Genomic DNA, 144,179 nt, shown 5'->3' with positions numbered 1-144,179 from the left:
GCGCGTTGTCGTTTTAAACGGAGTACAAACCGTCGGCTACGGTTGTGTCCCGGTGTGTACGGGCACAGGGTACCTATATGTATTGATTATGCCATTACGGACATTTAGGTATGAGTCGAATGGATCGCCGATAGTAAATCGCACCGAATTCGTTTAAAAGACAGCGTAAACGGTGGAGGTTTAGTCTTTAGTTTATACCTGGACAAGCATTTTTTTCCCCTGGTTAAATTGACGACCGAGAGGGAACCGCTTTCGCATTACTTCCTCTAATCTGGACAAAAATCACGCAGAATCAGTTTTCTGGTTTTCAGTCGAAGAATATCGATTGCAGAACAAAGACTTTGGTAGATCACATCATCACTCTCTACACAACGAAACACTTTATGGAACCTTATAATTTTAATTCAAAATTATTTCTATTAAACTAATTTATGTTGTATTAACTTTTCTACTATAAATTAATACACGATTGTACTGTTTTATGTGTTTATAAAGAACATGCAATCAGACTATGAGGTACGAGAATGTTTACTGTTAAAATGGTTGAAATTTTATTTTACAGGTATTACAAAGTCTTTACACAAAAAATAATAAAAATAAATTATAACTTACATACTTAATATCTATGTTTCAGTACTCATATAGATACGTTGGTAAACAGAGCTTTCTGTAAAGTTCTTGGATTCATAATAATATACAATAATAAATTATTTAAGTCTTTTTAATGGCTTTGCACATTATATTATTATATTATGCTTTTGTTCGTTCTTTTTTGAAACACGGATCCATGGTTCGACAACTGCATTTCGTCATACACCAGTAACGACTCAAATGCGTGCAAAATATTTTTATAATTGTAATGCCTTCAAAATGAATATTTTCTGCAAACATCGTGATTATTCAAACATAAGACGAGTTTTAAATATCTCTAAACTTACCTTTCGTTGAAAGAGATTTAGATATTTTATTATTAGTTATAAATGGTTCCCTAGACGTTCCTGAATTCCTTACCGCTATTCCATTTAGAAATTTATAGTCCCTTAATATGTATCTATTATATAATGTTATTATTTGAGTACATTTTGTATAATTAATTAATTAATAAGTTAAAAAAATATTATTTCTTTTTAGGTAAATTTCTTTTTTTAAGAAGTTTTTCCAAAAACCAACAAGTTCGTTAAATAGAGGTCCACTGTATTAAATTATTAGTACTTTATATGTTCACATTATTTCTTTAATTTATTTGAAAACGATTTTTTGTCCAAATTTCAAAAATATACTTACCTATTTTACCTACTAATATACTATCACCATTAAATGTTCTCTAAAATATGTAAAGCATTAACGTTTTTTTAACAACACTATACTGTCAATTGATATAATTGATTAGTAAATTAAAACAATAGGTATTAATATAATCAATATTGTAATTAATTCGTTGGGTTAAAATTTGTTAGTATTTTTTAAGGATATTAAATTAATTATGTGGTTGTCTACGTGTTCAATTCGCCACTACGATGTGTAAAGAAGTGTTTGTGCCCAAAGGAAATAGTTAAATCAGCAAGTTACATTAGCTGTCTCTGGCCTTCGACGCAATAATAAGATGATTTAAAAATATGTCCTATAAAACCTATAATGACTAGTGACTCAATAAGCGGATACCGCTTATTATTTTCAAAATTTTAACTACCTATCTCTTGTATAATTTATACTATTGCAAATAGAGTATAATATCTCTGTGGTTTTAGACAGTTTAATAGTATATCCTACATTTGATATATATATAGGTATAATAGTATAAGTAATAATATGTACCTATGTATTAAATAATAAATTACACATTATTGTTGGTAAATAAATATAAAAAAAAAATTATAGGGTGTGACTTGAAAGTCTTAGATACTAAGATGTTCACGCCTTCTTAACTTAGAACTTTTTTTTGCTTTCATAAAGTTACGATAATTAATATTATATTATTATTCACATAGCATAAATTAATTAGCAATTAACATTAATAAAATTCATATAATATATATTAATAAAATAAATATTATTAAAATATTGATAGTTGATATTGCTATACATTATTGTTGAAGTAAAGTGTAAAATTATAATTTTTAACAGATATGTATCCAAGGATATAATATAAAACTATATTTGTTTATGTAATTGAGCAATCTTTTATATTAAATTATGTATTATGTATTATAATTTATAATATGTATAGTATTCAAAGTAATAATTACCAAAGTATGTTATGTAATTCAATATGAACATATTTTAGACTATAAATCGTTGATTTCTTGTGTGAATATACATTTTTTTCTTATAAATCATCAATTTTGTTTTAAGCTATTGGTATGTTCGGTTTTTGTATCTAGCTTTTTGAAAATGTAACATTTTATGGTATCTATTATTTGTATTATTATCAGAACTTGCTGATTAATATTAATATAATATTATGAACTGTTAAATTCAATTTTAGTTGCAGTTGATGGATACATATGATAATCATATACAAGATTAACCATACCTAAATTTTCACAACATCGAATTTAGTTGTTATTATTAAGCGGTTATATTGATATTAATGAGTTTCGGTAGATAATCAATAATGTGGGCTGGTCAAAACATAAAAAAAACCAGTCTGTTGTTAAACCTATAAATTCTTGACGACCTTAAATAACACTTAATAGACTGGTTACAAATAAATTATCTCTATGAATTAATTATACTTGATAAATGCATAATATTATAATATAGTTAACTATACGATAAAAGGGAAGTACTAAAATTATAAAATTTACACCAATATGTTTATTTTTTGATAATAATGTAATCATAATATTATAAAGTAGGTACTAATATTATACAATAACATAGGTGAATAACTATTATTTTAATGTGTTTTTAGTTCTGTATATGTTTGAGTTCAGATGTAAAATAATATATAAAATGTTTAGCATAAGATAGGTACACTAAACAAGTTACATAAAATTAATATTCGTATACAATTAATATACTAATGTTTTCAATCATGCAAAACTACAAATAAAAGTTACTGTATCCGGATAGACAGTAATAATGATGATTATCGACATGCTATAAATTCGCCTACAATAACAAGGATTAACATTATAATATATATATTATTTATAATGTAGTTGGTTATTTATTTTTCTATTAGTAATACTGTGGATTCAACTAATCTTTTGAAAAACAAATTACATTTATTATTTAACATATTACAATAAGTACCCAATTTAAAAAGAGTCAATATATTTTAAAAATTATATCATATGCCACAGAAAATTATGATATAAATATTTGATGAAAAATTTAAGTTTCTATAAATACTGATTTTTTAACTAAAACAAAAGAACAAAACTGATTTCACATAAAAAATTTCATTTTTTCATAATTATTTTTTTCTCAATTATTGTAAAAATTGCAGTAAAATTATTACTTGATACCCTCAGAGTACCTAATAGGTAGATATATTTAATAGGTAATTATAAAATACTTCAAAATTTAAGACAAAAGATTAAATGCTTCAAAAAAGATAATAGACATTATATTGTATTATAAAACCCTTATATTAATCGCTATTCGCTAACTTCAGAAACCAAAATAACGTTTATGTATTTTTTTCAGTTAAAATTATAATCGTAATAATATAAAATTTAATGATTCATTATTTTCAACCATTATAGTAAAACAATTTTCATCATCATCTTTAATAATACGTTATAGGTATTATTATTATAATTCTCAAGAAATTGTTTATAGTTTAATTGAACCTTTATAATAGCTCACATGCAAACTATAATAATATAGGTACCTTCTATTTACTACTAGCTATTATACATTTTATAATTGTTTATTATTATTAATAATTTTAAATGAATAAGGTATCTAATATAATATATATATATATTATATATGCATATATAATATATAATAAATATTTGGTATAAGCACAGTAATTGAAATAGAATATTTTAAATTTTTGTGTACATCACCACTAGACAATTTTTCACAATATTACAAGAATTCATGTAACTAACAATATTTTATAAAAATTACTTATCCATGATAATTTAGTATACATAATGTATGTCATCAGCAATTTACCTGCAGAAATAGAGTGTAATCAATTTTACTTGTAAATGTTTAGTCAATAAGACTAAAGTAGGAAATTAATATATATATCGCAATTATTAAGGCGATCAAATATCACTGATCAATATTCATTCAGAACTGATAATATCTAAGATTAGTATCCAAATAGTATCCAAAGGTTATAACGAAAACGTAGCCAACATAAATTGCTTGCAATGATTTACAGCATGAAAAATTGAAGCGAACTGCCAAGTAACGCAGTGTTTTGCAAACAGTCGAATGATTTAACTTGAATCAATCAAAGACGTTGGGATAACGAGAGAACGCAAAGAAATCCTTGATTCGAATAACACAATACAAAGATAAACATTTAATGTATGTACATAAAATCCACCGACAGCCGATAGGTACTCGGTCTAAGAAAAGTCATAAGATATAACTCATAAAGTTATAACCGTGTATACATTTATCGACAATAGGTGAGTTATAGGCTTAGCACACGGCACCATTGCAGAGCAAACAAAAAATATAATGCTACGCAGAAAGTCAAAACGCAATGCAATCACTCTAATAAAACAGAACAGTGCGGCGAAGTCACATTGTAATAAAATAAAATATACAGCTGTAGTGTTGGGTTCTGTATTTTATGCCTTTTTCGTGCCTCAGACTGACCACATCGTAAAGTAAAGCGCAATAAATAAATGAAAACTATTTTGTTTTTCATTATTGGTAGGTAGCTGTTATGAGCATATTGTATAGTAATGCCTTATACTTCAGTCATCCGACCGGTAAACCGGATAATCTAAAACCAAACCACATCGTTCATCAGTTCGGTCGGGTTGATCTGTGAATCGTGTTGATGGTGTAGAAGGGGAGGGGTGACGCACTACAATACCAAAGAGGACGAGTTATTGTCCGACAGCCCGACGACGTTGAGCGATCGGCGGCGGCGGTCAAACAGTAGCCCTTTAAATAATTTTTGCTTTAATATATTTTATACGTCAGCCAAATCCCAATCATCATAACAATATATACATTGCGTTAATATTATGTTTTGTTTTGTTCGACACGAAGCAACCAAACCCGTAAATCGTGTCCGCGGCGCAATCCATAACAATGGGGTTTTCGCATATAGGTTCGCATCGGCGGCGGAGGTATAAAAACATTCCATCGGCGGACGGTGGGCAATAAAAACCTCTAGAGCTGCCCCGCACCACCACCGATCGCCGTATGCGCACATGGCCGGTGAAACGTCACTATAAATCTGTGCTAAAAAAAACGAAAATAATCCACGGCTGTGCGGCGGCGTGAACGATAATTGACCAGCGCGATGAGGACAGATCGACGACGCGCGAGCCTACACGAATAACGAGCGTTGCGGGGACGAGACCGGTCTAAATCTCCATAAGAAACGCTCGGCAGGCTGCAGATCTGCACGTAACGTTGTAATCGCGGAGTGGGTAAATAGAGAGAAAAACGAAAGGGAAAAAAACCGTGCCCGGGAGACGATGGCGGCGGCGGCGGCAGTCTAAAATAACGACAATAACTTGGACAATAATAATATGAGAAAAAATAAGCCAAACGATAAAAAAGAAATGGAAAAAAAAAAGAGTAATAGTACGACAATATTATTATAACCCACCTACATATTATTAGATGTATACTTACGTACGTTTGGTACTGTAGCACGCGTAAACCGCTTCCAAGACCGGTGCAGCATTCTTTGAAGACCGGGTTCTTACGCGAAATGACGGAGAAAAAAAAGTGAACGGAGGAGAAGTATATACGTATACGCCGCGCGATGTTATATTATTGTATATTATAAGGAACCGGAGATGTGTCCTTTGTGATCCGAAACCGCCACCGGTTACACGGTACTTGTTTAAAAAAAAAAAAAATAAATAAAAAAACTTTGTTTTTTTTTTTCTTCTCCCGACTTCTTAATATATACGCGTACGCGTCGTCTCGCACTGTACGTACAAGCACGCCTACCCCTACCCATCCCCGACCGTCCGGCCGTATCTACCCCGTCGGACGGTCTACCGAGCCGACAGATTTATTTCGTACGAGTATATTTCCTCTCGTATATATACCACGACTGTCCTCGTCGGGCCTTCTCGTACACATTGTGTGGCTCTGCAACGTAATACAATATTATATGCTGTATACGGTGGCCGCCAACCGGGTCGGTGGTAAATTTTATCGTCGGACAGGTCGTCGGCTACCGGTCTTCGGGGCCCGGGCAGCAGCTGTGATCTGTGCGCGCGTACGTCGACGCAATAATAATTCACTGTCGTCTATCGGTCGCCACTGCCGTCGTCGCCGCCGCTGCTTCTATATAGAATGCACACGACTGGCGGTGGCTGTACGTAAAGTACCTTAACGCGTAAGAGACTATATTATATTATAATACGTCCGAGAGAGAGAGAGAGAGACCATGGCCCGTCGTTGCTGCTGTTGCGCACGTCTTAATATAACCGTCAACCAAAACTCACCCATTGCACTTGGCTACAAATATGACCGTAGTAGATCTCATTTAGGACTATAATATAGGTACCAATAAGCCGTGGCGTACCGCCCAGTCTAGAGGAGAATCGAATGAAAATGTAAAAAGCAAATTCACGACGGATTTTTTGTTTAATTCGAATAAATTGAATTATAATCAATCGTATAGTAGCGAGCACGGCCATTCGTTTTCAAACTGCAATCAAATGAAAATAATTTACTCTATCTTTGTTGTGATAAAACGTTTTCACTCAAGGTAACAGAGATGAACATTTTTTTTTTTTTTGTGTGTGTATTAAACACTGTTATTTATTTATAATCAAGAAAATATTTATAAATCAAACAATGAAAAATTATTATAATATAATACATACTATATTCTTTAATACGACAAGTAAGTAGAATGATTTGTCTTCCGTGATGTTAATAATTCTTATTTTATGAACTCTCAAAATTGTTGTTGAAATATAACAAAAACGAATGTTCATAAAATTAATATTTAAAACTCAGAATAAGAAATTTAACAGTTGTGATGTAAGTGAAAACGCTCCATTAATAACTCAATTTCAAAACTTTTTAAATTCTGAAATTAATTATTATTTAAACGTCAAAACTTAGTTTATAGTTATAAAAATAGTATGGTACCTAATACTGTTTGAAAACTTTGAATTCAAGAAAAATAGTAAAACTTGAGCTAACAAATTACTCCTAATATTTCTAGTTGTTCCCAAGCAAATTAATTCTTAACTTTCACATTAACGGTTTATATATTTTGAAACCAATTTAATATTTTATTACCACGTGTTGTGTTTTTTGTTTTAACGTGTATACATATAATTATAATATAAATAAAGTAAATAATAGTAATAACATAGGTGATAGGTACAAGCATTGTTCTTTTTAATTAAAATAAAAAATAATGATTATCATCGTAACACGGTCGACATGGCGTTATTGTTGAACCATCTGGCAATCGCGTTGTTCAAAATTATTATAACACGATTAAATCCTTCGTTGCTAACCCGAAATTATTATATTTAAAGACCAAATATTTATCGAATCATCTAGAACATGTCTACAACACCGATAAATAATAAAGAACATGTTTATACACACATAGAGGAAAAAACGGGTAGTATATATTATCATAAGCGTAGGCATACGTTGTATAATACACCTATAATATACGTTTTACGACCATAACATTATTATTAAATAAAACCCTTAGACAGTTCCGTTCCATTTATGTTATATAATATTTTAACAAGATGTATCTATATAGGTGCACTATATTATTATGTCATGTGTGTGTATAATTTTAGCTTGAAGGCGTATATAAAATAATCGAGGCTGGTCAACAAAAACGACAAGTCCCGCAAGCTGTCGCGATAAACGCAATGCGAGTGCCGTAATAAGTAGACATACTGCACAGGTCAATTTCAAAAAGATAGAAATTTAACATAACGATTGATGATTATGATTTTTTTTTTTTTTAGATTTGATCAACTTGTTTATGGAAATTATTAAAAATCATAATATGATAACATTGAATCATATAAAATATTTTATGTTCAATTTATTGTATACATTGTTAAAATACCGTTTCTTTTGGTTGTAATATTTCGGTATCTCCGTGTATTCAATAGACAATCGTGAATCTTAAAAAACTAAGCTATGTAAAGTATATAAGTGAGTATACTCGTACGCTTTCAAATTATTGCTGTGTTGATAAGACTCAAAGTTAATAAACATAAGGCAAACCACCAATAAACCAATAATCAAAGTAAATTATTTAACTGCTATTTATCATTATTATTTTTTTTTTTTTTAATAATATTCCTACTTACTTATTGTTTATTTATACCACGTCGCATATTATAGGTACTATGTATATATTTGAAATAATGTATGCTATACTGCCTCTACGACAGTCATAATCTACAGAGATTTATTTCTACCACTTGAAGACATTTGAAAAAAAAAGTGTGAAAATATACACTTTCTGCACTGTCATACAACTTCACCTGCATATATATATATTTATATTGTATACGAGAACGTCTGCACAACTATCGGAAAACTGGTCTTCTACTTGAAACACATTCATGGTGGCAGCGGCGACGTGTCAGTCTCGACGAGAGTTGATCGATGTACGTAACTTTTATACACCTGCAGAAGATGGTCTTCGCATCCAGGAAACTGCATTTGCGTCTCGTAATAACAGCTGAGATCTATTAAAATCTAATTCCAGGTCGATTAATATATTTAAAAATATTTTTGAAATTCTAAAATACTTAACTACCTAATTAATGAAACTGTGTTAAATATTTATAACGTTTTTAAAATATGTCAACAATTTTCAATGACTATGCTAAACAACCAGCCACTGGCAAGTATTTTACTTTAGATTAGTGTCTGATTTCATTCGACTTTTAAATTAAATTTTTCCAAGAATTTGAAATATATATAATACGTCATGGTAGTAAATTGTACTTAAATACAAACTAGTCATTTTAAAGTTTGGGATTGTTTTGAATAATTGAATATTGATTATATTATATTATCTGTATTATGCCGTCTTTATTTCAATGAGTTACTAACTTACAGATCTATACTATCTTAATTGATAGAAATTCATTCCAAAAAAAAAAAAAAAAATCATAAAATATATTCGTTAAATCAGAATAAAAACAGACTTATCTGTAGTACCCATAACTTATTATGATAATTTAAAAATACAAAATAAACCAAAAAATAGTATGCGTTTTAAATCAGTCATAAAACAAAATGATTTATGATATTAAAGTTTTGTGTTTTTCTTTAGGTAAAAAAAAAAAATAATAATAAATACGTTACATACGTATATATATAGGTAGTAGGTACGCAATGAAGATTATATGACTATTTAAATAAAATAAAACCATACAATAATCAAAATTGATTGATTATAAGCCATCAAAATTAATGGATTTCGATTAAGGGATACGGGACATAAAATATACGATTTTGTATAAGTCGTAAATATTATTGTAACATAATATGAGTAAAAAATTCATTTTCATTCCGATAGATTTAAATTTTTTTTTATTTATAATAATAAAAGCTTACTTATCGGTTCCGCTCTCTAACTCATTTACTAGCTGTACAAAAAACTGCAGATAATCGCAATTCGCAACGTATTTTAATGAAACAAAAACACTAACCGAAATCCATTAAAATGTGTTGTTGACTGTTGTTATTGCAAGTAATTTAAATATATTATGCTGTTATAAAGGGGAAAATAGTTAGGTCATATCAAATATTCAGGAAGTCACTTCAGAATAATGGTGAATTATTTACTCCGATAAATAGTTCGAACCAAAATAGTTGGGTTATCTAAAATCTTTTCAATTACGTTTAACAATAATTGTTTTATTGAAACATTTTAGCAGAACCATTTCCTATATAATATATATACTTTTAATACTAATAATATAGTAAATGTGTACAATTTATTCATCTAATGGATTCGTTTTAGCGTTATAAAATGTAGATAATAAACAGTACTAATTCAATATTATATTTGCCATGTATAAATAGCTCTAGAACTTGGTAAAACGAGTAACGCTATGCAGATTTAGCAAGCTAGATAGATTAATTTGGCGAGGTTTTATGATCATTTCGATTGGCTGGTCGACTTTCTAATACATTAATGGTTAGTTTATAAGGCAAATTTGATCAGATATATAGTATGAATGAATACTTTATTACTACCTATATATATACAAACAGCTAGCTCAGATACGATATACAAGCCGGTGGGAACGCAAACTATTTCGTACTCGAGGAAATAATATTGCAGCGTGCAAGTTTATGCGATTTCAGTCGCACGCGTTAAAGTGTCTTGCTATAGTCATTATACTATACACACATAAAAAATTATTTTTAATTTTGGGTTCACCAGCGGCGGCTGCCATATACGCTTACACGCTCCCGCTGTAGTGAAGACTTTATACGTTTTTATTATTTACTGTTGGACGATTATTATACGATAGCAAGGGGTCGTCTTCTAATTATTAAAGCGGTTATAATATAATTTACACGTAGTCAAGTAGCTTCTGGCATCATGACCGGGTTGCGTGTTCCGTCGCCACTGCCGTCAATTACTAGACACGTACTACACCTCGTCTTATAGTCCTTTCTCTGTCTCGTTATGTGTGTCTCTCTTTTCCTTCTCTCTCTCTCTCCCTCTTCCTCTCATGTCTCCGTATCTCCGCGTATCTCTTCAGCCCTCACGGCAGCACGACATGCTCTCTGTCATTATGGAAATTACCACATCACTTAACGTTATTATACTGCGCCGCCGCCGTCTCCTTAAACCCACAGGCCATAAGACGATAATTATATACTTATATTTACTTGTATACAGTATACATATATATATATATATTACGTGTGTGTGTGTGTGTGTAAGTATAAGTTCATAAAATACACACTCACACACACAATGTGCGTAATAATATGTTACATATAGTGTACATAATATATGTACATTATGTTATAATATGTATACATGGGAGGCGGCCAACGACGACGAAATAACAATAATTAGTTACGACGACAAGGAATGCGCCGCCACCGCCCGTCGTACCTATTATAATAGTCGTCCGCAGTCTATGTATTATTATATACCTGTATAATACACATGATATATATTTCCACGAGCAATCCGACATGCGATTGACAGGTCGGTCGCGTGCGTGTCCGGAAACCTATCCTCAAAGCGCGTATACTATACAGGAATATTATTATTATCTTTGTCATCATTGTCGTCGTCGTCATATGCATAGGTATATGAACCGCCACACTGCAATTCGTGGAAATTTTATTTTATTTTTTTTGTTTTTTACGATAATAACCGATAATAGCCAGTAGTTAATTTTATTCTAAATAATATTAAATACATACGATGTAATATGTATTTAAATAATATAAATGCGACCAGTCTACAAAACTCTATTCCTCGGGGCATGATAATACTATAATACATAATATGTAACATTAAATATACAATATTTTACACCGTAATATTAACCATAACTCATGTGAGAGCATCGAGACCGAAAATAATTTATTATAAATTAGAATAACATTATAATAAACAAAAATATCAAATTATTAAAACATGACACGAAAGTACAAGACTACAATTAAATAATTATAAATTTATACCATAGTTATGGAGTCATGGATAGGTAGGTAATTGGATAAAGAAGGGAGTGGAATATTAAGTCCAATGAGCTGGGATATTAAAGTTAATTTGTGCCAATAAAGATCCAGGTCAATCAGTTGTGACAGACAACAGGATGTTGGAGATAAAATAAAAGTTTACAGCCCACCCTAGATCTGCCAAATTACTAATAAGTATTCGGTAATTTTTAATACTTTTTAAATACTTATGTGTAGTCCAATTTCCAAGAGCATTATATAAATATTTTTATAAAATCAACATAATTATTATAGTACAAATAACATCAAATATATTATTATTCCACATAATATTAATAACTATATTATATTATTGGCATAAACAGTTGGACACTACAAAATTATTTTTTATTCAATATGCTTTTTCTTTAATGAAATTTGGTTTAGAAATACTAAATACTATGTCTAAAATTGAAATAATTGTGAAAATTATCTAGTTTTATTATAGGAGTTAACTATTCTCTATATCCTTATAGATAGTAGGTACCTATATATTGTGCATAATGTAATGTAAACTGTGTGAGTCTACAATATTTATCGGTGATATTGAATTGAGTCCGTATAGATAAAATGTCATAACTACCTACCAGTGGCAACCTTAAATTTTGTATAAGTAACATGTTATAGTGTAATATCGAATATGCAACGATTCAATTAAACAAAGCTGCACCGACATTAGAATTAAAGGGTGTCGATACCATTTGGGCCAAAGCTGGTGGAGTACAATTCAGAAGTTAGGTTATTGGAATTTTTCTCATAACAATTTTAAATTACGTTTGATTATTTTTTGTTTACATTTGCATGACGCTAAAAATAGTCTACCAGTACAGTTGGTGGTCGTAGAAATTTAATATCTGATCTGAGCTACACAAACTCATAATAGAGTGGCAACAATCACAAGAAAATGTCGTTATCCGTTTACATTTTCGTTCGACTGCGGTAGTGATTGAAATGGTTGAGACAAGACTTGGTCGTCGTCACCGCCCAATCGGACGTCGATCATCCACAATCATTTGTGGTCATCTCCACTACCAAGGTCCAGGTCTATCTTATCCCCCTATGTCACTACCAAGGTCCAGTCGAGTTTAAAACCAGTCAGCTCATTGGAATAATTGTACAATCTGAGATTCAAATGTGAAATTCTACAGAAAGGTGGCAGCCCTAAATGTAAAAATGTGAAAATATTATCAACAAAAATTCAAAACATTTTATTAATATTATACTTTAGCAATCAGATAGATGTAATAGATAGTATAATTATTACATTTTACGTGCTACGTTATCAAATTGGGTACATTAGAATTAAGATGTTGACAACTGACAAGATAATAGAGTAGAATATAGTGGTTGAAACAGTAGCTAGGGTATTAAACAAAGAATATTAATTTGCATAGACGTGTAGATACCACAAATAGTAGCTGTGATAGGTAATTTTATAGACGATAGTCAGGAAAACTGGGTTGAGGATATGCGATTGTTACTTAGTGTATTATGTCATATTGTCCGCGAAAGTTAATCAAAACGCAAACTAGGTATATTATAAGACGTATTGCATCGATGAGTAATTTATTCGATATTTGACCTGAGAATGGCACTCGTTCGCTATCTCACGGCACACCCCGTGGCTTTTATACGATAATATTATGTGGTGCAAAAATGACATTAATATGATAATGTTGTACAGTGTGGTATAGTTCGTACAATTCGTATTCACACGATTGATCGACGACATACAAAAAAAAAAAAAATACAAGCAAACACAACGCATTCATATTATTATATACTATATCAAACAATATAATGATTTATTACCTCGTGCAACCACGTGCTGTCGGTATGTCAGCATGTTAAAATGAAAATATCAAGAAACGCGGATACCACAAGAGTTTCCGATCACTCGGTTTTCAAAGTTTTTATTATAATAATATGTACGGTATTATAATTTATAATGTATGAATATGTGACACGTTAAAGAGACGCGTTATCAGCAACGCATTAAGCATTTTAAAACGTTTCATTACGCTGTTGTAAGTAAGAACGACGACGATCATAGCTGAATGATATCCGAGCGACGATATAGGAAATTAGAAAATACCACCATCATCATGGAACGGGTGCACTAGTCTAATGCACAACCTTATTTTAAGCATACGCATCAGGGGTATGTCAAATGCTTTAGGTACATTGTATTAAGTTAGGTACTAACCATAACCGTTTTTTTTTCATTGATATAATATAATAGGTTCAGGAAATCAATGTAATGACAATTTCCGTATTTATGCAGATACTTAGTTAATCATCAAAGGTCGAATAGTTTTTTTTTAAATTTCTATTAATGTAAATGTTTTCTTCGCGAGCATTATGTTTACCAATTAAAAGTATAGAAAATCGGGGAGAATGAGTAGAAAATGTCGATGAAATACTAAGCACTATAATATTATATGTTATATCTAGGTCCTGGGATAAGACAAAGAGTTATCGGGAAAAAATATTTTCAAAATCGTTATTGTCCATGAGTCACGTTCAATAAACCGCACACTTATAAGTCGCAATAAGATCTTAGATAATGCAGTACCTATATAATATATATTAATAAAAATATAGTAATTTATTATTATACATTTAATTCCACTAAGTTTCCACGTATAATGACCGCGCACAGCATTATCCATTTATACGTCGGATACGTGTGCGGTAACTATAATATACGGTGCCTAATGCCTGTATTTAGTATATTATATTATTTAAAATGTAAGTACCGGTTATCTATATTTTATGTATTATTGCTATTCGCGACCGTATCTTAACGATTTCTTCACGAGTGATTAACCGTCCGATCTTATGCTTGTTTTGTATATTATATACCTATAAACACATTAAATATTATGTATATATTAATTATTAATTATTATACCCACGGGAAGTGATCGGAGATCCTCTATTAGTAGGTCAAGTCGATACTTTTAGGCGCACTTCTTTCGATGCAATATTTTACTTATATTCTTATTATTATTGGTTCATATCTTATCGTCATGGTCCTTAGATTAACTTCATATAAACGTATAATTTTAAGTCGGAAATTTTCATTTTGGTCGTCAGATTGTAACTACTTAAGTAATATTATACAACATGTGTCATTACATTCGCGATCGCCACTGTGTTGCCGCAGCTGTTGTTGAAGTTTCCTATTATTGTACACATTAAAAAGTTGAAATGTTTTATGAGCTCTTAACATAATTAGAATGTGGAACACAAATACATAATAATACTCCATTATTATTATTTATGCATCAAACACGTATATATTATAATATAGCTAGATACAATATGCTACACCCATCTGTGTGGAGCTATCGTTGTAACGAACGAAAAAGTCAAGAAAACAATATTCAGGATCGTCGTACTTGCAGGGAACATGGTATGACAAACGGATCACTAGTAAATTATTATCTATAGTAACTGATCTTGCGCGGTGTTGTGCCCGTGATAATTAAATGACCGTGGATTTACCTTGTCTTAAACTTCGTTAAATGTAACTACAAATATTTTCAAAACACTCGGGTGATTTTTATTAAGTTTAAAATAAAAGTATAAAGTTCTATCTGATTATAACAATTACTATTTAATTTTTTGTAAACACCGGTTATATAAATATTAGTTTTTCGCGAGCCAATAAATTCCTTTGCGAGTCCTTCTTTACAGTGCACTGCAATTTAAAAATACGATATTGAGGTACTCGTCCTCGGCTATAAAATTCACTGCCTATGTACCAAATTTCATAACTATGATCTAACCTAAGCCCCGTGGATCGAAAACACACACATATTCCCTTTTATAGATTATAATATTATATACACACACGTTGCACGAACACTCGGGGCACTATAATATTATTATACTATCACGGTAATAATTTAATATCACCGTTTATATTATAATATTATTGTACATTACAGTACGGTCTGTTGTACGTCTGTGCTGCATAACAATAATAATAATAATAATAATAGTAATATACGTATTATATTATTATGATACTGTAGCGGCGGTGTGTGTGTGAGCGCGCGTCGAGAGATAAACACAATGGGATCGTAAATATGAGCACCGTCCGTACCACCGCTCCTCCCGGTTACAGATAGATCGCCGAAGATAGATAAAAAATATCGTTAGCCATAAACATATTATTATTGTCGCAGCATCGCCATCGCGGGAGACGCGGCCGTGAAAGTTTAGCGCGAGACTCGGTGAATAGTGCAATGCATTTAAACGTATGACAAATGACGTCGACGCAGCCGCCGCACAAAGGTCGTGACGATTTAATCCCCACACAGTTGTTCGTATAATATAATATATTACTGTAATGTACCTTCATATATATATATATTATATATGTATATTTGTGTGTGTGTGTAAGCGCGTCTGCAGGTAAATTATTGTAAATATATTTTATGCAACGACGTGCGGACGCAGTGGAACGATATGCAATGCGAAAAAAACGGTATACACCGCGATGTACAACACACACAATATACCTATATATTATATGTATATCTTATATATAAAAATGAATCGCAAAATTTGGTAAGCGCATAACTCAACAACGCCTGGACCGATTTCGCTCATTCTTTTTTTGTTTGGGTCGTAATTGTCAGGAGAAGGTTCTTACGGACGAAAAATTTGAGAAAGTTATCGGGTTAGAGAAATATGACGAGGTGGTGATGAAATTACAGAGGCGCCATCTATCCAGCAAATAGTCAACTAAATTATTTTTGGTAGTCAATGGCAACCATTTAAATAAAATAAATCATTTATTCAAAATGTTTTTAAAAATGCATGCAAATAGACATACAAACAACGCAAATGTTCGCAAATGTTCGTTGAAGTCCAAGGATGGTTTTTACGGCTAGAAAAATTAGAATTATTGCTGGAAAAACCCTAAAAATAGCCCTTTTCTTTTTAAAATAGCCCTTCCTATAATATTTATAATATAATACTGATCGTATCCATGGCAACCAACAATCGTGTTTTGTGCAGAGTGTTTAGTTAGTTAGTGTTTGTTTAGTTCGTGATTAGTGAAAAAATAATTTATATTTGATATGCCTCCTATAAGACGAAGCAATTTAGGTAGAAGAACCAGAAATGCTACAAACCAAGCTAATTACCGATCTAATTCACAAACGCGTGAAGCGCGAGCAAGTTTGAATCGAGCTGCTTTTAGTTACGATGTGTCAATTGACTACAGTAACTACCAATGTGTTGTTATTGGTTCTATGAACTCGGTTTGCTCACACTGTAAGGCATTAAAATACAAAACAAGCCAATGGATTGTGTTGCGCAAATGATAAAGTGAAATTGATACCATTGGATCCACCACCAGAACCATTGTACTCATTGGTTTCAGGAATAGGAACAGATTCTATACACTTTTTGACAAATATCCAACAATATAACAATTGCTTTCAAATGACTTCATTTGGGGCAACAAATGTAGTTCGGGAAAATTTTATGCCAACTTTCAAGGTATGTATTATAGCAGTTACTCATAATTATTTTAGCGAACAAAATTTTCTGTCACCAAAGTTAAGATGTGTCACTAATCTTCAATTTCTTAATCATTACGAAATATATCACTTAGTCATCATATTATATTATGGTGTTTCAGTTTCAGTGACACTTTTATTATATTTTATATTTGATAGATATTAGTTAAAACTAAATATATACTTTTTAAGATCAAATATTATTTAAGTTTGATCACCGACAATCCATTAATTTATACCACACCATAATATTTTTTTTATTTACAGATACAAGGGCAAATATATCACAGAGCAGGTTCACTGTTACCAGTGTCAGATAGCGACAACAAATTCCTGCAAATTTATTTTATGGGCAATTCACCACAAGAAATTGATCTGCGTTGTGCACATAACAATTTAGTAAAGAGGTCTATTGTAGAACAATTACAAACTTTATTTCATCAGCACAATCAATTGATTATATTGTTTAAAACTGCCCTGGATCTGATGCCATCCGATAATCACAAAATTGTAATCAGAGCTGATAAAACACCTGCAGGTCAACATACAAGACGTTTTAATGCACCAACTATTGATGAAGTTGCTATCGTTGTAGTTGGAGAAAACTTGGAATCCCGTGATATTGTTTTACGTCGTCGGAATGATCAATTACAACGTATAAAGGAAACACACCGCTCATATGATGCACTGCAATATCCCATTATATTTTGGCAAGGTGAAGATGGCTACGATTTCTCAATAAAAATGATAAATCCCATTGCAGGTAACTAAAATATTAGTTTAGCTATGGCGATAATATCTCAGTCATTATATTATGTATTTTAATTTTATATTTGAATGTTATTAAAACAAAATCTATTTACAGGTTCTGAAACCAACAAAAAAGTCAGTTCAATGAACTATTATTCATACCGCCTAATGATTCGGGAAAATGAAGATAATCACATATTGAAATGTCGGCGATTATATCACAAATATGTTGTTGACATGTATGTTAAAATTGAAACGGAAAGATTAACATTCATCAGGTTGAATCAAACCAAACTCCGATCTGAAGAGTATATTCACCTTCGAGATGCGATTAATACTGATGGAAATGCACAGAATGTCGGTCGGATGACTATTCTTCCAGCAACATACATCGGAAGCCCTCGGCATATGCACGAATATGCTCAAGATGCCATGTCGTATGTTCGTCATTATGGTACAGCAGATTTGTTCATCACATTTACATGCAATCCGCAATGGATAGAAATCAATCAGGAGTTATTCTCTGGGCAATCACCCATTGATCGTCATGATATTACAGCCAGAGTCTTTAGACAAAAGTTGAAATCTTTAATGGATTTCATCGTAAAACATAATGTGTTTGGTGAGACACGCTGCTGGATGTATTCTATGGAGTGGCAGAAACGAGGATTGCCACATGCACACATTTTGATTTGGTTGGTTGAAAATATAAGGCCAAATGAAGTTGATGCAGTGATATCAGCTGAAATCCCTAATGTACAAGTAGATCCTGGATTGCATGAGGTAGTTATCAAAAACATGATACATGGTCCCTGTGGAACTCTTAATCAAAATTCACCGTGTATGATGGATGGTAAATGTTCAAAACGATATCCACGGACATTAATATCGGAAACAATTACTGGTAATGACGGTTATCCATTGTATCGTCGCAGATCGACAGCAGACAATGGAAAATCAACAATTGTCAAATTAAATCAACAAGATATTGAAATAGATAATCGTTGGATTGTTCCATATTCACCCATTTTATCAAAGACATTCAAAGCACACATCAACGTTGAATCTTGCCATTCAGTGAAATCTATTAAATACATTTGCAAATATGTAGCCAAAGGGAGTGATATGGCTGTGATTGGAATTGGTGCAGAGAATTCCAATGATGAAGTTACCCAATACCAAATGGGCCGCTATGTCAGTAGTAATGAAGCAGTTTGGCGAATATTTTCTTTTCCTATTCATGAGAGACACCCTTCTGTTGTTCACTTAGCTGTGCATTTAGAAAATGGACAAAGAGTGTATTTTACAGCACAGAACGCAGTACAAAGAGCTGCTCAGCCACCATCTACTACATTAACCAGTTTTTTTGAGACATGCCAAAACGATGATTTCGCACAAACATTGCTATATTCTGAAATGCCAAAATATTATACCTGGAATCAATCCTCAAGGAGATTTATACGACGGAAACAAGGAAAACCAGTTCCAGGATATACAGATGTATATTCCACCGAGATGCGATTGGCCGGATTTATTCAGTACATCCAAGCAATGATGAATGTTTTTACTTACGACTGCTATTAGTCAATGTACGTGGCCCAACATCATTCCAACAGTTACGAACTGTTGATGGTGAATTGTGTGTATCCTACAGAGAAGCCTGTCAACGTTTGCAATTGCTTGAAAATGACGCTCATTGGGATCAAACTCTCAATGATGCTGTAATATCATCACACGCTCATCAAATACGAACATTGTTTTCTATAATCATATCTACATGCTTCCCATCAACCCAATTGATTTGTGGATCAAGTACAAAGATTATATGTGTGATGATATTTTGTATCAAATACAGAATATAATGGGAAATCCAAATATACAAATCAGTGAAGAAATTTACAATGAAGCATTGATTTCAATTGAGGACATGTGCTTGATAATGTCAAACAAACTATTAATTCAATTAGGCCTGACCGCGCCCAATCGTCCAAGGCATGACGATTTTAACCAAGAGTTGCATCGAGAAAGACTGTATGATCTCAACGATTTGAAAGAATTAATTCAAACAAATCTTCCACTGTTAAATGAACAACAGAAGTATGTATTTGAAACTCTTATGAAAGTAACAAATGATGAAACTGGAGGGATTTACTTCTTAGATGCACCTGGTGGTACAGGAAAAACTTTTTTGATTTCATTAATATTAGCAACAATTCGCTCACAAAAAAATTGCACTTGCACTCGCTTCGTCGGGAATCGCAGCAACTTTGCTTGAAGGTGTCGAACAGCCCATTCAGCACTAAAATTGCCATTAAATATGCATAGCAATGAAACTCCAACCTGCAACGTTTCGAAGAACTCTGCAATGGCAAAGGTTTTGCAGCAATGTAAATTGATTGTTTGGGATGAATGCACGATGGCACATAAAAAATCTTTGGAGGCTTTGGACAGAACCTTAAAAGATCTACGGAGCAATAATAACCGATTTGGTGGTGCAATGATTTTATTAGCAGGAGATTTTCGTCAAACATTGCCGGTGATTCCACGATCAACGCCAGCTGATGAACTCAATGCATGTCTAAAGTCCTCCAGTTTGTGGAAACATGTCAAAGTACTTCATTTAAGCAAGAATATGCGTGTCGAGTTGCAAAATGACCAATCTGGAAACATATTCTCTAAACAACTCATTGACATTGGTAATGGCAAATTTCCTATAGACATGTTGACTGGCTGCATTAACTTTCCTCTAAGTTTTTGTCAGTTAACTCGATCAAAAGATGAACTTATTCAGAAGGTGTTTCCAGATGTTTCTCAAAATTACAGAAACCATGATTGGTTGAGCGAACGAGCTATACTGGCTGCAAAAAACATAGATGTAAATGAATTAAATTTCAAAATTCAAGAACAAATTACAGGCGAATTGATGATATATAAATCAGTTGATTCGGCTACTAATCAAGATGATGTAGTCAACTATCCACCGGAATTTTTAAACTCGCTGGATTTGCCAGGATTGCCACCTCACAATCTTCAATTAAAGGTTGGATCGGTGGTTATAATGTTGCGAAATATCAACCAACCGCGTCTTTGCAACGGTACACGGTTAGCGATAAAAAAATTACTAAACAATGTGATAGAAGCAACTATACTCAAAGGAAAGTATAAAGGAGAAGATGTTCTCATACCGCGCATCCCAATGATTCCGACTGATGTGCCATTTGAGTTTAAACGACTACAGTTTCCAGTGCGTCTTGCTTTTGCTATGACTATAAACAAGTCCCAGGGGCAATCATTAAGTGTTTGTGGTATTAATCTAGAAAACCCATGTTTCTCACATGGTCAATTGTATGTTGCCTGTTCCCGTGTTGGAAAACCATCAGATTTGTTTATCTATGCGCCAGGTAATCAAACAAGAAACATCGTATACCACAAAGTACTACAATGATAATAATAATAATTATGATTCACATGATTAACAATAAAGCGATTACTTACTTTTAAATCATGACAGAACCGTCACCCTGGTGATAGGGCGTTGTGAATAAAAAATAATTAAATAAAACTATAACAGTTAAAACTATAACTACTTACTTTTAAATCATTATATATGTTTTATTTAATTATTTTTTATTCACAACGCCCTATCACCAGGGTGACGGTTCTGTTCAGGAGAATTTTTTAAAATACGTAGGCACAAAAACTGCCACATTACAAATCTTTCGTCGTGAATTCGACGTAATATTAGCACTATCAATAAGATTAAATTAAAAATTAACACACGGCATACGAAAATGCAAAAAAAGAAAGTAACACACGGGCAACGCCGTGTCGGGTCAGCTAGTACTATATATTATAATATATTGTACAGAATGATTCACACTAAGCGTGTATGACTTCAATAATTCAATTTATCAAAATGCGATTTGTGTAATTTTTAAATATACCTACTTAAGGACCATATTTTAAAACACTAGTGAATTTTTCTATGAAGTAAGTAATGCAAGTCTAGTTTAGAAATGCACATAACATTTTTTCCCTCGTAAAGTTAGATAAGATAAAAATTATGATTTTCAAAAACAAAATTATGATTATAATATACGCCGTGTCAGTAAACGTGCAAGCTTAGTTTAGAGATTTATATAAAAAACCTCAATTGTAAAATGACGTAAAAATAAAAAATACTTGGAAACAGCCAATATAATAGGTGTCGACATCAATACTTAGTAAAAATTAAAACTGTCGATATTATTTTTATAAATATAAATAATGCCTTAACTATAGTAAATATGATGAACAATCTAGTTTTGAAATTCGCTAGATACTCTTTTTCTCTTAAAATGAAAATCACTTGAAGTGGCCAAAAATAAGAACTTCAGCACTATTCTAGAGAAAATTAAAGTTTTCAAAAATAAGTAAGCAACTTCGACAGAAGTTGATTTCTTTAACTTCGTTTATCTAAGGATACAGTTATTAAGTTGAGATGATATTATACAAGATTATATAGGTACTTTATGATTATTAGAAAATGTTAATAATTTATATCAATCAATCAATATATTTTATAATTTATCCCATCAAGGTTAACTATTTATAAAGACTATTTTTCTTCATATAATAAACATTAAATAGCTGAAAATTATTGGTTTAAATTTAGGATTAAGTAAATTAAAATAAATAAAAAAAAAATGCCTACAGAATAATTTAAGTGAAAAAGGAGTGTTATCTTTTGAAAAAAGGTTTTTTGTATTGCTCCGCAGTACCTGATTCTTTATTTAAGTAATAAAAAACATTTCAGTAATTTGAAATATAGTATCCTTCAGAAGTATAAACATCGAAATAATTAAATAAGCAAAATTTGGGTGATCATGCATAGTGAATCACCCTGTATATATATAATTATACGTATATTATGCAGAATCGCATGCTTGCGTTACGTTTTTTTTATTTTTCTACATATGTACCATGGTATTGTGTACGTACAACATATTATTAAATATACATTATTATTATTATACATATTATTACAATGTAGTCATGCGCATAGTTCATGAGCATACAGCTAACTATATAATATATTATATAATATATATCCTATATAGACGGTCTGGTATTGTTTAATCGAAGGACTAAGACATAATACATTTTTCTGAACATTTTTTTTTTAAGTGTCAGTGTGGTATTAGGTGAAGTTTCTTAATGATTGATGACTTTTTAGGTCAATTACGATCGTTATATACACAATGTATTCAATATTGCCAATATATGCTTTCGCATAACTCAATATTATTATACAAGGATATATATTTTTTTTTTACATATTTCAATCACGAAGCTTCGTAAGCCGCCCGAAAACGAACTCTATCTGGTGCAGATGTCAGATGGATATCGAAGTCGCTGGATGGCTTAACCACGGTGGCATATTCAAAAACCTTGCAATCGACGAGTTTATATACCATACTCTAGCCTGCTCGCCGATTGATCGATTGCGCACGTCACACATTATTGTCATGCTCGTTTCTCATTTTAATACGCCTGTCCTCTATAATATACACTTCGGTTCAGTCATGTGTTTAATATTATAATATAGGTATACTGTATAGGATATAATGTGTCTCCTGCGCGTTCGTATAGCGAAAACTCTTCCGAAATGCATCATGTCAAATCAATGGCATAGAAGTAATTTTGAAGATTTGTTCCGTTTTTACGGTGATCACTTTAAAACTGCTTATGAAATCACCGCAGATCACTCTAGTTTTTAGACTTTTTTACAAAGGTATAAATATATTGTTTGCAAGCATCTCGCAAATGACTCAATACACTGCAGTATTATATTGCTGCCAGATGTTGACATTCAAACATTAGAATAAATAACACTATACATATCCGATATACTAAGATCGTATGTTATAAATATCATACACATAATATATAAATGCATTATAAGTTACAGTAAATGGCTTGTTTTCTTGTCTGAGATTGATATATTATCTATTCAATGACTAACAATATAGGTGGTGTTGGAATATATACGTATACTATAATAAGTTATATCTATCTATATAATATTTAATGTAATATTATATTTCACACGCTATATTGTATATAATATAATATAATAAATAATAATATATCATACATAGGTCCGAGTATATTATACGAAATCGGAACTAAGAGGGATTGAAAAGAAAATCGTGTAGTATATACGTATATATATGTATAATATACCTACTTCTCCGCCGACGCGTTTCTGTTATTTATATATTATATGTATCCCAGACGAACATAAATATTCCAATCGTATAATATATTATATTGTAATGATCGGAGGCAGTGTGAACGAGGATCGTCGTACCTTTTATAAATATACATGTCATATATGACGGTCGTCGATGCAACGGACGGACGGGAGATAAAAACATTTCACGATTAGAATTTACGGCATCCGGAAGATGTGGGGTTCGGATTTTTACGTGCCCGATCACGACTAGTCTGTTACTGGTAGTCAGCGACGGAGTTCCGAATTTGATTCTAATCATATAAGTATAATATATATTACATAATAATATGTGTGTTACATACGGCGTGATAAGGAAAATACTTCACTTACTCAGGTCTCAGACACAACTTTAATACTCTGCGTAGATGTTTTCTGTTTTTCTGTGTTATATGTTACAAGGAAACGGAAAAATACTATGTATGTTATATAGTGTATACTCGTATGTAGAATGTGAATGCGCTCTCGATCTTTTTACGACCATCCGTGGTTATTTGATACTGGTGTATGTAATAATATATAACCATAGATATAGGTGGATAATATACTTGTAAGTACATGTACCTATGTAACTTTGGTACGTCACGCGTAGATCGATCTTGCTGCAGAATACATAGCATTACACCAGTGTTTCTTCGACAGTACCCCTACAATACTAACGCTTATGAGTTATTCCCTTTTTTCTTGATTTAAATGATTTGTATTAAGCACCTATTAAGTAACTTACAATAAGCATAATACATATTGTAACCAGTAGAAATTTTTGAAACATTTATTATAGGTAACAACCGTCAGTGACTAGTGACTATACCAATTTGAATCTGTTTTAACCCACCTAACCTATAATAGAATAAAACTAACGTACTAGGTATACCTATCAAATCATTTTATTTTTAAAATTAAACGATTCGGTAGACTGGAAACTGTAATGAAACGTCTTCCAAAGTCAAAGCTTATACTTATATATATAGCTATATGCTATTAAAATATTTTATGTGGAAATGATTTTATTTATGTGATGAGTCGGACAAGTTCGCGTAAGGTCGAATGCGTTTCTATCAGTAACTCTGATTGAATGATTATAGAAATCCTATAATTATTATTGAAACACAGACGTCAATCGATTAATAAGTCGTGGGTACTGTTGCGCGGATTGCCTATAATTTGTGTGGTATAGAGTGTTCGGGTGTAATAAAATTTAACTTGACTTTTCAGATGTCTTATATTAACTCCTCAGTACTTACTCAATCTTGATGTACCAATTGGAAATTAGATCGAGCGGACGCCGACGGGACGTGATCGCGCACGTTATCGGAACACGATTGATTGCTATGGATGTTGTATACCTACCTGAAAAATAAAAATATACATATCAGCGTGTTGTTTTTTTTTTGTACTTTCTATATAATATGTTTAATTTATTATAATATAAATGTATACGGCAAAACATTACGGACTGAAACGTGTATAATATGGCGTAGGTATATATTTTACGCTATATCAGACGACGTCTTGTTGGAGCTGTTCAATTTATATTTTATACGAACTCGCGTATACAATATAATTAATAACGTACATTACGGATTGAGAGATCGAACGTTTTCGATACGGAGAGCACAAACGACGGTAATTAGACTTATAAATCAGTGGTGGCCGCTCGACGTGGAAAGTGACCGAACACCTTTTTCTATACGGTTCGGTTAATTATTATTATTATTTAGACGATACCGATCAGCCGTTTCGTATGCTCACATATGTAATATATTATATTAAATGTTCACATGATAATTTACTTACCTACGATCAGCCGTGCATTATATGTTTTATGCACTCCATAACAGTTAAAGAGACAACACACCTCATCGTGACGAGCACATTATTAACATTTACATTATACCTAGGTAGTAGGTACATAATATTATAATAATGTGGTGGCGTGCAGTCGTGGTTCCGGTTTTTTACACAGACACCACTAAATTTTAGTGACGAAAACACGACGACGATTGTTCACGAGATAAGGCGAACGTTTTATATGGACAATATTAATAATAGGCGTAATATTCTGTGCGATGTAATAGTATGTTTTTTCGTACAACGATGATCCTTCATGTAACATACCTAATACCTATTAATACATTTCATTAAGTATAAACTACAATATATTTGCCACGGAAAGTTTTTAAGAATTATGAAAAATGTAACGTTCCTCAATATTCAATAGCTTTCTTGTTTTAAATTTCAGTGTGACCTTTTTAATAAGTAGTCTTTAAAACAAACACATACATTTTCATTAAAATAATTCTATCGACTATAATATATTATTATAATATTATAGTAATCGCACGTATTCTAGAGTTCTGATTTAATTAGTTAATCCACCGTTGTAACTTGTAACGCCAGATTATTTAACCTTAAATGTAAGCTTTTAAATATAATGGCTACTCAGAAATTTTTATTTTTTTGTATTTGATTTTAAACTTTTAACAACTTAACAACTCGTACGTGCAATATTTTCAATAGCTTAGAATTATTTTAACGAATTGTTTACGACAAGTATAATAACGAATTTTATGAACTATAATAATATAATTTAAACGTTTTCAATTCACAGAAAACAATCGGTACCTACTGCTTTTTAACGAAAAACTATAAGATATTTTATTATCGAAATCCTCCTGCGACGTCACTGCCAGTTTTTAAGCTATAATAAGCACTATAACCATTATTGCTAATAAGTGACAATATACGAATAACAAATAATTCATGACACGTGATCGTGATCCGATTTGTATACTGTATTAATGTATTATACACACCAACACACCTACGACCGTCTATATAATACTATAAAATATACCTATCGTTAATGGTATTAGAATATGGAACGTGTACGTTCATTAGGATATACAACTTGCGTGTAAATACGCAGTTTCGTCACGATAATAATTGTCCGTCCCACGAGTTTCATTTTATTTTTTATATAGATAATCACACAAAACGACGATTATAATAATATATTATATTACATACAATATTAAATATTTAATTGTTATTGCAATTTACAGCAATACGTTGTATGGGAAGTTAATATCAAAAATCAATAATAACTATTATTTTCGGACACACGAACATCGTATAGTTGAAATGCAGAGTATACATTTTTGATACAACCCACCATTTTCTTTTAAGTGTACTTGTGTAACATATTATATGAAATAATATCCACATTATATGAACCAGTGGCATAAAAGTGGTTGATTTCCCTTAACCTCGTCCACAATTAAATAAATTATAGAATCTCTCACCTGTTGAAATTACGTTACCTAGATTCATATTGCGTTTTAGATTAATGTATGAGCAGAAATTATTATATGCAAACCGTTTTCGAACATTCGATGTAACGTCCTGTCGTGTTTAGATTTTATATGCCATACATGTTGTAATACATTTTATACTTAAGTTATTGTCATTGTATGTTTAGATATATTCGTCACGTAAAGTCGTTTCCGAAGTGTGACCATAAGTCTGCAATTCCGGAAACCAAATGATAATCTGTCACCATCTCAATCGTCTTTTAATAAAAATAAAAATTCTACAAACGCACCAGTATGAATACATTATATTATGTATGTTGTATATAAATATGTTTCTATATTAGTATTTGGTAAAGATTGAATTTTGCAATATATTTTATAATCCATAAATTTTATTATAAACAAGCCAATACGACCTTGTTCTGCTGTACAATATTATGATGTTCATTAAAAAATAAGACAAGATTTGAACGCTTAACAAAATGTTATATGTTTAATGTTTATGAAATAACTACCTATGACGCTATGCGATATTTATTTATTTTGAATTCGGTCAATGGTCGGTTCGTCCATATATCGCGTCTACGATCACACATGATGATAATATGGTGTCTTTCATGAGAACATAAGTTTTGAATCAGATACTTTCCAAAATGTCAAACTATATTATATCTACCATCTATATACAGTAATTTTATACTAAACGTGTTTTTTGTACTCAACATTAATTATATTCCTTATAAATGTGCATAAAAGGTGGATGAATTATAGCTGGTTAGATAAGCCGTATTAAGCACACACATTGATTTTATCGCGTATTAATTAAACAGCGATTTCAAAGACCCAATCGATATTTATTCGCAATAATATGATATAAAAATACAAAAATATGTATAGTAGGTACATTATTTGTTTATATCACAGTATAATGTTATACGTATACAAGTAATGATCATTAAATATATATGCCTATAGGAATCGAAACATACATTCGCAAACAAAAAAATATTATAATATTATTTAATGGGAACTAATGAATACGTTATTCGTTATCCTGCAACATATAAAACAATAATATTATGTATATAGCATTTAACAGCGTGATCGTAAAGCATTGAAGTTTTAAATGGTATAGTGAGGTTGTAAAAAAATTTAAAAATAACACGTGTTAGGGTGACATTTTGGTAGGAGGAACGAGGAATCATATTACACAGATTAACTAATACCAGAATATGTTTAGTTATAAGTTATAACTAATAAATTATTTAGTTATAACAGTTTTTATAGCCATAATAATATATTATTATATCATAATTATTGCACCATCGAACAACCGATCTCAGAGTCTGTTACCCGTCATCGTTATATGGCACGCCAAGTATAGACCGTGCGCCAGGCTGTTGCTGTTGATTTGAATCGATTTTTTTTTATGTTTTTTTTAAAAAAAAAGTGTAAAATGTAAATTATTACGCTTACTGTTGGTCCGGTTTAGCTGGGGTAGAGGAGAGGATTCGGCGGCCATTCAACGAGTGGGTTAAGGAAATCGCATCACGATAGATGTCTAAATTAAACGATGGCCATGCATAGGTGTATATAATATGTATATGGGTATACCGAAAATAGTTATATTTTATGCAATTAAACGATTTCGGTGCGAGTAAAAACGGGTTTTTCGGGCAACAGAATCGCTTCGTTTTTCTCTTTTCGAAAAAACACACACTACCTCAAAACTGGTAATTTCTTCTTCTCTCTCAAAACACACACTTACTATCCATCTCGAGAGCAGTTTTCTATACACGCTGCACACGCGGACCATTAATCTTAACGAATGCTGGGCGGTAATAGGTGAGGGGTGTAGTGTACAGGCAGGTATATATACGTGCACAACTCACACACGGAGCCTCGTTGATTGTAATCGAACACGCGAGAAACCGATACAAATCGAACACGGTGAACGACGATGACGATGACGACAGAGGAAGACCTCCTCAACAGCGTTGTCGTCGGTGTTAAATCATTGTTTTTACGATTATACTCGGTGCGAGTCCCAATAATAATGACTGTACAGCGATATAATCGGCGTTTTTACGACATTGGGCGGCTTGTAAACATTTTGTGAAATAGAATATATCTATATATACATATAATATGAAAAAAAAAAAAGAAAAAACTAACGAGAAACGATGAAATGTATGCATCTTGATTGGAACACGGACAGAGAGTAGTCGTGCGATTAACGCGATTTACATAATGGCTGCATATATAGGTACATAATGTAGGTAGGTATATTATATTATTAGGTATACGTGGCGCAGGAACCGGCGACGGCTACGACAACGACAACGGCGATAATAATCGTGAGAATTAATTGTGTATAAATTGTAATTTCGATTTTAATAGCGTGTGGGGCCTTTTTATTTTTATTACGTGCAGCTGAACTGTATACGCTGTGTATACGTGAAAGGTGGTGTTTTGATGGGTCCGGTAAACGACTGCTCAATTTAAACCGATGGGGTTATAAAAAAAAAAATTAAGTACCTGCGTTGTACATATATAATATTTATATTATATGCGACAAACCCAACAACGATTGGTGAACAGTAAACGTAAATTATATATACATATAAAAATACGATCTCGTTTAGTCACTAATGAAAGTCATATATTTGAAAACAAAACAAAAATAGACTTTTACTGCTTGTGATGTGCTGTGACGCTGTATTTACGGTTCTACAGGCAGGAGTTTATTATCGTAGTTAAACCTCCAATTTTTATTATTCTTCCATTTTAATTTTACTCGCGGTCCATGGATTCGTTTGTTATTGAGTCGTTAAAATCTTCAATCCGATGAGATCCCTGCCGAACGCGCGAGTTACATAACGTCGATTTAATAGTTAACAATATTATTATTGTTTCAGGAACATCTTCTGTCTACTGCTATAATACATGTATACGTACAGTCGCGGTGGGAAAATTGAAATGTTCCTATTGTATTATAGTCTGTTTGGCACGTCCAGCGGAAATATAGAGTTTTTCTTCCCATTGTCAATATTTTAGTTAGTTTAAATATTCAAATGATTTATTGATTTATGTGACTGAAGACTGAAGTGAACACTTTTATTTCTTGTTTTATTTTTTCATATTGATATTACTACAGTCTACAGTACATATTATACTGTAATAATAATAGACATGTTGTGAGTTAATATCTATGTGTTTCCATAATATATTTTAATGTTATACTGTGCGTCTGTAAAGTTGTATACTTCAGTGTTTGGCCCTAATGACAGCATAAGACACTAACAAATGACAAATACTATAGTAATTGGTAATATTATTATATTGCACATATTTAGAGTTATAATATACAGAGCCGTCTTAAGCTTTGCAGGGTCTCATGGGCACCCGGAACTTAAGAGACCCTTTTAGTAGGCCTGCACAAGTTGAATAAAAACATTTAAAGTTTATTTAATATGGATTACTTTATTAATTAAAAACTATTTTACAGAATTTAGAAATATTTTTTTATAGATGGTTGTATTAAATATTAATACGTTACAGCTTACAATTTAAAATTGTAATTTAGATTATTCGGGGCCCTCATTTGGCTGGGGGCCCTAGGCACGTTCCCCACATGCCTATAGGGTAAAAACGGAACTGACAATATATATCTCAAATATTAAGGTAAACTCAAACTTTATAATGCACTGTGATGAGGTGTGGATGTAGGTAATGTTTTCCCAAAGCATCAGAAATTCCGAAAATTAAACTTGTGTGTGTTTTACCATAAGTAGGTACACAGTATTATCAAAAAAATAAGAATGTGACGTCTTACGAGTAAATTATAAAATATAAATTCACTTTTTGCATAGATATGCATGACAATGATTAATGGAAATATTTATAAACTTAAGCTATTTATTATTGTGATGCATACTATATACTTCATAAATCGCATGGTGATGTTTTTACCCCATTTCCGTACATAAAACTAAATTTATCCTACTTTTTAAAAAACACATGTCAACAGGCCAAGTAAAAATATAAGTATAATAATGTTTATGAAACATTAAGTTGATGCATGGTAAATATATAATAATAATTATACAATGTAACTACATAATGTGGTGTATGTTTAATATACGACCAGGAATTTACGATCACGTGCCCGATACTGACTACGGAGTATTAAGTCGAGTTCATAGCTAAGTCGTTTGTCATGTCGTGTCTAAAAGTTTAGCTTGGCCTAACCCTGAAAATTTCCGGTAGTACATGGTTTATAAATGACACCATGATTACAAAATCTAATCAGAATATGATGAAAGACACATAACATGACACGGTTGATAATTCGGTTTTATTATAGACACCTAATAGGTAATATAACTAGAAACACGGATATTATTGCACTGCAAATCGGCTTTTGTCGTCGAGACGATTCTGGCGAGGATTATTCTAAAACAAAATGATGTTCCCATTACGATTATAATATTATTAGTTGGTATATTTTGTAGTGAAAAGTATTCAAATGATTTTTCAAAATAATATCGTACAATTTGCAATATCTAATTGAAAAATGTAATACGTTATAGCTCGTAAATAGTTCCCACGTACCTACGATGTAGTGTCATTATTATTATATATCATATAATAATGGTGTATAATTGGATGTAATTATATTGTGCGCGTGCGTATCGTTATATTTATTTCAACGACCCAACGGCCAACAACCGTATAATAATAATACAAGACACATAAAATATGAATTATTGATACACATACGCAAGGAGGAATACACCTGGACGAAGGTGCAAAATGTGTTCAAGATTGGTTGAGTTGCCTCCCCACAAAAACCGCGCGATTATCCTTCCGTGGAATTAACATAATATACGTGTATACCACGTAATGACCCCTGCTCTCACATAGTAATAATAATATTTTGTTCACCGCAAAACCAACATGAGATAAATTATTAAAACGACTGACAAAATAAGTCGGAATTACACAGCTGTCTGCAGATTTAGTATACAAACAATTAACATATTGTAGGTAACTAAAAATACTTACAATATGTACCTACAAAATTCACTTATTATTCACATTCGATATTTGAGCATGTTTGAAGACAAATATTATTCTAAGAAAATTAAAATTGTAACCGCAATCGTATTATAACAAAGTTATCATTTAATATCATTAAATATAATTTAATAATATCGTCAAGGAACGATCATAATCTTATACAGTCTAAAAATAAAAATAAACGTACCTAGGTATATGATTTAAATGAATATAAAAACTTTACTTTTTAATATGTTAAAGTTAATTTATAATATTATTTTATACCTATGTAAAATACGTTGATAGCAAATACTATCAATTTAAATTATTATTATTATTAGGTATTTATTATTCGTTTATAATTAAACCTATATATTCTAAGCTTATGCGTATTGTATATTATTTTTGCGAAATAATATCGAACTTAAATTCGTATCATACGTTTTGAACGTCGCGACAAACGGTCGTAGTATATTCGCCGACCTGACGGCATAAAACATTATTGGCCGACCAACGAAATAATCTCGGTTTCTTTCGATTTATTATAAGAAGCGCCGCGCGTGGTCGTTCCAACACAGTACGCAGCGAGCGTTAAACGGACCGAACCAGTTTCGGACGATTTCTAACCACATTATCGCCGTCGGGTCGACATTCGTACATTGTGTCGTCGACTGCTGCCGAGACGTACATGCACGCATAATATAGCATATTATACCATTGTGTTGTCGTACATAATAGTATATATTATACACTCCGAATTGACGGTGAAACAGTTGGGCCCCGAGCCCAGATAATGTGTATGTATATATTCACAGACGTGTGCCAAAAACAACTTTTGAAGGCGTTTATATCGTTTAGACTCACTGCTATTATTATTATCATTGCTTTCCTTCCGTTCCGACGAAATTAATACACTCCACTCTATTTAAATTGAAGGTTTTCTTATTGTTATAATGTTGTACACGTTTTAATAATAAACTTTACAGGCAGGTACCAACCGAATTGGCAGAAATCCTAGAGACGAACACGATCGGTCAACCGAGCGTGTTAGGGTAAAATTCGATCGCCTAATCGGTTAAGGGGTGGCGATTTCAGGCCAAGTAATCCTGTTCGTCCAGACCATATTTTCTGTCAATACCTTCAAGTATAGGAGAAACAAGTGAACCTCTTAAACTTTTAAAAAGTGTTATAACAATTTATACTAGTTATTATAATATTGTTTTTTAATAAATGACAATTTATTGCTATCCTACACAAGGCACAACGCTATAAGTTATTATTTTTTAAATTAATACCGAATATCTTATACTTATACAAATAAATGATTTATATAGTCATCAGTCATTAAACTGAATTTTTTGGTATTCTAAAGAGCCATTTATTTTTTTGAGAACTCGTATATTTTATATTTGTCGAATAACAAAGAGGTTCTAACTAAATCATGTTTTACATTCTTTGATTGATATTATATATCCGTAACACCAAAAACTCAAAACAAATGTAATAGTGTAAAAACGAAATTTTTCAAATACATAAAAAGCAGTTAATATTTCGAGAAAAAACATTTTTATGAGAAAAATTGTATAATTACATCAAATTTACAGCGAAGAAAGAACAGACATAATTTAATTATAGTGTTAATTTAAACACTCAATTTTAGAAATCGACTTCATCAACTGGTACAAAACTGGGGTCTCTATTTGGTACACAACAAGATCAAAATCTTCTCTATACAATATAATTTAGCACTTGTATATTATTATGTACCACTCCGACACCGCCTCACCGGTCTCCGCCATATCGTATTATTTTGTTTTTCACTTTATAAATTATAATTATTTATTACTACTTTAAAAACCCGCATATATTATTGTATAATACCTACTGATATTTTGCACAAAACAATTTTATTGCAAAATGTCATCGTAACATTTTGGACTCTAATTTTTATTAGACGCAAAAAAGTGAAATCTGGACAATAAATTCTAGCAGAATTTATAAATTATGCGCATATGGAATTTAATATAAAAATATTGTTGACTTTTATTTCCATTTGAGTGATATAATATGTGTACAGGTTGATAACAATAATTATTAGTATTTATTATTTGTTTTTAATTTGAAGATTACATCGATAATATCTACATGTTCCTGAAATATATTTATAATGATCTACCTAGCCATTGCTTAAGCGGTTGTATGAAACCAAAATTTACTTACTTGTTACTACAATATTATATTATGCAGTTACAGCCAAATATCATTCATACGTTTGTTGACTAGCTCATAGGATTTTTGTCACGACTCAGCATCGTTTGAAATCAATTTTTAGCATCACTTTTATTGTACACCGTAAAAATATTTTATCGTTACTTCGGAAACCTACAGACACTTCGTTATATACAGACAATTTAAAAAAAATAAGTTTCTATCTCGATAAACATAATTTATTTGTTGATACGTAGCAATTATATAATTTTATAACCTGCATATACAAACATAATTCAAGTCATCAAATAAACGCTTAGATTATAAGGTTAGGTTAGAATGTAATTAGAAGGGTTAGGTTAGGTTAATATAATATGCTAGTGTTCTCCATTAAAATGTACAATATTTAACTATACCTATAAGTACTATTTCTCGTATAATATGAGTTACTAATCAACCTCAAATTTTAATGTATAAATATGTAATCTAAACATAACTGTAGCGAGTAACCTAGTAGTATATTTTGACGTCCTACCGTTAAATCGAAGTTTCTTCGCCTAAATCTCTAGTTCGTTTTAACATAATATTCATCAGAGCTATAGAATCGCGCAACCCTTCGAACCGCGGCCTATTATAATTTAGTGCCTGATATAATAATATCGCTCATTAATATAAAATGGTATTTCAACAAACCCGAACGTTCTCAGCTATAAACGGACTTACGGATTTGTCGAAACCGTGTAATATAATATATTATAATACTACAGAACACCAGATTTTGCAGGTATTACGCCCCCTCGTGCGATTTTCTCGCTACTCTCACTCGCAACACCGCCGTAGCGTTATACCGCACCCACCACCCTCATAATATACACCGTCGGATTTTGACTCCGCCGCGGTTTATGTGGCGGTCGCAACGCTCAGCGGTCGTATTGAAAATCGTCCGCGACCGTTCGCGCAAAGTGATTTGTCGCGCGCGCGCCCTCGTCCGACGGTAGACGGAGCCACCGTCCGGTGACTGTTTTTTACGGACGACGTTAGCGCGCCGTCAGTCCGCCGCCGCCGCCGCACTCGTGCTACACCGACCTCAGCGGCAGTGCACCATCGAACGTCGTCAGTGTTTGACGTCCGTCCGCGCAACCGTACGCCGCTTCTGTCGTTTCGCCGCGACCGTATATACTGTAAAATATCATAATTATTACTTAGTGTGTTTGTGCGGTTCCACGCCCGTCGGTCGTAATAAATTCTTTCCGATTTTTTTTTTAATTTTTCCAAACGTTTATAACGGAAATACATTTTTTTATTATTATTATTTTACCCGGTGTTCCGTATTATTTTCACCCGCCTAGTGTAAAACGCCGGATCCGACACTCGAGTGTGCATGTGCAGTGCGAACCATGATCATGAGTAACGAAAACCAATACCTGAGACCGGATTATTTAACTCCCTTGCCGTCGGTAAGTGCAACATTATTTTATTATATTATTATTATTTATGCCCACCGAAAAATATTAGATTTTTTTCAATTTCGATTTTTTATCGTATTGAAGTCAAAATAGTCTTAGTTCGAACTAGCTGAATTAAATTCGGAGTACTATTTAAATATATTATAAACATTTAAAACTTTAAATATGTTCAAATGTCAAGACACATTTTTATTAAAACACGTTAACTATAGAAATATAAAAAAATAAAAACAATTATTACATCGTACATGTGATTAAAAACTGAATATATCTAAATAAAATCGAATCAGTGATTTTTAACTATTTTATTAATGTTGGGACTAAAATTTATGAATTTTTAATGACTTGTTGAAAATTGATATACAAAAGTCCGATCACATAACGATTCTAATCTGTTGTGCAATGCAAAAAAAAAAAGTAAAAATTAAAGTAAATCCCGTATATAAAATATTATATTATTATACTGATGGATTGTAATATTACTATTGCAACCAATCAAAACCAACATGCGTAGGTACTCGGTCAAATAAATCTGACGTGGAATTTTCTGTCAGAATTTGCGTTGGTGGTAATGCTAATACTATAAATAATCTTCTTTATTATAGTTAGTCAAATCAAAAGTTAACTTTTAAAAACAGCGAAGAAATAATTGACAACTGTATATTTAAAAAAAAATGCAAATACGCATTACACAACATTGCGACGGTAACGATAATGTTTTCATTTAAACGACTTAAAAGCGACGAATCTCTGAGAATTTCTATCTATACACTATGTAAAGCGATCGAGCATCAAAATCGTTTGATCGGAAAGCCATGAAAATAAAATAAAAAGAAAAGGAGGACGTTAACCCCCTGCGGATACAACGACGATAATAATAACAATACGCGTTGAGTTGGTTGTGCATGGCAGGACGAGGGGAAAATACTGCCGCCGGAGCTATCTAACTCGACACTTGATTTATTCTCGAAGACTCGTGTGCAATATTGATTTGACGTGTCACATAATAACAATAAAAACAATAATAATATATCAAACAAAACGCGTACACCAGGAGTACGAAAGCAAAATAAAAAAAAAAAAAAAATTAAAAATCAATCCACGACTTTGCCATATTATTATAAACATTATAATATATAGTTTAACATACAATAAATATTATAGGATACGTCCTTATAATAGTATTATACACCTACGTCTTCTATAACGGCTCACGTCTTCGCCAAATATAATAATATTATATCGCCGCTGCGAGAAATTGTATTTGAGCGCCGGCGGCAAATCGATTACGGTACGGCCCGGGCGCGAGCGTGTGTGTTCAATAATGACACGCGGAGGGGAAGAATATATTTTTTTTACCACCCCTGTCGTCAGTTCGTTAATGGTTTTCTACCCGCTCGTCGCAGAGAAGTGCTTGTCGTTGTCGTCGTTTTTGATGTCTACACACGCGCGCCTAGTGGCTTATTACATGACTTTGACGTGTCGACGGGTGGCGGTAAAGTCTTACGATCGACGGGAAAATGGATAGGAGGAAGTTCGAGCGGAAAACGATTTGAAACGAGAGGTGTGCACACCCATCAACCTGCATACATATATATATATATATGTTGTTAGCCACCGAGATTAAACAGACGCGTGCGTGTATTATATTACACGATAATATGAAATATAATAATTCTGACGGCCTATTTATCCAGTTCGTCGACGGGTTTACCGCGACTGAAGCGTGGATAAGACTGTATTAATGACATCGAATACGTACGCCGTGCTGTAATAATTTGTATTGATACATTTAATATATTATTTCGATCGGTGTATTATAGGTGTGTAATTTTCCTTACAGTTAGTTCTAGGCGTAGGGATGGAAAATGAGAATTGATGATAATATTATAATATTAAAATAAAAATGTTTTCTCTTCGACTGGGTTTTTACTGGTATAATCGTTGTCGAATTAGTATTTGTCATTATACAATTTTCCTCTATAAAACTGCATGGTTCGAGAAAAAAAATGTATCTAAACTAGATTCGAATTCCATATAAAAAAATAGCGTGTTGAAAAGGTTAAAATTTACGTTAGCTGAAAGTACCGTGTTCATACCTATCCATGTTATAATATAATAAAATATTATGAATACCGCGCCCAAACGTTGACGGTTTAATTTTTTTTTTTTACCTCTGACTTAAAACTGCATTTTATTATTATTATTAGTCGTAAGTTATTACCATAGATAAATTTATATTTATGGACGGCGATGCATGTCTTAATGTCTGTACTTTGTACAATTATTTCACTATATTATATTCCGATTGATGCAGTCGTTCACGTTGACGCGCTATAACTTTAATTGGGAGTTGGTCTTTAAATTTATCTTGACACGGCGGCACGGGATTTATAACAGAGATACCTGCAATATTTCTTTTATTGCACAGCTCGGATAACTAGTTTTCTGCGCGTTATTATTTTACTTTTTACACACTTAATTATAATATACAAAATATAATAGCCCGACTTTTATTCGTTACGATCCCGTGCCAGGAGTACGGAGGTACAAATTATTATAATGTATATATACTATAAACATGGCGACGAGTAATAGTTTATTCTAAAAGCATTCGCCCGAGTACATAATAATATATTATAGTGCCGATAAAATATTATTTACGACGTGTATATATCTGTTTCATCATTATAGTATAATGCGTCCAGCGAGCCGTAACACTGTGATGATCGGTCGTTCGAGACGGACTTGCAGTGCTCCTCTGAACGGCATGCATATTATAACGTTATAATTTGTCGATATCATAATATTATATTAACCGGACGTGCGCTAATTTATTGCACATCACTCGACACAAGCGTGTTTATTATGCACATCCGAGCATTGCAAGACACTGATAATCTGCATATTATAATAAACGTTTTGTATACATATATTATACAAGAGCAATAATAAACTCGATAAATGTCCGTTATTCGTTAGTCCAATATTAATTTTTTTTTACACTGCAAAAAATAAACGAAATTCAAATTCTTTTTTTAAATAGGGAAATTTATAATATAATAGTTTATGATATTACCTTTATTATATAAGTTAGTCTCGTAATTTTATTTTAAAAAATCGAAGTAGACGTTAAAAATCCAATTCAATATCCACATATCGGGATTTATCTTCTTATTATTTTTTTAACAAGACTAAGATAGTAGAGTATAAGTATGTATCTAGTGCCTTGACTAAAATAAAATATACTAGTACTTGATAGGTACTATATAAGCAAGTCTATACAAAACTAGGTATAATGTAATATTAATTTTTTTTTAAACTAATACGACTTAAAATACATCATAACTTTGTTATAACCACTAGTAAACTGTAATAGCGTTAAGGATAGGTTAGATAGATATTTATTATTTTGTTAAACCTACGCGCACGATAATATTTTTTTTTTAATAATTGAGTTTTTGGGTTTTTTTTCTTTTAATTTAATAGCGTACAGGTGTTGCAGTATAACGATGAGTATAATAATTTATCAACTTATACAAAGCTGTTTGCTGAGGTGACATTTATAGCTGTTCCTCAGATATTATTGGCAGACTGTGGGGTCGATTGTACTCGACAAAAAGGTTTAAACTGTTAAAAACATAAGACGTGTGATGTGTGATGCCCGCGCAAAGAAAATACTGAATTTGCGACCGTCGCCTACCTACAAATTTATCGTCGTGCGTTTCTAAAATAATATGTTTTGTATATTTCACTATATTCCTACGAAAATAATAAATAGCAATGCGTAATCGTGCTGTCGACGGACTAACAAAACATTTGAGCGAAGACCGTCACCATTCGTGTACCGGGCTTTAATATTATCGATTATTATCGTTATTATTTTATTTATCTCTTATTATTGGCTTTAACCCGAATCCCGACAATCGTTCGATAATCAACTGACTATTTTTATACCTAGCAAATATTCGCGCAGACACTATTTTCCATGCACATGCTAAACGAAATAAATGGAAAAATCATCGACAACGGACCATAACAACTCTGCCGTAATGTATATTATATTCGGCTCGTTGGCGACACCGCCACCGAAAGCGCAGATATAAAGTATTCGAAGAATTTGCTGTCCAGTATGACGTTCCGAGACGGGATTATATAGATAATTTCCCAAAATACACCCGTTCTACTATGTACATAATATATATATATATAGAAAGAGAGATAAATAGTGACGAAAATCAATCGACATAATCCTCTCAACTCGTTCTCGTCGCCTGCACGTATCGGTTGTACAAGGTAAAATCGTGCACTAAATAGTGCCGTAAAGTAATCACGATAATATAAATGATAAGATACTATAATTCAAGTCAACTAGGCCATTCGGATACCGCCGATTCTGGTACAACTAGTTGCTGTAATACTGGTATATAAACTTTAAAATCGTGTCCCTAAATGCATTAAGTTGGCCTTACCGCCGATGACACTAACCAAACGAATGACTATGATATTTTATTATGTTGACGATAAACGTTGGAAAACATAACTCACACCGGAGTTGTTGATCGGTATACATTTTTACCGGTTATTACGGAATATCTCTACGTTTTTATTTTTATCAGCTTCCATCTTCAACTACACAGTGGCACACATAGAAGAGGGTTAAAGGAAAGGAAATGTCTTATTTGACGAAAAATTATTTTTACTAATATCTTCTCTAATGTATTGTATGTCGTCGACGGTGGCACTACGGCAAAGGAGAGAAAAACAGACATTGAACGAAAGAAATTCCATTCAAACGACTTAATTTACCAACGACGTTATAACTTAAAAATATTTTAGTTGTATCCCGATGATACAACTATCATCATTTTGTTAACTATTATAGTCCGTTTTCTCGTCTCGCATCATAAAATATCTTGTGTTTTTTTTTAACTTGTGCTACGTACGATTCGGATGAACACGCGTTGCACTCACCTGATTCGCTTACATAGTATCACGTATTGGTGACAAAACAATATAACAATCTGAACTATGAAAATTGATCAACGAAGACGGTGTATTAAATGTACATGTAGATTGTAGGTATCTAATGTACCAGCAGATAATACTATTAATATAATACCTACCTGCTCCGAATACTCCGATGATTTTATACTGGTATTATGCGTGTAGTTCACAAACAAATACAAAACACGTGATTGTATATTTGTATTCAATAGTATACATAATATGACAATAAACTTAAATCAAAACATACATATAATTATTAATGTGACTTGTCCAGATGGAGTTAAATTTACACAAACAGTTAATAAACATTATGCATTTCAGCCTAATGGGGACATCAATGATCTGTTCTTTTTTAAAACATGTACTTATCTGTCTATACTTATCCCAAAATCGGATTCGATTCGTCAGTCTCTATACCACAAACCACATATAGGCTTTGCTATGGCATAGTTAACAAAAGTCAAGAGTTATTTCATACTCTAAATTAATATTACATTTTTTAAAAATAAAAATAATTGGCACTATAATAAACCATGCATATTCAAATGTGCACACGGCATACGTTTATTTATTGTATAATATTATAATGCTATATATTGGCATGTTAAAATGCGTTGTATTATTATTTTCTGTTTCTTAAAAAGACAGTCCATCCATCAAATTCGTATATGTAAATATTATTATTTTAATATAATATGTACTTTTCTGATTACACATAACATTTACATCGTCCTGTCGATTGTGTGCAATAAAAATTGATGGAAATTTATCAGATCGTTGCAAATGAACAAATATTTAATACTTTTATCTTGTAAGTCATTTTACAAAATTTTCGCTTGTTTGAAATGTGCGATTCCAATGTTTATATTAAAATTCCATGCGAAGTTTATTACTTATGGAATTTTACAAAATAATAATATGTATATCGTACATTTAATATTAAATATTGTTTAAAATAAATATCAGTTATAAATAAATATTTAATTTTTATTTATAAAATATTTTTTTATAGTAACTAATATTATATGATATAGGTAATTATAATTTAAAAACAATTGTGTATAATTAAACATAGGCGTTAAAGAAGTTATTTAAAAACGCGAAAAAAAATAACCGACATCTGCTAATATATAGATACATAAATATGTATTTACTATAAACATTACCAAAATATAAATATGTATTTCGCTCATTTAACTATAGACTTACCACTATATTTATATATACAGTATTTATTTTTCCTTGAATTTTACATATTAATTGCAGATAAAGACCGATTATACAATTATTATTGTCCGTGTCCCATTTTACAATACTCTGCGATCATATATTTTTTTAAGCCGTTTTGGAAAGTTAGTACCTACAACTGTGATATGGCGGCGTTAATTATTTTTCGTCTGAGGTTCCGTAATCCTTTGATATTATTTCAACGCTGTGGACTTATTTTTGTCACATAAACAATAAAGGTCTTTACTAAATGTGGCATAACGGGTGATAATACAAAATCGGTAAAGTATACATTATCGTGTAAATGGAGAGCACGTGACGCTAACCCATAACCGCATAGAGTTCAAACTGCGAGAACAAACTGAAAAACCACATATTACAGAATCGTAAAATAAAACTGGGACTGGGGGGAGTGGATAATAAAAAAAAATCACTTTTCAATAATACGTGTGCAGTATACGTACGATGATACGATGATTACTGTCGTGCATCGGAGGCTGGCAGATTTTTATGGGTACACACTAAACACAAACATACAGACATAAGGATTACGTATTATTTTGTAGAACGTGTCTTGGGTATGATAATATTATGTGGTTTGTTATTGAAATTTCCAGGCGATATAACACGGTCGGGAATACGATGGTTGAAAACTAGAATAAGCGTAAAGTGTTATGATATAGTACTGTATTTAGTTCAGTCATCGATACGTATATTGTATATTTAATGGGTATGGCATTGAAGAATATAGTACTAAAGAAAATAATATGTTACACAGTATGATGATTAATATTTGTACTTTATAGATCGTTACTGAATAATATAATAAAAAATCAAATAAAAACAGTTTTAAAGGAAATCCATCGAGAATAATATATGATACTATAGAACACCTCCTCTTGTATTAAAAAAATATTTCTCCGTTATAGTTAAAAGTAAAGTATATAATATTATATATATTTTATTACTTTAAATAAAAACCTAAAAAAAAACCACTGAATGTCTTAGGGATTTGATAAATGAACACGTCATAATGTATGAAAAACCAGCAACTCGACGAAAAATGCATTAATTTTTAAATATTATAAGCCAAAGGTACATTTATACATTTTTCAAACACACCTAGGTGACGAATTACCCTATAGGTTATGAGTTATTGACCCGATAGTGCAAAAGAGATCTTTCCATTTAGATTTTCAATAACGTTTTATTTTTTTCTGATTACAGTTGGACGCCAAGAACAGTCCACTGGCGCTGTTGGCGCAGACATGCAGTCAGATCGGATCTGACGCACCGGCGCCGCAGAACGGCAAGACAAACTCCGACAAGATCGGTAACCATCACAAGAAGACGTCGTCTTCGCTGTCTTCGACGTCGTCGTCGTCTTCCGACCACGGAGGTGGCGGCGGCGGAAGTGGCGGTGGCCGAGACAAGCGCTCGCCGTCGCTATCGTCGTCGTCGTCGTCGTCCTGTTCGAACAGCGGTTCGCCGCCCGGTCGCACGTCGGTCGTCCACAATCACCTGCAGCCAGCCACGATCACCCCCGTCACCACCACGGCCCGGTCGAGTTTCAAACCGTACGAATCGTGCGTCCTGCGGCCGGCCGCCGAAGTGGCCGCAGCCGCAGCCGCCGCCGCCTCCGCCGCCACAGCCAACGCCACGTCGATCAGCCTGGACGCGACCATAAGGAGAGCGACGCCCGTGGCCATCAGTGGCGGCGGCGGTGACAGGTGCAGCAGCAAAGAGAGCGCTTCGAGTCGCAAGTCACCGGCCGAGGACGCGGCCGCGGCCGGTAGAAAACACGGCGAACAATCGCACCACAAACATTCGTCGTCGTCGGCCGCTTCGGTGGCCGCTCTGATGGCGGCCGCCGGTTACCCGTCGGCGCACCACCACCCGCAACTGCCGGCGCACCCACATCACCATCACCACATGGCGGCGTTGGGCGGCTCGCCCCTCATGAGCCCCTATTTCAGATCGGGCGCGGGGGCGCCGCCACTGCCGTGCCGCGACCCGTACTGCGCGGGCTGCCAGCTGGCCGCTCACCTGGCCGCCGGCAAACAGCCGCCGCAACCGGCGGTCACGTGCCCGGCCGGTTGCACGCAATGCGACGCCAGCCCGAAGACGGTGGCCGCCGCAGCCGCCGCCGCCGCGGCCGCTCACCACCATCACCAGCAGTCGGCCGCCCACCACCAACACCAGCAGCAGCACCAGCACCACACGATGGCCGCGGCGTACGCTCACGCCCAGCTGGCCGCTCTGGCCGCGGCCGCCAGCCAATTGCCGTACGTGTGTTCGTGGATGGGCGCCGACCTGCCGTCGTACTGCGGCAAGCGGTTCGGCACTTCCGACGAGCTGCTCCAACACCTGCGCACGCACACCTCCGACCCGGCGGCCGCGCTTCCGCTGTTGCAGCGTTCGTATCCGACGCCGCCGCTGAGCCCGTCGGCCGCCGCGGCCGTCAGCCGCTACCACCCGTACGCTTCCGGTAAACATCACTCGCCGTACGGTTTCCCGTCCGGTTACCCGTCCTCGCCGCTGGCCATGCCGCCACATCCGGGCCTGCTGCCGCCGTACTTCCCGGCCGTCGCTTACTCGCCTTACGCCGCGGCCGCCGCCGCAGCCGCCGCCCCGCGACTGGGAACGTCGCCACACACATAACTCGGAAAGTCTTAACGAGATTTGTTAAATGTATTATTATTATTATTATTATAATTATTATTGCGATCGTCGTCGTCGTACCGCTGTTAGTCGCGCGACGAGTGTTGTTAGCCGATTAGCGAAATTTGTTTTAATACTTTTTTTTTTTTATTTTTACGTTATACAGTACGTAATAATAATAATATTATTGTTACGACGGTGTATAACGATAACTGATTGTATACCTACACCAGCTGTTATTAGACTTCAATCGCTGCTTTTTTTTTTTTTTTTTTACTATTATTATACGTTCTAGGTAAGCGTTAATTCTTATTTTTATTTGAACGACAAAATAATTTACTAAAAATTGATAATCGACCCGCTTTTTATCTTTATTTGTTTAATAATAAGTTATTGCGTATAGGAACCTATAAAATATATATTATATATATTTTTTTTATTTTGTTATTGACTACGTTACCTTGTTTTTATTTATTTTATTTTATTTTATTTTTTTTTTTGTTATTCGGTTTTATTATTTCATAATATATTATTATTGTCAGAATTTAAAATCTATATATATTCGATTCGTATATAATATTATAATATAAAATATGTAGTAATAACATAAATTATAATATATTATGAATTTATTGTAAAAATATTAAACTGTGTAACTGTATATTATTATTATATACATCACCCGATTTCATATATTATATATTGTTGAATATAATAATATAATATATATATATAATATTTCTGTTATTTTTTTTTCCTTCGTTCCTGGCCACTTGACGCGATATTATGTCATTACAATGACAATATCGAATATAAATAATAATAGTAATGTTTGACAATACCATCAATGTTTATAAATCATTGTGATGTACTGCAATATTACAGCTGTGTTCTTAGTGTACTACCTATCACACTTTCATTTGGTCGATCGGGAGCAGATCATTATTATTGTTATTGCTACGCTATTACTTGACTGAAAAAAAAGACGGTCTTGGTTTTAACCGAGAAGTTTGGGGTATATACAGTCGACATCCAGACGAGTGATCGCGATTCTCTGTATTATCCCGGGGTAAGACAAGTCAGCTGAACGATTCGAGCACTAATTAACACCATGACACCATTATTTAGTGCTCAATTAGTGCTTTTCAACGGTAACATTTTGTGATTAATACTAATGTCAGGAAAAGAACTTACTTTCCGAGATGTTGATCTTACAATTATTAATAGTAGGTATATAAATAGCATGGTTTATAGCTGATATATATTATAATATATATATATTGCCTAGGTATTGTGTGGATATTTTTGTTTTTATATGCGATGATATACAAGACTGTTGGGAAATGTCAATATTGTCAGTACAATTTACTATGTTATTTCTTGTCACTTAAAATGTATATAAATATAATATACTTTTAAAATTTAAATAATCTTATCCGACATTTTATACGATTCGATATAGGTCCATCAGAGATAATATCATAATATTATATAACGAGTGGATCCAATAATCGTGTTAAGAAAAGAAATTGACGTTGTTTTTTATAATTGTTTACCAGACTTAATGGCCAAATAATAAATCGTTGAGAATACTTGTAGACTTTAATGGTATATGTCTAATGGTATTTTACGCAATTAGTCCGAACGAGATATTTTTTGAGTGAAAAATATGTCGGTAAGTCGTTAAAAAAAATGCACACTGCAATGTGTTGCTTTGTGTCACGCCCGGTCTTAGAGGTTAAACAATTTTTAAAGCTCGTCGGTCTACCGACATGAAGTCATTACGATGATAATGCGATCATTCGACGATAAAACGTATAACAACAGCCAAAATAATATAATACCGACGGGAGATCCGTGTGAAACAAAAAAAAAAAATGTAATAAAAACCCCAGCGATGACCTGCACCGTCCGCTTCGATACGAACACGACAGGTATTCACGATGACGGTAATAAAACAATATACTCAACATCAGTGCTTAGAGTACTACGTCGTATACCCGCATATTGAGTTGTAATGTAAAAAAACGTTTTGTTGTGAAATACGCGAATTTGAAATCAAATTATTATTTAAATGTGCTCTTTTGAAAATAAATACAAAAGCAAATTTACTTATTATCAAACTTAAAGGTTATAATATTATCCAGCTAGGCCTTCTCGCAGGCTTTTATTGATTTTTAAATTTTTTTTAGTTATGTAAAACATTAACACATTAAAATTAAAATATCAAAAAAAGCCTACGGGTCGCCCTAGATAATATTATAACCTTAAAGTTTGATTTTAAGTAAATCGTATTGTTCTTGTATTAAATTCAACTGCAGCATGAAATCGATTCCGCTGAACCGCTAACGTTTTTTACGTTCGTAGGTTTTATTATAATAAATATATATTGCAGTTGCAGTGTGTCGCGCGTTATGGATTACCGTCGTCGTCGTCGTCGTCGTCGTTTATCGTTTAGACCTATAAAAATTATTATATATACCGTATACGTTAAACTCTCGAGTTCAATTTACGATCAGACGTGCGTTATTCGCTCATACATAATAATATATAAATATAAGAATATGTGTTGTACCTATATATAATATACGGCACGCTGCAACGCGTAATATGGTAATCGCGTGCGCGTACATAATATTATAATATGATAATAACACACACGTATATAGGTAGCTATAAATATCGAAAGCTCGCAGAAGACGTGCACCGCGACAGTAAGAGACGGTATAGGTACTCGCACATAGTTATATACCCGAAGCCTGCGACCAGGTCCATTTCGGGACCGGACCGGTGTTATAATATATAATGTAACGATACACGCGCGCACCGGGCAAGTTATAAACGCGGTATAACGTATACATAACATGGTATAGGTATAACGTATACATAACACGGTGTAGGTATAACGTATTTTTTTTTAATATGCACGGACGGTCCGAGCAGCTAGACGTGTCCGTCAGTTTGCCATTGCGGTCACACACGACCGGTGCAGGTGCAGCGCGCGCGGCTGTCCTTTTCGGTCGCATAAATAACGCGAGAGACGTCTGTCGCGATGACGGACGTCGACGGTCGTACATAATATTATTATACTGTTGCAGCAGCAGTGCACTCGGTGTGTGCACTTTATACACTGCATTATACGATAGTACCTACTGCAGGCAGACGGATTGTGCGGCGGCGTGTACTCGACGACGAGACGGCGGAGTTGGGAGCCGTTTGGCTTTCTCCAGCTGTAGGTATGTGCGAAAACGTCAACGCGGTCCAAAACGACGGTCGTCGCGGGTCGCAGCGTGTGACAAACGATATCTTTTATAGACTAAATCCCAGTACGAGTCGATCCTCGAGTGTGTACCCGTTTACCGATATTTAAACCGGCCAATTGATTCTGCGGAGCATTTGCGAACGAGTAGATTATCTTTTCGTCATAATAATATTATATCAGTGTTGTGGGAAATATGATGAATGAATAGCGAAGTATTTATGAGAGAAATGGTGCACGAGCGTATGACCGCATAGGCGATTTTTCGTCTTCTCCCCGTTATTCCCTTACTATAATCGTACGGGAAAAATGTGTCATCAATGACGACGATTGACCAAATTTAATAGCAAAAAAAAAAAAGAAGAATTGTCAACTTACTTTTACCGTGATGGTCTAGCGTCGATTTAGACAGGAGTTCGGGAATCGACTATGTGTGTACCGGAAATCAATTCATACGTCTCCCAAATGAACTCGAGAATCAATTAATACATTTTAAGTAGGCAAGTCTCGAGAATCAACTCATCCGAACTGAAATGCTTGTAAATTCTCCCATACATCAGTCACTCAAGTCTGTCTGCCGCATACTTACGTAACCCCGGTATATAGGTTATGGTTAGGGTACGTATAACTGGTCACTGGTGTATTTGTATCACTCGCCGTCGGAGACGAGAAAGTATTTTGAAAACGAGTATTTTAACAGTTTCATCGCATAAACCGTGATGAGTACCTGACACCGTCGGGTCTGATAAAAAAAAAGATAGTATATCAATTTTTTCGATTGACAATGATATAATTATATACTTATTCTGTTAAAAATTATTATCATTTAAACCGATTGCAATCATTGCAATAGTAACCGTTCTATTACCTATAATATAACTGGCACAGTCGTCATTGTTGACCATTAATCGATTATATAGATATAATTTTGTTCGTCTACTCTATGTATAGACTACACGGTTAAAAGGTGATACTCGTAGGTACATATTTTGTAAATGTATCATATTATTATAGAATTGGCGTTTTTAACCGGCAACGAAGTGCACGGGATCAGCTAGTATATATAAAATAATGTATATGAGTTTTTTTTTTTTTGGTTTTACTTTCATGATAAGAACATTCATACAAAATCGCTGCTTTTTATTATTTTTACGGTAAACTACGGGTACTGACGGGTACCATCATTCTTGTCGCCTTCAGCGCGATTATCGTTGCACATTATATTGTACTACGTACTCCATAAATCACCGTTGTAATGTAATGTTTTTCACTCACGCAGACCTCGAGTTCGATAAGGTCGGATGGCCAGTACGGACTCGGGTACGAGATTGTGCTTAACGACCGTCTTCGGGGATTCTTCGCTTAGCGCAATCCACCCGACGTTGTCACACGGCGTGTAATATTATAATAATCGTAGCTCGTAAAACACAGAAGGCGCCGTAAAACTTCTGGCAAGCTTACGAAAGGTCTTTCCGTTTTTTTTTTTTTGTTTTGTCGAGTCGTGTTTTATTTATTTATATATATTTCTTTTAACGCGCGGTCCAGCGGACGTATTATTTTACACGAATACTAACTTAATAATTACACACACACACACATTCCCATTCAACTATTATACATACCTACTTTGTCTAAACAGATGTATAGTAGTAATCGAGTTGACGATACATTATATCAGTCATAATATAAGACTTACCGTTCGCGTGCATCGAGAATTATTATTTTCCGCAAAATCCATTACGTTTTCAGTACATTTAGGCACTTATTCCTCTTTTCATACGATGTTCGTATCGAGTATGTTTGTGTATTTATTTAATATGTTCGTAATGTTAAAAACATCAAATATGCATACTAATTGTATGTATGATGTGCCAAACGAATACGGAATAACGACTGCAGACAGATATCACGTTAAGAATATTGACACGTAAACGATGAATAGTGTACTTTTCCATTGTTATCATAAATTAAATTCCACGAATCTATGACAGCTGACCTATATTATTGTAGCTAGTGTTTGCTTTCGATGATACGAACCGTTCCTGTTTTTATTACGTCGTAGAAAATATGTTAATAAATCCATTTTTACGATTTCGTCTCGTAACAATATTCGACGGAGGACTGTCGAACACGTAGTTATTGATTTTTAAAAACGTACCTGACGCGAATGACGTGTCGCTTTACTTTTCATTTGACAGTTATCACTCAACGTTTACGGATGATAACTCGCTGCAGTATAATATGTGATCGGGTGTTCACGACCAGGTCGGCGTGATTATAGTTTCGATCGTCGGTAATAACTGTGGAGAGAGATGTGAAATACAAAATTGATATGAGAAATTTAGTGATTTGTGTCGTTCGGACAATAAAGTTCGAAACTTTATCTCGGCTTCCACCGCCGTCACGCCACCGTCGATATAATATAATAGTATATTTTGATATTTACTCTTCCGCGAACAAACGTTTATCGCGTGACGGTGGCGGAGATTGCGTGTCGCCTGCCCGCTTCCTCCCGAAGAGATTTATGGCCGTCTGGTACTATTACTACCGTCGTTATTATTATTTTTTCCTCTTTTTTTTTTGGCCCCTTAACGGCCCTTTTTTAAAATATTACGACGGCGGACGAGTCGTAAAAACATATTATTATATACATACGTCGTCGTCGTCGTCGTGGACGTGATGGGGACGCGAGGGAATTGGAATCGACGCCGCGTGCTTTATACCGATAATTCCGTTTTTATGGTTACGATTGTTTTCGAATATTACGGCCTGTTCACGCACCGGGTTTCTCCGAGTTTCCGTCTAATCCCCCCTCGCCCCCCGCCGCACAATTTTTATTGTCTTCGGCCCCGTTTGAAACTCAAATGGTCATAAAAACGTCTTAACGTACGCACACAGGGCGTTTCGATTTTGACCGAGGTGCACATATACGTACGTCGTTCGCCTTATTGTGTATTTTTTGATTTAAGACCACCATTCACCAGGTATAATATAGTGGCGATTGAGTCTTTTCGATTTTTCGACAATGGTGATAAAACGTGTCAATTTTTATTTCGACACGATTTAAGACCACGCACGCTCACACTAAACGTTAATGTAAGTAAACACCAGGACGGGTTAATACCCATTTCAAATAAGTCTCCTAAAAAAAAAAAAAATTAAAACTTTAAAAAGTATATTGAAAGGTGTGGACTTGTAGCGAGAAAGCTCGAGATTTGGACTTCATAGTCAATCGAAGTTACTCAAAAACCGTAGTGGGTATATTAATCACACTCAAGTATGACTGGAGACATTTATTTTTATCAATGTTATACCGATATTATCGACGACACTTGCAAGGCCGTCGAAGTGGTTATCTCGTGCCGTACGTGGGTGAAACGTTGACATTTCGTCGTTTATAATATTATATCGTGTCGACAAAAAATGTTTTATAATCAAATTAACTCGTCACATCGATGACCGAATCGTGAAAACATCGGGGCCAAATTAATTTTGTCAATTACCTATTTTTATATTGTCGGTACGTGACTGAGTGTGTTACGTATTGGCGTACGTTTTTGAAACGACCGTAACAGCGAAGTGTTGACGTAATCCAATGTCACTACAAATAATATTATTTACAACGCGCTTATTATCAATTAAAAACGATTTTCGCGACAACCGATAAAATAAAAGATAAATATATGGCGCCACCGCGGTATAAGGTGTATCGCATTCAATATAACGGCGGTGGAACGTTCGACGAATTTCGGTAATTCGTTCTAGGCACACTTTCCAAAATGTGCGTACCATATAATAATAATAATGCTATTACAATGTATTATTATCGTTGTTGTTATTATTATTATATTATTATTATGTTACCTGTCCTATTTCGGACGCAAAAAAGCAGCTGGTGACAGACGTCTAATTTTTAGTCGTACGCTGCTGCGGCAACGGTAAAAAAAAAAAAAAAACTATACAATCGGAGCACGAATTCGGACGTCCAGAGGATGATTTCGCCTTTAACGACGAAACGTTTCGTTTGAACGGCATGCTCAAAGCGCCACATATTATATTGACATGTAGAACAATAACAGTCAATAATGTTTTGGTCGAGAGTATAGGTATATTATTATATTCCGGTGTTTCATGATGGAAAATTCAATGCCGTCGATGTTTTTGAACGTGAAACAATGTTTTCCGTACTTACTACTTGCACAAAGGTTACAATAAACCTGATAAATGGTTTAGATTTTATGTAACTTAAAAAAAGGTAGCCATTACGAATGCAAAACTGTCAAAACTGAAAAAAAAACAATAAAATAAATCTAGTATAAATTATGATATTATATTATTATCATAATCAGTCGATTTATCACGTAATCTATACGATGTAATAGTATAATATTGCATATTAATGATACTTGCAACACTTAGCTGTTTACGGGCGTCATGGTATCTGCCTATCGACCAAATTGCAAAAATAAATTAATAAGTCTTAAAAATAAGATATAGTTCTTAGCGATAGCGAATAGGATCTCCAGCGGTGCTCAAAGGTTTACAATAAAAGTGTTAAAATTATAAAGAAAAATGTACAATGGTTTTATCAATATCGAAACTCTGAGTCTCATTTGGTCGATAACGTAAAGGATACTAATTGAATTGTGGATGATGATTCCATATTGGACTTAGGAACTTGGCACATGAACCTCGTCCTTACAGCATATACTCCATCAAAGCTCTAAGTCGGCGTATCACAGTCACTTTTTGTATTAATACCGTTTCAACCGATCGTCATCACTGCACCATGAATTGAAGTCTCCGATTTTTTAGCTGCATAACTACCAATATGTTTTCTTTATATTATATAAATTTAATTATAACTTGTAATTTAAATATCTGATTCATATTTGGTGTAGGAACTTCACTCAAAAATTGGTGATTAAATTGTTAGGAGTAAAAGGAGACCATTTTCAAAAACTCAAAAATAAATCATTGGATAATATATTTTATCAGCAGATGAATAGGTAAATCAAAAATCTATAAATATTGCCAGTTCTATTTGTTGTATATTTCAAATCCATCCTGTAATATAATAAATATCTCGATTTCAAATTCGTTCCAAAATACACTATCTAAATCCGTTTAAACTAAATATTAAATTATCTTTGTACACGTTAAAATTGTTATCGAAATTTGAGTTTATACGATAAAAAAGTTAATACAAAAAATATTTTTAAGGTAATTCGATTTTATACTCGACATTCCTGAATAATGTCATAGTTTTTTGTGACCTAATTTAATATATTATTACGCTAGCGGTACTACACTTTAACCCACCGCGACCATTTAAGCCATCATACTCGTATAGTCGTATATCGCCAAGTCATATTCACATATTATTGCACTTAATAGTGACATAGCTGCAGTCTGTAATCTTCATCCAACGCGGTTATTCGAATTTTCCGACGATAATATTATTTTCATTTTATATTATTATAATTCACCCGTTGCGCAATTCACGCGAGCCGTTGGTGCTGCCGCCGCGGAGGACAGACAATAGAATCGTATTGCTGTAGCAGCAGCGTTATTATTATTATTTTTTTTTTTTGTCCAACGCCATTATTTATAATAACATGCTTTTGTCATGTGTTTGTGTGTATGAGTGTGTGCCGTTGACGTCGACCTGGCGCCAAACTATATTTTTTGTATTGTCATGTGGAAAAAAATCACTCTTTCGCGCGTACAAACACACTCACACAAAAGCGCGCTCGGTTATTCGTAAACCATATCATTATAATATGTTTATGCCATATATATATATATATATTTTCATTTTATTTTCGGTCGCGAGATTTCACACCGCGTTATTATTACCGAGGTGCGTTTACCTTGTAACTACTGCATGCGAGCGAGTTACTCAACGGAAGTAGGTACACGTGTAAAATATTTGGATTTTTGACGACAGCGAATCCGGTGAAACGGATTCTTCGCACGTATTTCATATTAGTTTATTTTTAATAATTTTACACTGATGATATTATAATATAACAGATCTGCAAATGTAAATATTATGTTTACGCAAACGAATAATTATAATAGGTACCTATTAGTACGATTATTATTATTATTATTTTCAAGATTTCGATAAATCAATTCGATGTCGAGTTATAGTTTATCAATTTAGTTACAAATAGTTATAAAACAAAAATCGAGCGACACGTACAAATCTTTAACTGACATTACATCACGCACGCATATTCTAATCGTCGCAATACTACGTATAAAGGTCATACTATAAATAGAAGGGATGCAATAGCAATGATTCATTCTAGAATTGAAAGCAGGGACTTGAAATCCGACATTTAAATGTGACTCGGGACAATCAATATCAAAGTATATGACGTAGGTTAGATTCAATAAAAAACTACGTATTGACCACATCCTTCCATTTTTCAATAAGAGCTATGGTCCGTCGAATATAGGTGACAACGAGTTATTTGATTGGAAGTCAAATCATTCAAACCTGTTCTACAGCCTATACGTCTAAACGTGTGTGACTAAATTGACTTTTCAATTTGTCTAGTCAGTTTCCCTATTAAGTCAGATCGCAAGCTATAATATTGACCTAAATTATTATAAAAAATCGATCTCACTAATGGACAATAAAGTCTCACAGGATATTTTGTGTTATCAAACTCGCCATAGGATCTTTTTCTTTTCTTTTTTTTTTTTAGAAATCATAACACTTTCTTTCAATTGTGGCTTAGCCATTTAGCTATAGGCTTTTTCTGCATGAACACCAAACCTTAAGCCCGTGGAAAAAATACAACTATAAATGTAATTATCTTAAAATCCAAAATTTCTATGAAAAAAAAAAAAAATCACCCCGGATATGACCCTTAATTAATGTAATAGGTATACGTAATAAAAAAAAAAAGAAACCTATGTCACGACGTCCGTGAAAAAAAAAACAAAAACAGTATAATATAACATCGACAACAATACACCGTAAATCAAATACTATATTCCATATGTAGTAGTTGCATTATTTATTTATATATACTCGTAATACGATTTTATTTATAAAATAATAGTATACAACCGAAACACGCGCACAGCCTATATTCAGAAAAAAAAAATCATAAATAATAACGCCATGTTTTAAATCGATTAAAACATGATTTATATTATGTGTTCATTGCCTTTACTATAATAATACACGTTTGTATACATATATAGAGATAATAGTCGCGATCGTTCAAAAAGATAACACTTGATTTGCTTTTTTTGTTTTACGCAGTTAAACTATTTCTACTCCAGTATAATATAATATAATATGTTTTCCACGTAGTGTTTGATATTTAGAAGAACGTAATTGTTTAAGCTAATAAAATAGCTTATATCTATATATCTATGTATTAAAAAAGATTAACCTACACATACCTACCTATTATTATAAGAATGTTCTTTTTTTATTTGAACACCTGTTGGATTAAGCCTATATATAGTATACGTTTCAACGGGTTTAATTATTGCTTGAGTGTTTGCCGTGTTATATAGTTACCTTGTGGCTTGTGTTGATGACTTGATGAACACAGACCTCGTCTGATTAACTTATTGATTATTCAATAACAAATGTCATTTTGACGTATTATATAATTTATAGTACACAGTGCATAAACGTTAATAAAAGACGCACAATATCGTTTCGTAGAACGGCATAATTTAATTTTGTTTTTTCCGTTACTTGTTATAGGTACTTGGTCATTTTTGTGCACTCTGAATTTTTTATTTTTCATTACATATGCATATATGCCATTTGAAGTATATTTATTTCTTCTCAAATGGTAACCCTATTCTCAACCGTCAATTTGACCGATACTTATTTTTAATATTTCGTCATGCATTTTAGTGGTTTAACAAACTCAGTTAAAAATGAGCCAAACTAGTCGTTTGGCTAGTTATCAATTCACATTTTTTCAGTATTTTTCATTCCTGTGACTTGGACATATTTTTTTGATTTCATAGGTAGGTTAGTTAAATGTTCTGTTTATCGATTCGTTTCTTTTACAATTCATTATTTTTCAATTTATATAAATGGATAATATAATTTTAACAATAATAAATTAGTCAAAAGATAATTTAAATAAATAAATAAACTAGTACTCAATACAGAAAATTGCAGGGTTTGTGATAAGTGTATAAATAAATAATAAGTAGGTATAACTACTAACCGATAAGACAAAAATCAAATTTCGTCGCTTTGCGCAAAGTTATTCAGTGTCATATACCCTCAATATTATTGTATACACAATGTATATATAAAGTACATACACAACATGTAATAAAAATATTCCATTATACTCGCATGCTATAAAAACTAATAAATATAATATTATACATTCATATTATCTATTTACATATTATTATTATATCAAATGGTAAATTATATGTTTTTGTATTTGTTACTTCCGAGTCAATGCTTAAATTATACAAAGCTAAAACCGTTTTCAAATTTAGTATTAGATATGATATACTCTAAGAACTTATTTAAAAATATTCTGCGTTATATAATAACATATATTATATAAGTTGCCAGTTCGTTCTTATTTACATTATGTTATAATACATACATAAAACGTCTATAACTCATAGTGAGTCAGTTGTCTAATGTCTTTCGTTCGTGCCTGCATCAATAGTTATAATGTTATACACGTTTTTATTATTATTGTTTGCATTTCAGGCGATTATTTTATGACTGATTATTAGATGCTCATGGTATATCTCTAACTAAAATTTACACAGAGTCCTACACATCTACATATTCAAAAAACTATCCCACCAATATTAGGTTTTATTTTAAAGCAAATTTACTAATCATAAAAATTAAAAATCCTTTTTCTCTCAAATGTCTTTTCTAACTATGCCAGAAAATCTAGTTTACAAACAAAAAAAGATAATATAATAAAAAGTATAATATAATTTCAAATAGTTTCTAAAATATAAATAAAAAATTAATATTGCATAATATTAAAATATATCTTAAAACTTAATAGTACTACTAATCTACTGTTTTTGTCTTCGTGCACATTTCTTTTTATGTATTCCTCATCTTATTTATCCATTATATTATCATAAGTATAGGTTTAAGATATTCTTTAAAAAAAATCCATTGTTAAGAAATAATTAGAACAAAAATTATATTTTACTATAATTTGATGTCATTTAAAAACTATTGAGTATAAACAAACTTAACTTGATTAGGTTGTTACTATGGACAGTTTTTCAAACTTTTATTATGTATAATAATAGGTAATAGGCATACTATAATAATTTAAATTATTTATCAAATCGTCACTCTTTTAAATAAATCTCGTTGATGTAATGTAGGTACATATTATTAAGTACTATAAAAAGTTTCTATAGAAAAATTCGAAACTTTTAAATTTTTAAAAAAATGTTGGTTCTCAAGTCTTGTATTTTTTATTGACATTTCGCAATCAAGCTCTCATAAATACTTGAGTACTATTTATTCAATTTCTATCTCGGCAGACTTTTAGACTACAAAAAAAAAAGTTTCAAGACGGACGTTGACGTGTTTCTTTGATTTTTATTTCTGATCTTGTTCGTTCGGCTTGTATACCGAGTTAACACATTCTAACACGTCATAATCATTACTTCTGAACCTTATACGATAACACCGCTGTGTTAACAATATTGACCTCTATAAAGATAGCTACAGTTTACAGCCAGTATATACTATACAAGGTGTTACGACGGCGGTTATATAGTTATCAGTGTGTGCGGGCAATAAATACAAAATGGTAAAGCATGCGGTAGTTGTATTACGAACCATGTTTGTATATGGGTACCGTCGACCGGTAATGGAAATGTTAAATAAAAAAAATAAAAAAAATTGTTTAATCGTTACACGTCGTGTGAAAACTTTACGAGATGTCGTTTGTCACACACGACCGTATATATACACTATGCGAACACTATATCCACACATATACGCACAGACACGCACACATTTATCACTGTGAAAAAAAAAACCATCCTTACAATCTAACCAATTGCGTATGAAATTCAGATGAATTAAACGCGCGTGCTCGTTATTATAATATAATAATATATTACGATGACCAGACCTCGAGCGGGTTCTAATTGGCCAGTCGCGTGTTATCGTTGACCGATAAAATACAACACACGTAATAAAATATATAGGTAGGAACCTACCGGGACAAGAGTTACACATCAAATATTATATGCATATATTGTATTAATATAATATTGTGTACATAGAGGTTCGAACGTATAGATGAGGGCTGGTTTGATGAAAATCTGTAAGTATATAAATTGTGGGTCCGAGTACAGTGGTGGACTGCAGGAAAAGAGTATATATATATATATATAGTCGACCTTTTCAACCCGTCACATACATCATCCGGCGGTGGTGGAGGTGGACGTACAAATCCGGGAGGAGGCGGCGGCGGCGGTGGCGGTAGCGTAAAACTCATTTTGATTTATGACCCAAAAAGCACAAACTCGCACACAGAAAGATATAGATTTAATGTTCTGACCCTGGCGAAATATGATTTTCGGCAAGCGGAAACTGTCAGGTCGTTCATCAACCACACTGCCGGCCGGGTATCGATCGTCCACCGCCTGTAGGTATAAACCCCATTAAAGAGGCGAAAAGACCGTATTTTTATACGTTATCCCTCATCTCCCATCCCTTAACACGCCGGCAGTACACTTTGGTGTGATTTAATACCCAGCCTTACACACAAACACACGTGTTTTTGAGGCTTTTGATAATTGGCGCGTATCATTAGTACTATACAACTGTGACATAGCGGGTTCGTCTTATTGATGTCACACTACCGCACTCGAGACGATACTGTTGATACTTCCAATGCATTGCTGGCTGAAATAATAGAAACCCGATACAATTTTGGAAAATATAAATAGATAATTAAAGACAAGAACGCAGTTTCGGGCATTGAAAAGGATAAACAATCAAATTTCAGCTACCTCTTTTTATCATAATATCCTTATTGGTTCACATCGTTAATATCCATTTACGTATATTATTATATAACCCTCATCATACATCCGTTCTATTTACATTTATGGCTGTGACAACGACTCATACCGTTCTAAAGCTGATTGACATAATTGCATCCGTTGATTGGACACGAGTTAAAAAATATTTCGTTGTTGTATAAATAAAATTTCTACTTTCCAGTGTAAATTTAAAAAAAAATATTTGTTTCAATAAAAATTACACTATATTGTATTATTATAAATTACAATACCATATTGCATATATTTTATGAAAGTAGTAAATAGAGTCGTATAGATACTTGAATATCAATAAAATTATTCAATTTATCATCAATCCTGTATTGGCTTGTGTTCAAGAAACATTCAGAGACGGTGGAAATATTTCTACATTTTTTTATATCAGTAAAATTACTTAATTATAGTGTCCAAAATGTGAGAACGGTGTTTATAAAAAAAATACTTAAGCACATAATTTTAAGTGTGTTTACTGGTAACATTTAAATGACTACAGATTATTACACGTCAAGTTAATAAATTTCAAGCAAATAGATGCTACACAACTACACGAGTGCAGAGCAGTATAATATATACCAATACATTATTGGCATGCGTACGTGCACAACTACAATAAGACACGAATTGAGGTAATATAATATAGCGTATTATAGAAGAGTGGCATTTTTTTTCGGATAAAAGCTTCGTCGATCGATTTCAATACGACACGATATCAAACTATAATATTATTATCTTTTTTTATTTTTAGGCTTCAGTTGTGTAACTACTCCCCGAAGCCGGTTTGCGTCTTAAGATAGTTATTTGTTCTATTATTGATTACCTGCACACTCAATACTAATGCTAATAAAATACAATATTATTTTGTAAAAAACAAACGTTTTATTCGTGCAGTGATTTATAATTATTGTAAAAGATACATCACGGACAATGTACTTTTCAAAAGTACACGGTTTTTAAACAAAAAATAGAAACTCACACTCGAAGGCAAATCGGACCTTGTAAACATCATAACATTTGTCCCACACTATGATTTATATATATAAGTATATGTAATATTAAAAACTTTTTGAAATTGCGCGTGACACGACATATGTCGTCGTAGTCTGCTACAGGTGGGTATAATATATTATACGAGTGTATACGCGTATATCTATATATATATATATTTGACGGGCATTTGTCATTAACGCGTGGAAACAGCCGGAAAAAATTCTTTTGTGTGGGCGGCCGCGCCCTTTGTTGTTTTTCGACGCGTGAACCGTGTCTTGTCCCCGACGCCTTTGACTAGATGGGAAGCGACAAGTCGTCGGAATTGATACGCACGCTGCCGGTGTTTGCCGCTTCTATACAAACGCATAATATATATATTAAATTATACACACGTTAAATGTTTAATTGCGGGTCTAGGAAACCGATTGGGCGTGAACGTCTCGCGCATTTCCGTGCGATTAAAATATTATCATCGCAGTCGCGGGGCTCGAATATAATTGAAACGCGCTCGCCGGCAAAGGATCGCTCTTCGCGTATAACATAATGACTCGTGTGACACCGTAGTTGTACTATACGGTGGCGGTGTGACGGTATATACTCGGTTAGTGGTTATATATATATATATATACATCGGTACAAGCGCGCACAAGCTGTTAATCGAGTTTGAAATACGCTTTTGTGTAAGACGACTCGACGATTCCGGTGTGTGTGTGTGTGTGTGTGTGTGTGTAAAACGGCCGTTAACGACGCGGATCGGGTCGACTTTTACTGCTTACACGCTCGTTGTCACGGCTAATCGTCACAGATAATCAACCGCCACTGCCGCTCCCGTCGACCGTAACGTTTTCGGACGCCGAGATACGTCCCCCCCGTTGGGGAAGGGTATTTCCGGCCGTAGTGACGGGCCGCGAACGGGGTGGCGACCAGTCCCCGAATCTGACGTGCTTCCGAGTGTATACGACGCTGTACGCATAGTATAATACAGTGTGTGTGTGTGTATACCGAGCTCGATATGATATTTTATATAGGTACGATGATAGTATATTATAATATAATATCGTTTGAGCCGTAACGATATACAATAACAATTATAAACGACCTCGCGGCGCGCACACGCTCGCTCGTACAAAGGAAACGGGCGGACTGCCGAGTGATTGATGACTGCGGCGCAGCGTGTCTAAACGATTTCTGGACGAAAACCGTGTGTACGGCGGCGGTGTGTATCGGAATGGGAGAAAACGACAGCGAGAGGCCTCGACGAAAACGAAACGTTTTAATTTTTTTTTTTCCCCGTTGCCACGTAATAATATTAATAATTATCATAATGTTACTGTATTATACGACGCGTATATATAAATCAAAACAATCGCGTGTTTGTGTTATTACAGCAAAACGATTCGTGTCGATCGCCTGCCGGACGGCCGAAAACTATACGCGGCTGACGTACGCCGTTCGGAAGAAGACGTATGGCAAACAGCTATCGCCATAGTTGTCCCTCGGCACAGACGTCTAACCGTTCGTCCGACAACGGCCGGGATGACTACCGTCCGAAATATCAGTTGTCGGAAGTCGATCATTGCGGGCTACACGGCGGTCACGGCGGATACTTGTCGCTCGTCGTGAGCTGGCTGCAGCGGGCGTTCTGCTGCCACCGCGAAGTCGGGAGGCCGACGGATCCGCGACCCGCACGGGTCCGATTTCCCAAAAAACTTGTCGTTTTCGTGGAGCGCGACCGCAAAGGCAACGTTTACGCCGTCCTGGAAAAGCCTTCGTCGTCTCTGCAGTCGCCGAAAACGCACGTCCGCGGTAAGTTACGAAACGACGACTGCTGCAGCGGTGAGTCTTAAACCTGCAGTGACGGCGTTCCGAGCAGTGTTCGTGTTCCGCCGATGTCGTCGAAAATTCGACCCGTTTTTCCGTCTTTTCATTCCGTACGCGGTCGCTAAATCTCGGCCCTTAATATCTATTATGATGATATTCGTATTATATACGGCAGTACACGTTACTGCAAACATTATTTAGTTCTGAAATATGATGTATAGTTTTCGTTTTCACAATAAAATATTGTTTTTTATTTGAAATTATTGTCGATCGCGCAATAAGATAAAAAATAACGTTCGTTAAGTATTTAAAGTTATTAAATCGTTACTCAAAATATAAATTTGAAACGGTGACAATAATATTGTTGTATGGTATCGCGTGTAACTACTTATCGTGGTCAGTAAACCAAACAATGAAATAACGATTATATAGTACATTATATTTACCAACATAAATTTTAATGACACAGAGTAGTTAAAGTTGCTAACAATTATTTACGACGTAATTGTGTTTTATTTTTTTACGAAATAGTGCGCAATGCATAATATTTTTTATTGTACAATCTAGTTAAAATGTGATTTATAAACAATATTATTATTACGGATGTCCGTAACACGCTTAATATAGATAATACCTACTTCGATTGTTATTCTCGAGTGTTCGACTATAATAGAAACTTGTATCGTCATAATAAAGGTATTACAATAAAATATTAACATATTATAATATAGATACAGGATAAGCGTATGCGTGTAAAGCTAAATATTATTTACGAGTGTATACGTTTCAATTCGACGCGCATAAATCACACACGGCCAACCATCAACAATAACGCAGTTTTGTTCGTGTGCGTATACATAAGTAAAAAAAAAAAAAGTACATTGTACTCGTTTATATTATTATTGTTATATTATTATATCACCAACTATTCTATAATAACGAGTGGTCCGGTATAATATTAAAATATTGTTGTCGGAGGGGTTGTGTTCGGAAGGGCGACGACCGCGGTTGACGACGACAACGAAGACAAATAATACATAAAAGATTGCGGCAGATAAACGTTTCGCGATTGCATTCGAATCCCGGTGTGTGTATTGCACACCCGTCAGCTGTCATAATTTTCTTTTTGGTTTTATTGTTATTATTTATCATTTTTTTTTTTTTTTTTAACATCTTTCAGATAATGTCACCGATATTTTAACACGCCTTTATGGGTCTCCAACGCTCGTTGCGTACACACAACAGCGGTTGATGGCGGTGGCGGCGACGACGACAATACCGACTGCGACGACGACCCCTTTTTGGATGGCCCTTGTTTGCGGTCTGCCGTTTCACGGGGTTCAGACCGAACGACAGGCCGCGTGTTAAACGGCTAATAATGTAATGACTCAAAGGCACGCCACCCCATTCATCACCTGCCGCCACCGCTGCTACCATTGGAGACTGAAGCATACTTGTACACTTCAATTCGCATTTTTGTACCTAATTTAATATAGAACTATGCGTGCTTTTATATTAAAAAAAAAAAAATCAAAGTGGTGACGACAGCTTTTAACGCCGGTTTTGGTGTACGTACAATTTATAGTCGAACGGATTTTCGTAACGACGATACGATGTTATTCTAAACAGTACCTTAGCATGGTTACCGCCTATAGCCCTATGGTTTCGTAAATATTAGCCAGGTGGGTTACGGCGACGGTTCACAGTTAAATACCAAACTGAGGAAGTTATATATATATATTAAAATAAAAACAGATTATTTTATATATTTCAACGTTTTTTTTTTTAGAAATAATAAAATTAACAAGTGTCAAAATGTGGTACAATATTTGTTTTTTTTATGGTTTTGTTAAAAATCACGTACGTTAACTTCCAGTTGACTTACAAGTTCTAGTTGGAACTTTTAAAGTCGTTCTCTTGTGAGTGTATTATTGAATATTATCATGTTATATTTAACGATTATACTTCTCTCGTAGTACTTACTTTCGCACAGAGTTAAAAGTTGTGTATACGTATTGGTGTTTTACATGACAGCAATTATAGTATTACACTGTTAGTACTGAAACAAAAAATGGTGATGAAATACGCAATAATATTTTTTTATCTACGTGTAATTTAACAATATGTATTAAAGTTCTTAGTCGAATTTAAACTTCAGGTTCATTACTAATTAAATGTAATTAATTAATGTGTTTAATAGGGAGTTTGCAATGAAAGAAGAAATTCATTATATATTTAACTAAATAATAGGTATAATGTTTTATATACTTCTATTTAATAATTATTATTTTGATTAATCTGTTTATAGTAAAAAATATGAGTTCATATTATTACATAAGTAATATAATTTATAGTGCCTTAGATTATAGTAGAATAATATTATAATAAAACAATTATTCCGAAAACTAAAAAATGTATACCGTACAGTGTCTGATGTAAATTGTTGAGAGCTAACAATTTTTTTTGATACATAAAATAGTTCAATTATTTGTACTTTTTTTCTCTACAAAATTTATTTTAAACCATTGCTAACGTAAAATAATAACTGATATGTTATTACTATTATTTTTTTTTCTGTTATTATTATATATTATATAAACGTTATATTAAAAAATAAATAAATAAAACGTTTGACTGTTGTGCAAACATAGGTACTTTTAATTTAAAATGAAATAAACTATTATTAATACACAGTCAGTATAACAGACCATGACGAATCGATTTGAAAGCAACTCTGTGTAGAACTGAATATAGGTACAATTATAATTTTTTTTTTTTTTCATAATGCAATGGCAGTCAATAATATTGTTTATAATAATAATATATAATGCTATTCGAAACATGTCCACAAGCAAAGATTAATTTCACTTTTATTACACCTAACTATGACGACGTTATATGACTATAATATAATTATAATTTTTCAATAGCTAATGACACACAAACTGCCTCTAAAATATCAATACAACATTAATTTAGTGTATTGCATTAATGATAGTTATATGAAGGACCATCTTGTTAAAATTATTTTATATATTTATAATATAGACTTATACTCGTATATTGTTATTTATATTATTTATGATATTATAGCAGTACGTAGGTTTGGGTTTTATTTTAATTTAATTTTACTGTATTTAATTTTTTAAAACATGATACTTTATAATATTATTTAAAAACTCGATCACGTAGATAAAACGCACCCAAATTAAAATTATTTTAAATAGGTAAGCAATTGTTTGTTTTTCGTAAAACAACACCACGGATGCGGAAATATGCAATTAATAAATTGTCATCCGCCATAGACATTGTATTTAATGAAACAAACGTAAATGCTTTTATCTGTAGGTACGCTAAATGATAGAATTGCATTTTATAATTTGTGAACATAACATCGAAATAATTATAAAAAATAAATAATTTTTTGTTTAAAATATTTTTATTAGTGAATGCTATTCAAACATTTAACAACATTCATAATTATTAATTAGGTATATATAAATATTAGTATTAATTCTTGTAATAGAATATAGATTATGTGAGAAATTTATCAAATTTATTATTTTAACCATATTAAAAGCTCATTCATTCGAGGTTAATATCGATTTTTCTTATGTTTTGTTTTTTACAACGTTATAATTTATTCTTCTTGTTAGGATATTTTAATTATTTGTTGTTTTAAAAACCAACACAAGTCGAATAATTACTGATTAATTTTTTAAAAAATTGTTAAGAGTCTTTACACTGATTTATTTTCTACCATAGCATCATATATCTCGGCGATGACTTAACATTATTGTTATTATTGAATAAATAAATAATTGAAGTATTTTTATAAATGAATTGACTGAATGTGGATAAGTGGACAATAGTACGATGTGGGTTTATAATATTTAAATTATAGTTTTTTAATATTTAATGATTCATCGCATAATATGAAGTATAAACTGTGATTTGAGTCACTTTCTGACTTTATTTAGATACGTCAATATGCCGTCTTTAATAAAAAAGAAACGTAATTAGTATTGTACATACTTTATTATTAGTTTCAATTTACTCGATGATTGGAAACAATAATCACTTATGATATGATATTTAAAAATAAGTTGTAGTAAAAAAAAGTGTTTATATTAACTAATCAATTATTATGAATTACACAGTCAAACATTATTATAATTATTTTTATTTATATGAATATAATATAATAAATATATTTAAAAAAAAATTTTATATCGTTAATAATTCGTTAATTCGAATTATAAGTTTATGACTAAGTGTACTTCTTTCATCAATAATCGATAATACATATTTTTCTTGTTTAAATAATGAATTCTTCAGGTACTAATTATTGTATGTATTTCAGCGATCTTAAATCTTAAACAAAAAACTTTAGAAGTCGTCGTAATTGTTTTATAAACAATTATTAATACCCAGTGATATATTACAATTGATTTTATATTACATATTGACTCAGTCAATTAATGATTACCAGTGACAGCTTAATATTACAGATTTTAAAGATTTTTTTTTTAATAATTAAAAAACCGCATTAAGTATATATTATATAATATTATACATATATATATATAATATATATATACCGCTTAAAACACAAATATGAAATGCATTTCAGTGAGATTACATTTGCATAAATATAAAATATTTATTTGATTATGCTGTTTGTATACCACAACCTACGTACATAAATAATGTATTAAATCTGTTTAAAACTCGCTATTTCTTTCACTATTTTGTGGGGCAATACCATTACTCATTTAATGTGAAAACTGAATATACAATAATGTTTGTCTTACATAATAAATAATTGAGTACAAATGAATGCGTAGTCAAATCAATAACTATTATTCATTCGTGAGTAGATAAATTATTAGAAAGGAAGTATTTATATTTGTATAATATTAAATAAGTAATAACAAAAAAAAAAAAAACTTGTATTACAAATGATTATTGGTATTGTGTACAGGTAATTTTTATTTTTTCCTATTTACTATTTAAAATCTATTATATTTATCGATTTTATTTTCTAAGCGTATACATAATTTAAGTCTTCAAAGACTTAAGCAATTGTTAGTTTTTATAATATACAGTAGGTTTAATAATAAATCCTTAAAATTGCTTTAAATTAAAAATTTAAAACTGCGCAGTACAAGCACACAACTTTACTATGTATTTAATTTCAAATTTTTCAGTGAAGTTGATTGGACTATTGTCATCATTTTAACTGGTGTAAACAAGTTCTGATAGGATACAATTCGGCTAACATCAGAGCACAATAATTTATTATAAACATATTTATTTATTTACATATTGTGTACTTATATATTATAACATAGAGATATTATGTTTGTCCGGATGGCGTATTTCTTACACGTAAATACGTAATAAAATGCGTGTAGGCTTTATAGTACGTCGACCTGCAAGTGGCGAATTATACTTTTTGTTAGACAAATAAGTATGTTATCAGGTTGAATTATTTCTACCGGAGGCGGTGTATTAAATCTGTAGTTAGTATGTACACATGCTGCTTTAACGGGCACATATATTATATTATAATATAATGACGTTGCTAGGTATATAATATAATACGCGTATATGAGATAAATCAACAGCTCGGCCGAGAATAATATACCACATGCGTGTGTTTGTATGCGCATAATGCACACGACAGAACTGAATTTAATATAAACAATGTGACTTCGTCAACACAGAGATTGCGGTCGTGTAACGTGGCCGAGAGGATCAGAATTGGCGGTAAACCTCTAAATATGTACTGCAGGATTTAATAGTTGTGAGCTATAAAACTATGCTGCCACCGTAATCGTCACATATTTAGGCATGTATTTAATTTTGTTGAAACTATGCTAATACTATACCTACACGTAACATCCTTCGAGTTTACATACTTCCAGATCCGTATTTAAATTTCCACATAACTATTAGATTACAGAATCATACACGTGTACATCAATAATATACATGTAGGTATATCTATAGAGCCAGTATTTTTTTGTTTTAATACTTTTAAAATAGACGCATTTAGACGCGTTGGATATTAAAGTTAAATGCCTTCTACCTAACAACTACATCATATTTTCTATTTTGTATAGTATGGGCTCGAATTAATTAATTTTATTTACCAATAGGCTATAAATGTATAGTATATAATATAGTGATATACTTTTAATATCTCACGAAAATAGTGTTTTGGGTGTCGACAATGATAACAACGAGAATCGAATTTTGTCATTTTTCTTTACACAACCTCTAACACACATACCATAGTATACGCAGTACATAACTACATAATACAGAATACGTAATAATATATTATGTTGCATCTTGTTTAACATCGCACAGTCTGCTCTTGAGCCCGCATCGTACCATATAAATCATGAGTTATAATTTATTATATTTTTCTATCGCGTGAAACTCATACATGAGAAGTGCGAAGCAGGGTCGTCACGTGGCGTGACGGAAGAGAAGTAGCTTTGAAAATAAAAACAAAATTAAAAGCGATTTCTCTAGTAAAACGGGTCCTACTGGCGCGCTGTCACATCAAACGCGATACAAACATTGGAGTGGCGCTAATTTCTCTACCCTCGCGCCTACAGACCCGTCGTGTCCACTAGCCCCACGGACTTGTCGTCGTCATTATTAGCAAACCTTTTAGCGTCGGTTATCCGAACAGCTTTTCGGTACGTCACGCAACACATTCATGTCGTACGACTGTACACACATGCATGTCTATGCAAACACGTGTTTTCTGGCTAATAATGGGGTCCGCCGGAAAAACGTGCAACAGTACGTCGGTGCTCGGGTTGCGAACGTCGACGTGACGGTATGAAAGGACGGGGAGGGTTTCGAAAAGCCCCATAAAAATCGTAATAATAATAAATAATAATGATACTCGACACTGTCACCGATGTTTGTAACATGATCGAGTGTGCACATATGCCGTAATAGATGAGGATCGAGGAGACGACTCGTGAACCATTGACCATTATAATACTGACGAGATTTTTTTAAAACATGTTCTGAAACCTATCCGGATTTTAGATTAAAAATTTTTCCATTTAATTCTGACATACTGAACCAAGAAAACACAATAGGTTACCAGGATAATCGTCAGATTTATTAAGTATACGTCGACCTATGTGCAGGTCTCATATTATAATTAAAGAAAACTCTGAATGTACAAAATCAAAACTCGTATGTTCTTACTCCACTGGTCGTGGTATGTGAATTTAATAATTTATTACATTTAGAAACGACTAGCGCATTGATATCAGGTTTGTCAATGCTAATTTAAAATTGTTTTTTATGACGGTATTTCGTACCTACTTCAAAATATTTTTTTAATTTTTAAATTTACATCTTATTTGTAAAAACATGAAAATGGTAGTCATTATTATGATTATATACGTACATACCACTCATGCACATATTTATAATAATAATTAATAACAATAGTACATTAATTAATAAAGTATAAATTAAGTAAATTAATTTTTAAACTCGAATTCTATAAAGACACACATTTAGTGTTCTATGTACCTATCACTATTAATTATATTCAAATATTCAATGTTAATTAATAGTAGTTTGCATACAGTATGTACTATAAATATTGCGTTAAGTTAGGTTAGGTTAGGTTAGGTTAAGCATCATTTCGAAATATACTTTGTATTATAAAATGTTATGATGTTAGAGTTAGTACGTGTTCCAATATTATTTAACCAGGTAGTACCCACAACAATATTGTAGTTTGTAGCAATATGATTCAATACAATTATTAGTTAAACTATTTAACGTATTATTAAAGTATGTAATATATGTAGTTGTATTATTATTAGACCCCATTAATATTAAAGCATAATATACTATCATTATATCGATGTATGAAAGATAAATACTATATAAAAAAAAAAACGAAACCCATGACGAATTGTTTATTCGCCCTTGATTTTGCATGTGTTATTTTTTATTGATTCAAGCAAAGAAAAACTTATTTCGTGTTGTACATATTTTTTCTAATTTATATTTATTACTACCATTTAACACATGTTAACAGATTTTGAAGTCGACTCTTAAAAACTATGAAATATATATAGGTAGTTATTTAGCAATAAATAATATTTATTTAGGTACACTTGATAAGACATCAATCGCAATACGTAATAATATTATTATAATATTTTGTTGAAGCTCTTTGTATACAAGTCAATAATATCTACTCTCAAAAATCTAGAAATCTGAAATTCCATCAAAATTTAAGTTAGTTAATTAGTTAACGGAGCTTACATTTTACTGTATACCACACAGAGGATTTATTTTTAAATTTTTAATAATTCTTAGTAAAATATTAATAAAAAAATGTTTAGATATTTTCTGTAAGGCTGTCAAATCGAAGTAATATCCGCAATCCACAAATTGTAATTTGAGTAATAAATAACAGATATAAAAATTGAATTCTAAAATAAGACTTTAATCCTGTCCAGGCTCCAAATAACTTTAATTTTTAATAGTTTATGTTTATTATTTATCATTAACATTAATGACTATTAAACTACCTATACTCACCACGACATTACGCACCTGCAGTAGCATAACTATTGACTAACAAGTATATATTAGTGACTAACACTTAACAATAACTACTTTTAATTTTTATATTGATTTAGACTTACGTATTTAAGACTCTAACAATTATATACTTAATACTATTGCTAATTGACGATTCATGCCTGTATGTGATGACGAGTCTCAGTTTTTAAAGCTTGGGACCTGTAAAAATAATAGTTTTAAAAAGTAAATAAAATTATTGTGTGATTATACTCATTTAAATATAAAACATCGAATCTTACAATGTCATATAAATTTAAAGTTTTTTCCATTTTCCCTTAAAAATTACCCACTACTCAATATTAATAAATCGTATTAATATATGGCAGCTGTATACGATTAGGTTAGTTTTAATTTATACTGATGATAAATTATTACTTTTTTTTTTTTTTTTGTAAAAGTCATTGACATCACAAATAAATTATCACAAACCCGAACATTTACGAATGCCTTGTTGTGAAAATGTGCACATATAGAAACTATACTTACGCGAAAAATAAAAGCAGAGATAGAATTTATACGGTGTCAATTCTTTAAGGGATGATGTGGAGTATAATACGCTATATACCTACGTATCATACATGTACGTGTGTATTTTCAAAACATCTGGAAGCTAATAGTTTTTCGATCGTACCGGAACAAAATGCCAACACGAAAGTATATACATCCAAAAGGTGTAGAAATCCGAATTGAGTTATGACCCGTTCCACGACGTCAACCGGATTTATCGCCCCGTTCGTAATTATTGGTCGTAAAAGTCAAAAGTATATATCGGTGCACCGACGACCAGCGGACACCCGTATAACTGAATTATCATAAAATATACATAATAAACATCGTATACGAGCCTGGATAAGTATGGTTTTTTTTTTTATTTATTTATTTTTTTTTTTTTAACACAGTTTATAAATTTTTTTTTACGACCCAATATATACGGGAATAGTATCGTTTTTGTCCGTCGCCTCGGGTCGTTAAATTTCCAAAATGGGTTCGGCGTGTCTCTAACAGTTTCTACGTAATTATAATACACATCACGTTCGTATAATATTATGTACACACAATCACACATCTACACAAATTGGATGCGCTCATACGATAGCAATTGAAAAATAAAGTAATAAAATAATAAACTTAAATATACACATGTATATGCATATTATAGAATTATGTATACTAATAATTTATTTAGTATTTTATCAATAGCTAAATCCTATTTAATAATAGCCGTTCAAAATACACATGAAATCATAATTAACTGCAAAACACGTTTGCGTTGGTCATAAATAACAAACATAAGGCCGCTTTCCAATTTTTCCGTGGCATATAATTCACATCAATAATCCGGAACATAATATATTACACTTGCATGATGTGTACACTGTATATTATATTTTTAATGTGTATAAATACTGATAATGTTGAAACCTAGTTAATTTGCTATTTCGAAATTGAAAAAATAAACATTTAAAACTCATTTAATAAAATATGTTTGTATTTTACTTCGTAATTAACTAGCGCAATTGTGTTTGTGTACTTAATATTATTTTTTTCCGCCTATTAGTTAGGTATTTGTTTATACATTTATAATAATTATAATCCACTTCAAAATTTAAAAAACATAATATCTTGACATTCAATCTTCAAACGACACATTAAGACGTTTTTTATAGTAATAGTTTTAAGTAAGTATGCGAAATTATTCAAGCATTTAAATATATTAACAAAATCTTGAATAATTCGTATAAAACATAAAAATCTATAAAATACATAAAATAATATGAAATATATTATGTTAATATAATAATATGCTAGTCATAGTATATAATATTTTAAGCTGTTAGTTCATAAAATATGTATAAATTTAATGAATTCTGTGGACAAGTCATAAAATATATTTTTAAATAATACCAAGACGATACACCAAACTAATGTGCATATTTAATTGTAAATTATTGCTGTGATTTTTTTTTTTCTAAATAAATCTTTTTTGAAAAGATATTCTCATATTATCCATTAATGTCATTTATTATTCAAATATTTACATTTTTCGATCTGAAATAGGATCTCAAATGAATATTAATTGTAAAAATGTTGTATTTATCAAATCTTGTTTAATATCTTATAGAAATTTAACCTATATAATACACATTTAATGTTTTAATACAATATATACTATTAAATAATTGATAAATTAAACATCACACACGTATAACGTTGCCCTATGCCTATTTATATTCTTGTATATTTATTATTTAACAAACATATTATGCAATATCATTAAAACATTGTTTATTTAAATTTACTATAATCATTCGCTTTTATATTACGATATGCAAATTCTTACGTTAATATTAGACCCAGTATGTATTTCATATTGTATATTATGTTTATAATGTGCTGTATTTTCATACACAGGAAATGTCAATTTAAAAATTATCTATTTTATTTGAATATATATCGCATTATACAACTGGGGTTCATTATTATTGTAAATTATTTGCTCTACCGATAAAAATAAAATAAAATAATTATTATTAAAATGTCAGAGTTATTACTACTATTTTTTTTTCTATTCGGATTATAATAATAATGATAATTGAATAAAAAAATAATACGCAATCGTACTAAGCTATCCAATAAAACAATAATGATACACGGTATGATGTATAATATTATTATACGGTAGCGTGGTACCGTTGTTGATTATTGTAATGTTGTGTGTCATTAAACTAATTTAGTGTTAATTTATTCACCGCATGGTACAGAACCACTAAACGGGGAATATTATTAGAACGTTGGTCGTTCAGAAAAATGCTGTTAGAATCCGAATGCAATTTGAGTTTGAAAACATTTACAATATTACATAGCCGTATAATACAGATTATATATTTCGATATTAGCTACACAACACTTTTATTATAACCATAGCCATACTATTAGTAAAAGGTTTATGGATTGTGATTATACAAGTCTAATGGTATGTGGCGAGTTATTTTTATCGAGTACCTTACAAATTAATAACATGAATAATTTTATGATTTTATATCGTTATGATTATTGTAATTTTTTGCTGTATATTAGTTGTGTTTCAACGATAACTAAAACAAAAAATGCTATATAAAATAACTAAATAAAGTATATAAATTATATTTTCCAATACCTACTGTTTTGATTATTTATAAAAAAATAACTATCAAATTATTTCATACAACATTGCCAATCAAACTTAACTGTAATATTTTAGTTAAATCAAGTATATATACAATCTACGGTAAAATATTCGTAGATTTATGATCATCTACAGTCTACACTAAAATTATAGAGTGAAAGATTTGATTGTTTGTTTGTATCAAATAGGCTCCGAAACTACTGAATCGATTTAAATCAAATTTGGTACATAAATAGTTTAGACACCGAGAAAGGACATAGGTTACTTTAAAAAAGTGATAGGCCCAACCACGGGAGGTGCTCAAACAGACATTATAAGATTTACAATGGAAATTTTAGTTATTTGATATTTTAGTTTGGTTTTCCAGAGAGGCTTTTAAGGCTAACACTCGAGCTCTTTGTGGCTAAGATAAATCTTTTCAGTATACAACCAGTGGGATTATTTTAACAGTCAAGAATATACTAATAGAGTGTTATCAATACATCGACGACTTTAATAAATACTTAATGTGGACAAGCATTAGGATCAGACATTGATAACATCTCAAATTTATTAACCGTTCTAAGAAAAATCGACTTATAGAATAAAATATTATATTATTGTATGATATTATATATACCTATAATATAGTCAATATAGAATTTCCCAGAAGAAGCGCATATTTTGAGGACGCCAGGATTTTTTTGTTTCTGAGTTGGCTACTTTATTCCAATATTTTTAACAAACGATCTTCGGACGAAAAAATGCGCCTTTGTGAGCGACTGTAACTCGTTTGTTAGTCAAATTCTAGAAAACTGGCTCAGTGTTGCCCGAAAATCGTCCGAAGCTTTCGCAAGGTTTCAGCAACATTCTGTGCACTTATAGTGCGTTTTCACTATTATTACGCTTTATTCCACTGTAAACCTCTCCATAGTGACGAATGCCTAAAACTGCTTTACGAAGACAAATGGGAGATGTTATAAAATAAGAAAAACATTGGAACAAAGCAGCCAACCCAGAAACAAAAAAATCTCGGAGTCCTTAAAATATGCGCTTCTGCTGAGACACCCTATACAATTACAATATTTAGTTAACTTTACTCTAAGTCTATAGATTTACTTTTAGTATAATATAAATGATCATTATAATAATAATATTTTTTTATATCTAGTCAACTACATATTATTATGTACCAAAATTCTAATAATTATTTGTTGTTAATGTGTTTTATGTTCAATTAAAAAAAAATATATATCTATAATATAATATATATGTATATATATATTATTATAAATGTTATAAAAAGCAATCCTATGAATATTACTTGGCAATTTACGAGTATTAACAAGAATTTCAGAAATTTCTGTTTAATTTTAGAAGTAAATAGTGTTACTAAACATTATATTATATACGATGTATAAATTCTTGACTGAAAGTGGGTAAGTATCTATGTACAAATGAGAGCATCACAAATTTAAACAAAAATAATATGACTATCGTCTATCCGTATGTTTATGTACATTGTTTTTTTAAAAATATATAAAATATGTGTATCGTTACATATTAGATAAAATTTATTAAGAGATATTGCAAATTGTAAGTTTTTCACATAAATAATTTTCTGTGATACCTACTCATTTTTCTGCTTAACCACGTTTTATCGCTTTGTGTCCATGTAGTTTGGTAATTCATGTTAAAAAAAAATTATTCGAGTAATGTGTAGTGTGTAAAGCAGAGGTTCCCAAACTTTTTATTGTACGACCCATTTTGGGAATTTTTTAAAGTTTGGCGATCCACAATATCAATAAATGACCTATCTTTTTAGTGAATCAGTTGCTTTTAAAAAAAATATATATTTATTTTTAATATAAAAATATAGCGCGACTCATAGTTTGGGAACCTCTGGTGTAAAGCGTATATAATATTATTTTATATTACAAGTTACAACTGGTCTCTGTCTCTATATATAATATATATATATATATATAGAATATACATAATCAATTATATAATATTATATAAGTTAAACAAAATTATTATCATACAAATTGCTGGTAATCGTATACTCGATAAAACCGAATCAGTGCTCATCTTTCCATGTTAATAATATTATTATAATTTTTATTATTAGTAAGGTTCACCAAGGCACCGTTATCGAGTAAAACTTACGCATTATACTCATACCGTCAAAATCAAACACAAACCACTTTTTAACATGGTTTTTAACGTTTCATTTTTAACTTCATAACAATAATATGTATAATAGACTGTGTATATATATAGCAATTCTGGGCTTGCAGTCGGGCGCGCGCGCTCGTGTGTGTGTAAATATATATTTAATATATTATAATACAACAGTAAAGTACTTTTTCCTCATGCATAATACCAACACTTAATACAGACGTTTAATTCTAATTAAATATTTCATTTTTTTTTTTTATTCGTTTCAGTCGAGTTGGTAGAGCTTTTGACAGACAAACTGCGTACCTTGCGGGAGGAGGAGAACGTCTTGCGACATAATATCGCTTGATAATAATATAATATGTCTAGGATGACGACGAGTTTAACGACCCAATTTTTAATAACTGTTGCTTTGGCACGGCGGGTTTGCGTGTATATCGGATATAAATAAGTAAAAAAAAAAAACATATTATATCTACATTGCATGAAATCATAATCATAATAATTACCATTAATCATTCGGTGAACTTACTGACGCCGCTACTGCCGGGACATGATGACAAAGAGCAAGAGGTAAAAAAAACAATACAGGGCCAGGAACACAATGCACTGTAATTATACGTATATAATTCTATTCAACACTATATATTATAATAACATTATATTATAGCTCGTAGTAATATTAGTCTATGTGTTTGGTATATAAATATAATAACATGTTATGATATCGGTTGTGGTGCGAGGTAAACCTACGTCGGTTATTCTTTTCATTGGTATTCTTTTTTCTTTTTTTTTTTAATTAGGTACGCCCAAGACATGTGATACGAATAGCTCTAGACGTAATGATCATTTTATTGCGTCACAGTCGAAATCCTCTGATCACCACGGTATTGTGCTTGCGCGGTTGGAGATGTCCCAACTACGTCTTTGTTGTCGTCATGGTATGACGGAAGGGAAGGCGGGCAGTCGTTTTGAATTAACAAGTTAGAAACTTTTCCCCCCAACCACTCGACATTTTTCAAACGGTTTGGTTCATCAATCTCTGCTCTATAAACAACTAACAGTTATTTTTGAAAAAAAAATTGATTTGTAAGGGAAGTGATAGCAAGGAAATGTATGTTTTGGTCATTATTTTATTCGTCAGATTAAGTTAAAATTTTCTGATTGAAATATATTATTATATATAAAAAAAAGATATTGTTTATAATATGATAACTTAAAGTGGAATGAAAAGGTATAATGTTTAACTTTGCTTAAATTAATATCCATCGTTAGAAGAATTTATTTTATAATTTTCGAATTTAACAGTGCTAATGTTTACAATACTTATTTATATCTGAAGGTTGGCCACACTTAAACATCTTATAAACATAAAATAACTATTTGGAGTGAAAGTGTATGCAGTGTTCACTGTTCAAGGTGTATTTATGATAGTTAACACGCCTTGACTGTATTAACTGTTCGGTGATAAGATAATTTGATGTCACTCATATCACAGCTGATATACAACAAGTGATAAATTTTGTATTTTTTATTTTTATTTTCAATTTTTTTTTTTTAAGTGCTGTGCTCAAAAGGAATTCTAGCATCACAATATTAGTTAAGGTAAGTCTAAAGATCATTATTATTTGAACTGTATACGTTTTCATGTAGTATTTAAAGCTCTCTAATGCATTACATCTAATGTAACCTTGAAGATACAAATTATCAATTATATTGTATAACTTTTCAAATATTATATTTGTAAAAAAAAAAAAGTAAATATTGAATGATATCAATAAAAAATACTAAATACGGTCCATAGAAATATCACTATTTTACACATTTACAATATATTAATACAAAGAAGTATTTATTTTATAATTACATTATGTATGATATCGTATGTGTAAAATAGGCATTAATAATTTTATATTTTATATTAAATACCTATAAGTATTAATGACATTCAATGTATACTTTAAATATTTAAAATCACATTTTATTAAAAGTTGATTATTTCATTTATTATACACATCTCATTACTTGTATGCTAAAGTTAACAAATGTATATTTTTTTTAAGTCTCGTATTAATAATCATGTAATCATATAATTTTATAAAAACAGATACCTATAACTTTTGCGTAGTGTGTAGATAGGATGTTATGAACTTCAGGGAATAAGTTACCGTTGGTTGGTGAGACGATTTCGAATCGTATGAGTAACGAATATATTATTATCATGACGAAACAAACTAACAGCAGCCACATAGGCACAAAACGCCCGAGTAAACGACAAACGCGTTACAAATCATAAAGTAGTAACTAAACAAATGTATTATTGTGAAAATACAAAATAGATATTAATATTCGATTTTAATGTCTTATATTTTCAATAAGTACCGAACAGTCGACGATATACTTTTAAAAGCGAGTTCGTGAATATTTTTTCTTAATAGATTCATTCCTTGTCGTATTAAATATACTATCAAAAGTAATCTCCTATATTAGATTAATGAATTCTTTAGCCGCCGAGTATGCATAATAACGAGTACCTACATAACAATTTTTTAAAGTTATATACTAGGTTATATCTATTCATAATATTGATGTTTTTTATACGTTTTTCAACGTTACTGGATTAACACCGTAATATACGGTACACATGTGAAATACAATAACAATAATATTACAACGAACTGTGAACCTAGTAATTTTCAACAGTATAACATTTAAAGGTACACCATACATGGGTAATAGCTGCATATAACGCGAATATTGCAGCAGATTCGCCATTAAGTACACTGGGTTAATACAACGCTCGTGATAATAAAAGCGATAATAAAAACATCATATTGTATTGCATTAGGTACCAGCTACTACCGTGGCTGCATTTATGTGTATATATACAGCGGCAGCAATTCGATACCGTAAAACGTTTGTACAATAATATTATTATCGAGCACAATGCTGCAGGCGCGCGCAGTGAAATTCGATTATTCTCGGGCCGGTATTATACGGTTTACTCCAAATTAAAAAAAAATACATAATATATAATAACGAATGTGTGTGACAATGCGCGCGATCCGAGATAATCGACAGAAAAAAAAAATCGAGTATTATAATCGTCACATTATGTTATTGTTATATTTCGATGTCGGTGTGCGCTAATCTGTACAAATATAGTGTTTCGAATAGAAATAGGGTTTTCGAATAATATTATAATAGAAGGTAATAATTGTCAACAGGCCCGCGAGCGCGCGTGCAGGGTGTCGGCGTACAACAGTCGCCGCCGCCGTCGTCGTCGTCGTCGTCGTCGTTGTCGTGTTATTGGAGGTGTCAAACATCGCATGCGTTATAATATCGGTCTTGCGCCCGTAAAGAGGGATGAGTGCTTTACAGTAGTTGACAGGTAGTAATTCAAAACCCTGTTGTGTGTGCAGAAAACTCGGCTCGCACGCACGTACACAAACACACGCACTGTGCTCCAACACACTGGGGTCTTTATCCGGGCATCCATCAACCGGGCTTATCTCGTACCGAGGATGACAGCTGCGAATTAATATCGGATTTCATCAATTACCATCTCTCATTCGCGCGGGGTTGAGGGTTTGAGGAATAACAGGTTACGTCGTCCATTATTCATGTATTATTATTGTCGAAAGAGGAAAAAACCATAATATATAGGAAAAACAGGACTGTACATTTTGTTTTTTTTTTTTTTTTGTACTTTTAATACTTATATTGTATACATATAATATGCTGTACAGCTGCTAATACGATTAGGATTAGCAGTGTAGCGCGATGAACTGCAGACGTTTCGACTTCCTTACGATTACGTGAACTCATATTATTAGGTAGGTATATTGGCATTTTATTAATTGGCAGTTCAATTCATAGTTTGCTATTATAGGTACATACTTTTCTGTATACCTAACTACTCTTTGTGTAACAATGTCTAGTCTTGTCGTCTACAGACTGCAGTTTAATTTTTTCGATCGTCAGTAGTCATATGAATTTTGTTTCGTTTCTAGAATACAGAAATCTAAGTATTATGCGTTTTATCGAAACTGTTTGAATATTTCCGAAGAAACGCGACAACTACCATTAAAGTAAAAACTTCTGCATGAGCTTGTTTCCGAGGATTTTAGTATCGAAGGAATCAAAAACCAATTTTGACTATTATATAATATTATTATAATAGTCAAATGAACGTATTTTCGAGCAGCTTCTCGCAGTCGACGATTTATTATATGTCTATTTGATGTCATCGAAAAAAAAATGAGATGAGAATATTTCATTTATCCCGAGAAGGTACCCCCTGCAGATAAAATACTATATTGTTTCGCTCAAAGTATCTACATTATAATTTCGATTCGTCATGTGGCACGTCGGTTTCGCTTTAGTCGATGGCCTATACAATTATAATAACAATATAATAATAATAATTAATATACCTAATATACCTTTATACACGATACCCGCGGTCTGTCTGTAATATGTGTCGTTAATAATGGCAGACGTGTGAACGTGATGGGATGGTTAATTTTTATGACTCGTCATGGTCTCTCCCTCGCGTGACGCGACCGAACCCCAGAAACGTTATTTTCAATCTTATATTATTAGTCTGCTGAGTATATTATAATATGTATATTATGCTTTCCCGATATCCGGTGTCTTTTGCGTTAGTGTGCACACCTTTTCGATTTGCTGAAACTTTTATCCACCAGGGTCCCACTCGTGATAACATGGTATATGACGTATGGTTCCGAGTGGATGTTTGTATATTATAATATTACGAAGGTACGCGTGGTAATATTATACCACGTTGAATAAAAAATGAATGCTGTTGGTTGTAAAATAAATGTATATATATATATGTATTATTATTATTATTATTATTATTATTATTGTTATTTTATGATTTTCAAACCACGACGCAATGCTTTGTCGTTTCCCAACACTCGCATAGCCAAAATGGGTTATTCGTCCAAACTGCTTGGCACCGTTTCAGCTATAGTACCAGTCTTAGAATAATATTATACGTACGTTACCACGATCGACTGAAAGCAGAGCTTTTACTGTGTTTCGAACCGTGGTTATAGTAGATTCGGTGAGTGGTCGGGGAAAATACGTAAGTATATGGGCGTATATTGTTATGTAATATACTAATATTACGCTGATGCAAGCTAAAACATCCCGGTACAGAGTCGAAAACATTTTCCGATTTTGTGGTCGTTTCGTTCTGACGAGATATTGACGAAAAAAAAATGACTGTACTACATCGAGTACATCGATTGGCTATCACAATTCGCATCAAACATCATTGCACGTATTATGTGTCAGTAAGCGTATTTATTTTATTTTATCATATTCACGTTGTGTAATTTGATACGACTGCAGGTGGCGCCGATTTAAGTAAAATTTATTTTGGTATATATAGTCACGTGATGTGCATTTGTGCGTGCAATTTCTCGTAAATTATACTAGGTATATAATACATCGATATATAAAACACTCACACATGTAGATATATATTATATAGTCGTTGACGTAATTTTTGTGCATAGACTTGCCTGATCATCGTCAAAGAAATGTTTTTAGTGTGTTCGTCCGTCGCAATCCACACATACACACACACACACACACACACACACACACACACACATACATATATATTACACTATTACACAACCTATTCCGACCTGCAATCGGCCCTTTTATCGCATCGTATTATACAGGAATACAGCATTATGACAAGCACGCATGTAAAACCGTGGGCTTGCAGAGTTTGTATCCAAAAAAAATATAAGCTCCGTCCCCAACCCAAACCATAGGCATACTTAGGAGAAGTATATTGGGTAGGCCCCCTCTCGTGTCGCTGAAACCTCCATCATTGTCGTCCGAAGCGCTGTCAGTTATAATTACGGATCGATGTGTAGACATGTATAATATTATGTGCGTGCGTGACAACGTCGTCGTGGCGTATGTATATAAATTGTGTGCTTACACTTGCGATGCATATTGTGTTCGAGCCGGAAAGAGAAGTATAATAGGTATATTATACATAGGAAAGGATTGTGTCGTCGCGGACGAGGGGAAGGTAGTGCAGACAGCTATTGTTACGCGGGCGCAGGATACCCGTGACTCACGGCTCGATGAACAGGAGAGGAGAAGGCGCGTCACGTTTGCCGACAGGCTTTTAGCTGGCAAACGCGAGCGCGTTTCGCCGACATTGACACACCACGCAGTCGTTTACCATCGTAATTTTTTTTTTTTTCAGTAGCTACACTGATGGAATTAAATTTTAAACGTACCTAGTATATACGTAATAATATGTGTGTGCGCGCGTGTGTGTGTATGTATATACTGTGTACACGCTCTCGACTGAAAGAGCTTTTACATTTATGACCACTATACATGTATATAGGTATATATTATATACACTGCTGACATAATTAAACTCTATATTATATGACTGCAGAGGATTAAACAACACAGAGAACTCGAAAGTGAAAAATAAATGTATAATCCGATTGCAGATGTTATATTATATATATATTAAAAAATAAAATACTAGTATAGTAAAAAAAATTATCGACCGTTTACTAGTATATGTAACTGACATATCGTAGGTATATTTTTAATTTATATTATTTCAATTGAGGGGCCCATTGCTGTGTCACAGGTTTCCGATATTGCCATGTACACGATACCTAGTAAACTTTTTTAGTATGATTTTCGATTTATTTATTTTTTACCTCCCAGTGTTAATAAATCAATACCATGTACCAACTTGGACTCTTACTGTTACATGCCTATATTATATTATTCATTATGCCCGCCATACTGTAATTGCATAAGAAATTTCTTTTAACTTTGAAAATATTGAACATGTATTGTATACATCGAGAGTCTTCTTTATTTGAGGACCACATAAAATATCAAAAGCTATCGCAGTGGGTCAACATTTGTAAACATAATTGGTTTTTAATTTCATAAAAACAGATACTAATTTCTTTAAATATAGGTACTTACTTTTAGTATTAATTTTAATAATATTTTTGTATTAATAAAACGTGTGAAATTGACGTTTTTCTGCTAATATTTCGTTGAATAGAGGTTCTATTTTACTGGTTCTAATTTTAAAAATTAGCTTTAAATGTTTGTCAGACATAGCCAATGTATATTTTAATTTGATGTAATTCATTTAAGAAAAAATTTGTACACTCAAAAAATTATAGTATATACAAATATGTATTCAATTGTAATTTATTTTAAATTTGAATTTTGCGTTTAACTGAAAGAAATTTGTAAAAGTTGTCATCTAAGTGCCTTCGTGATATTTGATTTTTAATGCATCATTTCATTGTAAGTCAATCATTACCATTTAATATTTATAGGGACGAGGCAACTTCTCAATATCATAATTAAACGGATTTTGGAAAAAATTATATTTTTTCAGATTTTACTTCAAGATCAGAAAACCGTTGTTAGAATTGAACTTTAAGTTCAGAAATTATGTATTTATTTTTATCATACATATTTTTAGATTATTTATCTTCTTTGGGGAGAGTGTGGTTAAAACTTTTTCGTTGTAGTTTAGAGACTTTTGGTGTCACTTGACTTTTGTAGAATCAGGCCGAAACAGTTACATTTTCATAAAAATATAATATTATATAAAAATTTAAATTTAATTTAATGGCGTTTTTATAATAAGTATGCATAATACCTATTTTTATATTTTATTATTAAATTGGAACTCATAATCTTTATTGATTTTGCCAATAATTATAAAAATAAATTATAATAATAACTAAATTAGGTTTTTGAGTTGATGGTTCGTAGTTAAACTATTTTTAGTATAATAAACTATAAAAACAATATTATTGTTATTTATAATTATTATGATCATGATTTTATGTTGAGAAGTAAACGAAAAACTCAATAATAAAATTATATTTGCATAGTATTTCAAATTTCAACAAAATATATTACTATTGAGAACTTTATTCAAGTCGAGATTCAAGTAAAGGTGACTATTTTTAATATTGATAAAATAAAATAATGTCATTTCAAACGGGTTACCTCTCTATACACTTAAGCAACGTATAAATAAATATTCATTAGTGATTGTCAAATAGTTGTAATAAAAAAATAATGTATGCTAAACTAAATAAGTGGTTGGTTTAATTAAAATTAATGAATTTATATGTATATAATAATATATTATAAAAAGTTAGAAAATACATTAATAATGCATGATTTGATTAGCTAATGTTTCAAATAGAAATGGAGAATGATGTATGAACGCTTCAATTTGAAAAACAAATACATTTTATTTAAGTACCTATACTATAGCTATTTTTTCTATGAATATACGAGTATTTAGTTTAATTCTCCTATACTTTAACTATACTCTTTCAAAACCCAATAAAATGATATTTTGAAACACTTGTGTACACTTGTAGTACACTTTTTAACTACAGAGTTATCCTATTTTACATTTGCTTAACATAGTTAATTTATCTACGTATCGGATACTTAATAAACTTTATTTATAATTAATATTAGAGTATATTTACATATCATTAAATTTGTAGAGCATAATATAATTTGAAAATTATGTTATATTTTTATTTTAAACTTAGTTGAAAATATTTAAGTAATTAATTTTTTTTGAATTTATATAACTTGATTAAAATAAGTTAGTAGGTATATGAAAAAAAAACTAGTGAGGTTAGTTTATATATTAAGGCCCTTATTTATATCCTAGGGCCTAGGCGAATAGTTAAATTATCCTCTAAAAATTCTATGTTATAAATTTTTCCGTAAATAGAATCATCACGTTTCGGTGAAGCGTTATTTCAATGATCATAATATTAGTACACATTTCATTTTTTGCTGTAAATAATTCACTGTTAAATACCAACTGAATTAAATGACTAAATAATTTAATTTATTTTATTTTTATGTCATATTTTGAAGGTCTAGTTTTTTCTTCCTTTCTAACGACCAAACATTTCAATTGCCTTGAACAGTACAAGTATATTGGAATAAAAAATTTAAAAAACAAAACAATTTACTATATTTTTAGTCATAGCTCGGAATGTCAAACGTACTGCTTATAATGCGTTTAATACGCTTTTTTGGCGATTTAAAGCTATATGTTTTGATAACCCTGTACACAATGTCAACAAATTGTACCGTCATCTTAACGATATCATTTTTAATTTCTTGTCCATTCAATTTTCAATCATTTATTATTATCCTGTGCAAGTGACGCTGATAACACAAGTGGCAAAATAAATCTCTCCTCTCTCGTGCTTTAAGTGAAAATTCGCAGTCACACCCGAAGCAGAGGAAGATTAAACATTTTCGGTTTTTTGATAGAAAAAAAAAATAATAACTACGTATATAAATATATATAATATATATATATAAAAACGAGAAATTATAGTACGTCATATTTTCTCATCCGTCGGGCTAATTTTGTTGACAGGGATTATGCGCTGCGCCCTCCCAAAGGCTGTTAATAAATCATATTTAACATTAATCACACTGCGAGACAACCCCAATTTTAATGGGATCGTCGGTACTTTACAACCACCTCTGCCGCCCGCTCCCCTCTCGGATCATCATCATGGCCCAAACAATGTGCTTTGTAACGACTATACGATGATAGGGCCGTCCTCCACCGCATGCCGTATACGTATAATACACACACACACAAACACATTTATATTATACAGTTTCGAATTTTAAACGAGCGCCACTTATCGCCGTAAAAAATTCAAAACATTAAAAAATAAAATTCATCGATGTTATGTATTACAATATTTAAATTTAAATTAAACAAGTATCTGAAATCGAGTAGGTACAGAAAAATCAGTTGCAGATGCTTTGCGTACATAACATTATTTGAAATTAGACATATAAAATATTATATTAATACATGTCCATGTACAAACAATATGGTCCAATGTGATAGAGGCACTCTGAAGCTTCGTTTCGCATGACCTATAATTCGAGGGGCTATCGGGGTTACGCAAAATTCGAATCGACAACGTCCATGTGTGCTGCGACCCGGAAGATATCTGGCTCGACGTGTGCGCCCGTCGTTTTTCGTTTGCTTTTCACGAGCCAATAAGTCCAAATAATAATACTATAATATAAATGTATGTATGTTGTGCGTGTGTGCGTGTCTTATATTTTAAATTATTGACATGCGGTGAAGACCAAAAGAAGACGACTACGTGATTTTTATTATATAGTCTTTTCACGTTATATTATGTACAGTATATATATACTATTGAATATATGTTGTGCACCGAGCGTGCACTCAAGACGTGTTTCGTTATACTTCCGATGAGTATTTAATATTCGACAAGATCAAAAACTACTCGTTTCTCATCCGAATGTGTCTCGTAGTGGTTTTAGTAAGAAAAAATGCTCAATATATCTATTATACAGTGCTGGATCAAGATTTTTGCAACTTATTTAAAACATTTAATTGGAGGACTAGTACACGATAAAAACTTTCAAAATGCATAATGGTAACAAATCCAAAAGACTGTTACAAAACCAATTTTGGCGATTGTTTGATAAAAAAAATAAAAAAATAAAGACACATAAAATAATAATATACTCTCATTAAACAGCAATACGGCAGTGTCTATAAATAAGCCACCATCGTTTGTTGTCATATGTCATATTTTTCGACGGTAAAACTAACGTCAAAACACCAGTCGGGGTTATAGTATGATAATGTCATGTAAAATGATATGTGAATTATTCACATATACGTACTTACAAAACGTGTAAATATATATATATATATCTTTATTCATTAAGTTACATATTAAATTTAAAATCTATACACCTGACCGTCGCGGTGATTCCAAACATCCTGTTATTGTTTGTCTATTATAGACTTATCTAAATTTAAAATTGTAAAATTACAACCCAATATAGACTAAAAAATATTGAGCATTATTATTCTACTACTGTAGGCTAAACTTTAGCAGCCAGCTAAATGTCACTATTGATATAATATATGTTTTCCCAAGTCATCGTCGAATATGTCACATGACTCTTGACAGCCCTTATATTGTATAACAATATAATAAACTATTATATAATTACGCCACAGTATGTGTATTATTTTATAAATTGCGGTTTTTCCTCAAAGTTCCGATTATTTATTATTTATAACTAGCTGAAGTTATACAGCATTTTAAATTGTTCGCAAATTTGTAATACAAAATATGTTATTTTTCCCATCTATGATGTAATATCATAAAAACATTCTAACTAATAAATATTGTTAATTATAAAATATAACAAACTTTTATTAAAACGCTGGTTTATAAATAGTAAAAATAGCACAAATTCAAAAAAAAAAAAAACAAAAATACAAAATACAAAATATTTAAATATATTTTTAAATTCCGATTCCGATTCCCTATATCATGAAAGAAATATGCAAATACTTTAACGTTCAAAACTTCAAACTTAGTTATAACATAGAAATTGAGAATAATAATTATTTCCTCGATTATTTCGTATAGGATTCGTCATCAATTCTATCCACAATGTATTATTATTTATTATAATATACTATATATACCATATATTTTTGTGTTTGTCATATTTATAAGAGAACTTCGAGAATTTGGTTCGGTTTATCTACTTGACATGTATACATAATTTGATTAGCAGTTCACATTCGCTAAAAAGACTTCACGTTATATTTATAATATACAGGGTCGGCGGAAGGCAGGGGCAGCCTGGGTGATAGCACAGGGCAGCAATTTTTGTCTCAACGCCCATGGGCGACATTTTTAGCATTTATTTAGTTTTAATAGGGCGATATTTATAATTTAGCCCGGGGAGGCAAAATAGCTTTCACCGTCTCAGATAATATACAATATACGTAAATATTTATTACGTATAACATTAAAACTATAATATTATAATATTGCGGGGCGCTTTCAAATCAAACCTCATTACTAACGTCTGTTTCGGCAAAAAAAAAAACACCAATAGTATAGAGAGTTTAAATTTTATTCATACTAGAATTAAATTTGAGAATATCTTAATCCGATTACTACAGAGGGGAACTGTAAAACATCACATTTGTTGAAAGAAATATCGAAGATAAAAATCGATTATGGATAAGCCCCGCGCATATAATGTATTTTATGTGAATATCATCGTATTATACGTAGTATATTGGCTTATAAACGACGTTATTATTATCAACGATATACCGGTATTATTATACAAAATATTTATGATTGGATAAAGTATATACGGATCGTTGCACAGGTTATCCGACTATTGTAATGCGTACACTTTATATTGATTTCTTTTGCGGCGCGCTATAGCTATACGGCTGGAGACCTATAAAACGGTATCCGTGTAATCTACTCCCTTAGGTACCATCTATAGTTTCACACAACAGATGGCTTTTCTGCGCATTAGTCCACTCGGGCCAGTAAATTTTATGAACAGAACTCTCTCTCGCTCTAGGAAAAACGGTCGGTGGTCCGCGCATATATATCCGAATTCGAGCACATCCATGACAGCCCGCCAGATCGTCCGCTGTGAAAACGAGCCCCCAAGGAAAACTTACTCAATGGGACGTGAAAAAGAGTAGCGAATTTTTTTATCATTATCATTCGTAAAAAACCGTTCCGCCTCTACGCAGTTTTTATAATAATATATAATAAAGAGGAACACCGCGTTCCGCCGTCACATGTTAAAAGTGATGAAGCGTTGTGTCCGCGATGATGTATAGTAAATTCCTGCGATGATCGAAAATCGATTTTTGAACCGTCAGCCGCTATTCTACGACGGCTGAAAATTAAATTAACCTGCCGACCATTTGATGGCAATTGTACGGTAAACCAACGTTTGTATTATGCGCATAGGTATCCGGTTAAATTTTAATTTACTTATCACATGTCATGACTCGTAAAACAATATGGGCCTGCTTAGAAACTGTTAATTTAAGTTGCCACGTCACGTAAATGTACGTATTTATCCTTGCACATAATACGTTCTGTACGATATTATGACCATATACACACGGGGTATAGGTATAATTAATTATTATCAGCACACAAATATTTGTGGTACAGTATACGGCCTTGAACGTAACAATTAATTATTATTATATTCATTTTCGTTAGAATATACTAATTAAATAAAGAAAAATCAGATTATATATTATACATACTTATATTTTGTAATAACATGTTTTATAGTTTTTAATTTATGTCATAACAACATGCCAAAAACTATTTCATCCGTGAACAAATTAAAACTATGCAAAACACGAACACATATCCATACTATGATATTATTATTATTTAATTATAGATTACAAGTTACAACAAATAAATTAGGATTACCATTGAATATTGAATACAAAATATACATTATGTAGTTATGTTTCAATATTTATTTATTTAAAAAAATATATATAGGTGCTTGTTACTTGCGGGGTATTATTATTTATTTTATCCATAATGTTCGCAATTAAAAAACATAATAATTATATCTTAAAAACAGTTGTACTTGAATATAGATATTATACAGGTATTACATACCTGTATAATATCTATACTTATACCTGTATAAAAAATTATTAATATAGTATATTATAAATCCAAGAATTAGTTTGTTGTTTTGTTTAGACGCGATAATCTATGGAATTAACAGTGGAATTTGAAAAATTATTTTTGCATTTGTATCCCAATCCCCGAGGAAGGTTTTAAGCTACTTATTTAAAAATTCACAATTAGAGTCCGAGCAAAAAAAAAAAAAGTCAAATAGAACACTAAGCGAAAACTAAGTAATAGCACTAACGGGCGGCGTCGATGCGACACGATGGATACAGAGCTGACAATGTTCACAATGTCAGTTAATGATGAAAAAGTTTTAAAAAGTTATATATAAGAGGTAAACTTTTTTACAAGCAATGAAGTGAACAGAACACAGAAACAACTAGTACCTAAATAGTTAATAACTATTATGTTATATTACATTTTAGGTATGTCTAAATTATTGTACATTAAAAATATACAAGAATCCATACGATTTGAATAAAACCTATCATCAAATATTAAAAAAAGAGAAAAAAGTAATCGCTCTGCTGTGTACGTGTGAAGTATACCTCATTATTGATTAAATCATCACGTAATGTAAGTGTTAAATTTAAATATAACCGTAAATCACGAAAAACGACCCGAATAGGTTCTATTAGCGTATACTACTCAAAGTATATTTCATGATGCGTTTTTTTTATATGACTTTTTAAATAATTTATTTTACAATTAGTATTACGATATAAATAAATTATTATTTTAGTATAATATTATGTTGTCCTTTTTCGATTATGTTTCTTATAAGTTATAAATTATTGTGACAACTGAATAAAAAAAATATATATATACATAGGAAAAACAAGTATTTTTACACAAAATCAGTTTACGATAAAATTTCTTACTCATAAAAATTATGTATTCAAATTGTCATATAATAATTCAATAATAAATTTACGGTAATTTAAGTACAATTTAAGCACTCGGTTTTAAATGTTTAAGCTTTTTATCTAAACATAAAATGTTTATTGACATTAATACAAAAAAATCGGAATCGGTCTTACTTTATAATATATTAATTACCTATTATTTTTTCCCTAATTATTTTAAAAACTAAAATTTTAATTTCTCAAAAGTATTGACTAAATCTAATTAATACCTCAATAACCTCTATCAAAGTTAATGACCCGGGCATTTTTTCTACTAGAAAATGTTTCTTTGTTTTTCAGAAACTAAAATAAAAAATATCCATCATCATATTATTTTTAAAATCAATACATTAATCTGGCATTAATCACTCAGCTGAGAATCTAAGATGAAAACAAAACTATTACATCATTACTATTATTTTATAAATAAAGAATAATCTGAGTGAAAATTATGATAAGTATATAAGAAATAAACTACAGGAAGGAAGTATTGAAGTAATACTATACATTTAACATTGTAAAAGAATCCTTTCTAAATTATTATAGAATAGGAATGGCCATCTCAAAAAATTTTACTTAGAAATAAAAGAAAAGGACTAGTACCTCCCTACTAGTATTTCGACCTTCGGGTAACGCAAAAAAAACTTTTTAACCTACCAACATTTAAAGTGGTTTTTGATTTTTTTAGTTTTGGCCATATACAAAAACTTCTAGGTTTTAAAATACATTCACTTCACAAGTTCACACATACTATGTACCAAGTCTAAGTATGCGTGGAATATATTTTATTACCAATGAAAGGGATGCTTGAGCACTTTTTTAGATACGTGATAGCCGCTAGGTAGGTTAGGTTAGGTCATAGAGTAACATTAAAAATTAGTAAGCTCATCAACATATATTTTTAATTTTGTAACAACAAGCACGCGAAATAGCCTCTAAGAAAAAATCGACAATATTTTACAATTCAATTAACGGATTTTAAATCCAGAAACTTGGTGGAAAAAATGTCATTATCCAAAATATGCGTTATTTATTCTAAGTGTCTGTGCGCTTGATATCGTTTGACATTCAATGACAATTAAGCCAGTGTCTGTTGCACAAACAGCCCCTCTATCTAATGCGCCTACGGTTTGATAATTAATGCGACTTGTCAGCCACATCTGTCTGTCCTCCCCTCTGGCGTCTACGACGGATGAAAAACGTCCAAATCAATATATTTTCGCACCCTCTAAACATCGTTGACGGATGGAAGACTCGTTGGATTGGAAATGTCGTATCTCTGAACGGATTTAAGACGGATCAATTATGTGTGTGGCACTTTTAAAATACGTATATATAATTTATATAGATATAATCATGGTGGTTTAGAGACAACAATTATTTAGAAAGTACGTGTTACAAATTTTAACACAAAATGAAAAACAACCGAGTGTCGTGACGAGCTACTGTTGACAATACATATGGTTTTTATTTTTTTAAATATAATTAATTAAATAACAATTAAGTATTTAAATATAAATAATAAGTCATTCGTTTTGGTCCATTTACACCCAAATATGGAAAGTATATTCAATATTTTTAAAGTAACAACGCCTATAATAATAAAAACGTCATCGTTTTCGGTTAAAAAATTAATGTGGTAATATATTATTGTATTGTAATTTATTATTTATGAACAACTGAAATAAATGGCAAGTGCAGAGATAATACTTTAGTAATACTTAAGTAGCAATCAACAAGCAGAGTACTTTATTAAGACCTTGCTGTCCGCTGAGGAGCATATTATTATGCTCACTATCATAAACTACAGAGAATAGTATATTATGTTTTTAACGCGAAAACAATGGGTAACGAACAGACACGTACGTAACTAACATCCATTACTCCAACCTTCAAAAAAAAAAAAAAAACCATAAAAACTTTTTTGACAGCTGTTTGTAAAATTACGATTTTGTTTATTTTTTTTTTTTTTCGTTTTCGTTTTTGAGTCGAACAAAAGCACGAGTTGTATAATATATTATTTGAAAATAATTCAGTACGTCGTACTCGGTCATCCGCCGCCGTGCACGCAAATTTCGCAATGGGATTTGATGAACGAGCTACTCAGCGTAATTGGCTGTTGCTGTCCGCCGCCGCCACGTCACCCCTTTCTGCTTCCTTCCGACAAGCGGGGAATTACGTCTCTACCTCCCCGCTACGACGGGTTTCTATACTCCCCCGCAGTGGCGACGATGAAATACGGTTCCCGCAGTGGTGGTGATGAAATACGGCTCCCGCATACTATTATGCCATTGGCAATTTATCATTTCACATCTCTCTCTCGCTCGCTCTCTCTATCTATATCTATCTATATATCTCTATCCATTTTTCTCTCTTTCCCCGCGGCCGTTCCTACACACACGTGTATATGATACTCTCACTCACGCCATATATCCACCGCCCACTCGCTCTGTGTGTGTGTGTGTGTGTCACGTGTTTTTCACCTACACTCTGGCACCACGCCGCCGGTCGTAGTTTGACAGCGACAAACGCTACTCGTGATTTATAACCGTTCCCATTGATATCACCTCATGAGCCGCCGCCGATTCTCCTGCCATTACCGGCTTATACACGGTCGAGCGGTGTATTCGCCGATGGAGGGGTGGACAATGGGATCAGGGGAAGGACACGAAACGAATATATTTTATCAAAAGTCAAACGCATGGGTGGAGGTTAAAAGTTAAAACGATTTTTGCGTCGATCAAGTTTCCCGAGCGCAGTGTCCCGCCCCACACGGTAGCTGCTTCCGATTTTAGTCGACGTGATATTATCATAATAATAGTACTTATTATACTCACGCAGTAAGAGCGTCACCGTGGATCTTGCCAGATCGTCGTTTTTGTAATCATTGCGGGCCTGGTCGTCGAGAGATCTAGAGCGATATCCACGGGGGACAGCTCGCGAATGTTTAATACTAATATACTATTGAAGGCTGAGGCCGTTCCTCTTTGCATCATAATAATTTAACCACCGATTTACGTATGACGTTATCGTAAAACGTCTGTTTTATTAAATCGTTTAACAAACACTGTGGTTTTCGATTCGGGTTTAAGCCGTTTAAGCCGTTTTGTATTATGTATTGTATGAGACAAATGTAACGTGTCCCACTGTCCCAAACGAACAGTTTTTTTGTACACTACTCGATTCCATACAATCAGACAAACAAAACTGTACAATATAATATCTCGTTTAAAAATCTTAATAGATGATATGTGGTGATAATCTATAAGCCGTCAGCAGCTGTGGGAAACTTGAAACCGTTATAATCATAGAGTAAAATTTATTGTGATCCAAATATACACAATAATATATATACACAAATAAATTCTGAACCAAAAACACATTATAAGTAGGAACTTGCGTAATAATACAACTTTATTACATGTATCGGCTTATGGGCTAAAGCAAATCTCCGAACTATATAGATGGGTATCAGTAATCATGATTACTGATTAGGTATATTTGTATTTCAAATAATATCTATATAAGAGAGAAATAATTTTTTTTTCGGTTTACGACTGATGACACAATAACAATAAAATATTGTGCTCCATACGTAATCTAAAGGTTTTTAATGGAGCTTAAAAAAATTTAAAAACCACCCACAGTACAACTGGCCATCGACAGTGTTTTTTTCTCACATTGTATTAATTCATTATTATTATAACGCCAAAAAAATTCTTTACAAAACGAAATACTATATTTTATAAAATAATATAAAGTAATTTATAAAACTTATCATTATATTATTTTGGTAAACGTAATGATTCATATTTAAAACTAAATTATTGTATTCCACCTAAGGGAATCAAAGTCATACAAAAATACATTCAAACATCGAAACAACAATGGGAAGCCAAACAAAGCAATACGATACAATATTTCTACTCGCTCCTTTCTCTCATTGATCATCTCATTGAAGGTTAAAGGGTTTTCTATTGTTATACTTAATACATTTATATTCTAGTGAAGACCCAGTTTACATCATTTAAAATCCATTCCCGCAGTGCTCTGTGAAAGGGTGTAGCAATTTAATCGATATATTAGCGATTAATCTTCATATATAAAAACGTGACTGAGCTATTCGAATTGAAACAATTAAAAACAAATACATTACAAATCTGTATACGTACAATGTTTTTAGAGACGTTGTTCAGCTTGAAAACATTTGTCGCCCGAAAATAATATTATGACCCAATTTTACGATCTTGAAACCAGTTGTGAAATTTGTCGATAGGTACATTTTTTTCCTTTTTTTTTTTCGTTCAAGATATTCAATGATCAAAATATAAAATAACATTAAAACCACTTACATACTTAATACAATATTAGCCCAACAAGAACATTGAGACATAAGCAATTGATCAAAATTAATCGGAACCGTCAATTTATTATAATTTAAATAAAACAAATCGTTTTTATATTAAAAACACAAAGTACATATTATTATTGCGTTTCGATGAGTATAGTTTATTTTTGACTAAATTGGTTCAGATTAAATCAATTCTATTGGAATTTCAAAAAAAAATATTTCAACAATACACTCCTATAGGTCTATCTGAAAATGGGACTAGTAAGTTTTTATACTTTATAATGTTAGTATTGGTTTTGATTAATATAAACTTATAATAATAGTTTAATATTTTAATGAGCAATATGAACCAGATCAGTATTTCATAAAATTAAAATTAAGCGTTAATTTCGTTGACGATAGTTCTCCAAAATCTATGCATGGTACATGCTACTGTGGACGTTAATATAAGTACAACTAGCAGTATTTTATGTATTATTATTAGTAGTATTATATAAACGTATAGTATAAGTGCACTCATGTCAGTGTATTGAATGACCGCCTGACTTAACCCACGTACTTGAAGTACGTAATCGGGTCCCGAACTGGTGACAGAGGTGTGAAGTAGAGAGAGATAATAAAAGAGTGAAAATAGAATGAAATAAGGGCAAAGAAAAAACATTACAACGGCTTTAAGTATATAGTAAACTCAAAGCGTAGTCTTCACAAGTTATTGTCCTTTGAGTACAGACGGTTCTTCTGAATGAGACGTATTCAATGTATACGTACATACATTATATATATATATATTGATACAGTATAATAATATGGGTACTCGTACTATTTATAAGACGACCGTTAGGGTTTCCGCTAGATTTCTCGCCCTTTGTACATCACAGAATTGCCAAAATCGGCTTAATTAATCGATCTTTTCAGACTACGTGCAAGGTTATGAAATTACATTCGCGTTACTGAAATTTAATATTCAAAACGAGTCCTGTAACTCGTTGGGCATTGTTGTATAATATAATAATATAATATATATAACCGTAAAGTCGTCGTCGTGAGATAATTCGGTTCATTGAATGAGTTGTAAACGATGGGACGGTGGACGGCGTATACATTATAATAAACGACTAGAATCCCTGTGAAGTACATGCGGTGTGTACGAGAATTCATATTTTCGATAAAATATGCTACTCATCCGTACACATATGATTTTATAGGCTTTCGAGATTAAGAAGCTTTCGCAAAAGTAAATTACCATCGGCTTTTTTCGAATCATGGTTATTATGTAATACAATAAAATTACATAACTGTGTACAACCTAACCGTATAATGTAGAGCACTGCTAGGTGTTAATGGATATTAATATTATATTAGATTATTATGGTGTGAGAATAGGTGTGTTTTGATGGCAACCTATACTTTAAATGAAAAAAACTACAAAATAATAATATATCATAAGCAGACGAAGACGAATCCGGAAATGAGATGGATTGATGGAGTTAAAGAATCGAGAGATAATTGTACGAGACAGGGACACTTAGTGACAATACGTCATTGTGTTTAAAATACAAGTTTTTACGATATAAAACAAATAAAGAGCTAAAGAAGAAAATAATATTATCATTGTACAGTGTAACGACAGTGTTGCGTACTTATATCAGCTATCAGGTGCACTCTCTCCAGACTACACTACATAGTTCGCCGCACACGCGCCTCTCGTCGTTTCAGATATACCGCCTTAACTGCTAACCCGCTTCGTTCTATCATCGAACTGCTATAATTCTCGTCTAGAGAAGCCGTCAAAGTCCCGAAATCTATATATTACTATAATATGTACGTATTATAAACGGTTTCTCACGCTAGAATTCGATCCGTTTCCTCATCGTGTTTACACAGGCGTTAAATGACAGACAGATGTTTCCTCGTCAGGTCCTCTTGATGCGTTGCTCCATGGAAGTATAATAATACACACCGGACGAACTCACGAGGTCCAGCAGTAGTATTGTATTTATGTTGTTTTTTCTTCATTTTTTCCCCTCACTTTGCCGGTCATAATATGCGTGTTATAGATTACCGGTTTTTTTTCACTCCGAGTCTTTCGAGTAGGTACTTGGACAAAAAAAAATAAATAATAATAATAATAACAATATTCCCCCAGCCGTCAGTATGGTTATTTGGTATACGAGACGCGTTTGTTTACCTATGCATACGTCACACGCCAAGGAGTATTAACGTTTAGTTCGATCGTTCGATGGTCTGGTTCAGACGTGCATCGAAATGTAAAGCGATTTATATGACGGGATATTAACGTCGTCTGTTCGACCATACGTTTCATTAAAATACATTATAACATTATGCTCAAATGCACTGGCATATCTACCTATTACAATGATAACGCTAGCGTATTATGCAGAACGAGTTTTATAGCGTTTCTAAGTATTCGAAAAAAAAAACGTTATTTATGAGATAAAATGTGTAAGAAAATAAACACGTAAATCTTTTAAGATTATGGAGAAAAGTAAAATATGACGTTTATTACTTAAAAACTGATTTTAACCAACATTTTTTTTTTTTTTAAACCACAAACTTTTTTTAAAAAATGACAAAAACACTTAGGTAGTAATAATTTCAATAAGATCTCGTTCATAGTATAAATTTCTCATACGTCATAATACGGAATAGTATTTCATATAAATTATATAAAACAAAATTTACTTAAAAGCAATAAGTAACTGAAAAGTAAATACTCGCGGTAGTTTATAATGCATAAAATGTATTCGATAATATAAATATAAATAAATAAAATATATGTATATATTTTATATATTCCTCGCTCTAAAAGACTACTACACAAAGTCTAAAATATTGTGATTAACTAACTATTTACAGAATTCTGTTGTAATTGATATAATGTTATACAATATTTGAATTGAACTACAGAGGACAACAAAAGGTCTATAAAGTATTTTTAATACTGAAATAATCAAAGGTATTCACTAATACACAAAGACTGAAATAGGAAATTTTGTTTATTTTACAGTTATTTAAATATTTACAGAAAAAAAACAATATGAAAGTAAACACTTAGGTAATACCATTTTAATAACTCTACTAATGTTGTAAAATGAATATTACTATATTGACCATCGTTTTGTTAAGGCGTTCTGTGTAGGCAATATTATACAAATAAAATATATTTTGCAAAAGGTTATAAACACTTAATGTTATACCTACTTCAATACTAAACATCGGTTATGCATTATTAAACATTATTTGATTATTTTCATTCACTTAAAATTATTTTATTTCTTTTCATTAGAAACAAATAAAGGATTTTTTTTTTAATTAACTCAAGTGTAAGTGGTGCAATATTGTTTAGAATACATTTTTATTAAACCTTATCGCTGCATATTGTTTTTTTAAAAAAAAAACATATTCTCTTGCTCTGATAACTTTATAATTTATTTATTAGAAAGCAAAATATTTTTTCAAACAAAAAATCATCTAAAATTATTTTTAAAAATGTAGGTGTTATTTATTTTATTTTTGAATAGAAGAAAAAATGGGCTATTAATTTTAAATAGTTTTTTATGCGCGTCTAAAATATATGACTGACTACTTAGTGAATGTGCTTTTGGTGTTTAATGTAGCATACTATAATATTATGTATCGAAATATTTCATAAATACAACATAAATAATTGTTTGGACTATGGTACCATCCGACATTTTAATCCCTATACTTCGTGGTTTCCATTCTTTAATAACAATGTAAGCAATAAATAGCAATTTCTATTTTGTAACGATGATTTATCGAAGTTTTTAAGTGTTTTAAAAAAACTTCTTTCATTATCTAACATCAAGAAAACCATCTTTTAGTTTTTCAATGCTCAGTTTTATTACTCGTATATACTTATTTTAACAGTTAATACTTATACATCACTCGTCGAGATTAAACCATGATCTCGGAATAAAGATACTTTTCTGTTTTTAATGTATAAAATATGATAGATGTTAAGATAATTATGATTTAAATACTGTATACTATATTTTATACACTCTCCAATAGACTTGTAATTTGTACTAAATTGATGACCGATTATAGTTTAATGGTTTTTTCATACAGGATGTAACGTCTTATAAAGTCAAGTGAAATAGTTGATTATTAAAATCATTTACGAGTATAAGTATTACTAAACAACTAAACATAATATACATCTACATAATATTGCAGTAAGTAAAATATGTACCTGCTAAATTACTTAATTTATTAGTCAGAGGCACATAGTAGTTAAATGCTTAACGACTTAAATAATATAAATTTATGTATCTACTGAATATAAAGAGAGTGTAAAAAAATAAAGATAGGTGATTGGTAAACTTAATAAATAAGAACAATTAAAATCTTAATAAAACCTTGAACTCTGAAGAGAAAACTTTCGTCAGGTTCTTATCGATGAATATATACTAATATACATATTATTTTATTAACTGTACTGTTTACTCTATCTGTAGTGCATTATTATTTATTATATTAGTATTAAATTAAATTATGATGTAAACGTACCAAAATAATCTGTATTTACAACTTTTGATAAGAACTAAAAAGCTCATGCAAGTACAAATATTGCACAGGAGAATCAACAGTCTTACAATAAATTATGACTGTTATTTATTCTAATTATCGCGATACACAATACATATAATATTGAACTTTTAAAAATGCATTCTGTTTTTCGCTATAACTCTTGAGATAGCACGCATGTACTCATAGTAGCATTGTTAAGCTGCATATCAATATAAAACAAATAAAAAATAATTATAAAATAACATGTTCTAACGACGTGTAACCATATTTTTGTTTTTTTAAAGAATCGTTTTGACCAAAGCGTTTTATTTTGTTTCAGAGCATTTAAATTTGATTCTCCCGAAGTCATCGCGATTTCTTAAAACGATAACTCGTAATAATAATTATTACCGCGTGTTTAATATAAAACGATAGGTGTAACGAACGAACGTTTTTATAATCGAAAAGTATACCGCTACCGCCGCAGTACCACCGCGATACGCGATATCGGATATCGTAGTCGCGGACGACATACTGTCGTATAATATATATTATTATATTATATGCGTGTGCGGGGGCGTGATCGCGATAAGACAAAATCAAATTTGAAAAAAAAAAAACCAAATTCAATCGAATCACACAACTCGCGTACATAACGCTCGTAACAAATAGCTGGTACACACTCTTCTATTTATATATTGTGTGTGTGTGTGTGGTATAGGAAAAGAAAAAGTGTTAAGACTCGGCTCTGAACACACACGCGCACGCGCGAGTGCACAGACTCGAACTCGCGCGTATTATATACGCCGCCGCCGTCGTCTCTCCGAGGCGGTCCGGTTATAAAAACAACCTGTCTGACATGTCATTAAAAATGAGTTAACGAGCCGCTCTCGTACGCAACGGCGCGCGCGTCCGTCTCGAGTTTGGGGGGGGGCTCTCTCCGCACCACTCAACACACACACACACGCGCGCGTACTCGGCTCATAGTCGTCACGGACGGTGCGATGTGGTCGTAGTAGTAGTAGTAGTAGTAGTAGTAATGGAAGTGTATAGTAATAGTGGTTAGAAGTAGTGTAGTAATAGCGTAGTAGTCGTCGTAGTAGTAGTGGCGGCGGCGGCGGCACATACTGTAGTGGCGGCGGTGGCGACAGTGACAAATGAGTACAGAGAGCCCCGGGGCCACGTCACGCTGACTTCAAAACATTATGATAAATCACCTGTCAAACCTTCTTTTCAGCATCTGCCAACTGGCTTGACAGCATCAAAAGCACTCCGCCACCGCCGCCGCCGCCACTTCCACTACCCGCACCGCCACTGACACCGCTCCGACACTATTACACGAGGCGCGCGCGCGTGTGTGTGCGTGAGCGCTCGAGACCGTCGCCCGCCTTTTACAGCTCGACGGCCGCCGCGCAACAGTAGCTGCGCTCCCGTTCGACGACGACGACGACGATATTATATATACGTATTTTAATAATATAATATTTTCGTCCTGCTGCAGTGGTTGTTTGTAAAAATCGTGTCGGCGCCTAATACGTGTCAATAACTCCACCCCGAGCCGCAGAAGAAAAAAAAAGTCCCCTGTCATGTTTTCGTGTTATATGTTTCTATACAATATTTATTATCTATACTGCTGTACACCGGTGCCGCAGCAGTGCGACGAATGCGCCGCTCGACACATGACCGTCGGGGGGTGAGACGTGGGATTTGGTCGCGTCGGATTCCTAGATCAGTATGCCTCCCTATCGAGTAAATCTATTTTATTTCGTTTTATTCGACACCGATCTATATATAGGTAGATATCCGACTTTATTATATGGCACTCTGTTCGCCGCGGAGAGACCGGACCACTTCGCACATCCGATCTGCTGCAGACGTCAAAAATCCCCTCTCCGCAACAGGTGATAAGTAAGCGAGCCGTAGCCGTCAAGACGTGTTGTAGTACTTAAGGAAAAACGTCGATGTTTCGCCCGACTCGCAGGTCCGGTCTCTCGGCGAACGGGGCATAATCAAATCCTATATGATATATAGGTACGAAGATTTTCCCCCATAAGGTGTGATAGGAAATATAACGTAATCTTTTCAACGATATGAATATAGTTTTTAATCTGTATCAGACAGAGGAAACAGCTGGTATCCGTGTCCTCTCTTATTTTTACACACGAGAGCTGGTTAGACGAGAAAACATAAAAATCGAGAACTACATAATTTTCAAAAATGTGTTGATGGAAATTTAATGAAATATTATGTTGATGCGAACAGATACACGCGTCAATCATTAGGAGAACAGCGATTTATTATTATGTGGTTTATTGTTGTACTTGATTTTGTATTACACTAAATTGTTTGTTATTAAATATTATGTAATACTATACGAGTTCAATTGGGGTTGCCTTAAAACCTACTGTTTTTATTTATTTTTTTTTTTTTGTAACGTCAACTTTACAACCTAAAAAGTGACAATCAGAAAATATATCAGTGGGCACTATATATTATTATATACGACTATACAAAAACAAACGTACAGGCAGTGCAATTATTTAAGAGTGTGTTAATAATTGGAATATTGAACAGTAGATAGACGTGTTATGCGTAGATGAAATAATAATAATAGTAATATATAATTGAGTGTGAAAAAAATTCGACCAAAATTCTTATGCACAACTGCTGTCAAACGCGGTTTCCTTGTCCAGTAGCTCAGCAGATATAAACGACGATAGACACGGCCGCACAACGAGTCGCACAATACACACACACAAATATATATATATTAATAATAATTTCGAGTACTTTGAAGTTGTGAAATATTTCACGCTTAGTGATCATTCTATCGTGTTGGGGAATAGAAACGTAATGACGGATGACCGCCGAACGAACCGTGACGAGCTGAAATTAATGACCAACGACACTTCAACTGTATGATGTGCTGCGCCGCCGTGGAACAGTTCGTTTTATAAACACAACGCAATAATAATAATCGTAGTAATAGTAATGTAAAACCACGATCCTAGGTAGGTACCTCCCGAAACAATAAGCCGGACGGACCAGACTGTGTGAATAATGTGAATGTAACAATATTATTATTATTGATCGTAACCCACATCGCCCGTTATATAACAAAATAATATTGTAAATTAATATAATAATATATCATAGTCAAACGGCTTGATATTGATTCTGGAAGTAATGGTACTAAGCTCAAACGTTTCAAATGTATAAATATTAACAGTACAATGAGAGATAAGATTTTTAAAATAATATATATTATCAATCAGGGGACTGTGGTTTTTCGTTTTCGAACTTTAACTAAAAAATTAAGTCGATTTTATTGAAAACTGATTAAGTGTAAGTATTTCGTTTTAAAACTAGTTTAATATAAAACATTACTTGTAGTTAGTTAATTTTTTAGTGTTATAAATAATTTAAATCATGAAATAGTATATTAATACAAATCAATATTTATTATTTACAAAACCTAAAAAAAAAAATTACTTTTACATTTATATTTATGATGATGTAGATTATACTAGACTACCACAGAACGATGTAAATAATTACAGATCCGAGGTATAAATAGCTTAAAACTACTTAGTATTTTGAATTTAAATCATTTGTTTATAAATATAAGATTTTTTTCAATATTTACACTTTGATTCAATAATTAAAAATAGTAATTATTTTATTGTGATTAAGTAAATTGATATTATATTTAAAACTATGTCAACTTGTTTTGATAATTAATGATGTACTTACTATCATGAGTATGCACTGCACTTGACGCGCATAAGTATAGTTAAACAATTGCAATAAAAATTAAAAAAAGATAACACTATGTTACGGTAAATAATTATATTAAATAACAATTATTTAATCGCTTTCTATTCATACTTAATGACGAGTGCGTAATACTATGTAATTTATTGTCAATAACTTGTAACTACTACCTTATTTCTATTCTGTATGTATATGTGTAATTTATTAATAGCAACGTTGCAATTAAATTCAAAAATATTAGCCGTATTAATTTATGTACGTTTTATAGGTTTTCAAACTCGATAATATGTCGAAACCCAAGATACTAGTGTCTCACAACAATTTTCCACAAGCAATCTTAGAACAACTGATGAAAGTGTAACGTATTACGTATATATTATTATTTAATTTAAACCACGTTTGCGTATTTATTATAATTACACAACAATTTGTAAATTGTAATTAAATGTAGTATTTAACTCAATAGGTTCGACGTTCAAATAATCGACAAGCCCATGATCAAAACCACTAAACAAGATCTTGTAGATAACATTTTCGGGAAGTTTGCATTGCTTGGATCCAGAGTTCCTACTATAGATGAACAAGTAATCGAAGCAGCAGGTAAGTGAACTATAATAGTGTAAATGTCGTATCATAAAAAGTGTAAGCTAATGTATTACAAAAAAATAATAAAATTAATTATACCTATAAACCTAATATCATATTGTATGTATTTTGAATTATTATAAAGAATTCTGTATCGTTAATAAATTTATTTTTGCCACATATTTTAAAAAACAACCCCGGGAAACTTTTACTTTTAACCCCAGATCACCAATTAAATTATATATTTTACCAGAAACTAAGTTCAAAATTGAAGTTTGAAACATATTTACTGTTCCAAAAGATTTGTGAAAAATACAAAAAATAAAACACACTTCATTAAAAAATCATCGCTTTTCTCAGAATCTAAAATTGAATTAATTTTTATGTGTTACTGCTGTAATAAATAGCTTCTCATTCACATAACTCCTAACTCCTTTTTATTTATCATACCATTTTTTTTTTGTTTTCTTATCCTATTGTCAACAATTTTGAAATTGTTTTAATTTTATTAAGTCTGTTAAATTTGTACGTTAAAACGTATGATCTTATCTTAGAATCAATATTGAGATTTGATTTGAATGATTTGATTATCGTTTATTGTTATTTGTCCTATAGAGGTTGAAAGACCACCTACGAAGTAGGATTAAGGACATATTATGTAGTTATAAATCTATATTTTTTTCAAGAGAAATATATTAAATCCATTGTAATTTGTAGGTCCTAGTCTCAAAGTTATTAGTACAACCTCTATGGGTTACGAGCACATCGACACAAATGCTCTGAAGAAACGAGGAATTATATTATGCAACACTGTACATGCTACTACAGATAGAGTCGCAGAACTCACTGTTGGTCTATTAATTGCTACAGCAAGAAATTTCCTCGATGCAAACCAACAGATGAAATTGTAAGTTTCAATTATCAGTGATATAGTTTTAATTTTTACTAAATCAATATTATTTAAATGATTACAACGCAAATTATAAAAATACTTAATACTTTTTTATTTGAAAAAGACGTTTTCTTTTTAAGTTAATGACTAATAAATAGTAAATACTGAAATTTATATTATTGTGAAGGAAGTCGAATAATTTATCTACCCAATAATACAGCCAACAATATTATAATGTAGTAGGTACAAACAAAAAATACAATTTAATTAACTTTATTTAAATTTATATGTGCGAACAATGTAGTGGTGTATAATAATAATATATTACTATCAATGATACGATTGATACGTATTTATACGATTTCAGAGGTAAATTTCCAACATCGGTTGGTATGGGCTTGACGAATTCCGTAGTCGGCATAATTGGCTGCGGAAACATTGGCATTGCGGTGGCAAAAATGTTGAGAGGGTTTAAATTGAATGAATTACTGTACACAAGCCGTAAACCAAAGCCCGAGAGTAAGACTGTGGACGAAACAATTTCTATTTTAAAATACTCTTCAGTTTGAATAATAACATTTTTTTGTTGTGCCATCAGTGGAATGTCTTGGAGGACAATTGGTGTCGACCGACTATTTAGTTGGACGCAGTGATTACATTATTTTGGCTACAGTTTTGGTGCCCGAAACCACTTATATCATAAATAAGGATCGACTGGCACTCATGAAACCGAACGCTGTGATAATTAATGTAGGCCGTGGCAGTAAGTACTGTATATATTTACAAAAATAATTTAACAATACATTATATATGAAACAGGAACCGATTATTATCAAAATAAGTTATAACCGTATATTATGCAAGTATATATATTAATTATGCCTAAGAACTCGGAAATAACTCGAATTATATTTGAATGATGCGTGTCACTTGTCACTGATAAAAAATTGAAGTTTGAAATGTGAACACGACTTCGATCTGATACATTAAAATATGATTTTCATAACTTTGATAAAATTTATATTTCAATTATTGAAATAAAAAGTCATGTCATTTTTCATATAGATATATTATAAAACAAAGATGTATTTTTAATTTTAATTGTAAGTTTGTGACATAGTAAACTTTGTTTTTTATTAATTTAAATTTTATATACAATAATATTTCGATTTTGGTTATCTACGTATATACAAATTTAAAAAAATAGTATTTTGTCATACGCATATCTAAATTTTTAAACTTGGTTTGGTGTCCAAATTACTGTAGTTAGATTCTAAAGGTATCATCATTCATCAGGTGACATCGGTATCACTTATATTATCTATATTATACTCGTACCTATTCATTATTTGGTTTTCAAATAATTGGGTTTATTTCAATTGAAAATTATTATGTTTAATATAGACATAGTGAAATTAAAATTATCTAATTTAATAAGACTGAAAATATGTTTTCTGCAATATCTGAATACGAGGTTGCACTAATATTAAGCTATATAGAATATTAAAAAAACTAAAATACAAATATGTAGACACTTAGGGCCGTTCTTACAATGTCCGGTTAAGTTTCGGTTAAGACTTACACTGTTACATTAAAACGTAATATTTTATAGAATTAATTAATCAAGATGATTTGGTCGAGGCTTTACAAACCAAACGTATTCGTGGAGCCGGATTAGATGTAATGACTCCAGAACCTCTTCCACTGGACCATCCTTTAATGACAATGGACAACGTTGGTAAGAAGTTCGTTACAGAGATTTTTAGTAATATTAAATAATTATTTAACTTCCCCGGAAGTCTTTAGAAATACTCAGAAAAAATAGTATTCTAACCGTTACACATCAACCTCACGATCCATTTTGTTTAACAATCGTAAATTAAGGATAAATACTTTGCAATATTTTGAGCAATCCATTAACCTGGATTACAATACTACGCATAATCTAAATTTCAAATTCAATCCTTTTTATTCGAATTCTTGGATCCAATCCATTTTTATTAAAACTAATAGAAGTGAAAAATAGAAACTAGAATATTTCTATATCTAGATATCTAAATCACTCCTTTTGGCTCTTAAGGTATATTAGAAATTGGATACTAATTACTAAATGTATAAAGTATACAATTTACAATTAAAGAATTATAACAGATGAGTACGTACATTATAGATTATAATATATATCAATATAATAAAATAGGAATTTTTTATTCAAATGTATATACTACCTATAAAAAATAATAATTAATATCATTTTATAAATATCATTAAGATCAATAACTATATTATGCTAAGCTGGTAATTTAAATCGTTCATTATACCGCTTTTATTTCAAGTCGGATCAATCCATAAGCTGGTCATCCAAATATTGAGTGATCTATTATCAGTGCTTTACATTTATTTGTATGGATTTGTCTAATAGCACATAATTTTTGGTTGACTTTGTGACATTGTGACATTATGTTGTGTAACAAGGGATATGTCTTACAACATTGTGAATTTATGAATATGACTAAAATATTTTGTTAGAGATTTTTTTTGTATATTTTAATGTATTTTAATTTTTTGGACATATTTTGCTGATGTTTTACAAACAAAAACCTGTTTTAAATGTCAAGAAAGACATGTTAGATAATTGTTATCAAAAAAATACAGTTGAAACATTAAAAAATGTTTTAATAAAAATAACGATATTGAAATTTTATTTTGTTGGTGAGATTTTAACTATAATAGTAATTTGACAAGATATTTAATACAAAATATTTTCTAAAAACAAATTAAAATTTTGAAAACTTATTATCTTTTCAAAGTAGGTACATTTTATTGGGCTCATAAAACTGTTTAGTATTTGAATACCTATTTTGGTTAATCCCAGAAATAAAAATTACGAGTGATTGATACGTGGTCTACTGGTCTTACGTACATACATTCATGTATTGCTGAATAGTTCATATTATAATATATCTACGCTCTAACCCTACCTTGAAATTATAAAGTATGAATTATGATTAATATTTAAAAAAATGTTATTGATTTATGTTATCCACGTTAAGTTTTAACATAAGAATGTCAGAGCATAATGACAAAATTATAACTTTTACAGAAATGTGTAATTATTTTTTCGATTTCTAATTTTTATTTTTATTTTTATTTTTTTTTTTTTTTAGTTCTTCTACCTCATATTGCTGGAGGAAACACTATTGAAGCTCCTATGGAAAAATCCCAGCTGGCTATTGATAATATTTTCGCAGTATTCAATAACCAACCAATACCTTGTGAAGTAAAATTATGATAATATTTTTTTCTCAATTTAATTGTTCAAAGAAAATACAATAAGCATAGGTACTTATATAATATGCATAATATAAAAATAAATAATGTACAAATAAATAAAATAAATTAACGCCTTGTTTTTTAATATAGTCCAAAAACAAACTATACATCAAAATAATATAATATATACATATTTTAAAAATGTGATTCATAAAAACGTAATATTTAAGTTGAACATTACATAAATCAAGATCAGTTATTTAAAATCACCAACTATTTACAGTTTGCTACTATTAGCAGTCAATGTTTTATATTTCAATAAGCACTAACGACAGTTTTAACCTCAGTTTTTCATCTCAGATTTTTAAAATAAACATTGTTGGAGATGTTAATAATGTATACAATGGACTGTCGATAAAATGACAGCTACAGTGGTCGTTTAAAAACTAATTACTTACTAACTAGTGAAGTGAATTTGTACAAAAATTCTTACAATCCAATTATAAATCATAACTTGATTTGTTCAACTAATTTACTAATAGTCTGATTGGCGACCACAATCGCTTAAAATTAAAATTTAATGATTAGGTTATCTTTTGGAAAACATAAAATTAAATTATTATATAATACATAAAATACGTAATTAATTAACTACCTACATAGTTATATTTCTAAAAATATACTAAAAACATCCATGGTGGTCGGTGTATTTGGATACATCCATATATCCATATTATACGCTTTATTCATCACCAAGTTGTTGAATTCGGTCTATAAACGTCTTCTGAATAAAAAAAAAAACAGAGTAAAATATACAATGGTTTATAATACATAATTTATACATAATCTTTTTTTCCTCTTTCATAAGCCAGTTCGTTATAATTTTTTATTACATATTTAACTTGCAGTATTTACTTTTGTTATTTCGTTTGGAACACACCCGTAAAACAAACACTTTATCGTAGGTATTGTTTATTAGGACGAACATTGTTGTACAAAATCTTTTATCATCTATTTTTTGTTTTGTCAGAGTAGTTTGTATACATATTCATAAAATATATAATGACTCTCAGGTAAAAACTTTAAACAATGACCATTTTAAAAGCTCTTCCTGTTGGTTTAAAATCAATATTATTCTAAATAACTACCGGACTAAAAAAATATATTTTAAATAATAAATTAACGGTTTTTAATTTGTATAGAGTGCTTTTGATAGGAAATAATAATTATTAAAGCGTGTATAATATCAAAAAATAAAATAATATCATTAAACAAACATCCATTATTTATTTTTCTTTAAATTATAAAAGGTTTAAAAATAAAGTTTTAATATAATCCATAAAACAAAATATACATAATAATACGATTTTGTATCGATTATAACGAGTGATGATGTTACAAATATTCACTACCTACTTCGTGAGCTCATAATTGTTTTATATTTTATTTCGATTTTTAAATCAGCATTTTGAAATAATTATCATATCAATAATACTATAGATAAATAACTGAATAATATCTCGTATACTGACGGATTGTTGACGTTCGACGATGAAAACTGTATGAATGCATAAATGTCATTACTAGAAGGTAATATCTAATAATAATAAAGTACCTGCGTATAGTAATTAAATTGAAAAGAAAAAAAAAATTTAAAAACTACCTTGCCGGTGCGTATATTATACGTCGAGTACTACCCGCCGCCACCGATTGTACGACTTGGCTAAATTGACGTCGACGTTTTCCCGCAGTAGGTAATAATTATTGAACGACAGTGACAGATATTAAATTATTTTACGTTCAAATTAATTATTCATTCGTTTCTACATAAAATAATTTACACAAAAGAAATGACATACTTGGCATTGTTCCCTCGGAACTTGGGTTTTGTCCTAATTGTTTTCAATACGTTGCGCGTCTTTCGAATGCCAAAATGTCACGGTCGTGTTTTCACGAAGACATATTATTATTATTGTCATATAATTATTGTACACCGTCTAATGTGCGGGCACGAAGATAATATTTCATAACAGCTATCTCCGAAAGAAAATACAAATAATAATCATCGTTCGCATAATTATTATTATGTATATTAATTGTCAACTCGCTATGCTGTAATTCAAATTGAATTTATAATGATTTCGGTTATCTCGTGCTACGTCCATAAGTAGTGTTTATTAACCATCAAGCGAACGCTAGGAAAAAAAATGTAAACGTTATTTTATTTGTTTTAATGCTCCTAAGGGAACCTAACTAAACGCAAAAGTAAAGAGCTTTTTTTTATATATATACATATTTCCATAATATCGTAAAAAAACAATAAACGCTGAACAACAACAAAAAAAAAACCAAGACTAAGAAAAGTTGAAAAAAATATTGAAAAAAACACTTATCTACTTAATTCACAACACGGATTAAATCATAAATACTTAAAAAATTTAAAAAAATCCACGATTCATTGAAATAATTCTTGATTTAATTCATTTATATATCAAAATTCCTATTTATATAATTATATGATACTCGCCACTCGGATACAATTTCATTTGAGGGCCTATTATTGAAATTTTTATGGGACATTAGCCGTCGGAAGCTACACACTTTATTTTACTTAGTACCTATACAATGTAACTAAACTACTTAGTTAATTTTTCAAAACGATTTGGAACGTATAAAATTAATTTCTTACAATAGTATTGTGAAATTCTAAATGGTTTTACATTCGTGAAGCATTATTTATTGTAATCGTTATAATATTCAATATTATACACACATAGCGAGGTAACCGACCGCGACATCTAAATAATACAATTCTCTTGGATATAATAAATATACATAAACACATTCCATATAATATACATTTCAACTAAATTTTTAAATAATAAGTAAACAATATAAATTTGAAAACACAATTATTAAACGTAGGTATAATGGAAAAAAATTATTTTTAAAAAGTATAATAATTGTATTATATATTTTCATATACAAAACTAATGATTAAAATATAATTTTAACATAACTTTTATCCTATTCGTAGAAAATGGTTTGAATTTTACACGCGTCAGTCAATATAAATGTTTTACGATGTTTATGATTTTGGCAATTCTACAGATAAATCAGCAATGATGTACGATATAACTGCAAACATTGCAGTGTTTAAATCTAACGAATCTGGATCCTCGACGGTCATCGTATCAGCTTCTGTATGATGATACCAAAAATATTTTTCGTTTCTATTCAACAAACTCAAACCGGGTATATTCATATTTTCAAATACTTCGATGTCCGACCCAACGTTATCTTTGCTGGATTGCATGGTAGTTGCATTGATGGAGTCAAACAATCTGAAATTATTAAATCAATATATTATTACGATAAAAACAAATCCATCGACAATTGATCAATTTATTTTTTAACCCCATTTCATTGTAATGACAAAAAAATAAATAAACATCCCCAATGTTATAATATTTACTTTGCCACTTCGGCCATAATGCACGCGGATGTTTCAGAACCATGAAACGCAATTCCGTATGGTTGAAACGTCCCTTCGTCCGATTCAATGACCAAATTAAATTTTTCAAGTTCTGATTTATGCGCTTTTAAATACGCAAAGGCCCCTATATATCCTTCTTCTTCAGCTGTCCACAGTAAACATCTGCGTGTAAATAGATACAAATCAGTGTCCGTTACAATAAACATAATACAGAGTAGAAATATAAAATAATCAAATACCCAATACAGCGACATTTAGTCAATAATACCACCAATGAATTAGTAAAAATGTATTCATTTAATAGTAATAATTACTAATTAAAATATTAATAATGCATTAGTTAGTAGTATACAATTACACAGGAACCAGAATCGACTTTGTACATTTATTAGTAACAATGTCTCCAAAATCAAATTTCATAAAAAAAGTAAAAATTAAGTATTCTTAAATTGTTTTTTATATTAATTTGCAGCGATGTATAAACTGTCAAAAATGGATTTAAAAAAAAAATTAACAAGTACAAAGAATAATTAGCCTGATAATGGTTTATGTCTTAATTAAGTATATTAATTTAAAATGTACTTACATGGTTGTATACTTAATAATTTTGACAGTGTAATTTAAGATGATTGTTAATGGTGAGAAAAAGCCACTATTTATAATAAACGTTGAAACGTAATAAATGTAAAATAATTTCATTTTGGAACCATAATCAACCTTTTTAATTAATAACTTCCTATACCTACTTAATACAATTATTTATTGGATAAACTAATTGGTTCTTCTAAGCTCTCTAGATTTCAAATTATCTTTCCAAATTTATACACACTAAGAAGTAATTACTGTCCATACTTTGTAGTTATGGAAATATTTAAAATATTTTTATTCTAATGTGTACTATTAATAAGACGGTAAGCCGTTAAATAACCAGAAAAATTATTAAATAGTAGATACCTTGAATTTTATTATAACATTTAATTTTCATCTTTTTCTTTTACAAAAAACTAATTAAAAATGTTTCGAAGTATATATAATGGCATAGGTAATGTATTTTGAAATATACTAGTGTGTATTCTTGAACCAATTAAACATTTAGTATGTAAATATTTATAGATTTGATAGCCATTTTAGATAATGCTTTAATTGATGGTTTCAATTTAAAAACAGAATATTTTCATTACGAATTCAACACATAACAAGCATAACATAATAATTATTTTTTGCCATATAAAAACACTAATAATATAAGAAATCACGCATTATATTATATAATATTAAAATCCTTCTTTTCATGAATTATGTAATGCATAAATTGATCAATAGTTAAAAAATCATTTTATCGTTTCAACAATCATATTCATTTATATATATATATATATATATCGTATCAACGAATATTACTTAAGCTAATTTAAACTCAGTTCAATTAATTTATTAATGTGTAAATAAATCACAATAAATTACTTCTTATTAATGTAATGTCATAATTTAAACAAATAGTTAAAGCAATAATTTAATATGTAATGAGTATGAAATAATATGATTAATTAGGTTTTTTGTTAATATTTTAATAAAAAATAAAAAATTAGGTACAATAAATATGCCCAGTTATTATCACAAGTCTCAAACTCACAAAACATTAATTTCTAGCTCAATATATCACGATTAAATTTTTTTATGTGTAAACCTTGAACTTATGCGTTTAAAGCGTTTTTTTAACCTAAATAACAGTAAGTTTCTTTTATTAGTGTTTAAATCGTTTAAAAATTGTAACGAGTAAAACATAAAATAAAATATAAAAAATACTTAATATTAAATTCAATACAAATCTATATTGTTATTATTATTATGCCCATTTATTCTAAGTATAATTTATTATTACCTTATCGTTCTTTTGGGTCGAAGCCCCAGATTTTTCAGTACGACGAGACTATTCCAACTTATAAATGCACCTCCACCGTCGTCCATTGCACCTTGCCCCACGTCCCAGCTATCCAGGTGCCCCGATACCAATACTACTTTATCGGGATCAGTCGAACCTTTGATTTCGGCAATAGTATTTCGGGATGTGGCGTTGGCAAAGAACTTTGAGTCCATTTTCAAAAAAATCTCTAATTTGGAACCTAAATGACATACGTCAAAAAATATATGATTTGCCCTTCTATAAAAAAAAATGTTCCTACCAAATTATAATAACATGATGCATCCTGACCTCGGTTATACATCCTGTTTAAGAGTTCGGCGTCCTCGACCGTGATGCAGGCAGTCGGTATCTTTTTCACGCCATCGCTGTAACTCTGATCGCCGGCGTGAGGTGTGTTCAACGAGAATGGAGTGATGGATCTGATCAACGTGGCTAAGGCACCGTACTTAGATGCCACACTTGCTCCCATCGATCTGTATACCACAGTTTTTCCGTACGACACGTACGGTTGATTGTACACGACGATTTTACCACTGACCTGGCAAATATATTATGGAAATGAGTAGATATTTTTTAAGTAATTTTGTAAAAATGAAACGAATAAACATGTAGAAAAATCATTTCGTTAATTAGTACCCAGTAGGTAATATAATACCTGTGAAGATTTATTGAATAGGTCGTCGAACGAATTGACCACCACCACTTCAGCCCTAATGCCTTCCGGAGGCGTGCTGACACTGCCACCCAGACCCAAAATTGCTAGATTCTTGACCCTAGGACTCACCAACGTAGCGTATTCTTTACGTCTAAAATCATGATCCGATAATTATGCATTAAAATATACAATGCTTGGTATAATTATAAATGTTTGTCCAATTATTGTTTTGTATAATTTATTATTTTTTTTATGTTAGGTATATAAGGTAGGTATATTATGTACCAATACAACACATTTTACAGCTGTAATATCCACTAGGTACCAAAGTTTAAAACCTTTAGTCTACTCATCTTATTATTATATTATACTTATACAAGATAAGTATTGTTGTTTAAATAAAACATTTAACTTTATGATAATACATAACTTTATGACCCTAATCAGGATTCTTTGAAATACTAATTGATTTGTTAATTGTAATCATTATAGAAATGCGATTAATATTTGATACACCTACATTTCCAAATTTCTAAAAAAAAAAAAATAATGTTAATGCATTTTTAGATTAAGCATCCATACCTATACGTTATAACCACAATGATATTGTCATGATTTCCACTGAAAAAAAAACGATTTTGAAATTTATTTGATAGGTACTCAGAATCGTTATTATCTTATCTGGTATCTTAACATTATACTATCTATATATATTTATACTATCCAGTAAGCGCAATATAAGAAATTATTGTTATCACTACCTAATACCTATGTATTAAATATTATATCATCTACTTCACTAATAGGTATATTATCATTTATCAGCTAAAATTCGTCGAATATTATAAATGACGGTATAAACGACAGAATACCTTTGCCATCCCGTGAACACGACGCGTTCGGCGTGTACATTGTCTAGGTCGCTGTTCCTAAGTCTGTTCAGCATATAATCGATGGAATTCTCGAGGTTTTGAGTGCCGGCCAACCGGGAGCCAAACGTATCTGTGAAATCGGACAGAGCGGTCCATGTCCTGCCCTTGTATCCTTTCTGGTCCTGGACGTACGAGAGCACGCGGTCTACAACTGGACGATAGCCTGCGATCTCGTCGCGGAGAGAACGGACCAGCCGGCACTTATCGGGAGACCCTTCCGTCGGCGGCGGGATGAGCAGTACTTGCAGTAGCAAAACAACCACGACTACGACCGGACGTGAAAACCGGAAACTAGGAACAGTCATGTGTCGGCCGTCGTTTACAGCTAAAGCGGAGAACACAATACAAGTATAATATCGCACGGCCTGTCAGCGCCTAACTATATTATCACTAGTACCGGTAGTGTTAAACTATAATAAAATAACCGAGTCCGACCGCAACGGAATCGGAAATACACGAAAAAGTCGATGCACCGGACCGGCCGGCGGTCGTTGTGTTACTGCGCCGACACAACATCAGATGGATATAGGTAATACAACGTTTTAATATTTTCAACAGCGGGGACGACTCGTTCCCGTGCGTATTGCGTGCGTGAACAGACAGCGGAACAGATAAACGAGATCGTACAACGTTCACGAATAAAATATCATAACGGTGAATCATGATGCAATGCAATGATAATGTTTTACCATCATACACCATTATCAATAATAAACATACACAAAATCAAAATACAGAGTATGCGTAGCTGCCGAACTTTTTAATAAACTTACTATTGTCTGTTGTAAATTGTATACGTCTATTATAATATTATGTGAAAAGATAACCGTCAATCCGTTTGATCCGTCATTGATTGTCGTTGTTCGTGCGTTATACATATTATTTAACGTCGCGATTCTGTGTCCGATTCGTCCGATTTAAAATTTAAAAATAGCCATTTATCAATTCAGATCATAAAAATTATACCGTAATATACCGTAATGGGTATAGGTATAGCTACCATACCTATGTATTGTACAAGATTAAAACATTTGGGTTTATTAAAAAGATTAATTAGGTATGCTGTTTTTTTTTTTACAGTACAGTCAATGATCAAAAAAAAAAAAAAAATGGATTTTGTTATTTTTTATAGAATTATTATTAAATTTTCATTTGAATGAGTTGTTGGCTTTGAATTTGCTACACAACGACAACACATTATAATAATATATACATAACACACGTCACACAATAATATAATATTTTTGTCGAACATTTATAATAAATGATATTACTTGCGCCATCTACTTGCAAATGGTTAACGGTCACTCATAAAACAAACATTCGATACAACAGAGTGCATAATGTTACTAGAAAAAAATCAAATATTAATAAAACGGGTATTTACAGTCCATAATAATATAGATAATATAATATTTTAATTTTATACAATACAATCTTGAAAATATTTATACTTTAACATTTTTAAATTTTTTTTAATTATATTATTCTTATGAAATAAGAAGCATAATAAAACAAGTAGGTAAGTACTACTATTACTACAAATTACAATATTATACTTTGGATTGCTACTTTAATAGGATGTATACTATGACGAAAGTCATATACAAATATTAAACTAATCAAGTTTACTTTTAGAACAATGAACATTATTATATATTGTATTTAATATCAATATTAGACATAATCAATTAAATATATAATATATCTAATGCATATTTATGATTTTTGTCAATTTTTAATTTTAAAAATTGAACCTATATCATATCCATCCATGTGTTGTGCTTAGGTATTGTAAAAAAAAAATACTTTATACGGATTGCACAAATTAAATATAAAATGACAAAAAAAAAACCTTGAACTTATAATTATTAAAATGTTTAAATTTTTGATTTTCCGCCGAAAAATAACTGAAAAATGTAGGGTATTATTTTCTTACAGGCTACAAATATTGACGAATGTGAACATTAATGTTAGACAGTTAAAACTATAGTTATTAGTTACTACTTATGTAACTAGTTACAAAAATGTAAGGTTTAAATAGCATTATTATAGGTACGCAATATTCTAAATTATTACGATGTGCTTTATTGATAAATACTTGTATTTACATTTTACATCTCGATTGACAATACAATACTTATTATTATACTTTATTACTTAGGTACCTACGTATTAAGGAATCATTAAAGGATAATATTATCATGGAGTTATCATAGTTTGGAAATTTTAAACATTCATGTGCTTATTATTACCATACCAATTAAAATATATTTCAATTAAATATAGCTTAAATACTATGTAGATTTTTTTTATTGTATTATTATTATTATAGCCACAGATATAAAATAATAAATATTTTTGCTCTTCTGTAGAGTAGAAAATAGAAATAATAGCAAATAAATCATTTATAGTTAATTATTATATTTATTTATTATAAATGTAACATCAAATAATGAAATAATTATTAGCAATAGTACATCACTTTTAGTGAAACAAAACTACTTTAATCATTCAATTGACAAAGTAGTGCTACTCCGCGGTATACCCAATGAGAAGCATTTTTATTGGTGTCCAAAAAGATCGGAAGAACGTAATTGGTAGAATGACCAGTTGTAGACAATATACCCTTTCTCTCTGAAGTCTTATACACAGGACATACATATCTATTTTTGTACTTTAGTTCACTTTTTCTCATAGGTATGAACCATACTAATGGTAACACGTCTGTTAAGACTTTCGGGAACTGTTCCTCCAGTACCATGCTATAATGTAATAAAATATTTAGTAAAACACAATACTTTGATAAATATAATTGTGTTGACCATTATCAATACATTCAACTGTAGGATAATATTAAAATATATATTATTGAATATAAGTCATCAATTATTATTTATTATAGAATTTTAGAACACTATATACACTACACTAATTTGTGCGACAAATAAAAATTAAAAACAAGAAAATATTCAAAATAATGTATACTAGAATAACATGAACATACTTAGTTCTATCCCAACGGGCACCATCAACAAATAAACCATAACAATATACTCCATCCTCTGGAGCTGCATTTATTCGGTCAGAATTTTGTATTTCAAAATCGAAACACAACTGATCAATAGGAATAGTGTAACGACGAGCGAAATTTTGCATAGCTCCGGTAAGAAATGCTTGAGTAAAAAATAGCCCACTAAGCCAGAAATTATCAGGCTTACCATTTTCGTACCAAGTCTAAAAAAATATTATTATAAACCCCTATTATATTAATAGTAATCCCGAAATTTTGAATAATATATAAATACCGAAGTTGGGTACTTATACACTCACTCGATTATTTAAAAATCATTATACATTTTAATACATTGTTATAATAACAAACAACACCATATTATACGAAATATCTACCGATCATAATAATCATGAAATATTATTTTACAAGATTTTTATAACAAGTTCAATATCTTAAAAATATGCTTAAAATGTATTTAATAATATTTTTAAAATATAATTTTTGCTTAGTTAGCAATAACACGAAATCCTATCAGACGTAAACAAAGTGAGATTAGTGTCCAACATCTGGATTCTGTATACAGTTAGATATTAATAATTAATATTTAATTTATGTACTGGTAGTGTAATTTTCTTTCACACTCGGCTATTGACCAAGCTTTGACATTAAAATTAATGGAATTATAGTCCATTCAATATAAGAATCGTACTCAAGGGCCGAACCGTATTCATTGGATGGCAGTCGAGCAACATAAATTTATCACCCCTCCTCACCCACAAATCAACCATCTGTACACCTGTCTTATAGTAATGTTACTGCGTACAAGTCAGCCAAGTGCGATTCTTTTCTTAATACAGTAAAAATTACCATACTATGATATTAAGTATAAAATTTATCTATATCTAAAGACGCTTAAATCTTACTTGTAAGAAATTAAGACGCTCTATGAAATTAGTAATATATCCGCCTAAAGATTTAAGGCTTGGATAGGAAAACTTTGACCAAAATAATGGATATTTAGCCACGGATAACGATAAGGCCACTGTTTCCAATTCGGGCGTCATAACTATGGCACCTTTAATGCCTTTTATCAGGTCTTGTAGACTTTTACGTATCACGGACAACAGTATATTGAAACGTTCCATTTCTTGAACAAGAACGGTATTCATTGACTCGTTGTACATAACGGGATATTTTATCGATGCCATTTCTACGTCATAATTGTTTGGGAGCTTCAAGAGGATATCAGACGCAATTCCTGTCAACAGATTCTCAGTCGTATCGGAATCGTCAGAACCGCCACTAGATTCCACTACCAATAACATGGAATCAAACAGTTGCGATGTGCTCTGTAAATCACGTGTAATTCCCGCATTCATATGCAATCCAAATACTTCTGGACTTGAGACGGTCGGAATTTCCTTAAAAACAAAAAATAATTATTGATAATATCGTATTACTCGTATTTTGATCTCTACTGTAATGTTATATTACCTCAATTTGTTCTATAAAGCCGTGGTAATCGATTCGAAGGGGTAAACCATACTTTGTACTAATGTCACAAAATAGGTAATATGAATTTGCAACTACTTGTGGATTACAAAATATATCCAAAATCGTTTTCAACGTACGCCGATCCCAATCGTCAGTCACTCTGCCACCATAATTGCATTCTCCTGTCAAGTATGTGACTGCTTCGAATGGTATCTCATCATACTCGTTAATGTACATCTAAAATGAATATAATTCATTAATTATGATTAAATCCAAAGAATTATGCATGCATATGCACTTGAAGTTGTTGAATAGAAATATGGTAATCAGATTCATTAAACCCGTAAGGTATATTCCATCCAATAGGACCAAATTTTTTTCTTTCCTGTATGACTGCATGGAAAAATGTAATTCCGTACAAAAGTTTTGTGAATATGTTGCTTTTTCCTAGGCACCCATCGAAAAAATCTTGATCTTTTACAGGATATGACTGATAACTTCTGAGCATATTTGCTTTTAGTCCTGTTGGGGGCTCATTGGTCATTTTAACGCCATTTTGGAGGACGGAAACTGGGAACTTGAACAATTTTTAACTTTATTAAAGTGTAAAGACATATTGTCCTTTTTTATACAGTTATATTATAGTATACTCTATAAATGTGTATCTACTATACTACAGATGAGAACTTATCTTAGCGTAGAGCTATAATAGTGATCTTGACCATCATAAAAATTAATGAAACCTTTAACCTACTCAAATGTATACTATTGAGTTGTATTATATTGCATATAAGTTTCACTTATGTTGTAATTTTTTTTTAATTTTAAATAACAACCGTTCTAGATTAGTTGTTTTCTTATAATTCTGAAATTATTTATACTAGTATAATTTATATTGTATCATTCTTAAAAAAAGTCAAGTGGCACTCGGGGACTGCCGCGATAAAGCTATTGCAGTATTACATATTAACACGAAATAAGAAGTTAATAAAATTTAATAAAAAAAATAATAATAATAATATAATATAATATTATTATATTATTATATTATTTTTATTATTATACTGTATATCGTCGCTGAAACTGCAACACCGCATATCTCAAGATTTGACAAAATGCATTTGTTTTGTTGGTAGATAACAGTGAATAATATTAAACTAAAATAATAAATAAATGATAACGATTATTATTATTATTATTTTATTTTCGGTAACCATGGTAACAATTAACGGGTAACGGTCACGCTTTTTCGTTACGAAAAATATATTTTCAGTCACCACGCCTGCGATAAAAGCTATGCAATAGCTTAAAATATATTATATAATTAGTATAAGCATTCCCTACCTTATTCGGATCAAAAAGACAAAAATGATTGATTAAAAAGTATAAATTTACATATTCTTTACATATTATCTAAATCGATTCCTGTTATAATAGAGACATTATGACATATATACAAAATTAAAATTAATATTTCAATACCTTCTCCGATGGATAGCTAGTGAGCCATAATCTAAAATCAGTATGCACATTAGATACATCAAATGAATCGCAAATTAATTCTAACTGTTCCATCCATGAAGTAGCCAAATGGCAATTTTGCAAGCAAACCCAGCTTCCTTCACCTCGTGCGGCATTTATAAATGATTCAGCTATAGGACCCTTTCATTATGTTATAAATTAATGATTATGTTTATAAAACTCAGATTTTTAATTTTAACGAATAAATTTTATTGGTTATTTACTTGTCCCTGGCCCAATGAAACACTTTGTAGAGTTTCTGCCTGACCCATTTTTTCAGCAAATTGCAATAAACTTGACATAGGATCTATCCCAGGTGATAGAATAAATATAAGAGGACTCAGACAAACAGAATCGCTGTATGATTTATTTATGTCAAATGGTGGTGGGTATGTGAATTTTTCTCCAAGTTCTATTTTGATAAGTTTGATAATGACAGGAATAACTTTGTCTGGTCTAATTGTGCGCACGATAATAATACGTTGAAAATCACTTAATTTATCATACCAAGGATTAGGGAATTTTGCATTTTCGTGATGAGTTAAGTCATAGTAATTTTTCCAGTCTTCAACATGTTTTATAAAATCATTTTTTATACCTGAAATAAGTAATAAAATGCAATTCAAAATAACTTATTTATAAATAATATTTTAAAATATAATTATTTAAATATTTAACCTTTAAACGTATTTATATCATCTAGGCGACAAATCTCATCCCAACTTTTACCTAGTAACCAATCAGGCCCAGGATTAGGAACTTCATTTTTTAGACCTACACCACCAGTCATAAGAAACATTAGTTCTTGCTTGTCAATTTTATTTTCAGCTCTAAAATAACGAATATTCGCAACGATCAATATAATAGAAAACATATTATAAGATAATCACTCACATCATTATTGTAGTACACATAATGAATGAAAACAACGTCTTATCCTTTTCAAACAATGACCGACATACGTTGGCATATAAATTATATGTAAATGTTTGTTTCAAAGCCTCTAACCGTATTTTGATTATTTTAGATTTATTTCTGAAAATGAAATTGTCATTTCTCATTAAAAATTAACATAAACAAAATATTAACTATTACTGCGTATATTTGATGTAAATAATACCTATTAATTAAATATATTTAGTTTACAACTATATTTTATAATAGTATGTACTAATAATATACATAAACTTTTAAGTTTGATTAATACATTAAAAAACATTGTTTGAACAATTTATTCAAATCAAACAAATATAAAAGCAAATAATAACTCAACAAAAATAAATATCATAATTAACAAATAAAAAAAAAATTCATCAATAATAAATAAGAAAAGGTAGAAAAATGGATACTTTTGTGCTGTAGTACATTGGTTTTGAGTGGGTTTATTATAGGTGTGTTAAATTTAAATTCAATTATGACATATCATTGTATATGAAAATCAATTCTAAACGGAAACAGTCTATCAGCCTACATAATTGATATGTGTATTTGTTATAGCTATTAAGTTATTTATTATTATAATTGGATAATAAATTGATGAAAATATTTAATTTATACTATCATTATTATATTTACTTATTAAAAATAAATAACATCTTTCTGTAAACAAATTATAAATTATAAAACTAATAAATTATTGTTCCACTCAGCATTTTTAAAAAAAAACAACGTATAATATAATAGGATAAAATGAGTTTACAATAAAATAGGTAATTAAATAAAATGCAAAAATCTAGTTTACAAATTATTATGAATTTTAATTTATTATTATTTTTTTTTTTTTTTAAGAGCTTAATACGAGTATATTTAAAAATTAACGTAAAAATTAGCACAAATTACAATAAAATTAAAAAATTGAAATTTCTTGAAACAATTTAATCTCTGTACTTTTTCAATCGTGGTGTTAATTAATATAATTATATCCGAATAATATAATCAATAATTTAATAATATTATGAAAGATAATGACCTATGATCAATCGAATACTCACGCTGTTTCAATCGTTATAACAAATATATTGAAGAACCAATTTAATGAATATTGATACATTGGATCAATATTAGGCAAATCCGAAATGCAATAATAAAGTATGGAGCAGTGTTTAGCAATTGGCTTATACTGTAATCTGAACTGATCAATAACCGCAACAGTTTCTACTGAAGCCATTTGTTTCTGAATAATGTCTGTAGCTAATATCTAATAAACAATAAAGTTTTTTTAATATTTAATAAGTATTATATATTACAGTTATATAATATAATATAATAATAATAAAATTATTTATTTATTATGTTTATAATATGTATGAGTTATATTTTTACAACCTTTGAGTTGTCTAAAACGTCAACTGCATCTTCGTCTTCTAAAATGTTTCCTGGTGCTGAAAGTATTTGTAAAATATTGTTTTCAACATCAAGTAATGCTTTAGCATTTTCAGCACCTTCGACAATTAACTTTTGTCGTTTTGACTCTAAATCTGGCCTATGGTCAAGAAAAAAATATTATATTTATTTATGTAAAAACCTTTTAAGTAATTGGCAATATTGCTATTTACCGTTCTTTAGCTACAACAATCCCCAACAACTGATCCTCTAAACCTTCTACAGTCAAAGCAAAATTTATAACAGTAACTTTATTAAATATTTCTGGTGAATAGTGTGGATTTCTCAGCTTTGATGTAATATATAACCGAAATTTCGCATTGTATTCAATGACATTATCACCAATCACTATAAACATCATAGGCCCTGGAAAAGTTTGAATATAAATTCAATCAGCTGATAGTATTTAAATTTAAAATTGAATATAATATTAATAAATACTAAATACTGCTTTTAAATAATTTACCAAAATGTTATCTTAAGTTAAATAATAATTATTTTTATATCTTCCGATTTGTTTTTTTGGCAATATTAATTTTCAATTTTCATTTAAATGTAATTACTAATTACCTTGTTTATAAACTTGCTTCAATAATATTGGGTCTAATGGAGAATCTAAATCCTCCATAACATTTTCAATTAATACTGGATTCCCAACTTCAATAGCTTGCTCAATCACTTTCATATAATTGGAATTTGTAAGCTTAACAATTACTATATCATTAGATTTTTCCATTGTCTTCACCCATTTATGAGCCTGACCTTGAGGATCAATCAATAAAGACCATCTTTGAGATCCGTCCATTATTATAGCATTATCAATTGAAAATGAATCCATCGGTAAACCATTAATAGTCCAATTTTGAATTTTTATTGGTACACCCAAAACCTCAATTAAACTGTAACTATTTGAACTCGGAATCTTTAAATTATTACATAACATTTTCCACTCATTAATAACCAATGACCTGAAAAAAATAATATTAACTAAGGGTAAACTTATTAATAATAATTTTAATACCTGAAATGTGATGTAAATGGAGCCAAATATGCAATTATTCCACAAGATATAAGAATATCCCCAGGTATACAATTATAGGTGGTCTGGAGCTCTTCAGCACGTTGGGCCCAACGATGTTTCTCACCACCGAGACTCCCTGAAAGTTTTGAACTAAATTAGTTATTAAATTAGAAGTACAAATGAATGTTAAGTCAACTGACCTATGAGTTTTTCAGCTTTAAGCAACTTGTTTTCACATAACTCTACTTCCGCTAGTAATTTTTCTTTATTTAACACTGTTTGATGCAATCGTTGTTTAAGAGCATCTAATTTTTCATTTAATTCTCTTACTGAATTTCTTTTTTCATCCAATATCTCCATGGTTGCTTTAAATTCTCTATCAGCTATCTCTAATTTTTCTTTTTTTGGAGCCACAATTTTTATTACTTGATCATACCTATCCAATGCAATAACCCACTTACACAGACCCTCTGCGGCACTAGAAGCTTTACCTACGATTGATGGTTTGAAACTGGGATCTGGAAGATATGTTTTACGTATAACATCCATGGTTTTAGCAGGGATATTATCTTTATCATATTCCTTTAGCGACTGCAAAAAATTTAGATCGCCCAATAATTTTTGACTTGGACCCCAATAGTCAATTATCTAAAAACAAAATTTCTTATTATTATGATATATATATATAAAACAAAGATTACATATTGTCCAGGTTTATTAGGATTTGGTTTTTTATCTGGTAACACTCCTTTCATCACGCATACTGCTGCCATTACAGTTTTTACCATAATAGGAGGATTCTTCATAGACTTAACTAAGGTAATATCGGCAGGTTTAAGAGTATTTAAAGCATTGATTGCATCTAAAAATAAAAATTAGTTAGCTAAAAAAAAAAATTTCTCTTCATTGTAAGTTATAATGACAAATAATTATTATTTATGATTTATGTTATTATTCTAAAGGAAAAAATTCTAACACTTTTACTATTCTTTTTTTTTTATTTGTTATATTATATTAAATAAAAATAACATTATATTTAAAACATTTGCCAATATTAGATATTTGTGCTTCTTAGAAAATGTCTATTATATTATATTGTATTTGCGCTTAATTGTTTTAAAGTATGAACATTAAATATTGCAATAATTAAATATAATATAATACTTATTAAATATAAGCAATGATTAAAAAGTTTAATTTGCATGTTATAATTCATTGTTAATTTTTTATATTTTAAGGTCTTAGGATGTTCAATAACAATAAAAAAAATAAACTACAATAAATCTGTATTAAAAACATATTCTAGGTCACTGCTACTATAAATAAATTAATATTGTAATAAAAAAAAAATAATTTAGAGTAGAATATATTACGCAAAAACGATTATTACTACTACTATAATACTTATTACTCATACAATTATATTATTAGATAATAATATTATAAATTTAACACAAACTTTGGATACTTAAAGAAAAACATTTTTAAAAATATAAGATTATATTATATACTTATAAAGTTATAAAGTGAATATTTAAGAGAAATTTTACAAAATGTATTTAGTTTGTTCAAGTAGAATATATCTTTTAAATTGTACCTAATTACCTTCTAAAATTGGTATAGCTAATGCTAAATCAGCTTCACATTCTGATTTTAATTCATTAGCTGCCTCAGCTTGAACATTTGCTACTTTTTCATCGGCCTGTACTCTAGCAGTAGCTTTTTCAACTTCTACTGTCTCGCGTGATATCATGATCATCATTTTTTCTGTATCTTTTTGTGCTATTTGTAGTTTGGGCTGAAGTATAAATAAATCTTCCTTCATCTGATTCACTTGCACAGTAGCATACTCAAGTTCCTCAAGACCACCAACGTAACGCATTTTTTCTTCCATAACTTCTTTTTGCTTAAGATTAGTGCAGTTTGTATAAGCTTTAATTAAATCTAAATATGAAGCAGATGTTATGTACGTTCGACGGCGTGTAGAAGTATAAAATTCCGAAGATAATCGTCTGTAATTATTTAGGTCATTTACTATTTTAATTTGGTGTGTAAAATAATTTACCTTGCATCAATATGAAAGCGTTGACAAACTGTGACTGCAGAACTCTTAATTTTATCAGAGAGATTTACATTTTCCATGTATCTTTGTGCTACCATTTCTAACGCGTCTTCAGGCCAATCTTCAAACCAATTAATTGTACAACAACTAACCATAGATGGATAAAGTCTCAAACGGTTTCTAAATGCCGAGCCAATTGGACTAAAGCATAAAAATATATGTAAATTTTGTTTGCAACGATTGATAAAGTAATCAAAAACGACCAATGGTGAAATATCTAAATTTCTATTTCCGCCTTGAGCAGCCAATCTAACCATCTAGAATTGTCAACATTAAGTTCAAATTTTAATTATTTCTATACAATCATATTTTAATGGACAAATTAAGTTTATAATAGGTAGTAGGTACCTCTAATATACTTTGCTGTTCATCCAAAGTAAATATATTTGGCACTTCACCAGAATTTAATAGACAATCTATGTCTTGCAAAAAATACTCCTCCTTGATTTGTCCTTCAGCAAACAAAAATACGGTTGGTCGATTTTTACCTCCCGATTCCATAAGTACAAATTTCAAATCATCCCTCCACTCATTCAAACCATAACTTTTAGTTATCTCCGGTTGAAATGTATTATAATTATACATTTCTGACGCTAATCGAGTAAGAGATTGTCGACCTGAACCTCCTATTCCAACTAACAATGCACATCCACCGGGAATCGATACAATTCTACATATCCTCGAAAGATGTTCAAGAGCATATCTTTAAATTATATAAACAATAGATTATAATACTATATATAATATTATTATAAAACAAAAATAATTTAAATTAGTTTACTTAAATAAAACTATATTTAATTTCGATTTATGTGTCATGTCATATTCATCCATCACCGATTGCGCTATTTCTATGAACTGTGATAACTCCGCTGGTTCTTCGTATCTTTTGTTTTCAGCAGCATCAGTATCTGTAGCACTAGTAAATAAAAGATTTGTGACATCTTGGTAACGAATAGGCTACAAACCAAAAAACTATAATATTATATTTATTCTAGGTATTAATAATTGTGATTGCGTACAGCTGAACTCGATAAATCATTTAATACTACATCAAAATTTTCTTGGAAATTTTCATTAACTGCTTTACGAATTTCGTTGAATAAACATTCTCTATCTTTATCATCAATAAGGCGATCATAGAATACTCTAAGTACTTCATGTACCCATAATCTATAATATATACGTAAAGACAAACGTAAAAGCTCACGATTTCAATAAAACAAACCTACCTTGTAAACACTTTCCGGTGGTTAAAACTCTCTTTACGAAACATAAGTATTCCATTCATAACTTTTGAAATATCTCTCAAATTAAATAAATAATGTGATTTTGCTGGGGTTGGCGCTAAATTAGCAATAGCTGATTTATATAAATCAATAGTAGCTTGGATTATATTGTCGATGATAGGAACCACTTCTAATGTAAAACCATTCCTCTAAAAATTAATTTATGTGTCATAATAAAAAACAAATTTTGTTATAATATAATATACTCTTAGTCCAATATTGAGTAAAGTCGAATATATTTTTGTAATACTTGTATCGTCAAATGAATTTATAGCAAATAACCCGAAATGACGCAAAAACCTTGCGTACACGTCTTGCCTACTTCCACCAGTCGGACCAATGGCAGTTAACATGAGTATATCCTTCAGGTGAACTTTGCTTGTATCTTGTAGATCATACCAATGCCCATGATCAAAATACTGTCTTAATAATTCAATGGGTGGTTGAGCTCCATATTGTTCTTTGATAGGCATATTCATATCATCAATAAATATAACGCAAATCTTGCCCTTTGGCGGCCCATATACACCACGTTTACGCTTTATAAGTTTCGACAAAACCATTTCCTGAGTAAAATTAGCAGATGTCTGGATTGTAAATGTAACAAAAGATGGGACGTATTCGTCTAATGACAATTCATTCATCATATAATTTTTTATGTAGAAACTTTTTCCAGTACCCGTAGAACCAAAAAGCAAAAATGGTTTATGATGAAAAATAAACATTTCAACTAAATGCAAATATCTATAAAAATAAAAATATATTAATATACTAAATGATTATGAATATTATTTACTTGAATTTACCTTGCAGTATCAAGTGTGTGCACTAAAGTTTGTTCAATATTACTCATTTCATGGAGTTTATTGTTTTTTACAACTTCCAATAAATTTTTCCAAGATCCTTTGGATGTACAATTGTATACATAGTCATACAACAAACCTTCACTGGGTATTAAAATTTCCAAAGGACTTAGAGCTTCTGGTGGTTCCAAACCAGAAATTTCTCCATTCCATAATTCTTTAAAATAATGATCAAATACTGGTCTTGAATTTGAATCTAATGTTCCACCAAAGCCCCAAATAGATGCATATACAAAAGATCCTTGTAAATAAAGTGTGAAGTTTTCATTTAATTCCGGGTCATCAACATTTGCATTTTTCAACTGCATTTCTAGTATATTTAATACATTTCTATAAAAATAATTAAGACACAAAATAAACAACAATTAAACATGATATTATAATATCAAGTTATAATTTAACTAACAAAACAGTATTTGTTTCCCCAGAATTTGTTAATTGAACACAATTACGGCGAACAAAATAAAGACATGGGTCAGTTATCCAATCGAATAAGCACATAATATCAATGCCATTTTGATCTGATGACCAAAGCTCTGGACAATTTTTCAACCATATTTTTACTAATGGCCTCCAACCTAAAGTTGAAGGATCCAAATAAATCATACCACATCTAGAGACAGTTGCGGGAGATGCCTGAAAATTGTATTTTATTGTACAACGATTATGAACTCATAAAATCATATCCATACCTGATTAAGGTCCATTACTTCAAATATCATAGACATACAATCTGGCATACTTATTACTTCACCAGAAACTAAACACAATTTTTTATTATCGTCTAATACTGTATTCATGTTTTCTATCCAAACTGCATCAACAGGTCCATCAAAAATCAACCATTTTCTATCTAAAGTCTCTGCCATTGAAAACGCTCTATACATTACATCAAATGGAAATAGAATATTTAAACCAATATATAACATTAAGTAGGTATACTTTAACATTTAAAAGATAATGCTAAGGGTACCTAAATATATTAGCTACAACCCCGTCAGACCATTCCCGTGAAACGTCATCAAAACATCCATAAAGTTGACCCATAGTCAACGCTTTAGGATTGACTGTTTCGTATTCAACCTTTTCTTCTCCTTGACCAAGTTGATTCTGTAAACTCAACGTTTCTGCGAGTAAATGAAGTAATGATGTCTTTCCTCCAAATGGATTTCCTACTAACATAAATCCGTGTCTAACCACCATCATTTCATATGTTTGAATCAATTTTTCCATAAAATTGTCTATTGGTTGTAATTGCATCTTTGCGCAAATCTAAATCAAACGATGTGAAGTGTAATATTTCTAAAACTCTGATTAAAATATACACTTACAATATTTGCAGCGTTAATCAAATTATCATAATTAGGATTTGGCATTCGAACACCAGGAAATAGATCAGAAATTATTCCATTAAATAAAGGAACATCTTTACTTAAAAACTTTGCAGAATTCACATCCAAAATAGATCTGAGTAACAATTCTGACTCATCATCTTTAGGAAACTTCATTTTTAAATTACCTGCTGCTATGAGAACAGTCTTAACAGCTCTCATACCTAAAAAAATGATAATAAAGAATATAATCTATACATTAATTATGGCTTGAAAATAATTGAACCATAGTCATAATGTGATTGAGATGATAATTGTTCTGAACATAGTTTATATGTTGTAACAATCTTGACAGATAATTCTCTCGCATTCACAAACCCAAAGGAATATAACGATATTTCTCCAATCATTGCATAATCTGGCACCATCATAGCTACAGTCCTAAAGAGAACCTGTGAATCATAAAAATAACAGTACCTATGTTATTTAACTGTTTCTATTTTTATAAATTTAAACCTTTAAGTTATCAGGTAGTTCGGATCTCCCAGCGTATCCTGGATTCATAGTAATGCATACATAACATTTTGGGTTTAATAGAAGTTCAGTGCCTTCAAACATGAAAGTTACTGCATTAGATCTCACCGCTTGAACAATACTTAATATCTGCTGAGCAATAACTGATAATACTTCGATGTCAATACGGTTAAATTCATCGAAACAAGCCCAAGCTCCAGTTGATGCTAACCCTTTGAAAAACTGTTTACTCCAATTTATTATTAATAACAATAATAATTTTGTGAAAAAAGTGTCACTATTAACATACCTTTCCCATTGCTAAATAGTCGAGACTATCAGAGCAATTAAATACCACACACTGCACGGCCAAAGCTTTTGCTAAATCTTTCGTTGTTTCTGTTTTCCCAGTACCAGCTGGTCCTTCAGGAGCACCGTTTAAGTGTAAATGATAAGCACTAATTAATGTGCGATAACATCTATCTGTTAAAGGAGTGATGACAAGTCTAGGTGTATTACCTAGGTATTCGTATGCATAATTTACAGTCGCATTGGTAATACAAACCAATACATCATCTTTCCAATAATATCTAAAATTAAAAACTAAATATGTAGTTTTAAAAATAATTTAAGACTGAGCGTACGTTACCTTAACTGGCTTAGCCATTTAAAGTCCATATGGTGAGATACATTGTTATTTGCCAAATCATCAACAACATCTTTGCAGTGAACATCTAACGTAACTAATGCACTTAAGGATATTCTTGTTTGCTTACTTAGTTTACCACGTACTAAATCAACGATATCATTCAATTGATTCTAAAACAATTTTTAATTGTATAAATATATCATAAGCCTTAAAATACATGCTAAAAAGTACAGTTAAAAACATATGATAATTTTGAATTTTTCCAATTTCTTGAGCATTAAATACGTCGTGTACTTCTGCAGTCCAAAAAATTTGAGTGACACATAAAACACATTGACCAGGCCATTTCTGTACCCATGTAGTTCGTTTTATAGTCGGATACTCATTATAAGCATTTTCAATACATTCTTTAACTGATATGATCATTTGTTCTTCTACCTACATAGAAATAACAACAAAAATATATTTTCTTTATAAACTCAAATATTAGTTATTGAAGTTATATTTAATTTGTTGTAAAAGCACAACCTGAAGTAACCACTTTTCTACACTTCCCCTTGCTTCAACAGTCGAAATAAATTGGTTAAGTTCAATTTCTTCACCCTCACTACTTAAAATTTTTAAAATATCTAAATTTGTATTAAACTCTAGCTTAGCGATTCCTTCAAAACATTTTTTTAAATGAGGCTGAACTTTTCTGGGATTTTTAGTTTCTGATAATATTTCTAACATTTCATCATTTGAAAGAAAGAAAAACCTACAGATGGATTTAAAATAATTATATTAGCTACCATACAATTTTGTATTATATTCTAATTTTTATAATTAAGTTCACCTTGGAAAGAATAAACGTTTTTTCTCCAAATAGTTATTAACTCCTGCATTAATAGTATCCATCATTTCATTGCACTCAATTAATGATTCTAATACACCTTCTTGTCCGATACACTTAGTGGCTAACGGATCTGAATTAACCATACCCAATAAACCTTTGATAACTGTATTGATTTCCTAAAAATAACATAAAATATATTTCCATAAAACATTATAAAAATATTTAATGTGGAATACTGTGTTATTTATTATATTACATGAAATAATGATCCTTCCTCGGGCATTTGAGCAATTATGTCTTTAGAACTAAATATTGGCAAAAGGTAAAGCCACTGTATTTGTACTTTTGCCCATTCTTCAAGTGTCATATTCATGCGTTTAACCAGTTCGAACCACTCGTTCACTTCATTTTTAATTGGCTTGACAAACGCTGAACCACGTATCGATATGGTTTTTATAAGGTGGTCATCAAGTACCGTTTGTATATCATCTAATCCGGACAGTATATTTAAATTTGCATCTCTTAAAAATAAAATTATAAATGACCAATAAGTATATATCAATCATAATTATTTACATTTTATAGTATAGTAAATTATAGGTTTAAAAAAACCATACTTATAATAAGGGCTGGTAGATAATGTTATATATTTCCAATCTTCTTTCATTTTTTCCAACGTTTTTCGCAATTGTTCTTCTTTTGTAGCACCTATACTAATAACATCAAACCTGTAAAAAAAAAAAATTTAAAAAATTATTAAAATTATTGATGGTTTAACTACTTTAAACATAGTTTTTAATTTACATCGCTCAAATCTATCTATTAACAATTGTTACAAATTCTATTTTATTATGCATAATATTCATATATATTAAGTTTTCGCTGTGTTATACTTATGCTTGTACCCAAATTACATTGAAATAATTTCATATTTTATCATTTGTTCTTTTACTTTAATATTCTTAAAATTAAAAGTTATACTTACATAGGAAGTAATTTTCCTAAATTTAAATCTAAAATTTTAGAAAGTGAAGTTCCAGCATTTGGTGTAAAGTCATATCCCGTCAATTCAGACATGTCTTGCCAATGTCTTTCTTTCAAATTTGGGTTACACAATATTCCAATAGTTGGTATGTATTGCTAAAAATATGAAGAATCAGTCAACTTTTTTTTTTGATTAACACACAATTTTACTGAATTAATAATGTTATCATCTTGTGATATATTTATAAATTCCCCTTTATTTCCAAATTCATATTCTTAATGTTAAAATTATACGAACCCTAAATTGCTTCATGCTATCCACTACTTGTTGTATAATCTTTAAAGGTGCTGGCCAGAAGTTCATATCAAGAGTATCTATTATACCGTCGTATACTTTATTATCATTTTGCGTTAACATTTCCTTACATTTGATTCTTAAAAATTTTTGTATTCTTAACGCTTCTCTAAATTTATATAATGGATTAGTTATAAATTGTATTATAATTTAAAATGTGTTCCTTATAGTTACTTGTAAAATTCATCATACTGCAATTCTACTTCAGATACTACAAGTACATCGAAGTCGCCGTGCATCCATGCATTCATTTTTAACTTCCAACGATAGGAAAATGCAATGAGATCGATGAATGGCTTTGTGAAATCCTATAAAAATTTAATTATTTAGTAAACACTTTTAATCTAATCATCTATATTTATTGGTACATTATATACTTTTTAGTACTTAGTATCTTAGATATACTACTCGTGAATATGTATTTGTTATGTATAAAACTATTAAGAAAATATTTAATACACTATTTTCAATTAGATACATCAAATTGTAATCATAAAGTAAGATACCTAATAAGGTCCTTTATATAAAATGTACTTAGTGTTATAATTACTGTAAAAATTACTAAATAATTGATATTTTGATAACTATCTTTATACCTATACATATATTTAAATTACTTCTATTTAATTATAAACGATTAATAGTTTGGGTAATATCGTAATATAACACCAAGCTATACATTTTAAAAACTCTTAATAACTGTTAAAAAAATTTAGATTATTATTATTGGTATAAAATTAAAACAAAATGCGTTTTTTTTTTACATAGGTGATTTTTTACTTTAATTTCAGTGAGTTCTTGAAATGGAGTAATTTCTTTATTAAACAACTGTTTTTCTCCGTTAATCCAAGCAGCAGTAGCATCGAATTTTTCTAATTTTCTTTCTAATGCGCTCATGTACTGCAAATATTTAATTATAAATACAATAAATAGCATAGTATAAATACTTTTAAAATTACTAGTTTATATTCATAGAGCTTGTTGATATCATCTATACGATCCAAGAACGTAAGGTTAGGTTCAAAAGTATCTAAATCATATATCAATTTACTAATTGTTTTTCCCATATTTTCTTCTCCTTTGGATTTCCCTGCTTCATAAATAGTAGAATATTTAATGAAAACGTGTGATGATTTCTGTATCCACGAAACAGACGACGCGTGTGCTTTCCACACTTCTCTAGATAGAATAGTATACATGGATAAGTCACACGCGACCGCAGACAAATATTTCACTGTTGAAATCATCTCTTGCATAAATGTAGTAGTAGCATACAACATATAATCACCAAGATCCAAAAACTCTTTAGAATTTTTTGGTTCAGTAAAAGCACGTCGAACCATTTCGTTGAATTTCTTATTCACACTAAGAGAAATTACGACAATTTTACAAATTACAATATTCACTGCAGCAGATAATAGATATTAATTTAATAAAAAATATTATGCCATAGTCCAAACCAATGTACCAATTAAGTATTGACCTACCTATATGATTTAACTAATATATAAATTATATATGTCTAATGTCTATATATATAGATTTGCACAATGTACCTATCATGAATTCATGAAGATATGACAATTTTACATAAAAACTACATTTTAATGTGTCAATTACTCAGTTCATTATGTGAAATACCCTGTATATTACATTTATTTCAATTTTTAATTTATTTATAATAAAAAAAAAATATACTATATATTATCATATATCTACCTTTCATTATCAATAATATAATTAATAACGGCGTGTTCGACAATCTGATCCATATAATTCGTGGCTAAATCGTATATATGATTTTTAATTTCACTCTGATCAATACTATACAAATATAAAGTATAAAATTAATTTTAAAACAAAAATTTAAACACTCTATAAAACTTACTTTACTAGCTCTAATTCAAAATAATCAGTTAGTTCTTTAGACATATTCTTAAAACACTGAAAAAATCCTAACATTTCTATTAGTTCCTCATACGTATGATTCTCTTGTAAATAAATTGAAAATTTTTCAGGCTGTTCTTCATTTATGATTTCATTAAAATCAATTTCTGCAAAAAACCCCAGATGAGGATAAATTTAACTACAATATCGTCTACGAAATCCTACCCAGCTTTTCTAAATAAGTCGCCAAAAACGTATACATCGAATTTAACTTCCTTTCCAAAGTGGCTTTTGCTTCTGATAAGTATTTACTATCACGATTGATTAAAATAAATTGAGCAGGTTTTATAACAACACAATCATAAAACGTTTCCAAAGACGGTAATTCACTGAATGCAGTATTAATCTAAATTAATTAATAAGTCTATAAATATATAATACTAGCTGACCTCGTGCACTACGTTGGCCGTTAAAAATGCCAATTCTATAATATGATTCGAACTTTGATTAATTTATTATTTAATATTCGGTTTAACGGTGTTCAAAACTTAAACATTTTCATTGACTATTTTGAATTCCACAAAAATTGTGCTAGCACTACTTTAAAATGCGAATTTTGTAAAATGCTTTCTTAATGCACATTAATTTGTGGTACGAATGTACCGTGTAAATTGCAAGCCTCAATCTATCATTATTCAGACTCTACGTTTATCAGTCAGTGAGTTAATCAGATTATATTATAGTCATTCCATTTGGCGTTGCCCGAGAGTCTCTTATGATTATGTGAGCAGTATATTATCAGGTAGGCAATCCACCTGTGCCCTGTGGTGGATTGCGCACCCCGCGAGACGTGTACATAAGCTTATAATTTCTAACTCTTAAGTTTCAAAGTTATATCAATTTTTTTTACAACGGTGAATAAGATACAATAATGTACCATCTTCTGGTTGGTAAACCAATCTGCCTTCTTAATTAATTAATTTTTTTAATTTTATTTTTTTTTATCGATTTCAACCCTTTAAAATCAAAATTTTGAAAATCAGGCGACATATTGACACTTAGGAAGGTATTTGAAACAATTTCGTGAAAAAAGTTAAATGTCGTCGTCACAAAATGGCTACATATAAAAAAGGACTGTTATTTTATAATATATACATATGTATCTAAGGATTATATCATATTATATCAGTGAATTATTTATATTAAAATCCAGAATTTTTTCTTTTTTTTTAAAAGTTCAATTTCTTTAAATCCATTACTTTTAAAAATATGTATACTTTAACTATACAAACATGAATGGCTTATTTTTATTGATTGATTATAGGCTACTGTTAAATGAATTAGGTATGAGAGTTAACTAAAGGTGGTCAAGTTAAGTCACGTGAACATATGATTATTTTTAAGTAATATATTAATAGGCAATACCTAACAAATATTACATTTAATTAGTCCAATTTAAAGTTAATATGGGCAAATCAAAAATACTGTTTAATTAGTAGGTACGTTAGTACGTAGATCTCATAAAGAGTTTTGTTCCTATTTATATATATTTTAATAATATTATTATTATCATAAGATAACTCCATACACTTATAAATCATAGACAATGTTATACCTAATCATCTATCAGTTACAAAAAATTGTTTTAAAAATAACAATAATTTAAATTTATAAAATCGATAGAAATATATTTTAATATACATACTAAATTCAAAGCTGAGCAGTATTGTCCAATAATTTCTTTCACATTCGGAGTGCTGATACATTTTGAACCCGCAAAATGTAACTTAATATTTAGTTTTGGTGTTGTTTCTACATTTCCAAATAATTGTACTATACAATCCAATGACTTTAAAATTATATGTTCGATCTTTAAAATAATGATAATAATAAAAATTAACGTCGATCATCACTCATTTTTTCAACGTATAATTATTTTTAAAAACTATCGTCATATTAAATGTTCCTATAAATATTTGAAATTCAAAAGTATAGTTAAACTTTAAATTATATAATGCACTACCTATGTATATAATGTATCCATATTACATATATATATATATATATAAAGATTTAAAAAAATAAAAATTGCAATGTAAAACTTAATTTTAATTATTTTGAAAAATAATAAATTAAATTCTTTATACTCTGAAAAATTAACAAAAAAAAAAATCAGTTTCTGGTAGGTACTAACACAAAAAGTATAATCATTATTAGTTTAAAATTAAAATTCGTATTTTTTTCGTCAATGTACTGTAAATATTTGTTTTATGTAAATACTTATTAACTGCATTTTTAAATGTATAAGTATATAACAATTAAAGTAGATACTATACGTACTGTTAAGCTAATTGTGTACGTAATGCATTTAAGAAACTCTGGAATCCCCTTCGATATAACGCCAACTGTAGCCGTTTTCTCAAATAAAATATTTCTTATTTCTTCATACCAATTATTATAAAGATTTGTGCATTGTTCTTGGAAGTTGTATTCCAAAGTTATCATTACATCGCCAAGATCTTGAAAATATTTGTTAAAGCTAAAAAAAAAATCCAGAATCCAACAATTTTAATTATTACAATCATCCTAAATGTTGTTGTCTATACCTACCTACCTATTCATTTCTGTTTGCCTATTCTAATATCAAATATACAACTTACCTATACGAATCTACATCAATCATTGTCGGAGAAACTCGGTGCTTTTTAAGAATTTGGATCTTGATTAATGTTGGATGATTTAAATATAAACGCTTTGCTAAGACCTTTTTAATTTTTAAAAATAACGGATAACTTTCAGTTTTCCCTCCCATACTGCAATTAAAAATGTATAGCTTTCAAAGTTGAATTAACAAAAAACAATAATTATTAATAACTCACGGTCTAGTAAGTGGTTTTTCGGGAGGGTTGTCTGATTCATGTTTTAAATTCAAAATCGGTAATATAGTATTATCGACGTAAAACTGTTTACCATCGATAATGTATTGAGCTTTAATTTCCTCAATCAAATATTCCAAAATGGTGTTTTTCTTCCAACGCATTGACCCTGATTTCTAACAATTATTTGAATAATTATAATTACTAAAAATTATTTAGAGCTATAGAAATACCTATACCTAGATAAATATGTTTAGGTATTACACAGGTGATGATATGTGATTTATAAATGCAATTAAAATTATCTTTATTACGTTTTTTTAGATTTACCTATTAAATAAATGTATGACTTACCATATGTTTATAGAGAATTGTACACAAGAACCTAGGTATAATACGGCTAAACAAACGTTTTTAGGGAAATCTATGTAATATTTTACAAGAATTTATATTTGTCCGAAAAAATGAAGTTTATTATGAGTAAGTACTTTAAGAATATTCTCTATCCAAGACTTTTGCATCGGAACGGGTTCTACAGCCTCGGCACATCTTAATAAATACTTATGATAATAAATCTGAGGCATATCAACATCTTTATGTTGGTGATCAGGTAACTTGGATTTATTAGTTTTCAATAAGTCATTTATCTGTCTTTCAGCACGTTCACTCCTAAACACAATAGACAATAAATAAATAAATACATTAAGATATTGATATTCACTCTAATGTATTATCATCTACGCATTAAATTTACATGTAATTATAAATGATTCTGTTAAGCTCGCTCATGTTTAATATAATGAGTTGCTTATATTATATTATATGCATATAATATGTACGTCGATGAAATCTCTCTCAATAGTTCGTCGCAAACAATAATGTAGTATAGATTTAGTAGTTTCTACAACATATTTTATGGTTCATAGAAACCATATTTAACAATTTTATTTATATAAAGTATAAAACACAGGTACCTACAACTATACATGGAATATAATATTATTACCTACATAGCTCCGTTACCATAGTACCGTAAGCCGTTCGTACGCACGTTCATATCAATAGTATCCTGCAATAGTATCCACAGTATATTCATAATTCCTATTGGCTATTATAAATATTATATTATAATATTAAATAATTATTCATCGTAATACATATTGTATTGTTAGTTTATATTTTACCTACTTGGCGATTGGCTGTATATTAATATATAAAACGGGTGCAATAGCTATTATCGTTGGGTTGGGTTAGTCGACTGTCCTGCGATACTTAACCTAGCAAACCTAACCCTTTATTCCACTTCCGATCTTCTTATCCTTTATAGGTATGTGTTGACTATTGGCCCGGTTACGCCACTAGCGATCCGGTCCGTTGATTTTATTTTTTTTTGCTTAATATAGCAAGTGATCTGTGAATTTAAAAGTAGTTATACATATAATTAATACCTAGGTACCTTTACTTCGTCCCTTGTTTTAATATTTAAAACTTTTAAAAATGTAATTCTGTTATTTACAAATTACACATTTTTAAGTGTCTGGGGATAATAAACATTTTTTTTAATATCTGTTAAAAACTTCAATAAAGTTTCTTGGGGGATATTAACTGACCTCCGCCACGATTATCAATAGGACGACGATTAAGATATAAATAATAGTATTAAGATAAGGACATTCTATTGTCTGCATGATATAGCTCATTCTGTTTGTGAACAACACCAACATTTTTTGAGTGGTTTACAGTCAAATAATTGAACCATGATTTTGTAAGACTTAATATAATTTCCAATCATCTGACATAATTGTGACTTAACCTGGCACTAGGAAGAACTTTTTTTTCAATTATTGGAAGAAGAATAGCCCCAAGTTGATATTAGATAGGTAGGTATGACAGAATTAATAAATGTAGATCACCTACAACACCTAAAAAAATAGCAATAGAATTCCTGCGCTATACGAATACCATTTATTTTTACATTTACTTTTTATGGGTTTTCCGTGGAGTAGATTTCTACAAATCATTCTAGTGATCTAATAGAAGTATAGGTAATAGTGAAATGTACCTAACGGCTAGTCGGTGTCTATGTTATTCTCATATTATTATGATGAATTCATAGAGAATTGAATATAAATATGATAAGTAACTTGCTGTTTAATTATTTATAGTTAATATTATGGAAAATTTAATTATATTTGAATTTATAGATGAGAAAATAAACTGTAGGTAATCATACACTTTTTTATTATTATTATTTAAAAACGAGTTAAATAAATATATATATATATATTTCTTTAATGAATGATTCAAGTACCTATTACTTACTACTAAAGTTATGCAAATACATATTTTTTTTTGATTGATAACAAAAAAGTCGTATACGCTAGAAGTACCTAGGTAATTTAAAATATAAATACAAACGATTAGTGTGATTCAATACTTCAACATTTATTATTTTAAATATCAAATGGCACTATGTAGTTAGGTACAAAAGTAAAGAAAAATGCATTACAACAGAGTGACTAAAATATTAAAACTGTAAATAAATTTAAATCATATTATCTTAATATAACAACAAAAATAATTTATAAAACGTATAAAATTAAATAAAACACTTATTAATATATTATAAATCTAGTAGCAAAATTGAGTTATTGTTTAATTAGTTTAAAGTTATTAAATTAGGTAAGTACCTATGTCATTTGAATAAAGGAATGCAATATTTTGAATTTTACTTATGAAAAAGAAATAAAAAATGAATTCAAAAAATAATATAACATTTTGGTAATCGACTTAGTGAATTATGTCAATTTGAATTTTCTCCTTTGTATACACACGAGAAATAATATTAAAAAACATTATTATTTAAAATAATATTAGTGTATTGATTTATGTGCTAGCAGTAGGCAACATATTATATGGAGGTAATTAGTTATTTGAAAAAAATTAGTAGAAATCAATAAATAATACCCGAGTAGTTATAACATTCTTTGGTATAATACACAAACATGTGTTGACTATAATCTATGAATATTGGTGAATTAGTTACCTACCTATTACCAATAGCACACAATTATTATAGCACCATTCTGTAATATTTTAAAATATTGCTAATAATAGCATGTTCAAAAACAAAAAAAAATACTATATTTTATGGACTTGCCTACTAAAATATACATTTATATATAATACAAACAATAAAATATCAATTTAAAAAGGTTAAAATTTGGTAATAACATCTTTGAAAAGCAAAACAAAACATTTAAGTATAGTAAGCAGTTATAACTAGCTATAAAGAGACAAGAATGTGCAAAATAAGATTATAATTTCTAAAAAGGTATATCTCAATTCTCAGAATGTTTAGACAGTAAATATTTTAACATTAAACATAACATCTGTTTAGAAATTTGACAATAATAAATTATTAGTACCTAGATTCCAAATCCTTTAGTTAAAGTGGTAAATACTAGTAAGTCATATTATAATTTTTTTTCCTATTACTTTACAATCTTTCTTGACAATGTAAATAAAAAAAAAAATTATATTATGTATGCTAAGAGAGGACATAGAAAAAATAATAGATTTAGTTAATGCCTAATAAGTAGACTTAAAACTTATCTTAAACTACAAGTAAATCGGATGAAAAAACGATGAATATTAAAATAATAAAACCAATAAATTGTGTTAATATCTGAAGAGTGAAAAATAGGAAAGTGTTCTACCTAGTACAAAAAATACATCATAATAGATAATTAAAAACAAATGAAAATAATAAATACAGAATAAAAAAAAATATATATTAGAAAAAAGAATAAAAGGAATAAAAATATTTTTGTAAATAATTAGGCAAAATATTTAATATTTATCAAAGTATAAGCATTAAATCTTTTGGTAACAATCCAGTTGATTAAATTAGGTAATAAATAAGAATATGCTTTAACTTACCATAAAAAATAGCATTTTTTGTTATTAGTATAGGTAGGTTAAGTGTAATTTATTTTAACCTATATATAAATTTCTTAATACAAAATGTAATTTAATGTATTGGCCAAATGTTATATTATAATGTATTAATTTGATTATAATATATTATACAATAATTAAACTTTCTGTGAATGTGCATCACAAAAAATATATATTCAGTGATTTACTATAATTATATTTAGACTTTTTCCCCTCACTATTCATGGAACTAAATATGTAGTGATTGTCAAGGGCATAAATAAAAATATATTTTTAATTTTTGTTTTTTTGTGGAAGTTAAACTCTTAAAACCCCCTTTGCTCCTGGTGTTAGTATTATTTATGAGAAATACAAATCAATATAGTTATATGTTTATTGTTAACACATTATAAATTGAGAACTAAACAGACTAATCCAGTGATTTTTAACCTTCTGTAAATCACGGACCCTTAATAAAAATTTTTTAGATACTGAGGATCCCCTTACCAATTTTTTCGAATACCTTTTTTTTATATCTCATGTTAACATAACCAAAATTATAATAAATATTGTATATTATAATATTATATTTTGTCACGACGTATTATAGCTCCCACGATCCCCAGGGGGCCAAGCAACACAGATTAAGAACCGCTGGAGTAATCAATTTTAATGCTTACAAAATCAAGTAAATAAAAATTAATATTTTGAATACCTTAACAATATTAATTTACAAAAAATATATTATTGTTAATACTTTGGTCTTGTTGAATTAGTAATATTTAAAATAAATTAAGTGACAAGATACACTCAAACTAATTTCAATTTAAAAAATCAGTCTCAGGGGTTAAGCAAAATAATGCAATTTTATACCATAGTAATTACCTATTATAAACTGTTGTTAGCTTATTAATTATAATTTATAAGTAAATAAGTATAAAAATATTAAAATATACTCTCCATTCTACAAATTTAACATATTGTAAATTCTTAATACCCTTAATAAAAATAAATATTTAAATTGAAGCAATCAGATGAATTGAAGAATCATGATACTATGCGCCGCATACCACACTCAGTACAAAATTTAATATCAATGATCGGATATTTGAATCCACATTCATGGCAAAATTTAGCAGCTTTCAGCAATTGAATATAATTGTCGGTTGTCGTCTGCTCAGATTTTCTGTTTAAGCTAATAAAAAAAATAAAAAAATAAATTATAACTATATAATATAACATATATTGCTTTATATAATATTATATAACTGTAAAATTATTATTAATTTGAAAGAATATCCAATGAAATGGATAAAAAAATCTATTAAATTGTAAAAATAATCAAATATTTTTATAATTAATTAATAATACTATAGATAAATTATAGCTGTTAATAATTTTATTGAAAATGTAATCCTAGGTGATTTTATAAGCTATATTGGTAGTGTTTAGTGATTAATAAGTTATTTGATTGAATAATTTATAAAAAGTGTTATTATATTGTGTCTCTTTGAATATACTATTTTCTTTTATTATTTTTTGAAACAAACACACACTAGTGAATAATTTTATTTTAAATTACAGACGCCAAAAATACAATAAATTTAATGAAAATGAAAAATACTTATGATTATTGACAAATGGCATACTT

General features: G+C 30.8%; 7 protein-coding genes and 1 pseudogene across 15 annotated transcripts in view; 5 read left to right on the top strand and 3 right to left on the bottom strand.

Moving 5' to 3' along the window:
- Positions 1 to 16,695: 16,695 nt before the first annotated feature.
- On the top strand, positions 16,696 to 19,279 carry LOC126550280 (uncharacterized; annotated as a pseudogene).
- Positions 19,280 to 20,449: 1,170 nt separating this feature from the next.
- LOC126550279 (ATP-dependent DNA helicase PIF1-like) lies at positions 20,450 to 21,646 on the top strand. The gene has a single exon (XM_050201483.1). The coding sequence runs from the start codon at positions 20,482 to 20,484 to the stop codon at positions 21,607 to 21,609; it is 1,128 nt and encodes a 375-aa protein (XP_050057440.1). The 5' UTR covers positions 20,450 to 20,481; the 3' UTR covers positions 21,610 to 21,646.
- A 14,415-nt stretch (positions 21,647 to 36,061) lies between these two features.
- Positions 36,062 to 46,121, top strand: LOC114127089 (zinc finger protein Elbow-like). The gene is made up of 2 exons (XM_027991222.2): positions 36,062 to 36,478; positions 43,952 to 46,121. Exons 1-2 carry the CDS (start codon positions 36,419 to 36,421, stop codon positions 45,383 to 45,385), a joined length of 1,494 nt encoding a protein of 497 aa, XP_027847023.2. The 5' UTR covers positions 36,062 to 36,418; the 3' UTR covers positions 45,386 to 46,121.
- A 15,925-nt stretch (positions 46,122 to 62,046) lies between these two features.
- On the top strand, positions 62,047 to 64,340 carry LOC114127090 (uncharacterized). The gene is made up of 2 exons (XM_027991223.2): positions 62,047 to 62,510; positions 63,706 to 64,340. Exons 1-2 carry the CDS (start codon positions 62,171 to 62,173, stop codon positions 63,891 to 63,893), a joined length of 528 nt encoding a protein of 175 aa, XP_027847024.2. The 5' UTR covers positions 62,047 to 62,170; the 3' UTR covers positions 63,894 to 64,340.
- Positions 64,341 to 77,940: 13,600 nt separating this feature from the next.
- On the top strand, positions 77,941 to 108,570 carry LOC126549667 (glyoxylate reductase/hydroxypyruvate reductase-like). 3 transcript variants are annotated; one of them, XM_050199599.1, is made up of 8 exons: positions 77,941 to 78,102; positions 103,963 to 104,051; positions 104,161 to 104,294; positions 104,997 to 105,186; positions 105,539 to 105,690; positions 105,770 to 105,934; positions 106,784 to 106,909; positions 108,339 to 108,570. In XM_050199599.1, the coding sequence occupies exons 2-8, from the start codon at positions 103,981 to 103,983 to the stop codon at positions 108,461 to 108,463; spliced, it is 963 nt and encodes a 320-aa protein (XP_050055556.1). In that variant the 5' UTR covers positions 77,941 to 78,102; positions 103,963 to 103,980; the 3' UTR covers positions 108,464 to 108,570. The 3 variants fall into 3 exon arrangements, with proteins under 3 accessions (XP_050055556.1, XP_050055558.1, XP_050055559.1); XM_050199601.1 differs by lacking the exon at positions 77,941 to 78,102 and adding an exon at positions 103,762 to 103,878; XM_050199602.1 differs by lacking the exon at positions 77,941 to 78,102 and having other exon boundaries at positions 103,950 to 104,063.
- Positions 108,571 to 111,398: 2,828 nt separating this feature from the next.
- On the bottom strand, positions 111,399 to 115,939 carry LOC114120514 (carboxypeptidase Q-like). The gene is made up of 6 exons (XM_027982435.2): positions 115,392 to 115,939; positions 114,520 to 114,670; positions 114,153 to 114,402; positions 113,823 to 114,063; positions 111,920 to 112,102; positions 111,399 to 111,788 (listed from the first exon to the last, which is right to left on the bottom strand). Exons 1-6 carry the CDS (start codon positions 115,754 to 115,756, stop codon positions 111,533 to 111,535), a joined length of 1,446 nt encoding a protein of 481 aa, XP_027838236.2. The 5' UTR covers positions 115,757 to 115,939; the 3' UTR covers positions 111,399 to 111,532.
- A 242-nt stretch (positions 115,940 to 116,181) lies between these two features.
- LOC114129101 (dynein axonemal heavy chain 7) lies at positions 116,182 to 139,564 on the bottom strand. 3 transcript variants are annotated; one of them, XM_050199596.1, is made up of 51 exons: positions 139,344 to 139,564; positions 139,078 to 139,258; positions 138,593 to 138,765; positions 138,374 to 138,526; positions 138,054 to 138,252; positions 137,419 to 137,583; positions 135,939 to 136,119; positions 135,715 to 135,880; positions 135,546 to 135,650; positions 134,786 to 135,191; positions 134,607 to 134,726; positions 134,001 to 134,134; positions 133,770 to 133,935; positions 133,473 to 133,627; positions 133,105 to 133,215; positions 132,744 to 133,008; positions 132,488 to 132,663; positions 132,181 to 132,409; positions 131,884 to 132,090; positions 131,653 to 131,822; positions 131,314 to 131,593; positions 131,007 to 131,246; positions 130,777 to 130,942; positions 130,491 to 130,714; positions 130,133 to 130,431; positions 129,852 to 130,038; positions 129,566 to 129,795; positions 129,103 to 129,489; positions 128,503 to 129,040; positions 128,240 to 128,445; positions 128,030 to 128,180; positions 127,789 to 127,967; positions 127,356 to 127,710; positions 126,951 to 127,264; positions 126,491 to 126,897; positions 125,587 to 125,747; positions 125,086 to 125,533; positions 124,886 to 125,021; positions 124,435 to 124,832; positions 124,038 to 124,230; positions 123,808 to 123,964; positions 123,474 to 123,679; positions 122,377 to 122,517; positions 122,161 to 122,312; positions 121,707 to 122,080; positions 121,444 to 121,623; positions 120,260 to 120,538; positions 119,962 to 120,198; positions 119,391 to 119,888; positions 118,459 to 118,688; positions 116,182 to 118,216 (listed from the first exon to the last, which is right to left on the bottom strand). In XM_050199596.1, the coding sequence occupies exons 1-51, from the start codon at positions 139,376 to 139,378 to the stop codon at positions 117,958 to 117,960; spliced, it is 11,709 nt and encodes a 3,902-aa protein (XP_050055553.1). In that variant the 5' UTR covers positions 139,379 to 139,564; the 3' UTR covers positions 116,182 to 117,957. The 3 variants fall into 3 exon arrangements, with proteins under 3 accessions (XP_050055553.1, XP_050055554.1, XP_050055555.1); XM_050199598.1 differs by lacking the exons at positions 116,182 to 118,216; positions 118,459 to 118,688; positions 119,391 to 119,888; positions 119,962 to 120,198; positions 120,260 to 120,538 and adding an exon at positions 121,317 to 121,386; XM_050199597.1 differs by lacking the exons at positions 135,939 to 136,119; positions 138,374 to 138,526; positions 138,593 to 138,765; positions 139,078 to 139,258; positions 139,344 to 139,564 and having other exon boundaries at positions 138,054 to 138,182.
- Positions 139,565 to 141,009: 1,445 nt separating this feature from the next.
- LOC114129103 (uncharacterized) overlaps positions 141,010 to 144,179 on the bottom strand; it is an 11,703-nt gene continuing 8,533 nt past the window's right edge. For 4 of the 5 annotated variants that reach the window (XM_050200774.1, XM_050200775.1, XM_050200776.1 and 1 more), the window contains one exon: positions 141,010 to 143,723. In XM_050200774.1, the coding sequence (XP_050056731.1) occupies positions 143,576 to 143,723 (148 nt within the window). In that variant the 3' untranslated portion in view covers positions 141,010 to 143,575. The remainder of the gene's footprint in view (positions 143,724 to 144,179) is intronic. The other variant, XR_007604042.1, reaches the window with a different exon arrangement.

The sequence above is a fragment of the Aphis gossypii genome, chromosome 2 (assembly GCF_020184175.1).
Source record: "Aphis gossypii isolate Hap1 chromosome 2, ASM2018417v2, whole genome shotgun sequence".
NCBI classification, from domain to species: Eukaryota; Metazoa; Arthropoda; class Insecta; order Hemiptera; family Aphididae; genus Aphis; species Aphis gossypii.
The sequence above is the reverse complement of the archived record's forward strand: the minus strand, read 5'-3'. Positions and strand labels throughout refer to the sequence as shown.

Excerpts from the sequence above, each read along its gene's own strand:
- LOC126550279 (XM_050201483.1), top strand. The coding sequence starts at position 20,482 with ATGCATAGCAATGAAACTCCAACCTGCAACGTTTCGAAGAACTCTGCA.
- LOC114127089 (XM_027991222.2), top strand. The coding sequence starts at position 36,419 with ATGATCATGAGTAACGAAAACCAATACCTGAGACCGGATTATTTAACT. Across the intron at positions 36,479-43,951 it reads ATTTAACTCCCTTGCCGTCG|TTGGACGCCAAGAACAGTCC; the intron begins GTAAGTGCAACA and ends TTCTGATTACAG.
- LOC114127090 (XM_027991223.2), top strand. The coding sequence starts at position 62,171 with ATGGCAAACAGCTATCGCCATAGTTGTCCCTCGGCACAGACGTCTAAC. Across the intron at positions 62,511-63,705 it reads GCCGAAAACGCACGTCCGCG|ATAATGTCACCGATATTTTA; the intron begins GTAAGTTACGAA and ends AACATCTTTCAG.
- LOC126549667 (XM_050199599.1), top strand. The coding sequence starts at position 103,981 with ATGTCGAAACCCAAGATACTAGTGTCTCACAACAATTTTCCACAAGCA. Across the intron at positions 104,052-104,160 it reads TTAGAACAACTGATGAAAGT|GTTCGACGTTCAAATAATCG; the intron begins GTAACGTATTAC and ends TTAACTCAATAG. Across the intron at positions 106,910-108,338 it reads AATGACAATGGACAACGTTG|TTCTTCTACCTCATATTGCT; the intron begins GTAAGAAGTTCG and ends TTTTTTTTTTAG.
- LOC114120514 (XM_027982435.2), bottom strand. The coding sequence starts at position 115,756 with ATGACTGTTCCTAGTTTCCGGTTTTCACGTCCGGTCGTAGTCGTGGTT. Across the intron at positions 114,403-114,519 it reads TATTCAATAAATCTTCACAG|GTCAGTGGTAAAATCGTCGT; the intron begins GTATTATATTAC and ends TATATTTGCCAG. Across the intron at positions 112,103-113,822 it reads CGACCCAAAAGAACGATAAG|ATGTTTACTGTGGACAGCTG; the intron begins GTAATAATAAAT and ends ATTTACACGCAG.
- LOC114129101 (XM_050199596.1), bottom strand. The coding sequence starts at position 139,378 with ATGAGCGAGCTTAACAGAATCATTTATAATTACAT. Across the intron at positions 138,527-138,592 it reads GAAAAACCACTTACTAGACC|TATGGGAGGGAAAACTGAAA; the intron begins GTGAGTTATTAA and ends TTTTAATTGCAG. Across the intron at positions 126,898-126,950 it reads CGCTTTCATATTGATGCAAG|ACGATTATCTTCGGAATTTT; the intron begins GTAAATTATTTT and ends AAATAATTACAG.